The sequence below is a fragment of the Protomyctophum bolini genome (genome assembly GCF_963924005.1).
Source record: "Protomyctophum bolini genome assembly, chromosome: 24".
Taxonomy (NCBI): Eukaryota; Metazoa; Chordata; class Actinopteri; order Myctophiformes; family Myctophidae; genus Protomyctophum; species Protomyctophum bolini.
The window spans coordinates 18,538,129-18,682,307 of record NC_137885.1 but is presented as its reverse complement, the minus strand read 5'-3'; the positions used below and the strand labels follow the sequence as shown (position 1 = coordinate 18,682,307).

Sequence of the window (144,179 nt, the reverse complement as noted above, 5' to 3'; positions counted from 1 at the left end):
CAGCCTCCGCACCACGGGGGCGTCAGCGCCGCCGTGGCCCTCGGCCAGCTGGAGGCGCTGCAGTGCAAGCTGCAGGATATGGAGGAGGAGAACCTCGCCCTGAGATCAGAGGTGTGCAGCACACGGCATGAGCTGGGTTGGTGATCCGGAAAATGAGAGAATCGGAAACTCTTTGAGAGTCTACAAAATGGAACCTTATACCAAATGGACCCTTTCGGATCCATTTGGTTCCATTTGTACACTCTCAGAGTTACAGACCTGTAAGGGTCCATTTGGAACCCCATATAGAGAGTATGCGCGTGACATCATCATCAAATCCGGAAGTTATGCAGGAATGCCTACTGAGTGTCACAAAACTACTTTATGGCCTTGACAGCCCATACAACCAAAAAGAAAGTCCTATCTGATTGCATTAACAACATTAAACAATGTTAAACTCACTTTGCATGTTGCTTTGCCACTCGATGTGCCATTCACTTTAAGCATGCGCTTATAGGAATCGTTAAAAGGAACCGGAATTGTTCAAATCCAACGGAATCCCCAACCCATGAGCCGCACGGTCAACTGGGCACACATAGAAATGCACGCATTCAGACACCAAGGTGCTGAAAGCAGTCCGGTATAAGTGGCCGTGCCCTATGCACACAACTATGCTGCAAACAACGCAGATTCATAAAGTCATCATTGGCCAATGCCCTTCACACAAGCATGTAGGAACCTACTGCAGAGAGCAAGAGAGATACCCAGGTTCTTGTTTTTCTCACATTTATTTTACACAAAGAGCTCCAGGCAGAAGCAGGTATCCACACACTGCTCCTGAAAACTTTTCTCCCTAGTGAAAAACACGTGTGTGAATGTGTGTGTGTTGTCCTCCTCTCCAGGCTTGTCATTTGAAGACCGAAACCATCACTTACGAAGAGAAGGAGCAACAGCTGGTCATCGATTGCGTTAAGGAGCTCCGTGAGTCACGGCGACACGCTTGCACACGCAAAACAATTATGCAGACGTGCACTCGCTGTTCTGCCTGGCATTTTAACCACTGACTGGGAAGCACTTTGTGACTTTATTCTGAAAAGTGTTTTTCATATAGGCAGTTTTTATCATTTTATGCGCGCGTATCTTTTCCAGGTGAGTCCAACAGCCAGATGGTGGTTATGACAGACGAGCTTTCAAAGAAGAACCATGACCTGATGAAGCACCAGGAGGAGATCGCACAGCTCCTCTCTCAGATAGTAGATCTGCAACACAGAGTCAAGGAGGTGATGAAGGGATGGAGGCAGGGGGGAGGAGGAGATGGTGGGGAGGGGGGGGGGGGGGGAGGAGAGGTGAAGAGATGGGGAGTAAGGCACGATTCATACTCCTATTTTTACAGCCGAATATCATCGAGTCATTCGAGGTTCGGGGAACTGTCCTAAAGTCGGCACTTCGGTGCCACTGAAAATGTCTGACGAGGCAGCGGTATTCATTCATTCAGCCCAGCTCAAAGTTGCACCACTCAGTTCACACGGTTGTGATTTTTAAATACTTTTGTGCATCGTGGGATTCGTGGCTATGAGTGTGCAGCCTTTGTATTCATCTTCTATACAGGGCAGATATGACAAATAACTTAGATATACAAGGAAATCACAAGACTGGTTTAATCCTTTTTGACTGTGTGTGTATTGTCTTTGCAGTTGGCCCTCGAGAAGGAAGAGCTTCGAATTCACCTGCAGGCATCCAAAGAATCTCAAAGGCAACTAACAGCAGAGGTGTGTGTGTGTGTGTGTGTGTGTGTGTGTGTGTGTGGCGTTCGCGCGGCTGTACTATATTTCGGGACAATCCTTTTTTAATTGCTTGCAACCATCTGTGTGTGTGTGTGCGCTTTTCAGCTGAACGAGCTTGCAGAGAGGAATGCAGAGTGTGTGGGGATGCTCCATGAGTCCCAGGAGGAGATGAAGGAGTTGCGTAATAAGAACACGCCCTCTGCTGGCATGCGACGGCACCTGTCCTACGGACTATACCCAATGGTAAGGATAACTTTATATACCACACATTTTGTGTGCCGCTAAGCTGGTCTAATTTCTTTGTGTGTGCCTTGGGATCCCAATTTGACACACTGTAGAAGACCATAATATTCTGACCCATTGGTTTAACACTATACTCCTACTATATATATAGTCAGTGGCATAGCAAGGTGAGTTTAACGTTGTTTAACATTGTTTAATGCAATCAGATAGGACTTATCTGTTTGGATGTATGGACTGTTAAGGCCAGAAAGTATTTTTTTGCCACTCGTTCCCACATAACTTCCAGATATGATGCTGATGTCATGCGCATACCCTCTATTGAAGTTGTCCTTTGTGTTATGATAAATACAAGTGTGTGTGTGTGTGTGTGTGTGTGTGTGTGTGTGTGCGCTACAGGACTCCCTGGCAGCAGAGATTGAGGGCACAATGAGGAGAGAGCTCAGTGTGGAAGAAGAAACGTCGGTTCAGGAACAAAGGTTTCCCTTCCACCCTCCCCCACTCCACTCTATGAACTGTCCTACTCTCCCCCACTCCACGAACTGTCCTACTCTCCCCCACTCCACTCTATGAACTGTCCTACTCTCCCCCACTCCACTCTATGAACTGTCCTACTCTCCCCCACTCCACGAACTGTCCTACTCTCCCCCACTCCACTCTATGAACTGTCCTTCTACTCTCCCCCACTCCTCATGAACTGTCCTTCTATACCCCCCACTCCACTTTACGAACGGTCCCAGCCATCTCTGTGCACTAGAAACTCGGGTGTTATTTTGTATAGTGGTCGGACTGCTTCTAACTGACAAATGGAACTGGGTGTACAGTACACGGTTTCTTTGTCATTACCGGTTGATTATTCCGATCAATAATTACATTTTCTGTGACTGATAACTTGGTCAATACCCACAGTGTGATAAATAGTATTTCATAACCTTGCCATACACCCACTCGGTAAATCTACTTTCTAAGTCAGTGGTTCTCAAACTGGGCTGGGATCAGGGGGGTTCCTTGAGGAGGTTCGGCATGGACCTTTACCGTATACACGTCTTTTACGTCTGTTCTAGGGATGCCCTTGAACCTCTGCGGATATCCCAGAAGAAGGTCTTCCAGACGGTGCGCTCTGTCAAGACCTCGGCAGCAGCGCGGGCGTCCTCTGCCGTGCCCCCGATCCCCGGCTCGGGGCGGAGCTCTCTGGTGATGACCGCACAGCCCTTCACGTCCAATCAGGGGTACGTTATAACTACACTAGTCTAATGTAAAAGCATTCGCAACGGAATATTGTGCCACTTGTGGTTCATTTTAAATGTCCGATGTAAACTGAGCCTAATAATTAGCCCTTCGCGTAGATGCCACTTTTTGGCATGCTGTTAGGTAGGGGCATAAGGTTTTCAAAATCCATCAAACTAATTTGGCTCGCCCCCTAGTGGTTGGTTTGCAATGAAACCACTATTAGATTTGTTAGTATTATGTTCTAGTAGGGGACGACCTTTTACGCAGAGCCTCGGTTTCGATGGGCGCTGATGGGACGCTTGTTTTACAGCGCCGGCTACTGCTAGTAGGGCGGTGTTATATGGGTGCATGCTTTCCGACATACCATTGGTCCGAACGACAACCTACCTCAAACCCTAACCATAACCGCAAGCACGGAGCAGCGCATCCCTCACCAACATTAATCCGGTCGTTTTAACGGACCCCTCACCAACCTTAATCCGGTCGTTTTAACGGACCCCTCACCAACCTTAATCCGGTCGTTTTAACGGACCCCTCACCAACCTTAATCCGGTCGTTTTAACGGACCCCTCGCCAACCTTAATCCGGTCGCCTGTAAAACAAGCGCCCCCTCAGTGACCATCGACTACCAGGCTCTGCGTAAAAGGTCATCCCGTTCTACTAGACCCCAGGAAATGTCATCTGGCCACAAAAGATCACGGGATCTACTGAATGTGAAGGGGGAGGTGACAAACTGACATATTGAGCCTATGACACACAGTATGGAAGCCTCATTCAGATTCATTAGATCCCGTGATCTTTTGTGGCCAGATGTAATTTCCTGGGGTCTAGTATAATCATAGTAAATAATAATAAAGAAATTGCCGTAAAATGTTATAGACATATTTAGACACTTGTTTGAATGCCCCGCCCCTGTCAAAAATAGCTAAAATCGTTAAAACGAAAGAAAGCAAATGAAAGCAGCAATCTTCTTTTTTTAACACTCATCTTTTACTTTCTCTAATAACAACCTAAAACATGAACTTTGGTTAAAAAAACAAAAAAACAATTGTCCTTTAAATTGTAAATTGTGTTGCCTCAGGGAGGAGACCAAGCTGGGCCAACCAGGCTCCCCGGGCCGCAACGACCTGACCGAGGCCCTGCACCGCCTGTCGCTGCGCAGACACAACTTCCTGTGCGAGCAGCAGTTCTTCCTCACGGAGCGCGAGCGCAAGCTGCAGGCCATGGCCGGGGAGGCGGAGCCGGACGCCAGCGGCTGCGGCAGCACGCCAATGGGAAGCAGACTCTCCTCCTACTCCAACCTATCGGAGCTCTCACTCAGCTCGGTCATCTTCAAGACCTTCCTGCCCGAGAAGCTGCAGATTGTCAAGCCCATGGAAGGTAGGGCATAGGCATTAGTTTATCTGAAGATAAGATGGTGGATGCCATTTCAGTTGAATCTGTTCATGGCTTTAGCCAAAGCCCCTATTCATGCAGAACAACAAATCACAGTCAAGGCCCGAATGTCAAATGAACACACCGAGCGCCGTGGACGGAGATCTCCGTCTTTTAAAATCCATCGGTTCAATGCCACGGACAGAGATCTGTCTTTTAACGTTTTATATTGATTTAGTTTTAGATCGCGCTATACTACTAGTCTATCAGCGTCTTCGTGTCTAGGAGATAAGGATGTAGTTTCCTGATTGAGCTTCTTCATCTGTAAGCTTCCCAAACGGATGTGTAAAAGACACTCAGCCAAGTGGACACTATAATACCAATACTGACGCACATGGACCTGTCTGGACAGTTTACGGGCAACTTTAATCAGGTCACCAGTCTCTGGCCTTTTGTCATGCAGCTAGTGTTGGAAGACCACAATTAGAAAACAGAATGTGTTAGGCTTGGCTAATCTCGACTCTCCGTATAAGCCAAATGTCCGGGGTCACTGCATATTAATTAACATAATAATACATATCTATGGATTAACACAAATTTGGGTATAGTATACACTGTTCATATATTATTGTTACTGGATTCGGAATAAATTAATTAATGAAATGAAATGACTGTCCGAAAGGGATAAGGGTAAAAGTCAACTTTGGTAGCTAATGATCAACTGTGCCACTTTCCACTGGTAGCCAACAACATCAACAAATAGTATCTTCTTTCAGAAACAGTATTGTCATAACTGGCTATAATCTATTAAATTCGGCCTTGTTTCTGTCTAAAATGTTCCTCTAAGTCCTATTTTTTTAGCCCTTAATCACTTACAGTCTCATATAACTATTTATGTTCATACTGGACAGTCAGTGGCCGTTGTTTCGGTCGGAAATTCAATTATACTGCAGTTAGGCTCTGGTAGCTAATCATGTTAGTTAGCCTTTGTTGGTGTTGGCATGCAATATTGAACCCAAATGGACTTTTCCTGGATAATACAGGCATTGTGAACCTTAATGAGGTTACATGCAATTACCCAGAAAGCATCAAGCCAACCCAGTAGACAGGAGGAGCCGGGATTCGAACCGCCGACCCATGGATCATTGGACGACCTGCTCTACCTCCTGAGCCACAGTCTACCCCACATGGAATAGCCTTTGGTTAAACCATATGTAAATTCTGCCGTTAAGACCTTTTGTTAAGACCAGATTGTACAAATGTATGTTTCTATAATCGGTGGTTCTCAAACTATTTCATGTCAAGGACCCCTATAATTATATGTAATTGGCCGCCGACATCTGAAAATGTGTTGTTCCAGTGACAGTGACCCCCCCCCCCCCCCCCAGGGGTTCTTGAAATAAAAAAAAAATAAAAAAAATCTATCGGATCACTATAGGATTTAAGAAGACATTCGTAGAATGTTTTTTTTTAATTCTTCTGCATTTTCCTTCTCAGGTTCCCTCACGCTGCACCACTGGCAGCAGCTGGCCACGCCCCACCTGGGCACCATCCTGGACCCGCACCCCGGCGTCGTGACCAAGGGCTTCCGCCCGCTGGCGCAGGACGCCGAGTACCGGCTCACGGACCTGGAGGAGGACGAGGAGGACAACGACGACAAGGGCAGAGGAAGACGGGACGAGAAGAGCCGAGGAGGACGGGACGGGCTGCAGGAGAAGGGCTCCGCAGAGGTACAGGCCCGTCGCAATGTTTCCATAATCGCTAGGGTTGTCCCGATCCGTGATCTCGTGATCGGAAATCTGGAGCCGATCGCGTCATTCTCAAATGAATTTGATCAGGAGCAAAAGCAAATGTGATCGGGACCATCCCTAGTATCAATATTATATCCATATCGTGATATTAGACTGGTTGCGATATTGCACAAGTCTTCTATAAAACTATAAATATCGGATTGGGAGAGAAAATCGGTATCGGCAGATACTCAAAATAAAATCACATAATCGCAATAATTTCAGATAATCGCAATTATTTTGTGCATAATCGTCAATAGTTTCCATGTTGAAAAACGTTTTCAAGCGTTTTTCTAAAATAGCAGAAATGGCAGCTTGTAGATCAACTATTTCCACTATTTTGCAAAAAAAAAATTGGAAAGAGGAAATTATAAAAAATATATTAAATGTGTCTGTGATTTCTTTAATTTAAGTCATTTGTCATATCCGCCCCGTGCAATTTGTGATTACGAAGCCCAAAAGGCAAACGGAAATACAATGTAATTGCGAACGCAGTGATTGCGAATGCAGTGAGCACTTACTATGAGACCTAGCAGATCATGTCTGTCTGTGTGTCTGTCTGTCTGTCCCGCTTTTGTGCCCATATATGGAGCTGAGTGATTACGTCACCATGACTCAGCCATAACCATATAAGGAGTCCCCAAAGCAGCTATACGTCCAAAACCCAAATATGTACGAGCTGCGTTCGCTTCCCGCGTTTGCGCGTCTTACTGGTGTTCCAATGTGTAATCGTGACAGGCCTACGAGGAGGACATAGAGGAGGAGGAGGAGGAGGAAGGAGGCATCACGTTCAAGGCTCGCTGTTCGTCGACACCGTTCGAGGAGAAGGAGAGAAAGCATCCGGTCCCTCCCCTCTGCTTCCCAGCACTGCCGGGCTCTCCAATCATCACCACCTCCTCCTCCTACCCCAGGGCTGACCTCTCCCTGGGTGTTGGAGGCAGTGAAGTCATCGGAAAAACCTCTTACCCGCCAGCACGTTCCATTTCTACATCGCCGACGGCTCCCGTCCAATCACAGAGCTGCTTCACCCCGGCCATGACGACGACGACAACAACAACAACAACAACAACAACGGCAGCAACAGGTTGTTCCTCTGGTGAGCTTTAAAATCATTGTTTGAAATACAAACCAGAAAGATTCCTAACCACCTCAATTTGCGTGTGAAGAAAACTGAAGAGATGGTGTTTGACCCTAGCGGTAGGCGACCACAGCCCAATGACTATACGCGACTCTCCTATTAATCACAATGACTATACGCGACTCTCCTATTAATCAGGTATGCTACCATACGTCCCTTGGGGGTCCATATTTATCACTTGTTTCCCTGGTGGCCCATGCACGTGCTCCACACTGAAAAGCTTTCTCAAAACAGTACAGTGTGCAGTATATCTCAGAATGTGATTTGAGACAGACCTTTAATTAAGTAGTACCAGCCCCATACATTTTTTATTTCAGGCCCTGAAACGGTAAGGACAGTATGAGTCATTGTCCCCAAAGGGACTTCATTAGGATGGACAGGTTGTGCAATATGTTGTTTTCAATGCCACACCAATGATTTGCCATGCAACTCCTTGCAGGTTACGAGTAGTTGCATGTAGTTGCCAGCAACCTGCCCACCGTATACGCAAAATACCCCCCCGCCCCCAAACATGTCCTCAAAGTCATGTATCCAACAAACTTTGAACTGAGCAGATTGGACTTTCCGTTCCAGAGATAATGGACAAAACATCTTGAAATCAGTCAGCTTATGTTTTGTCATGAAGGCCTTCTTCGAGCTGTTTTGGTCTTGGCCTTTGACCTTTTTGACCAAAAGTTAACATGCCTATTAATTTCTCTCACATTTTCTGCTCGATATAATATAAAGTGTAATGTTGTGTACGATTGCAATTGTAAGTGTGCGTGTGCGTGTGACGTGTCTAGTCCAAAACCCAGGGAAGTGCCAAAGCTCCACCTTCTCCACATACACCTTCACCACCTGCCGTATCCTGCACCCCAGTGACATCACCCAGGTGACCTCTAGGTATGACCCCTGTCTCCATGAATCCCATATAGAATTCAGCATGTCTTTTATGGAAGCGTGTCATGTCAATCATGCACCGAAAATCTACGAGATTACGACACGTCGCATCTCTGTAATCTCTGTAGTTGGCCTATTTTCGGTTATTCGTAGTAGATTCTTAAGATTAAGAGTATTTCAACGGCTAAACCAGCAATAGAATGCATGTTCAATCGTCCAGAAAATCGTGGCGATCGCAGCTATTTCATAAAAGAAAAGGTTAATCCTCTGGCGTTATGTTTTAAAATACAAAATTACTAACCTTTTATATCAGGACTGGTATGACTTTTGTATAATATAATTCTACATTATTTTATTTTACGTTTATCCATGCATATAAGCTACTTATACGTCAATTTAGACATGCACTCTGTTATCAGAGCTAATATATTAACACTGTTGAACAAACAGTCACTCTGTGCCTCTCTGTGTGTCAGTTCCTACCCCCAGTCGTCATCATCGGTGCAGCTGGCCAACACACCCAGCTCCATGCGGACCGGCCCCAGCACCCCCGTCACCCCCTGCAGGCTGAGTCTGGGCGACTGCTTCCCCCCCTCTCTCCGCCGCCACCCCACCACGGCGCCTCCTCCCGGTGGACTGGCCAAACTGGTCCTGGAGAAGGGCATCTCTGCGGCCCAGGTCTCTCGGGGGGCGGTCCCGGTCCCGACGGACAACTTCCTGGCGTCGCGTCCGGCCGAGCTCTTCCTCCAGGACGTCTACGGGCTGAATCTGGGCCGGGCGCCGACCCACCCCGACCTCCCCAGCCCCTCCGCGGACCGGGACGCTGCCTCGTCCCGGAGGCCCGAGACGCCCAGGTCTCGGGCTCGTGCGGACTCCTCCGGCCCCCCCGTGGGCCTGATGGAGAGGCTGTGCAGGCTGGGGTTCTCCAAAGTGCTTCACGGGGCGGAGTCGGAGCCCCCGCCCCCCCAGCACCGGCGCCACGATTCGTCCACGTTCGTGGTGGCTGCGGGCGGCGGCAGCCTGTTGGACGGCCTGAGGCGTAACCAGAGCCTCCCGGCGATGATCGGCGGGGCCGCGAGGGGAGGGAGCTGTAGCCCCGCCTCCCTTCCTCCCCCTCCTCACCCCACCTCTCTGGCTCTCCCTCCGCCTCCTTGGGGAGACCTGAAAGATCAGCGGAGGCGACCCGCTTCCGTCTCCCACCTGCCCGGCTCAGGCAAAAACTGACGAGCGTCCCAATTAATTAATTAATCCCCCCTGAATGACTCCCCCAGTAGGACCAGAGGGGAGGACGAGAGCCTTTTGTTGAGGGAATGGAAAAAGCCCTCCCTCCTTTTTTGTATTGATTAGAATTTGAAGCACAACGCTGTTTTAAACGGACTGTTTTACTGTCGTGTGTGTGTGTGTGTGTGTGTGTGTGTGTGTGTGTGTGTGTGTGTGTACTGTATGTATGCCATGATAAATGATTTTAAAGGCCTTGACTGCACGTTGGCGTAATTCCAGTCAGTACATCGTCAGTACATCGTCAAGGAGGTAGGTGTATTTGACACTATTTCCTCTGTGAGAGGCTCTGGATGCTCATGCATAGATAGATGGAAGGAGGGAGGGAGCGTGTGAAGGGAATGCAAGTGAATAGACAAGGACTTGTGGATGTTGAAAATGAGGGGATTTGTCGGGAAGAGTAAATGAAGAGAGTTTGTCGGGAATAGTAAAAGACGGGATTTTTTTCGGGACGAAAAATATTTTAACTGGAAAACGAGGTAGAACGTGGACGAGACGGGAAGAGAGAGATGATAATGGACTCTTGAACATCCAGGGCCTTGATGTGTGACATTTGTGAATACATAGGGCTGTCACGATTTAAAATGTAAGTTGACGGTTAATTGTCACACAAATAATTATGTAAGAATTCTTACAGGCCTATGAACACATTGTCCAGGGGCCCATAATAAACCTTTAATCTGAGGCTAATAGCTCTGTCCCTTGCCTATCCAGTATTATGATCCTGAGTTAACCTTTGTCTGACCACTCCCAGTGGGCTATACTGTACTTCCGGTGTTTGGTCAGCATGGTATTTCCAAAAGGACTTTTCCTTCAAGTCCCAGCATGCACTCAGCAGGTTTGTGGGCCTCTAGGCTGAAGGCTCGAAGGTCCGAACCTGTGACCAGAGAGTGTCTGGACCTAAAAGGTCTGCCATTGTCTTCAGGTTTTAGTTGAGGCCTTAAAGGAGAAGCCAGCACTGTTCTTGTACTGTATGTGTCCATGTTAAGCCATGTTTGTATATTATTAGATGCATTTGTTGTTTTTTTATACGTGCAGTTTGCATTAGTGATGAGGGGGTTTAAGCTCGTAGGGCTTAACTGCACGAGGTGAATACCAGTATTTGGTCCATTAACCAAAATATGTTTTATTTCATTTTATTATTTAAAGCTCAGGCCCATGCTTTGTTCAGGTCCAAGTGGTACAGTATGCTGGCCCCTATCACTGACCTCATTTTGGTTGTAAATTCAGGTTTATTACTTAGTTATTTCAAGGACATGTGCTTCACATAATTTGCAGCAGATGGCAGTGTTACTACATGTTCAATTTCCCATGAGCATTTCTGGGAAATGTTAAAGGTGCACTGTATGAATGAATGCTTTTACTGTACACTAACAAGTGTTTTTTTTGTGCAGCATAATTAGAATCTAACAAGTTATTCCCAACTGCTAAATACAGCATTAATTTCTATACTTTAATGTGTTTTCTCTGAAACTTGTACACCCAATAAGTAGTTTGCAGTGCGGGTGAAGACTTTGGCATTGTGCTTCAACTTGACATCTGCAACTTTGATGCCCGATTTATATTTTGTCATATGACACTGAAAAAATAGATCGGCATACATTAAGCATAAGATGTTGCAGACTAAAGTTTACCATCCGTCCATTTGATTTTAATACTCATTTATTGCACTTTGTTTTTAAGCTATTATGATGTACTATGCTATGATTTACTGACACTGTTTGAAGTATAGGAAGTCTACTTATTACTGATACAACCATCATGCATGCCTGTTATTGAAGGCTATAACTAAGCTAATATTTCAGCACAAATTAAGATATTAATATATTTTGTTTGGTTTCCCAGACGTAGAGACCCACAAAAAAGGGAATCCGAACTTTTTTTTAACTGTTCTTTGGCGCAAACCAAAACTGTCATTGTTTTTAAATACTGTACTAAATTAAATGCTTTGCTTTCACACGTGTTTGAATGTGAGGCATTTCCTTTATGATCGCTTGAAGGCAAGTCTGCAATTGGTTTGATGTCTGTTGTAAAGTCAGAAAGAGGAGGCACATTGGGGAATGATACCACACTATAGCGGTGTCATTGAACAATAAGGTTGTCATTGGGGAACGGGGGAGCATCAGTTTTTCAAAGACATTATGTTCTTTTCTGATGTCACATGGTGGTTTTGGGGTCAATTCGGAGGATGTTGGATAGATTCTGATGTCACATGGTTTGTTGGTCACCAGTCAGAGGATGTTCGATTTTGTGATTTGCACAGGCTCCTCCTACCTCCCCTTTCAACCTACAATGCTTTGTAAAATATTAATGTTATCATGCATTTGCCTCTTTTTGTAAATAAACCAGTGAAAACAATACAACCGACTGTATCTTCAATTTATTCAGTTTTACTGAATACATTCTTTTAAATGGGATGTTTTTGCTTGAGTTTTCTTTACACAATACATTTACTTTTTTTTCTATCTCACGCCAGACAAATACCTCATATCACAATAATACTAAAAATACTAAATAGTCTTATAACCATACAAAATTGTTTTAAAAATCATTCAACTGAACGATATAGGTCTAGTGCTCAGTGTGACTGGCCCTTTGAACTAATAAATACTAAACTGAAATTGAAAACTGAAAAAAGTATAACCTTGCCTCCTGAAGTACAGCCGTGCATTCCCACAATGCATCACAATAGACTAACAAATACCTCATATTACAAAGTAACTAAACTGATAAAATCTAAACTTAAAAACTATACCTTTACAAAGAAAAAAGGAATAATAGACTAGCAAAAACTATTTAAAACAATCTAAATTCAATACATTTAAATAAAGTTAGATAAAAAATACAATTCTGAGAGATATTGTATTATATCGAAGAGGCAACTTGGTCCAGGACATTAATCACGTTCATCCTTCATTACTGTTGAAATTGTCCAAAAGCAGCTTGTAGATCTGCCATTTTGAATTAGGGTTTATTATTAAGGCCAACGATCAGCCAGCCGGTCGGTCATCACATTGGACAGATCTTGATGCTGTCCGTACTCGAGCTGAACTGGCCGAGGGCAAAGTCCAGGCCCACTCCCACCCCGCTGCCCACGCCGAAAGCGGCGTACACTGGCTGGGTGAAGTTGGCGCGGAAGGTGTGCAGGAGGCTCATGCTCTCTGCCACGCCGTAGAAGGACAGCGTGCCCGCCATCAGGTCCAGGAAGACACCCACGCGCGGAGAGTACGTGACCGGTATGTCCCGCTTCTCGTTGTCGTGCATGGCCGAGCAGCAGGTGTCCGACACCTCCAGGCTCCAGGACTGCGCGTTGTAGCCGAGGCCCGCGTGCGTGTCCGAGCCCTTCCTCGCCATGGCCCCGTAGGCCACGCCCAGCGAAGAGCCCCGGCCCCGCCACTCCATCTCCCAGTAGGAGCGCTGGCCGTAGGCGGGGCCCTGGCACAGTACCTGGGTCCAGCCGTCGAATCGCTGCGGCGTGTCGGGGTACGGCTGTGCCGAGCCCTGCAGCGTGGCCTTGGTGTTGCCGTCGGAGAGGGCCAGCCGGCGGTGGGCCGTGTTCGCGTCGAGGGTCAGAGACACGGCATCTACGACGAGGGGGGGATGAGATACAGTTCAAATAATCTGATAAACTGTTTATTCTACACAAGCTATAAAAACTATAAACAACTATTAAAGATTATGAAATTAAATCAACAATTTCTTATTTTCTTTGAAATGTTTGTCATATAAAATGATGAGTGTAATGTTGTGGTCCAATGTCAAGTCTATTTCATCATGTGACAGGAGTGATTGGCATGACTGTCATAATAGCCTGCAGTGGGGCCAGTTGGAACCAAGTTTACATAACTGCTTACCTTTGTATATTTTTAGAGAGCATTTCTAATGATTTAAACCCATATGACACTGCCAATATAAGCTGTGTCCACATGGGTTACTGAGCCACCAAAAGCAACCCACTTTACAGCATAAATGAGTATAGCATTTTAGCATGGGTCGGTCCAACTGAATTGTGTAGGTTCTGTAGTATTTGCAGTCAGATTTTGTCAAAACTCACATTGTAGGAACTCTTCTCGGGTTCTTGGTTCTGGGGCCTGGATGCTGTCCATATTGATCTCCCTCACTGTGAATGACAGAGGTGTCACATAAGAGTCATTGCTTCGTCCTACAAGGATAAATAATACATTGACGGTCTACGAGTTCACAATTGCATTGCATCGCAACGTGTTGTGAGCTTGTAGATATGCTATTTTTTGCAATGTTCCGTGCTTAATAAATGTACAGCATTGAAAACATGAAATCTTCACTTTAACTCACACGCAGGGAAGGCCATGTGATCCGACATGGAGGAGGCTGACATGGACAAGTCCAAGAAAAGGCTGGGATTAACTGTCAGGTCCAACGAAAACACAGCATTAGACAGAGATCAGCACAGAATCATTTAAACAATCATTGAAATCATTGAAGCTTTAGAGTTAGACTGAGCAGAGTTGAAGGACATTACATTAGCACTAGGAGGAACGATAAACAAGCTGTGATTTACACTGTACCTTCTATTGGTGTTTCAGCATTGACGATGGGCGTGGCCTGCGGAGTCGCGCGCCGATGGGAGCGGAACAGACTGCTGATCGAAGCCATCCGACTGAATCCTGAAGGGACAAGAGACACCAAACTAGAATGAGACCAGACTAAAAGGAAAGATGGTACTACAAAAGGTACAGATCTGTGCACGCACTAGAGCCAGTCATTGTCAACGTGGGGTCCAGGGACCCCTAGGGATCCTCGGGAGGGTCCCAGGGAGCCCCTGGGTGAAAGCTTTGTGAGCTTGTAGATTCAATATTTCCAAAATATTTTAATATTGACATATTGACACCACAAATCTTATATGGGTCCCCAACACAAAATAGGTTCGCAACTAAATACTTTTTTTTGTGCCATACCTCCAGTTGATGCTGGTGTGGTGGATATTGTGGGGTTTGGGGCAGGGACCACAGCTGGGACAGGAACTGGTGTTGGGGGAGGGCTAATGGGGGTGTGGTTCCTATTAGATCTGTTCCACAGAGACGGGGTCTCTCTCCGACTAGGAGTCGGACTGGGTTGAACTGGTGTTGGTTCCGGTGTTGGGGGAGGGCTAATGGGGGTGTGGTTCCTATTAGATCTGTTCCACAGAGACGGGGTCTCTCTCCGACTAGGAGTCGGACTGGGTTGAACTGGTGTTGGCTCCGGTGTTGGGGGAGGGCTAATGGGGGTGTGGTTCCTATTAGATCTGTTCCACAGAGAAGGGGTCTCTCTCCGACTAGGAGTCGGACTGGGTCGTGGGCTGGGGCTGGATCTGGAACTGGTCGACCTAACTGTGAGAGAGAGACATGTGAAGGGAGAGATGCTTTCAAAACAGGCAAGAAGGCCAGAATCAAGCTAAAATGATATCAAGTTCCAAGTATAGTTCAACAAAGGAGCATGTTTAGTCATGTTTGCAGACCAGGAAATAAAAGTGTGTGTAAATAATTCACTATTTTTAATCATCATTTCATATTTTGACTGAAAGGTTGTTATTCTATATTCTTCAGAATATCGCACCACCCACTGTTAGGATCCAAACCCCACTGCTATAGAGAACGTGTTGTGTCACATGAATGCTCGTGAGAAAATGCTGGGGGAGGAAATCTAAATATCTTGAGGAAGTCTTTGATTTTAAGATTAACTAGTGCGACCAGTCGAACAATGTTGTGTTGGCTGTTTTTACCTGACTCCCTTTCCCCAGTACTCTGCCTGTCTCGAGGTCTGGGGGAATTCCCACTTCCTCTGTCTGCAATGAGGAAGAAATGTACACATATATACATACATTTTTAAAGCACAGAAACACACCAAGATGAGGGATTGTTCTACCAGGCTTTCATAAATTATGGTTTATACTTTCACTTACAACCATGATCACACACACACACACACACACACACACACACACACACACACACACACACACACACACACACACACACACACACACACACACACACCTTGTGGCACGTCTCTGCCCCTGACATCTTGTGGCATATCTCGGCTCCTGACATCTTGTGTCCTCAGACCCACACCTAAACAGCATCCAGTAACATATGAATAATATGAATCATGCTGTGGTTTGGAAATCATCATCAGGTCATTTATTTTTCTCCCCCAAAAACATTGACCCAATAGCCCCTACACACTGCACGATAGATGCTCCGATTATGCTGTTGGGGAGCATTTATGGCGAATGGAGAGAGACTGTATCATGGATCCTGCACCTACGTGAGACGTCAAAATGAATTGAATTAAAAAAATAAATGTAGCCTTTGACAGCAGCGGTTATAGTACCTAATCCTCGCCTTTCTGGACCCCTGGAGTTGACTGAGACACTAAGTGTCGGTGCTGTAAGACAACAAAGGAAGGTCACGTCAAGTTATTGACTGATTGGTTGATCGATTGATTGATTGATTGATTGATTGACTGATCAACCAACTGATCAATAGACAAGAGTGCTATACATACCCTGAGAGCGGTTGTTTGTTGTGTTGCGAGAAGAACCCAGACCAAACACTGTGGGAAATTAACACATTCATAAAATGTGCCATTCATGCATTATCCAACATGACATTTGTTGTTTTTGTGGCTTTCGCCTGTATTTTATATATATTTTTATGGAGGGATAGACAGTAGGCTGACAGGAAATGGGGAGAGAGATGGGGGGGTGACATGCAGTAAAGGCCGCCGGGATCGGGTAAGTAAACGCCCAGCACTGTATAGTTAAATATAACAACCGTTTATGTATATACCGGAAGAAAATGAGAAACTCACACTTTGAAAAGCTGCCTTTTGGTGCGTCGCCTCTATTGGCTGTCAAGAGGTGAGAGAGTGACAGATCAGAGGCAGAAGACTTGTTAAAGTAAGCTTACAGTTATAACATAAAAAACAGCACATACTGTACATAATCATCATCATCATCATCATAATGTGTCAAACTCACCACTGCCATCTCCCAAAGTGAACAGGGCTGTGTCATTCACTGAAAACAAAGATTAGACAACATAAAATGACAAGACTGCAGACATGACCCGACATGTCATCACCATAGATATGTACAGCATAGACGCATGCTTCTTCTTCTGTGTTTGACATGGTTTCTATGCTGGTATTTCTATGGGCATGATAACATTACACAACATGTATATCCGTGTCTCATTAACCTTGCTTGACGATCTTGTTCAGCTCTTTGTTGCAAATGTCCTCCACCTTCTCCCTGAGCTCCAGGATGGCGTCGCACACCGGCTCATAAGAAGCCTCCGGATTGGCCTGCACGCTGGGCAGGTCCCCTGTCTCCAGGGGTTCGCTCAGGGACTCGCATGTCTGTGTGTGGACATGGGAAACAAATGAGAAGACGCTAATGAAACAGTTTTTTATCTTCTTCCTAAACATTCATCTGGATATCTTGTAGAAGATAAAGTAAACATTTGAGAGCTCACAGACACATTACAGACAGACACATTACAGACAGGCAGGTAGGTGGGCAGGCAGGCATATGGTTAGATTTATTATATAAACTAGTCCATACCCGTTTGGGTACCCGTTCCTTTTTGAGGGGCCTCCTATGCACAGCTTTGTGTGTAGGTGTGTTTGTAGCACGGAATGTGATAATGTGATTCGCTGAGCACGGAATGTGATGTATGATGATAAGAGCGCCCCTCACTTCAGTGTGTGATTTTGTGTTTTTGCTGAATGTGGTGAATTTGGTTGAGTGCATTGTGAGTACATTTCACCAGGTGAAGCCTAGGCTCTGTGAGTAAAACCTTTTTTTTTGTTTTTATGTTTTTTGTGGCTTTTGCCTTTATTTTGTATTTTTATAGAGGGATAGACAGTAGGCTGACAGGAAATGGGGAGAGAGATGGGGAGTGACATGCAGTAAAGGCCGTCGGGATCGGGAGTCGAACCCGCGGCACACTGCCAGACTGGATTACCAGGCAAGGTGCCTGGACTGCTGAGCCACGGCCCTCAAACGTGAACACTGAATATCTGTAACTTAAATATAACATGTATCCCCTGTGCGCTTTAGATGGATGGATGGATGGATGGATGGATTGATGGATGACGCTGTGTCCCGCCCGCTCACATATACAGTACCTGGAGGTAATGGATGTGGTCTTCGCAGGAGACCAGCTCCTTCATCTCCGTGTCCCTCTTCTTCAACACCTTGATCTCAGCCTCCAGGCCCTCTGTGACCTCCTGCGCCTGGAGCATCTTCTCCTGGCCAGACTGTTCCATCACGTCCTCCACCAGCTCCTGGAGACGCTCGATGGATCTCTGCAGCTCTGACAGCACCAGCTCTGTGTCGCCGTGGACCCTCTCTGCCGATCGCTGCATGGGGGAAATGGAAGAACTAATGTTAAGGGGTGTGATTGTGAAGGAGTCAAGACCGATCGACCTCGGAGGAAAGCCTGGTCTGTGTTGCAAAATTGCTGTGTGAACCGGTCTGGAACGATTGATATCGCTACGTCATGTTGTAGTGTTGTTTTGTCAGGCAGCAAGAATCATCCGGAACTTCCTTTTCCCTCAAACCGGAAAAGAATAACAAAAGCTCTGCTGCTTTTATTGAGAAAAACGGTTTGAGGGGAAAGGAATGATGACTACAAAACAATACTACGACATGACGTAGCGATATCATCCGCTCCCGACCGGATCATAAACCCGAAAAGGAATGCTGCCCAGGCTAGTTGACCAACCTTCATGACCTCCATCATGTGCTTCATCTCTTTCAGCTGGAACTCTCTGTCTTTCAAACGCTGGTTGTTCTGTGCTTGCATCAGCGACAGCCCTTTCTGAAAGGTGATGTAATCGGGAGATATAAGAACACATGTCATGCAGTTAGACAAAGCGCCACAATAGGTGCATGTGGACATTGGAACACAACCATAAGCCTGCAACATCATGGGTTCTAGTCCAACTCATGAACTGTCATGGTTAACGCATCTGCTCACTTCCTACCCCCTTTTTCCATTGACATCAGCAGTGATGTCAGGAGTGGAAGAAGTCCACCCTGGCAAACTCACCCGAGCTCCCTATAAACAAATACCCGCACAAAGATACTATTATAATCGATATGCATTTAATGTCATTAAACAGTAGAAAGTTAGAAACCATTCTAGAGCGTTGCAGATATAGCTGGTTTTGAGTGCTAGACATTTCTAATTACCGGTAAGTAGTTTTACAGTATAGGCCAATATTAAACCAAGTATAGTCAATAAACTACAACTAGCAACTTCTTCCACTAGTGACGTCCTGATTCTTCATAACCAGACATGTGTTTTTTCAGCAATTATATTATGTGCCGTTTTCTTTTATATAGATTTGAAATAAAGATATTTGAAGTAATCTTTCCCCCCATGTATTTTAAGCAACTGATGTTGTCTAGCTATGTACTAGTTCGAGACTACTAGTATCATGCATTCTTAATCTGTTGCCCTACCTTTCAGCTGCACCATTGACTGTACACTCAAAATAAATTAACCAAGGGGTGGTGGTGCGTTATGACTAAACTGGAATGTAGTTAGGAATGTTCTCAGCCAGGCTGCCGACAACATGAAACACAATGAGCACCACGCCATAAAATGGACAGTGTTACCGAATCACAGTCACACCAATGACACCATCCACCTTTGTGGATTTCTCCATCAAATGAATATATATATCATATATATGGAGGGTATGTACATCTGCCTACCATAGAGCGTGGAATAAATGCACAGGGACCCTACGTAAAGCGAGTCCAAACTTCACAGAGGGTTCCCAAAGGGGCTATGGATAGCCAGTCATTATGACAGAACTTTAAATAAACAATACGTTGAAGGGGAATTTTTGGTCTGTCTTAATACTGTTGTACCAGCAGCACCATGCATGTTCAAAATAAATAATCATGTATATTCTTTACTTGTTTCACATTTTAGGAAACTAACAGCCAATTTCACACTGAGGGGCACCAATCACCATTATACAGGTGCACAGACAGACTTCAAAGGACTCTTCCTGCATCCCTCTTTATCATAAAGCTACTCGATCACTCTAACTCACCTGTCTCTCCTCACGCTCGACCTTGGTGGAGACGCACTCGTGGCCCTTGTGCTGGTTGCTGGTGCACAGCCAGCAGACGTACACCCGGCACTGGCGACAGAAGAACTCCTGCAGGTACTTGTGCTGCGTGCAGATCTTCTCGGCCAGCTGGCCCGTGGGGGCGATGAGCTCGTGCTGCTTCAGCGCGGCCTGCGTCTTGTGGGGCTTCAGGCAGGCCTCGCAGTACGAGCTCATGCACTCCAGGCAGCTCTTCACCGCCTGCCGCTTCTGCCCGCGGCACAGGTCGCAGGCGACCGCCGCCGAGGACAGCGTCTTCTTCCCGGAGGACTTGTTGCTCCGTGTGCTCCGGACCGAATCGCGCGCCGCGTCGGGGGGTTTCAGGGCGCCCTTGCGGAGCTGCTCCACCACCTCGGCCATCATGGTGTTGCGTGCCAGGTCCGGCTTGGGGAAGTAGGTCTTGCGGCACTGCGGGCAGCTGTACTCGCCCTTGGCGTTGGGCTTGCTCCAGTAGTCCTTGATGCAGGCCATGCAGTAGTTGTGGCCGCACGGGATGGTGACGGGGTCGTTGGGGAGGTCCAGGCACACCGGGCAGTTGAACTGCTCATCTGTCCAAAGTTTGGAGCTCATGGTCGGACTCGGCCGCACACCACCGGGGTCGACTATAGTTAGTAGCGACAGTCAGAACTGTTGTAGGAGAGCAAAAGAACATGTGTGTTACCCGGCATAAAGACTTGAAGGTCTCCTGTAGAGAATGTGTGTTTGCCTCAGAAGTGAAGAGAATCAACTTTTCTTCTAGCAGTTCCCCAGATGGTAGGCTATAGTGGAGTGGTGAGGTGAGTGTCAGTGATGATACTTGAAGACGTCCGACGTTACAGGCAGAGAGCTGAAATGGGCAGGGCCGCAGGTTCTGCAGGAAAAACTAGTTGCAGCACGAGATGAATGAAAACAAGTGGAGGACAGAAGTAGCCAAATCGTGTGTGTGTGTGTGTGTGTGTGTGTGTGTGTGTGTGTGTGTGTGTGTGTGCGAAAACTGGTCGGAACTTTTACAAGTGTAGGCTAAATGCTTTGTCATTCATGGTGTCGTCCACAATAAAGTAACAGTTTTTGTATTGACTTAGTGCTTTCGTTTGGTTGAAATATTCCCATAGTCTACATACTGAAATAACTGTCAATGATTGTCAACAATGTCAATCAAATCAAAAGGTGGCTCAGTGGTTCAATTCCGTTCAAAGTGGGGTTCAGACTCCACCCTTACAGGGTGTGACTCAGGCTTATGGGGGTCCTGATGGGCAGGGACATGGTCACAGGGATAATAATAATAATATAAATAGGCTATTCTTTATATCAGTGGTTTTTTAACAGTGGTCCTTGAGGTGGTTCCCAGCTAATTGAAGGAGAGTTGGTAACGAAATGGACCCATATAGATCTTTAACTCTGGAGATTGTAACATTATTGTTAAACATCTGTATTACTTAATTTTTACTTTAAATATATATTTCGAGTGACCTTGAATTGGACCTCTCAGCCAGTAGATGGCAGTAACGCCACGAGCAGCAACCAGAGCCATTGAAATATCACTGGAGAGATCTGCAGGCGGAACTAGAAGAACCCCACGTGCATGTTTGTTTACTTTCTTAGACATTGACACAGACCGGTGTGATCTGTAATGTGATGGTGGTGGTGGTGTCAAACATTCAGTGATGTTTTAAAGCCGAAAAGCAAGGGAAAATATGTCAGAAATAGCAGTTAAACGTCCAGGAGTTGGAGTGGGTGTGCTGGTGACAGATCCAGCAGCGAACCCTCACTGTGTGCTCGTTGGGAAACGAAGAGGTGCGATGGGTCATGGAACATACCAGCTCCCCGGGGGACACTTAGAATTTGGGTGAGCAGGCTGAGGCTACTCTAGTCTAGTCTAGACTCTACAAGATGTTCTGAGCTTAGATTAAAGTGATGCAGAGGAATATTAGATATAGAAAGAGATTGATTGATTGAAATACTTATTAACAGTTTGCACTTTGCAGATTTACAGTACATTTCAAGCACAACTCAATACAAAGACTGTTAACTGTGAGTGGACTTCTAAAATGGATCTAAAATGGGCTATTTTATCCAAAATACTAATATAGGCTATGCCCTTTAATTTAAGTGATTTAACATAATTTATGTATCTACTATCATATTCTGTCTATAAGAGCGATTCTCAAACCTTCTCATTTTAAGTAGCCTGACCCTATACCCATTTCATGTGCATTATGCCATGGAAACACACACACACACACACACAAACAAGAAAGAGCAGATGTATTAGCTGTGAGCTTGTAGATCTGCTATTTTTGAATAGCTAACCTATAAATGGATAAAGTGGTTAAAATGAACGTCATGCTGTGTTAGCACAGATTTATCTGGGAACCCCCTGGTACACTACACCCCCAAGGAAACCTTGAGAACCACCACTTTGAGTACAACTGATCTACACTGTCCTTTTTTGGAGTATTAAGTGCACACATTTGATTTAACCGTGACGTCCGAATTATGCGATGCTGATGGTTCCCCCCCCTTTGACAGAGAGACGTGGGAGGAGTGTGCCCACAGAGAAGTGATGGAAGAGGCAGGGGTGCGTTTGATTAATGTGCGCTTTGCGTCCGTGGTGAACTCCGTCAAGTTGGAGGAGCAGTACCACTATGTGACCATCATCATGCAAGGTGAACTGGACAGGACGCACTCAGCGGAGCCAGTCAACCTGGAGCCGGACAAGAATGAAGGTCGGTCACACACAGCGCGTGGTTGCTAGTCTACTGTATGTGTTTCATCACTGCCTGACCTGGAAGCCCATACATTGTTGTTATACCTTTGAAACCGCGAAAGCATCTGTCATTTTAAACGAGAGGATTTAAGTTACATACAACGTTGAACGGAATAAATAAAATAATAGGCTTCAATAAAAAATATGTTAAAACAATGAAACTTAAAACAATGTTTAGCAAATATAGTAGACTGACGTTTGGATGTTTTATACTTGAATGAAAATGAATATACTGTATAAAAAAACAAATAAAACAAATCGTATAAATTAATTGATATTATTGAATACTATCAGTTAAACTATCAGTTTATTCTCTATTTTGAACATTCCACACCTGACTACTGCATAACAGACACTCAGACAGGCACTCATCAGGGCGGAAAGACCTTCCAAAGATGAAACATGTTGGCAGTTGCCTTTTAAATTTATAAAGGCCGTTCTTCTTTATCTTACTCCTGATGCCTGGTCTGTTGTTTCTTCACATGTTTTGACCCCATTTGATACGTGAGCACCATTTAATCTTTTTACTATAGTTATCTTTTTACCTCCTGTGAGCACCTGGTGCTCTTTTTCTTTCTGACACATGACCATGTGATTATTATTTCCTTGACCAGGGTGGAGCTGGATTCACTGGGACGAGTTTCCACCTGAGGAGCAGCTCTTCCTGCCGTTGGCCTGTCTGAGACGTCAAAGATTCCAGCCTTTCATGGACTGACACACAGCGCTGTGCCACCACGGGACGAATCGGCTCACTGTCACAATATAGCAAGTAGCAACTGTCTTATGATACTGTTTTTTGTTTGTTTGCCTTTTTTTTTTTTTTAATCTCTGTGGAATACTGTTTACATGTTTTTAGTTACAATGATCATGCAGCCCATATAAGCACACAATCTCTAGCGTTCCAGTCTGGGGCCAAACATTTGGCAAAAATGGCAGATCTACAAGCTTGTTGTGACTGTGAGCTTGGATATTTTTGGCCAAGAAATACGTACCACCAGGCGTACCACCAAGTGTAGAACCCTGTGGGACTGAGATTGCAAAGTATATACAGTAGGGTTTAAGTGGTTTACAATAGTATCACTGTTACTTTCTCAAAGTACACCAGAGAGATCTTTGTCTTCAAATATTTATTGACTTAATTTACAATTGTACAGAAGGTTTACAAAATATTCTGAAGACTAAATTGGAATGTAGGCTACACTTGGTGTAATATTTCATGCTGTATGTTGAATCTGTCTCGATCGATTCTAAATCTAAATAATCCTCGCCCGTCCCAGACAGGACTGAAGGGCAGGCTTTATTCCTGTAGTGTTTGTAGAATATAGTAAAATCTGTTAAATTACCTATTACATATCCAGTATCCACTAACCATAGAATAAAATTACACCGACCCCCCCCCTCAATATAAAACTCCCACCCCAACTCAAAACATAAATAAACAATATACCTTAATTTAAAATCATACATCTCGTATTGTCTTCGCAGATTCTGCTCAGACATATTTAATGCTATATCTTACCCTTACCCGTTATCCCTAAACGTATTTGCCATTTTTACCTGTTTTGAAAAACCTTTTAAAATAGTTCAAATAGCCAATCTACAAGCTCACAACGTGCCAATGTAGATCGGCTAGTTGAACTATTTAAATTAAAAATTTCAAGATAGTAAAATATGTTTAGGGATAAAGGGTAAGATAGGGCCATTAAGGACTATTCATAGCCCAGTGAAGAGGTGACCACCGAAACAGTGGTTAGTAAAAACAGAGAGCTGTGTTGTGTGATCGGTGACCACCGGTGCGTGACGTTATGTTGTGGTTTTCGGTGGTCACCTCTTCACCGAAAACGGGACTATGAATAGGCCTCAAATGCCTATTCATAGTCCATTTTTCGGTGAGTAGGCCTTTAATGCTATTGATAGTCCAGGGTTCACCTCTTCACCGAAAACTGGACTATGAATATAGGCCTTTTAATAGTCTATCCAGGCCTACGAACGGACAACACTTGGCAGACTGCGCGATTGTAGTGGGAGTGTTTGTAGAACGATGCCGGGACGCGCGACGCTCTCACAGCGCGGTGGTGCTAGTGACGAACGCCGCCAGCAGTGTGGTCCACAGCGTGGCGGTGGCGGTGAGGACACCGGCACTGGGGAAGGACTTGTCGTGCACATGGTGGACGATGTGCAGCGCTCCGGCGTAGGCCTCCTCGCACGCAGGCTGGATCTGGTCCTCTGGCAGCTTGAAGCCGTGCGTGCCATTGTCCCGGAGCTCGAACGTGAATGAGAAGGGGATCCCCACTTGGCGGGCCCAGTCTCTGGAAGAACCAGAATTCGGGTCTGCAGGGAAAAGATGAGGAACTATAGCTCGTCGTGCAGTGTACGCATGAATGTTTGTGTTAAAATAATGTTTAAAGTGGTTAGAAGCTAAGGTGACACAGATGCGTACCAGGTCTTCATGGATTAAAAGAGAACACTGAACTTGCTAGTGGTCTGCTCCTACTCACACAGTATGTCTGGAGACCTTCCCACAGTGTATTTCATGCCATTAACCTCCTTTATGGCATCTGCTGCAGCCCGACCCACCTCCATCTGAGAAACCAAACAATAGTGGGTATGTGCATGCATAAAGTGAATGGCAAAGTGAGTTTAATGTCGTTTAACATTGTTTAATGCAATCAGATAGGACTTTTATTTTTTGGCTGTCAAGGCCAGAAAGTAGTTTTTTTTGCCACTCAGCACAGCAGGCATTCCCGCATAACTTCGGGATATGAAGATGATGTCACGCACAGTGACGCGCAGTCTTTATTCCTAAACAGTATGTTTATCCTCTATATGTAGAATTTGGTACCAGCTCATTGTAGTTGTCGGCAGTGACATTGGGATGCCCGTAGGGGACCAGAATCAGCTGCCCGTAGGAGTGGATGGTCAGGAAACACAGGATGTTGGCCTTCATTCTCCCTACGTAGTCTGTGACGGCCTGAGCCTCGGGGTCAGACAGGGCCTTGGGGCCACAGTATACCTCTGAACAGCAGTTTTTTGACACCCCAATGGCTGTGGAGTAGGGGTGCAACAGTTAATCAAACTCATCGATCGGATTTAATCGAGAATAAATGTTGGGAATATAAAAAAACACAACCGTGTGAAGTGAGGGGCGCTCTTATCATTGTACATCATCATGTCCATTCATTGTCAATGGGAATTTTGTGTTGGACAAAAAAAGACACTAAGCCGATTTGCTCAAGCACATAATTGACGTAAATTCTCCAGTCATTGTCAATGGGAATTTATGTCTGTGTAGGACGAAAATATCGGATTTGCTCAGAGCCTCGCTCGGACATATGACGTTAAAATTCTCCATTGTCAATGGGAATTAAATGTTTGTGTAAGACGAAAATCTACAATAATAGCTGAATCTAGGAGGGGCTAGCGTCCCTCAAAAATAAAAGATATCTGACCTACAAGTTCATTCAGTGAATTTGCTAGCCATGTCGTACGGTGTACGATTGTCTTGCATCTCAAACCAGCAGTAAAACAGGTTTAGCCAGTTAGTGTGGGGAGTGGGGACTGAACTGAATGGGGCGTCTGGGGCTCTTGTTTTAAGCCAGTGCGGGTCTCTCAAAACAGTGGTTTTCAGTGCCTTGTGGTTTTGCAGATCGGAGTACTAATGTGATCTTTAGCTCCAAGGTAAACCATGGCTTATCATTATTGCACCTCACAGTAGGAAGCCATAGCACAAGCCAAGCACATCATTAATCAAGAATGTACTATAGATAAAGGGGAACAGACGTGTTAAAAGGTGATAAAATGCAAAAGTTAAGACATCTAACACGTGATTAGCAAGAGATACAGAGTACAGTGCAAGGCTAGGATGTTGTCTATCCCTTTGCTGCACAGTCTGGTTTGTGAGCTGGTTATGGTAGGCTTGCATGCGTGTGACTGTGTGGAATAACCTGTTCTATAATTTATAGTCGGTCACTAACAATGCAGTGTAGTGGTTGATACAGTTTTGCTCATACAGTAGTAAATGGAGGTCAGGACAGGACAACTGCCCAAAACAGTGAAAAACTAGAAAAAGTGCCCCTCGTGGCACAGGTCTCCGCCAGGCCAGGTCAGGTTGTGGCCTCCTGGTGGCGCTATAATAGGCCAATGTGAAAAGGGTGCCATTTGTTCTTACACCATTGATTTGAGGCATTTTGTTCCAAAAATGTGTTTTGCAAAAATCCACCTGTTGGTGGCGCTATAACAGGCCAATGTGAAATGGGTGGGATATATTCCTCAGCCTAGTAGGAAAGTCTGTGAAAGATTTCACGTAAATTACACGCTGCATTTATGATTTGAAGCTTTTTGTTTCAAAAGGGCCAATCCTATGACTATAGAGATAGTGTGTAACGATTTTTGGACAGAATCTGGAGGAGTAATATAAAAAAATGTGTTTTTCCAAGGTTGGCCTCCTGGTGGCGCTATAACAGGCTTTTCTGGAAAATGTGTGTGTGCAAAATTTGGCATCGACCGGGTTAACGGTGCCGGAGATTAGCTGTTCGCAGACGGACGGATGGACGATTGAATTGAATTAATCGATATAGAAGAGCACTCACTCCCCCAGTTGGAATCGAAGTTGCGGTTGAGATCAGTGCCACCGAAACAGTCACAGTCCTTAGGTCCGGGCATTCTGGACTTCCTCCACAGTCGAGTCTGCAGACGTCAAAATCGATGAATTGTGGGTTTAATAAACGTTATGCCCTACTAATTAGTAATTAGCACTCATTTAATAATACACAGCCTACTGTTGGCCCCTGATGAGGCCTTTCTTCTCATCTCTAGTGGTCAGTTTAACTGAACAAGACCATGCACTGAGCTTGGCATATCTGAGTAATTCATCAACTACATTTATTGGGAGCATTTTAATATGGACTGGTGTACGGTTTCTTATCATTCCGAGGCTGCTTAGGGCACCATAAAAGTAAAACATAAACCCGAGTTAACTGCCAAAATGATAGAACCATCTGATGGGATTCAGAAAGGTAGAATCAATTTAAAGAAGGTTTTCTTTTAGTTAGGCTTATTTTCATCATCTGTATTTTAGATGCGCCCAGTCCACAAAATGATCACTGAATGATTTATTCTTGGCACTGAGTGTTTCCATTACTGCACCTCCTGTAAACATCAGACACTGGTACTCACTGTGTTATCCGTCCATGAGTAGATGTATCCATCCACGTTCAGCACAGGGGTCACGTAGAAGTCCACGTTCTTCATCATCTCGCTCATTTTTGGGTCTGTTTTGTACGCCTGGAGGATCTGAAGGTGTGGGCGAGTTGAACATGCACTTGTGTGAACACAAATGAGATGCACAAATTCTGCCCAATTTACAGTTTATTTTCATGCACATGCACGCACCTCTCTGACAAAGTACTGACAGAATGCCGGGGCGATCCATTCCCTGGCGTGTATTCCACAGTCCATCCAGATAGCTTTCTTTGTAGTCTCTCCAGCGCTCTCGCCAATCTAAGGAACACATTTGGTTGATAGTTGGATTACCTTGAGAAAGCCCGTCTCTGTTTTCATACAGCATGCTGTTGTTGAGGGAGGCAGAATACCTTGAGAAGGCTAATGGATCTGTTTTCATAAGTCTCGCCATAAACCTCGATGGACACAATTGAAGGGTATTCCTTGGCAATCTGGGTCATCCAAGAGGTGATCTGTGGGGAAGAGTAGAGTAGCAATACAAACGCACACCATTCAACTACGATGTTACAGGAATCCATTATTACAGCCTTGAAATACACACATCAAAACTATAGGGAATGCGCAGGTAGCTGACTGGATAACTATACATCCTCACTCCATTTTGATTGCAGTAGCCTACTATATTCTCTATCTGCCCTTAACTAAATAAACCAATCACTACATTAAAAAGTAATAAAATTTACTTTCTTAAAAAATGTAAAAGTTCTGTTTTGTAATGGGAAAAAAATTGTAAGTAAAGACTAGCTGGAACATATTGTCTGTCTACTCTAAACACAACGTTAGTGATAACGTGTCAATAGGTTATATTGCGCAAGTGTGTGTGTGTGTGTGTGTGTGTGTGTGTGTGTGTGTGTGTGTGTGTGTGTGTGTGTGTGTGTGTGTGTGTGTGTGTGTGCGTGCGCGTGTGCAATCTACACTGATGCACACACGCACGCACACACGTACCCCTTATCCCTAAAATTATTTGCCATGTTTTACTATTTTCAAAAACATTTTAGAATGGTTCAACTCGTTCTACATCAACCCTTTGTGGGCTTGTATATTGGCTATTTCAACTATTTAAAAAGGTTCTTCAAAATAGTAAAACATTGCAAATAAGTTTAAGGCTAAGGGGTACTGGGAGGCACAAGATATAGCCCATGGTGTATTCACTTACCTCTATCATTGGGTGGTATCTGTAGTAGTTATGTTCCATTCTGTTAGACATGCATGCACACACACACACACACACACACACACACACACACAGACCAAACAGTATGTTACAGACACAATGATTACTTACAGTATTTTCTAACTCTCTTGTAGAGGGAGAGAAAAACACAAAGTTATAAATATATGAGTTTTAATAAATATAGTTAGACAGCCTACTTATAACGAACAACGTCGACAATCATGGTTAATTGAACCTTTTCTACAAACGTAATACAATGTTTTCTTCAATACATAGATGTGTTTTATCCACAACAGAATATTTACCATTTGAATTAATTCCGTTGATTCAGGTATATAGCCTACTGTACTCAAATGGTAAATATAAAATATTCATACTTGTAAAACGTCTGCCATGAGTCCATATTTATAACATACAATGTTTCATCTGTAACTGATACGGTGCATTGGGTGCATATCAAACAATTGGCACATCAATTAATTTGTTCATTTAAAAGTTGATACTGCACTGAAGTGCATTGTTTCATGTAACTAATCTTCAATGTAAACTTGGAGTACATCAGACTGACAAATAGCCTATTATAAAGCAATCTGTTATGTAAAAAACATGTTTTCTTTACAGAATTCAGCACTGCTGACCCCCTGGACTATAGCCTATTTAGATGTGTCACTTGACATATCTGAAAGTAAATCACCTAGGCTAATCATTCAAAATATATGATATAAATATATTTAAAAAAAACATCCATGGTGAAGTTTTTCCTTCCCTGACAGGACTGGAAGGAACACATAATATAGTGAACCAGTCGCCTAGAATTTGACAGAAAACAAGTATTCATAGTTGTATACTGCAACACATTGTGCTGCTATGATCGATCATAATAGCGGACCAGTGTTTAAGATCTCTGCCATCTCCACTCCAGACTCACCGCTCCTCCGTTGCCGCCCCAATCTGAGACAGCAGCATCAGAAAAGCAAATCCCACAGAGTGAAGCATTGTCACCTCTCTCCCAGTCCTTCCTTTTTAGAAAATAAATACACTCTTGAGTGACCTCATGGCAAAACGGAGACCTTTTTATAGTTTCTTTGGATCTGATAAAGACAGACCTTTGTCTAACTAGTCAGGTTAGATGAGCCCCCCCTGTGCTGTTGGTTGATCTGCCTGGTTAATGTTTAATGAACACTTACTAGTCATTCATTTGTGCCTGGAAAATAGCAGATCTACTGTCTAAACTCTCAAGAGCTTCGTAGATCTGCTGTATCAGTCTAAATCAGTAGTTCCCAAACGTTTTCGCTCAAGACCCCAAAAAGAAATGAGACATTTGCCCGGGACCCTAGTGAAATAGCCGATCTACAAGCTCACATATTTAAGCCACAAGGCCTATATAGCATGAACTCATAAATGATTTAGAGACATTAATAGAGTTTGATTATGATTTTTAAAAAGATTATAAATCGTATATTTTTTATGATCCCTGATCAATATTCTCAAGAGTAACTGTATAGTAAAGGTTTAAGAAATAGATTATTAATATTATCGACACAAAAAAACTATTAGTCTGCACACTGTTGAGACAGTAGCTCCCCATGTTTATTGCAGATCGTTTCCATCCCCAATGCCCAAGGGTCCAACGGCTCTATTTTCATCCATGCTAAACCCTTTGCCTTTTTTTTACTATTTGGAAAAACATCATTCAAAAAATCGGTTAGTTGAACTATTGTAAAATGTTTTTCAAGATAGTAAAACATTTGAACCTTGAATCAGATCTGAATTTCTTATTGACATAATGCTTGCTGAGATAATGCTATGACCACAGTTCGGCTATTAAAGTAATCCCCCCCCCCCCCCCCTTTTTTTTTAACTACCCAAAATAAAAATGTGATGTTTCAATAAGTAGGTTTTGAGAATGAGAGCTTTGTTTAACTCTTTGTTTAACAGCGTATATCTGCTCTGACATGCTGTCCACCACACTAATAAACAGTAGCACTTTTCTAAACAGGGTTACAAACAGGGTATACAAAACGATAGATAATACAGCAAGATAATAAAGACTTAAGACGTCAATGTAAAAATCAAAACATCAACAACATAATTTAAAAAAAACATGAAAAAGACATACAGGGAGATTATCACTGATAAAAAGAGAATACAATAAAACACTATGAAAATGGTAAATGGTGCATTTATATAGCGCCTTTATCCAAGGCGCTTTACATAGATTGTTACACCCATTCACACACATTCATAAACCTTTACATAGACATGCCCACCAGTTCATTAAGTATGCCTGGTTTGCCTGGTGGGTGGTGATGGGTGTTGAATGATAAAGGGTGAGGGGTTAGGGGAGGGGATGATATTGTGATATCTCGATATATCACTGTTTTTTCATTGGCACGTTTGACTGTCAAGGTTTCAACCTCCAGGAAGAAACCCTAAATACAAAGGGAAGACACCATTGCACATAACCACACCAGGGAGTCTAATGAAGTACTGTCACCTCAGAAACACATGATGAAAGAACTGAAGAACCTTGTTACTGTGACTTCTACAGTCTTTAATTACCGTTGTATAAGACTGCTCTATAAACATATTGGACTCAAAGTCATAAACTAATCTGGATGCTTTCCGATAATGTGTTATCTTCTGTAACGGTTACATGTATAGGGCAGTCAAACTATTAAAATGTTTAATCAGATTGATCACATAATAATAATTAATTAATCACCGTCACCATTCGTAAAGTATGCCCACACTATGCCCCTTTCTTGTGGGCACTGAAAGATAACACTGTGCTCCACATTTTGCGTGTTCATGATATAAGAAGTCCACTGAAAGCTGAACACGGTTGCTAATGCAAAGGCTTACAGAAGGTATACAGTGTGTATACAATGTGAACTTATTGTTATGTTTATACATAACATGGAGTATACAGAATAAATATCTATATCTATATATAACACTTGAAAGAAACAAAATAAGATAAAGTAAATAAAAATATGAAGCAAAATGTGTGTAGGCATTCTGAGGCATTTAATACACATGCCTCTCACTCACTAAACACCGTTTAAAATAGTTTGAATAGCTGATCTAGGAGCTAACGTGTAGATTTAACTATAGTAATGTTTTCAAAATTGTAAAAAATTACAAATACGTTTAGCGATAAGGGGTAAGGTGTGTTGCAAGTTATAGAGCCCTGAGACTCTTGTCATACTGTTGACAGTGCAGTGGTAAGGTTTTTCTGCAGAGTGGATACACAGCAGTCATCTCGTCAGGTTAGATGAATTGTACTGTTGACAGTTGAAAAGGGATTTCTCCAGTGTGGATGCGCTGGTGTGACTTCAGGTTACTTGACGTGTTGAAACTCTTGCCACACAGTTTACAGTGGTATGGTTTTTCTCCAGTATGGAGACGCAGGTGTGACTTAAGACTACCTAAGTGACTGAAACTCTTGTCACACAGTTTACAGTGGTATGGTTTTTCTCCAGTATGGATACGCAGGTGTTTACCTAGGTTACATGACTGACTGAAACGCTTGTCACACTGTTGACATTGGTATGGTTTTTCTCCAGTATGGATACTCAGGTGTGACTCCAGTTGACCTGACTGACTGAAACTCTTGTCACAGTGTTTACAGTGGTATGGTTTTTCTCCAGTATGTATACGCTGGTGAGTCTTCAGGTTGAATGACGTGCTGAAACTCTTGTCACACTGTTGACAGTGGTATGGTTTTTCTCCAGTATGGAGACGCTGGTGTCTCTTAAGACTACCTGCCTCACAGAAACTCTTGTCACACTGCTTACAGTGGAAAGGCCTTTCTCCAGTGTGGATACGCAGGTGTGACTGCAGGTGAGCTAACCTATCGAAACTCTTGTCACACTGTTTGCAGGCGTATATTTTCTTTCCTGTGCAACTCCGCTGTTGCGTCTTTACTTCTCCTGCCTGAGCTACGTTCTTGGTAAACTGTTGACGACTGTCATATTTTGGTCCACCCGTTTCTCCTTGTTTCTGGCTGGCTGATGGCATCTGTTCATTCCTCAGCGTTTGGCGGTAGAGGTCGTTGTGGCTCCTCTTCGCGGTGGAGGCACAGGCATATGGACACTCAGAACAGGAGACCTGAGTCTGGACACATTGGGACTCACTCCTGCATTCCATCATCAAATCTGATGCTATACAGTAAATGGACTGTGATACGGACAAAAGTTTTAGGTCCCTCTCTGGTGGTATATGTTTATATCAATCTCTGCCTATGACTATTTGGGTCTCTCTCAGGAATCTCCTTTAAGGTAAATCTCAAGTCACACTGAGATGAAGTGAAAGACTAGCGACAATTCACACCTTATGTAGGCTGACCAGGAGCTGAGTTCTGACATCACACAAAACAAACCATTCAAGCCTATAGTACAAGCCTAGAAATGATAACTGGCGCAGGGCGTCCATGTTTGAGCAATTTGTGTACACTATGACATCAATATGACAACATCACCATGACTGCAGAGATCCACATAGAAGCCCTGCCGATCGGTGTGAAACCTTACACACACTCTCAGTAGGCCCAGCAGGAAGAAGTTCTGTCCCAATTATTATTATTTCTTGCGCAAGTACTCTTTTTGGCTGCTTATGTTGGTGGGTGACACCCTCGGCCAATCAGGAACTCCCTCGGCCATCAGCTAGTGCCCCTCAAAAATGATGATGCCAAAAGGGAGACCAATAAGGCAGTGCAAATCAGCATTTTGACAGGACTCCTGTCCTTTTACTGAAAAAATACTGATTATAGAACTTTTCAACAATGCACGTTTGTTTTAAGCAAATAATAAAATATAAAGTAACAGCACCGTAAATAGTATACACTACTTAATCCATTGACCAAACCATTGTATTCTCTGTTGTTTTCACATAATTTGCACAGTGTGTTCATGACACTGATACATAGTTTTTATTGTTTTGTTTATACATACATACAGTATAATAATATAACATATAATCATCATTTCAGAGGGTCTCCCCAGGATGCCATAATTATGATCCATGATAAAACCCTGTCATCTACACATGTATCCACTAGAGGTCAGTACAAAGCAGAGTTTAGAGGAAACTGAGCATAAGGACGTTTTTTGAGGTAGGCAGTGGTGGAAAGTAACTTACTGTACTGTACAATTTTGAGTTATTTGTACTGCACTTGAGTATTTCCAATTTCCAGTACTTTTACTTCTACTCCACTACATCTCAGAGGTAAATATGTGAAAAGTTTAGTTTATAGTTATTTTGTAGATCTTTACAAAATGATTGTAATTATTACAAAATATATATTAACCACCGGCCGCCCTACAGTATATACCTTTCGTCCATTTGAAAATAGCCGATCTATAAGCTCACAATGTGTTGCATCACGACGCATTGTGAGCTTGTTTTTCCAAAAGATTTTTAGACTTTTGAAAACTTTGGAAATTGGAGATTCTGCATAATGAGTTCCAGACTTTTACTTGTAACGGAGTAGTTCTGTATTTTGCAGTATTGATACTTTAATTTAAGAAATTTGAGTAGGCTACGTTTTCCACCACTGAGACTATAGCTACCTCTTCTGCATTCTGTCATGTCTCTAATTAATTTGTTGCTGATATGATGTTCAAGGAAGTCTTTAACCACTTAAATGGCCACTTTTTACAACCAGATCTTATTTTAATGATGTTTGGGTGAAAACACTTTCCTGGGATTTTTTATGTGAGTAATATGTGTCTTTAGATATTTTAGTATTTCAAAGTGTCTGGTCTCACTTCCTTCCTGGACTATAATTACCATAATGCTTTGATGCACTCACCCCATCTTGTGGAGAGGGGCAGGGCTGTCTTACGGAGGCAACATGAGTGCCATGGATAGTCATAAATAGCCAAAAAAGCAGATCTACAAGCCCACAACGCGCCTCGGTGCAAATAACGTTTTGTCCTATTCACAGTTGTACACAGTTCATTCAGCAAGTGAGCTGCCTGCTCAACATTCTGGGGCGCCATGATGATGTCAAAAATGGTCCCCAGTAGCCTACGTATGAAGCAAGCAGTAATATCCAATTCTGAGCCTTATATCATTGTTCTCCCTGAAACTTTTCAGGGTCTTTCTAGTCCATTGTAATTTGTCTTTGTGATCACTGAGCCACCAGGCCTTTGTACGTCCTGCATGCAGCCTTGCTGACACATGTATTATGTATATTCAAAAGCTTCATGCTCATGCGTGTGCGTGCTTGTGCGCGCGTGTGTGTGTGTGTGTGTGTGTGTGTGTGTGTGTGTGTGTGTGTAGATTGAGGATCAAAGCTTACAGGATGCTCCTTCAAAATGAGGGATGAAAGTACTAATGGTTTCAGATGAGAGACAGAGCACTTTGCTGCGCTCAGGCACCGTGTGTGTGTGTGTGTGTGTGTGTGTGTGTGTGTGTGTGTGTTGCCTTTAGCCATATGAGACATGATCAAAAATCAGTATATCCCTCATTACACTTTCATCAGTAGACTAGTGTAGAAAATAGTAACCTTACAGCATATTGGCTTGGAGGCCAATATGCCTCCAAGGTAATCATTAATTGATTACCCATCTACAACCTACACATATTCTGTGTGTCTATTGACATTTGGGCTTGAAGTAAAATACGTCTATAATTACTATGTGAAACTTTACGCAGGGTTCCGAGAGGGGCTAGGTCAGACTCTTTCTGAGTTACACACAGAGCTGTTACATTACCGTATAACATAGATAACAGACATAATTTAGTGCTTTAGCACACATAATTTTCTAATATCCGCTTAATTATTTTCCAAAACGGAACCGAATAAGCTCAGTTAAAGACTGATAAATCCTTTCCAGGCAGGTGGCTTTTAAAGCCAATTAGAATGCAGTGTTGTGTCCTGTGCATGCTGCAGAATGAAGTTGTCTCATCATGACTATTAGGCGTTCCTACTTCCTACTATAAGTGATCGATAGCTCTATCCAACTAATCCCTGATCAACTGGGGCTGCAGGTTATATGCACTGCATGCACATTATGCTTATACTGTAGGCCTGTCTCTCTCTCTCTCTCTCTCTCTCTCTGTAATCCTCTCTGTGACTGAGTCTGTGGTGTTGCATGAGTGATCAGGATTCTCTCTTACACACACACACACGCACGCACGCACACACACACACACATGGGGGGAGAGAGAGAGAGAGAGAGAGAGAGAGAGAGAGAGAGAGAGAGAGAGAGAGAGAGAGAGAGAGAGAGAGAGAGAGATGCCAAGTCCTGTCTCTTCTCACTTCAGTTATCTCGTCAGCCTCAGCAGCCCTCATCGCTTCCAGCTGGGTATAGGGGGCGGGGGGAGCCGGGCAAACACACGCTCCCTCTCTTTCATTCTCCCTGCATTCCTCCAGAGAAGGAATTTAACTGCAGAGCTATTGAGAAATGTAGGACTTTCAAATGGCAATCATTTATATCATTTTTTTCTCCCCTTCTTTAAAAAATTGCTTTGCAGTAAGATGAGTAGACTAACAAGTTGTTTATTGAATTTGTTGGTGCAAGTTGTATGATTTGGGAGCATCATGGCCCTACAAACAAACAATTCCAGCGTGGTGGGCGCATTCCTGGACTATGTTCTGGACAAAGCGACCATCCTGGAAGAAGAAGTCAATTCCACCACCTGTAGCAACGGATCTGTCAACCCGAGATCTTCATCTGCACGCCAGAAAGGTACTTTCGCGGTTTCGCCTAAACTACAGCAATATTCTCTTCTAACCTATTCCGATTCTTAATCGCTTTACACAGCCGCTGCCACAGCTGTCTTAATTAGCCTATAATTAACAGAATGGTTTGGCCATGCCCTTGGCTTAATTGTGCTTGAACTAAACATGAAGTCTATACGCTAGTTCAATTATAATGCTGTATTGGCAGTTGACTCTAGCTCAGCTGAGCTGTATAGCCTGATAGCCTACATGGTTAGAGAAATAATGCAATGTTAAGGTAGAAGAAGTTACAACTAAAATTGCCCCCTTTTTTAGATAAATTAAGTGTTTGCTAAAAAAAAATAGGCTATATATTCAGTTACAATTGCCAATACCCCAGGCCAATACCCTATCATTTCATTAGAAACGAATCATCTTCTCAATTGATATAAACAAAAGTAAACCGTACAGTTGACTGCAGTGCTTAATAATGTACTTGCCTTTACTTTTAGACTATACATGGCAAAACTGTAGGAAAATACAGTGTAAATTCCTACAAGAACTTGTCAAGAAGTGGATTTTCCAGTGGAACGAGTCAAGGTTATTGTTTGCAGTGCACATAAAGGGAATTGATTATTCAAACTCAAGTCGTTTCTGCATCTGTCTTGTTAATGAATGCAACAATGTTCTTCTGTAGTCCATGCAAACTGTGGGAGGGAGCTTGTATTGGGATGGAAATATCTCAGAATCAGTATCAATCAGAAACAGAATCACTTCACATCACATTACAAGTAACATGGGTGATATTATTGGTTGTGCAGGCTCATCATTGCACTGCAGTTAAAAGAGAGAGGAAAAACATAAAGTGCATAGTACATGACTAATCTACATGTATGCATATAAATAATTTAGTATAGTGATGTAGCCTATGTGTATATATGGAGTCTACTAAAACAAGAGACAGATTCTGTGCAGTGTCACCAGACCTATAGTTCTTGTTCAGCAGTCTAATTGTTGACAATTAGAAACTGTTCAAGAGTCTGGTGATGCTGCTCTTTGATGCTCATGTAATGTTTTCCCGGCCGTGGGCGCAGCCTACTTAATATCTTTGATTGCTATTTTATGGCCTTTTTGAGTATTGAAATGGGCAAATCACCCACTTCTTCCTTGTGTTTTAATTATGCAGAATGGAGCTGACAGGTCCATGCATACAGATTCTTCTGTGATCTATGATCCCTATAGGCTATTGATTTGCACGAATATATGTTTGTGAAATTTTGCCCTGTAAAAAAAGTCATGATCTACTGTACACCTGATGTTCTCTCACACACACACACACACACACACACACACACACACACTTGCATGTGGTCAAACACTTGAATAGAGACATTCATTTTACATTCAACTTGTCCAAATCAGTGCAATGAAACGGTAAAAAAGTTATAATAGCTATAAATAAAATGACACAAATGGAGCAATTTCTAAATTATCAATCTCTATCTAAAGTATATTTTTTGGCATTATGTTCTCTTTAAAAAAATTGCCTAATGGCATTCACCTCAGGTCTGTTGCATTAAATCTAGACTAGAGGGTTTAAGTGGTTAAAATCCTGCAGCTGTTATACGTTTTTTTTCTTATTCCAGTTGTTGGACTTTGATGTCAAAACAGGCCCCAGAAATGTACTCCATTTCATTGTGTGTCAAAACAATGGCATGGAAAGGAAAGGAATGGCATATAAATGCAGTCAGTGCTATGGCAACTGGCGGCTTAGACTCCGACTGTTGCCTTCCATCAGAGGATAAGGAAATGAGGTCTACATGTGTGGCGACGGTCCAGCTATTATTCAGCTCACCGCTGCTGCAGTATAGAGGAATTCTCAAATCTTCCCCCACTAAATAATTTACAGGCATTCACACCCCTTCACTCGTGCATTTCCTTTATTGACCGTAATGTGGTGGTAGGTCTTTCATTGCATAACATCGGCAGTGGACTCCATGCTTCTATAGCAGTATACCTTGAGGGCAATGAAATCAACCAGAGACCACAAACTATTACTCATTAAACCTCTTTATTGGCCCTTTTCAGATGTGTGTAGTACGCCTGTAAACTCCAGATAGTTTACAGATGTAACCAAATGGATCAATTTGTTGTTGAGTGGTGCAACCACTCCTATAGACCGCTATGTGTGTCCCTGGGTCTGTCCCTGGGTCCCTGCCTCCCCGGTCTCTGTCCAAGCATGAAAATAACGTTGAAGCATTTGTTCACCACCAAGTGTCACTGTTGCACAGCCTAACACACAGACAGGCCAGGGAGGAGGGCTTGTACAGTACAGTACAGTACAGTACAGTACAGTACAGTACAGTACAGTACAGTACAGTACAGTACATGCAGCACAAGTATAGTACAGCACCACTCACTTCAGACGGGTCTGATTTTTTTGTTACATTTGTAACATTTGTTACAAATGGACTAAATTAACACTGAGGATTGTACTGCATTGTGCATAGTGTGACTGTGTGACGGTGACCACACATACACACACACAGTGCTTGGCAGCAGAGCAGAATAATTCAATTAGTAGTTCTCTTTCTCACCCGATTCCCCAGTGGGCCCATACCCTATATTTATTTATTTGCAGATGTAGCCATGTTCCTCCAGGCCAGATACTAATGTAAGTAATTAAGCACTGTTTTGTTGCCATGATATGTCACTGTTGCCAGGCCAAACGAGAAATTACGGTAGCACAGACAGTACCAAGGTCCTTCAGTTGGTAGGGGGCCTAGGGGCCTCACTGTTAAAATGTTTTCACACACCTGAATAAGAACATCTCTGTGATAGCACTGCAGACTTCACTCCCGACTTTCTGCCGTAGTCTGACTCGCGCCTCCCCCGGCCCCTATTACTGTAACCCTTCCTGCCACCTTCTGACTCAATTGATGCTAGTAGCTAACTAAGATTACCATGATTCAGGTTGTCTCGTAATTAAAGAGATCTTGTCTTTCAGCACGTGTATTTGGTTGTGGGTTTCATGCATTCACTACTACTCATGCCCAAGTCAACTGTACAGATTTAAAGTGCTGTACAGATTTAAAAACAGATTTAAAAACAGATGCACTATAAACAGACAGGGGTGTAAGAACCTGGCGACAGTCCCCAGTGCAGGTATTTTGTTTAATTTGTTTGATAAAAAAAATCACTCTTGTGTGAAGTGAGGGGCGCTCTTCCGTGCTCAGCCATTTCTGTGGTACAGACACACAGTCACACAAAGCTGGGCATACATATAAAGATTAAAATATAAAGATTAAAAAAATATCCATGCATCGATCGACTGGGCAGCTCTGATATGTATGGGCAAAGTGTTTTCAGAGCCTCGGGGCGGCCACCGCAAAGGGGCATCCCTGGGTTTTCGCCAGGTCCTTGGGACCTCCAGCGGCAGCTGGCTGGTCGACCTCAAGGCCCTGGTTGGAAAAGAGATCTGCAAGGGAGATGGGGGAGCTCAGCCAACCCATTTCGGAATTTGAAAACAAACATTAAAATCTTAAAATCAATTTGAAAGCGGACAGGGAGCCAGTGGAGCGTGGCCAAGACTGGATTGATGTGCTCTAGCTTCTTTTTTTTCCAGTGAGGAGACGGGCAGCGGCATTCTGGATCAGCTGCAAGCGCCTAAGCAGCGATTGATCGATGCCGACATACAGCGAGTTACAGTAATCTGATCTCAATGGAATTAATGCGAGGATAACCCTCTCGAGGTCATTCTGAGAGTGATAAGGCTTGATCTTGGCTAAAAGTCTAAGCAGGTGAAAGAAGATGGTTTTGACAACAGACTTGAAGGCTGCATGAAAGTTGACACCGATGTTTGTTTGGGTTTTTATTTTATTTATTGGAGCTAAAGGGACCTCCAGTAGGATGACAGGGGGAGCAGGGAGGGATGGGAGAGTCATGGCCAAAAATGATGATTTCTGCCGTTATGTTTTTTGAGTGGTGCAACCACTCCAAGGAACAGCAATGTCCGTGTCCGCCTATGTGACGTTAACCCACCCATGTACCTACCTATGTGGCCATGAGCACCAGTGGTATGACTATGAGTACCAGTAGGGGCACTGTTGTGCCAGAAACAGAGAGAGAGATAGTGCTGAAAGAGAGAGAGAGAGAGGAGGAGTTGCACCACTCAGTTCACACGGGTGTGATTTTATTACATTTTTCAGTCCACTTTTTTGGGGGGAGATAACTCTGCACCACAGGGGGCCTTTCATGCCACCGGCGTGGTAGGCCCAAACCGCACCAATGATTTGCCATGCAACTCCTTTCAACCAAATCCCTAGCGAGTAGTTGCATGCAACCATTATCCCCAATGGCAGTTGCAAAGAGTTTCATTGGTGTGACATGTCCTTAAAACGGGTTTGTTGCAAGGAGTTGCGACTAGTTGTTATAGTTTAGCTATATAAAAATAGCAGCGCTATGAGCTTGTAGATCTGCTATTTTTTTTAATTGTGAAAATGTGGCCAGATACAGATAATTCTGGGGGTCCTTGACATGAAATAGTTAGAGAACCACTGATATAGAAACAGGTTTTTCAGAAAACTGTTTGTAGCATCGTCCTCAGGTCTAAATGGGTTAAAAAAGAAACATGGAGCTGGAGTGTCCTCTTCTCAGGGTACCTCAGTGCAACTGCTGCCATGGTTTATAGATTTTATAATCATAATAATTATTGGAGCAATATGTTGCCTAGAATTTTTCATTAGTCCCTGTAGGTCTCTACAGTCCACGGATGGGAGATGAATTCTTCAGTCCTTGATTACTATGTAGCACAACTCATCAGACTCAAAAATAGCTTTTTGTTGATCCGCTGAATTGAAGAGAATTGTTTACTTTCGGGAGGAAAGGGATAGAAAAGAGAAGATTACATGTATACCATAGTCTGAGACTCTTAATTTGAACAGCTGTGACTCTAGTTTAATCATAATTACGTGGTCAATTATGTGAGTTTATTTTCCTTGCTGCCTACAGTGCTTCTCCATTTGTAATTTTGTATGTTCTCTCTCACCGTGGAACTATTTTCTGTATTTTTATTTTAATGGAGATGTAAGCATGTTTTCATTATACATTAGTCCATGCACAATTCCATTGCACAATTTAATGTTCCATGCGCCACCATTCCATGTTACATGCATCACTAACTAATAATCATATTCGATGGAGCATGTTCCTCGCTATTATTTTACTTTCGAGACGGAAATACCTCTTAAGTTTATTGTCTGACTGCTATGCGTGTGATTCTCTAGATCTTACCGTTCATACTTTACTGTCACTCTTCACTCCAAGTTGCTCTGTGTGAGAGCGTCATCACAGTGACTGAAATATGAAAAACATAGTCATCACTAACACTGTATCTAATGCATAAAGTAATCTTATGTAACCTGTGTCAGTCAGCAGAACCATCACCATCTTTCATATAGTGTACATCACATTACTACTGTATAATCACATTTGTCCTTGGAGTAGGAGTCAGCGTTTTGGACTGCTGTGTTATGAGAGGAAGCATCTACTCTACTGTATTGTTGGTCCACCATGCGAGCCCAAGCTGTTACCATTCAGGCTGATGCGTCGTGGCACTTCGCTGAGCTCACACTGTCGGGATAATCCGGAGCTTTCATTTGACTTGGATTTCTTTCTTTTTTTTACTGAGTGCGCGCCTGAGATGAGTTGTCCCGAAGCAGATCTCATATCCATTCAATGAAGCAGCTCAGTTCACTCCTCAGAGACAGGCCACTGGCCTATAGGGCTCTGATGGAGACTGAGAGAGACAGAGAGAGAGAGAGATACTTTCTTCTGCAGTAAAGCGTCATTATGGTGTATGCAGCACACCATAATGATACATGGCTTTTATCGAACCAATTTCTACCGTGAGGCTGTGTTGTAGATGAAATTAGCGCCTTGATTTCCCACGTGCGTGCTTTTAATGACGCTGCTGTCATTGCTTGATCAGAGTAATCAATCAGAGTTGTAATTATTACGAGAATCATAGGAGAAACGCGTAACTATGCAGTGCATGCCCATACCGTATATGCATATATTTGAGCAGACACATGCCCCACACACACACACACATACACACACACACACACACACACACAGTACTAATACACAAACACTATTAAATCACACGTTGCACACCACTGCATTTGACCTCCCAGCTCATGGTGTGACCCTGGGGACAGAGTTTGACACCGCTAAACGAAACCATATTGAGCAGTTTGCAATGCTCATTCAGCCATGCAGGGGCTCTTATTGATCTGAAATGTCCCTCGTAAGAAGAGTCTGGGGAGAGGTGGCGCGTAGTGCAGGCTAGTCAGTGTATCCACAATTCCACACAGCTGTGGAGGTGAAACTTCTAATGTCGATGAAGAGGAAAAAGTCTTAAAACTGCTATAGCCGCTCCAATTAAGGAACAGCTGTGTGTGTGTATGTCTGTCCGTCCGTCCGTTTGGAGCATGACGTGTTTGTATCATGACCTATTGACCCCTTCAGCTGTTGCTGATTCATGGGCTCAGGTCCCACACACACACACACACACACACACAGGGCTGCTTTTTGGGTGGTGCGGATGGTGGCTACTTTATCATTCTGAGGGCTGTATTTTGCGTGTCTTAAGTATCAGGTCTTATTACCTAACTTGAGTAAACTAAAGACCTGGAGGCGTGATCAATGCTCTTTGGCCACTCAGAATAGCCAAATGGCATTGATCACGCCTCCAGGTCTTTAGTTTACTCAAGTTAGGTAATAAGACCTGGTACTTAAGACACGCAAAATACAGCCTGAAGCTCTCTTAATTTAATTCAGGGAAAATGTTTGTCTTCAACAAACTGCAATGCTTTTTAGTTTAGTGTGTGCGTGCGTGGGTGGGTGCATGTGTGTGTAGGGTCACTGCAGCACTAGTGGATTGGGGGGGGGGGGTGCATTGTATCAGGTTTCAAGCAGTGTTTTCTGTGCCACTTGTGGAGGAGGAGGACTTATGTCACTGGAGAAGGAAAAAAATGTGTACACGAGGAGACAAAAAACCCCATCGAGCCTGCACCTGATGTACACTCGCATCTATGCGCTCTCGGAGAGCGCACTAGTCTCCTCCACTCGGCTCCACTCACCTCCTCGATGGAGCACATTAACAATTGGAACGTTAACCATTTCCGGGTCAAGCTGGAATGACCCAGAGTGACCGAGTGGGAGGGAGCGAGTGGCTGAGATTTTGGGTATTGGAATGTGGCTTCTCTCTCTCATGCCACACGCCTGTCATAATGTTTAGCGCAGTGGTCAGCTACACGCACTGCTGTCGTTCGCAGCGCATCCAATAACAACCAATGCCCGCCTGAATGTGTGAATCACTTACCTTGCTGCTGCTCGTTTCGGCTACATTTCGGGGTGTTAATTTCAATTAGTTAATACTTGCAAATTGAAGGCTAAAATCAACATGAATTAATGTTCCCACAGGGCCTCTCATTTTCCCCAGACACCTCTACGCACGCACGCATGCGAACGTGAACAGGCCAGGAATGAGCTAGGGTCATTACAACCCTCCTGCTTAAGTCAACAACTGTGCTTGACTCCTGACACACACACACACACAGGCCAGGGAGGAGGGCCTTCTCTCACCCATACAGTGCGAGGACTCGAGGAGTAGGCTACCAGTAATACAGTACAGTCCGTATAGTTGCACTCTGTTCACATGGGTGAGATTGTTTTTTCCTTTCTCTCAACATTTAAGTTAGAATGTTGTTTCAGTGGCTAAGATATTATTCATTTAACGCTGATGAAGGTACACATTTAACAAAAAAAACTGAAAAGTGCTGAGTTGACCCCTGTCTGTTAATTAACTTACAGAGATAAAGGATTATGAGTCATATTGTGGAATAAAGGAAGAGGCGCTAGCCTGCACTGCAAATATACTTTTAATACAGATCCAACGTCTTGACCAAATAGGTCTTCTTAAGGGCAAGACGCATGAATCTCGGTTCTCTCGTACGCACGCACCACACACAAGCTTCCAATACAAATCTATCAGTCCCTAACTGTTTAAACGGTACAGAAAAATAGATGGTAATGAAACGTTGAACTTGCTGTCAGGCGTGTCAGCTGTCAGGGGTGTCCGCTGTAATCAATAATTAACTCGGACTGACAGAGGCCACGTGTGCTCTCTGTGTATCCCGATGTGATTTGGCCAGTATGGCAACCGTTGTGGCCAGTGTTTGGGCTCCAGGGCCGGATCCAGGGGCAGGCTCAGTGTAGCGTCAATCCCAACAGCTGTGCGTCTCTGCTGGCAGCATGGACATTAATATGAGCATAGTCTTGCATGGCCATGCAGACTCATGCATCCCACAATTTTAAAATGCTTCCTGGTCATACAGCCTGACTCTGGAGCATGGCAGCTCTGTTGATGATCAAGTATAGTCTCGTGTAGCCAGATAACTATTCCTCTCCGAATGCTAGAGTCTGGAACTACACCTCCCAAAATCCGAGTAAGGAAGCTGGCATTTACGTTCATGAAAATATTTTTTTAAATATCTTTTAATTTATTATTATTATTTCCATTTAGTATCAAGCCATATAGATGATTTATTTATTTTTAATTAGGATTAATTTGCGCAAAACAAAAAGACGAAACGGAAGTGGGGAGGTTCCACTTCATCACATACTCACGATCAGAGCTTCCGTTGCTCCAGACTGTATGACGGCAGCATTTGAAAATTGCACCAGGCAACAGTTTGCCAACGCAAGACTAATGATCAAGTGATAAAGCGAATGTGAAGCCTCCTCCCCACTTCCGTTCCGTTTTCTACAGTCGCACCTGAAATGTCAAACATGTTATCTGGTTCTTATTCGTTTCGAGGCACAAAACATCACACAGGTTTCTTATCTTCCACTGAACTGTGACACCTTTTATGGCATGTAGTTATTACGTTCCTGTCAGAATACCAGGCTTTCAGAAGCACCACAGCACATGAGCAGTCCACAATAATTACAGTCTAGCCTTTAACTCCGCTTGCACGCGTGGGCACATGTAATGTAATTGTAGACTACAGGTTGCACAGGTTTTTCTTTTTCATTTTTTTTGTAAATAATTGAGTCTACTTTCTCTTTGTTTTGTTTTCAGACTCGATAGAGCAGTGGTTCTCAATGTGGGAATACATTTTTTATTGAGCTCCTAAAACATTGATGTTCTGTATGATCAATTGATCATTGAGCTTCAATTCAGAGAAAAACTGCGCTAAAGATCGTCGCTAAGATTAGTTGGACGGAGGGAAAATATTCGTCACAACGTGGAAGCAAAGCAAAGTTGCCAGGCGACGGAGACGCCAAGAGCCGGTAAAAATAATACTAGCGATGCTGGATGTATGCATTATAAAATATATAACTCCTTCAATGTCGTTCTAGGTGATCTGGGACCTTTGCTAAAAGTCCGATCACCGATCTTGTTTATCTCACGATCGGCCGATACCGATCTTGTGCGTAAGGGGAAAATTTTAATATTTTCTTTCCTTCCTATTGTATCTCAAAAGTTAAAACCCATATCAAAACTGTTTGTGGGTGTTTAGGCCTGTCACAAATATGACTTAAATGGTATAAAAGATTGGTTTCTCCAGATTGGGTGAATTGCCGATCACCGATCGAGTCTTTTGAAGTGAAAATCGTCCAAGCACTGATCGGTGGCCGATCGATTGGAGCACCTCTAATTTGTACACTGACAAAAGATGTCTTTTTGTCATGACAGTTTAACATGAATTCACTCTGTGGCTCTGCAGGCTCTCACTGCTGTAATTCTGATCATTCTTGTAATTATGAATCATAATCGCTTCCATGAAGTTGTTTTGAATGAATACAACACCAATGACCTAATATAAAAGTTTTCTTATAATATTGTGGCATATTAAGGATTGATGGAGCAATGTTTTTTCTTTTTTTACTGCTTCGAAGTAACAGTTTAAAGGACAACTTCACCAGAATCACCACTTTTCAACCCATCTTCATATAATAGGTCCTCATAATAATCATGATAAAATACCACCATCCTTTTTCGCATTGCAACTTTTCTGGATTAGAAAGCCTGTTTGTATTCCCCATTGTTGATGTCACTGGAGGACGGTTTCAGAACTGCCCACAGCCCTCCTATGAGACACAGACTGAGTAGAAAAAAATTGTGCCATTTTATCACGATTATTTGTGAGGACCCATTATATGAAGATAGGTTGAAAAGTGGTGAAGTGGTCCTATTAACTTGCGTGCTTTGACAATGTCTCAAGGTTAATTGAATATGTACTGGGCTTGTTTGTATGCTGAAAACGGGCTCTTTCCAACTTCTATATTTAAAAAGGAAAGTGGAATCAATATTGGCATCTTGGGATTCCATTGCGGGAAGGACGAATTTAGTTGAATTGTGCTGACTGTACTTCTACTTCTCATTAAACTGATCAAATACGATATGGCAGTCTGTGTGTGCTGTGCACAACTGCACACTGGATAATATGCTAAATAACTATGAATAGAATTAATTTTCCATACTGGTACTAGAGACTACAAGCTCACAATGCACCACGATGAAAGGTGTTGAGTTTATAGATAAACTATTTTTGCCGCTCGACAGTATGGTACTGTAGTACAACTACTTTAGGAGATTCAGTGATTTAAAATCGATACAGTAACTATTTAGCAAAGAAATTAAATCTGTGTGATATTGAAGGTTTTTTTAAGGGAAATTGTACGAATATGGATATAAATAAGTAAACCGCAAATACATGGACATCAAATTTGAACACATATGGACAAACCCGTACCTTGACATAAACACAGATAGTACACACTACACACATTTATCGATAGACCAAGGGTAGCAATATTGAATGGAAAATAAATTAAACCTCTTAAACCTTTTGTCCTACTAATGCAATCGATTATTTGCATTGCAAAATAATTTTGATACTTTTGTACTTTTACTCAAGTACATTTTAAATTGCAGACTTTTTCTTGCAACAGAGTATACTTCTACAGTACATTACAGACTTGATACTTTGACTTTTTGAGTAGTACTGAGTACTTTTTCCACCACTGCGTAAATCATTCATTGCATTGTGTATTCCTCAGTCGTCCTTGACTAAAATGCGTTCAAATGAACAAGGCTTTTCAGAGTACTATTGATTGGGTCTGGCCAGAGGGGACGTTGCCGCCTACAAGACTTGTCATCACAGCCTTAACCTAAACTATGTGGACGGATCTCTGGAATTAGGGGATTCAGCCACGGTTTGATTAGCTCTGACAATACGGAGAAAGTCTGGTGAAATCCTCTCGTCTTGTTCCATGATCAGATAAGGAGGGAATGGCAGTATGTGTCTGTGACTGGCAGAAATAAAACCTTATCTCATTGCAGAAAGTCAAGACGTGAAGCAGAAGCCCATGGGGACATAGCAAGCAACCCTGTATTGTTTTTGTTTAATTGGTGTGCACAGCCTGGTTTGCGTAAACATATCCCTAATGAACAAATAAACATAGATCATCATTTAGATAGTAGAGGCGTGAAAATAAAGTTGTCAGCTTAATTATCGCTTTAATTTGGCACTTTCAACCTGCGTCTTCCCGTTTTTGGGAAACCTTTGTAGACGTGTGCCAACAACGTGTGCCAACACAATTCGTTGTTGTGAGACTGTAGATGGCCATCTAGATTCAGTTTGGAGGAGTTAAGTGTCTAAATCACCCCCTCTTCTAGATTTCTTAACTTGTTCAATAACTGTGATGGAGTGACCGGCTTCCATGAAATGTCTTGCGACAGGATATTTGATGTCCTTGCATCTAATGGCACTCATGTGTTCTATGATGCGTGTGCGTACTGCCCTGGATCAAAACCATAAACTGTTTTAATTTGTTCTGTATGCAACTTTGGGTGAAAAGCGCTATATATAAATTGTATTGTATGTATTAATGTATCATAGGCTATATATATTATATATACAATCATCCATAGACTTGGCTGGCAATCAATGGACCTACTATTTCCAAGGCAAAAGATAATTTCTATCATTTGAAATGTATAAATGTTAGTTTATTTCAAAAATCAAATCAATCTTAATTCATAAAGCACATTTGCAAGAATCGCAATTGACCAAAGTGCTGTGCAAAGCGAAACTAAAACATCAACAACAAATGTACTTTGTACAACAACAAAGTCACACATCACATCAATCAGACTCATAGACTGTTTGTTAGCTTTGCTTTGGGGCTGAACTAGATGAATGATGTATGATGTGACTGATGTCTTGTATGATGACCTCCAGTCTGTATTGCCACTGTGCTCATCGCCCGTTTCCTGCAGTGTCCCCACATGACATCGTTGAGTCAAAAATAATTGTGACCGCAGGGCTCTTCCACAGGGGACCCCTAGGGGGTCCTCATCGTTACTACAGGGGGAAATTCATTGTGTGATGGGATTTTTGAGCCCCTCCTATGCGTGAGTAACACCATGATAAGTCACACCGTTTTATCACAAAAGGTCCAGCCGCCTTCACATTTCAGCTGACCCAAAAGGCAAAGTTTGTTGTCAGCCCCATGTAATTTGTGGAAAGTGGGTGTCAGCTGCAGGTTGCAAACAATACCACAAGATCCCTGTTAAAGACCACGATGGAAATGAGCTCTCTTGCTTTATTGGGTTGTATCCTTTTGACAGATATACAAATATATGTTAAGCAATCAGTCAATAAATCTGTGGTAATGCCACAGCAAAATCTTGAGTTTATATGTATACAGTTTAGATCTAATATAGTCTATCCTGTATACCTGTCTGACCTCTTGGTTGATTATACTCCAGCCAGACCTTTGAGGTCTGCCGGGCAGCTGCTTTTGACTGTTCCACCATCTATTCTAAGAGCTAGAGCCACAAGACAATTGTCTAGACTTAGAAAACTGAACCCGAGTTTGCTCTTTACTTGGACCGCTATTTTACGTACCAAATCTGAGATTGTAGATTGGCTATTTTTTGCTAATGTTCCGACCCAGAATATGGATGCTGGTAGTGATGCGTGGGCCGGCCCGTTGCCCGCAGGTCCCGCGGGACGGGCGGACGGGTCAAGGTTTTCAACGCATTTATCGGCGGTGGGCGGGGCACCCAGAAAAAATACATTCCGGTACCTGCTCTCCTGTGTCTACTGTCTACTCCTCCTGCTGAAACCATCAGCTTGTTGTTCTGTTGTTCATCAATGTGTTGCTTATGAAAGGGCGCTTTAGCCCCTGCCTTTTTGACCATTGGAGAAAAGTGCCCTCTCCGTTCTGAGGCTCTGAACGTGTTATGAAAAAAAAGCACTAGATGCTGGGGTTCACGTGGTTAAGAAACCTGGTTGCCTGTCATGACACAAGTTTTCAGAACCAAGGACAGCAAAAGTTGCACTACATGTATCCATTGGCAAATGGTTCAGCACCACCACTGGTGGACAGTGACACACCAAGCACATTTTGACAATTCCTTTTTTTACATGGGGATAAAATAACCCAAGAGAGCAATGCTGAGCTGTCCGTCTCCACAGAGTCGTGTTTTTAATTTAAGCCATTGTCAACACCACAGATTCAGCAATAGATGCCAAGCGATATAAAGCATGCACTGTACAGTGCAGCGATGGAATGACACGTCACAGTTGACAAATTAGTTGTGGTTTAATAGAACATTCTTTTGTTTCAGCACAGTCGAACACAAATGACTAATTTCTCACCAAATACAAAGTTGTCTTGAATGGTTAGACATTAATTGATAAAGTAGACATGGTGGTCTCTAAAGCACAGGGGAAACTGCCACACCTTTCTTTTCCGTGGTCTTGAAAACATAAAAGGAAAACTGGCAGAAAAAGGCTCGCTCGCTGCATGAAAAATTAAGGAAGACTCCTTAAGCCCAAACCACACCAAAGGGTCACCATGCAACTCCTTGGGTCCATGTTGACCCTTTGGTGTGGTTTGGGCCATTGAAATCAACCTGTTGAATCACTTGGGACGACGTGCATCAACTTGCAACAGGACATATCACACCACTGGGACAACACTAAAACCGTCTCAACCCTTTGGAGCGTGACTGGCAAGAATTTCCGGTAGCCGTGTTGACACTTGGCAGTTTGTTTATCATCAGACTGTCAAGACGTGTTTGTTTGTTGATTCATACTATGGATTCTCGTACAGAACTTTGTAACTAATTTAATAATGGAACAACCCGTTGGAGAGCATATTATGTGTTTGGGGATGTTGAAATTAATGTTATTTCATCAGCTTGACACCCACGCCAGCCCAGCTGCCATACAGTGTTATACAAACATTTAAACAAAAGCAGCACTTATGGGCCCCAATTGAGCCATGGGGCCTGGAGCGCTTGCAACATTTGCCCTTGTGGTAGCCAATACTGACTGAGTACCACATACTGTATGTACTTCTATCATAGTGCATGTTCTACTGTATCTATCTAACAGTGTACATCTAACATACAGTAAAAGTCCTTCATCTCTCATCACAATTTACTGCAAATGATGTCCTCTTGAGGCTTACTGCTTTAGTAGGCTACATCTAACACACTGGCATTATGCAAAGTGAGCTCATTACTTGAACTGCACGCTCATATTTAAATTGGTGGACTTCTACGTACCACACACTTCTCACCATGGCCTCATTATTGCTCTTTGCCAATTCCTCTATCCCATAATTACCAATTTTACATCCAAGTCACAATTAAATGAAAGCCAATGAATAAATAAAAAAAACACATCAGGGATGCATCTATCTTTGCACAGAAGTTTCGTCAAACAAAGGTTCTAATCTACATGCTCTGGTAAACTGTTGTGCCACACCCGGCAGTGTGGAGAAAGGTTCACTTACTGCAATGTAGAACTACTCCATTACGAAGTAAAAGTCCAGAGATCAAAAGTACAAAAGTATTCATTCATCAAAATGTACTTAAAGTACCAAAACTAAAAGTACTCATTAAGTAGAATATCTCCCTGAAGTGGTTAATGTATGTTTTGCAGCAATAATCAAAATCTACAAAGTAACTACAGACTCCAAATAATTGTAGTGGAGTAAAGTACAATATTTAGATCCAAGATGTAGTGGAGTAGAAGTAAATGTATTGGAAATTGGTAATACTCAAGTAAAGTACAAATACCACAAAGTACAGTACAGCACTTAAGTAAATGTACATCGTTACTTACTTACTTTTCACCACTGCCTTTTTCTGTATGTCTCGTATACTATACGAGACATAAAGATGTAACATATTATCTAACAATTAGAAAGCAATGCTATAGAAAGCTGTAGTTTTTGGTCTTGTCGAGTGCCGATGTGAGCTAGAATTATGATTCAGGGCATGCTCCTTTGATCTGTTCAGATTCATTCTTCTCTTCACACACACACACACACACACACATACACACACACACACACACACACACACACACACACACACACACACACACACACACACAGGTGGACAACCGTACGTGCATGTACATTATTTTTACCTAATTGTCTTTTGTTCATATCGACACACACACACACACACACACACACACTCTCTCAGTCTCTTTCTCTTTCAGAGATGGACTCATTGTAGATCTTAAAGATCTACAATGAGCTCATAAAAGATGCATGGAAACATGAATGCACATTATACAGCAGGTCGTTTCAAGGAAGCAATCTGATTCCAGTCGGGCTTTTAAGTTTAAACTACCTTATCGGAATGCCTAATCAAAACATAGAATTCACTTGATCTGTTCTCCCAGGGCGCAGAGGAATGGGTTGTTAGGCTAGCAAGTTTCTTGGGACATTTGTGGTCATCGTGGCTACATCTGTCATTCAAAAAACATGATTTGTTTTTAACTGTCTTATATATTTGCAATAGTACACTCGAGGGTGTTCTTTACCATCATTAATGCACTTCGCAGGCGTGCATTATTGACGGTAAAGGAGACCCTCGCGTGTAATATTGCTTAACGTTTAAAAAAAAATACTGTACAGTATTTGTGAAAATGCCATTTTTATGTGGACATGCCAACCAGTTCATTAAGTACCGTTACCTCATAAACGCATGAAAAACTGGAAAAAATAAAAAAATCACAGCACTCCATCTTTAATTATTATCCTCCCTCTGTCTTTCCAGATATGGGCTCGACAATCCGCATCCTGCTCTACTCTCTCATCTTCCTGCTCAGCGTGTTGGGCAACGTGCTCATCATCGTGGTGCTGGCGCTGAACAAGCGCATGCGCACCGTCACCAACTCCTTCCTGCTGTCGCTGGCCGTCAGCGACCTCATGATGGCCGTCTTCTGCATGCCCTTCACCCTCATCCCCAGCATCCTGCAGGACTTCATCTTCGGAGCTGCCATGTGCAAGATCTTCACCTACTTCATGGGTAAGGAAAGGGGGGGCTTCTCGAGTCTGGAGGGAGCTCGTTAGTTTTTGTTGATAACGAGCACCTTATCGATCAGGCTTATCGAGCCGGGTTCTTATCGATCCCACTATCGAGCATTTTATATTATTTTGTGGAAAGACGGGAGACGACAAATTCTGAACAGAACCAGTATCTTTTACTAGGGCCTTCAAATTGGAAGGCAATTGAACTTTTTACTTTTGGAAAATAATATTGAAGAAACTGGTTGGCAGGTATCGATACACTTTTAGCCTGACATGTTTATGCTATCGTGGGTGATTCGATTTATTTCTTGATCGCCTCTTGTCTTGATTGTTTAAACATGACGTCATGGGCCGCTAGCTAAAAAACAGGCTTGATAAGCGTGTTGATTTTTTTCCGGGTATCGGGTTTCATCCCTATTCTCGAGTGCATGGTTATAGTGGGGAATACGACATGAGCGCAGGTCAGGATGCCCCGAACCGTCAGAAAAACTTAACAACTTTTAAACCTGTCCTCAATATTTTGGGCATGTCACTAGGCCTATAGGTGAAACCTTTCAAATATTTTCAAAATATTTCTAAAATCTTGTACTGTAGCTTATTTAAAAAAAAAGCTTGCAGGTTGGCTATTTTTGTGACACTGTCATGCGAGTAAAAGTATATAGTATTTTATATATTAAAAGAAAGATGAATGATCTGGAGATAGATTCTGCCAGACAGCAAAAATACAACGCGCCGCTGGCAAAGCCAAAAATGCTGGTCATTTTTGGCTTTGCCAAGTGTTTATTTCACACTCTGGGGGAATATGTTTATAGAAGGGAAGACAGCATATGGGGGGATAGGGAGATTTGATAACAAGCAGGCACGGTTACAGGAGCTTCTGCGGACCATTATGCCATTGACGGGCACAAATTAAATGTGCATTGCCAATTTGCCATGAAATAAACCTTGGCTCAACAGCCCCACAACATAAACCTTGGCCCAACAGCCCCATTTCTATGCTGCTGGCCAGGTTCTAATTATTGGTCTCTGCTGCAAAGTAACCTCAAGCCGCTGTGTTTGGGACACATTCTGCCAGACCATGACAGTCGATGAAAAAGCGGTGAACAAGAAGTGAAATTTAACAGACTGTGAAATGGAAACATTAGTCCAGGATGCAGCAAACGATGAACAATAGTATTTGGCAGCATAGCAGTGTCCTATCAAACAAAAAGATAGAATATGGGGAGTGGGAGTAATTGGCTCGTGTCATGAATGTAATTACATTATAATGCTGGTCCAGTGCAATTGGAGTGGTACGACTTCAACAGTGAGACCAAAAAAAGCAGAACAGTGCCCATAAGGCAAGAGTCACAGACACTGGAGGAGGACAGGGGATTATCTCACAAATCTGCACTGGACCAACACAGCCTGTCAGTGCGTGGCATTGTCAACGTCCAGGGAGATGGCCATTCCATTCATCCATACTAATTTGCCACCCAACAGTGGAACGCATTATCTGTTAAAAATAAAATAAATCAAAAGAAAATACTTTTTTTAAATAAAAAAAATCACACTTGTGTGAAGTGAGGGACCCTCTTATCATCATACATCAGCCAATCAAATCATCACACAGCTGTAGAAAGGAGGGGTAGCGGCCCTCAAAAATCTCTGAAATAAAACTATTGGGAGAGACCACACAATTGGAATGATCAATGTGTTATTTAACCTATATTATCTGTATATCTTTGGCATTTTTATAGTGTAAGACTAGTGGCAGTGGAAGCTAATGGGGATCCAAAAAATGTATAAAGAATTTCCACCAGCATGGAAAGGTGCATTCAACCCAAGACTCAAGAGATATTTTTATTTTATGTAATGGGCAATAAAGTAGGAAATTCTTATCTGATCTAGAACACAATACGGCAATTTAAAAATGATTAACCTTTATATTGCTATGACATTAAATTGGACTCGGAACACACACTATTATAACTGTTGCCTTCTAATGAGAGCGCAAAATCTGTCTTGCAAGAGCCACCCATCGACTAATCTAATATACGTCAACCTTCCCCGTGTTTCTTTACTAGTCCGATCCAGAAGAACACAGTTTGCCGGCCACTGCTACAGAGCTGACAATGAGGTTATATCTTCCCTTCTCTGGAATCCTGCCTCAAAGCAGACCAGAGGTAGAAAACTGTTGTTCCCTGATGTCATCGCTAAGGACACATGCATCAGTAAGCAGGAAGTGCTTGGATTATGGTGATACCATTTATGGGTTTGCCTGCTCCTCATCCTTGACCAAATTGGATCCCCTATACCATGCTGCATTAAGATTCATAACAAATACACCTTTCAGAACACATCACTGCACGTTGTATGCTGCAGTCGGTTGGTTCTCATTGGCAGCTCGCAGGCTTCAGCATTGGCATATTTTCATTTATAAAGCCATTCTGGGTGACCTGCCGTCTTATATTTCATCCAAATCCAATTTGATGATGTGGTATTGAAGTGTAATTTTTATTTCTGCCTCTTGGCCAGTTCCCACTTCAGTCAGACAACTCAAGGAGGATGTAATATATATATTTATTGAATAAAAGATAATCAATGCAATATATTTATTATGGTTTGGCGATGTATTGGATCTGCTTTTTAGGTACTCAGGATCAAGCGCATCAGTCCCGACCATAGGGACTCTGAATCCCCCCGTACCTAAAACAGTAGATCCAAAATGACAGGTGGTAGCTGGGGTGGAGGTGGGTGCGCACTTGTATACCGCAGCGTAGAGTATACAAGAAAACAGCAAGCAGAATTGAGCGCAGCCAGCAAGACGGCAAAGGATGTACAGCAGCACGCTGATACACCGGCAGTGGGCAAGCAAGAAGGCAGAGGAATGCAAACCTCTGGTTCAAGTAGCCGGTATGAGAGATGGGGTGAGCTGTGATTGGCTAAGTGCATCATGCGGATGATGCTGCGGTGGCCCAATTAACGGCCGGCGCGCTGACTGAGGTTCCCTGACTGAACTTGCTCTGCGCATGTCTACGACAGGCACAAATGCTCATTTGTAAAAGAGACGCAGTCTCAATGTGATTTTACTGGTTAAATAAAGGTTAAATAAAAATAAAAAAAGGGATGGCAATGAAGGACTGGAAAATCTGGCGTGGCATTTTGAAATCCATGATCTCGACGCGGTCGAAAAATGATGATAACTGTTACTGCATCATCTCTCCCTCTCTGTTGCCAAAACACACTGTAAAGGTGTATACAGTATGTTTTTTTTTGCTCCTGTATTTGTTGAACCATTCAACGAATAGTCCAAATATCATCATCAACATGACCACCATCATTACCAGATGATCGACAGGAACTTTGTGTGGTATGATGCCGCTTGACCTTTTTCCTTGTATTGTCTAATGATTCTAATCCTTATTGCGTTGACTGTGATATTCCACAGGGTAGCATTTTAGGCCCCTTAGTCCCTGTAAAATCATTAGTGAAATCATACCTTAGTTGTTCCTTCGAGAGTAATGTGGACATTAGTTACTCATTGGGGTGTCGGAATATATTTTGAGATTCCTAGATAATAAACAATGTTAGTTCCAATTCTTGAGTCACTTTGACTTTGCCTGCACTCTTACTCGTCAACGTCAAGAAGCCAATTCCAAGAACTCAAGTGGCTTCCAGTCACTTTGTCCAGACTGCCTATGATTCAGAAAATTATTCACCGGTGCTCCTCAATGGAATATCTTGGGCACAGAAATTAGATGTTTAAATGTCTAACAAGCAGTTTGTTTCATTTTATTATCTTAATTATTTTATACGTTTTTTAAATTGGTTTAATTTATTTTCAATATGACTGCCACACTCGACGTTGATCATTTTCGTTTATCGGTGAAAGGATTGAAAATGTGTCTCACCCCAAATAAATGGGTTATATTTGCAATTCAATCAGTCACATTTGGTACACGGCCCCTGAAGTCTAATATCTTCCTTGACCAATAACCAATAACCCTGTGGCTGAGTGGTTTGACATTTTCAGCCACATGGTAACCTTGAGTGGTAGTTGCTATATAGGTTTCTTTTCTGGGTTTGAATTCAGGTGCTTACAGCTGGTCGGCGTGCTACGCAGTAATCATATATTTGTCCCTGTGCTGTGGTACTAAAAATAACTGACTTAAAACAATTGGAGATTGGCCTTGAATGCCGCCATAGTAAACCAACATTTTCCTGCTTGTACCTGTATGGTTGAGTAATGGATACCTATACCCCTCTTGATTCTCGTATATCCCACAATTGAATGATTGTCTCAAGGACGGGGCATGGAAAGACATCAAAGCAATGCTGGGAAAGGCTTCTCCGAACAGCATTGTCAAGTGTGTTCTGCTGTTCAGAGAGCTGGCGAGTGGTCAACACAGACGTGAACAGAATGGAAGTGTTTTCACAATGGATGCCTCTGATGAATACGCCAGATCTTTTGGCCTAACAAGATCTCCAACAATGAACTGTACAAGAAAACAGGGTGCCAGAGCATCACCAAGGAGATTACACACAGACGCCTGAGATGGATTCATGGACATGAGCTGAAGATGTACCTTAAGACCTTAAGATGTACGGTACCCCATCAAGGAGAAGAAAACCACCTGCCGCAGGACATGAGAGCTGGAACAGATGAACCTGTCATGGGATGAGGCGCAAGATGCCGCCAGGTACGCATGCAATGAGAGCACTCATTGAACCCTTATGGCATAACCTTATGCCATAGGGCAGTGGTTCCCAACCTGGGGGTCAGGACCCTGAGGGGGGTCCCCACATGATTTTAATTTAATTGGGGTGACATTTTAAGGAAGAAAATAAATGAAAAAAGGACATTAATCCATCAAAAGTAATGAACAAATTGTATAAATACTGGTCAAACATTGGCCAAATTTTCAGATGTCTTTATGATGACCTGAAGTTAACAATAGAGTTAATTGACTTATGGCTTTCAGGTGAACGGAAAAGCTAAAATACAGAAATTAATACAGCTCATAATAAAAATAATTATACAACTTGTATTTGTATAGCACCTTTCATGACATGAAATGCAGCTAAAAGTGCTTTAAAGAGCAATAGAGGAAAAAAGAAAAGGCATAAAACAACATTAAATAGCAGTGAATAAGGCTATACAGTGAGGACATGAATAACAAGGATTTGAAATCAATAAAACTAATTTTAAAAGCTGAACATAAAAGAAACTGAAGGAGATGAGCCAACATACTCAATAAACTATCCTTTCTGCATATTGGAAGAAAGCCCGCAGTTGCAAACAATTGCAAACAAGTGGCTGTCAGCCTGACATGCAAGCTTTTTCCATTCTTTTGTAAGCTTAATTGTGTGAGTAATGCTCCAATATTAAATTTCCCATTTGCTAAAATATGACCCTGTCTGTCAGTTGATCTTTTTTCCCCCTGCTGTCGGAACGGAAGCATCACGTTGACGTTGGAACTCCTGGAACAACCATGAGCTGTCACCAATCAAGACCGGGAGTCAAGGTGCCCATTGATCCCTGACGCCTATTGTCTGCTCCGATGTATGACGAAGTGTAATTGGGCTTTGGTCAGACGGAGAGACGTCTCGGAGAAAGAGAAAGAGGGGAAAAAGACAAGACAAAGTCTTCGTCTGCACTGTTCATTCACCTTCGACTCTGAACTTGCTGTACATTGAATAGCCTGGATCCACCGTCTCATTAGGTCTCTGAAATGAAAGGTATTATAGGCCGTATGGAGAAGCTTGTATTTTGGCTGGCGCTCTCCATTTCAATTCTCTCCTTCAATTACCAAGCTTTCTAAGCTGCAAGTGAGACAGGTGGTAACACCGTCTACAATGAGCTCTTCATGACGGATATATATATATATATTTTTATCAAACCTACTCTCACTATTTTCAGCTGTGTGGAGTGTTTTGTTCCGCCCGCCTGATGTGAAGCGATACCTGCTTGCTGCTTTTGTGTTGTTTTTTTCCCTCTTCTTTTTTCCCCTCTTTCCCTCGCCGGCTACAGGTCTGCGATATCAATACGGCTCAGACAGGACATGGCTACGAGCAACACCCTTCATCAAACAAAACCAGTCGATAAAGCAGAATCATTTAGGCTTTTCTTTCCCATTGATTTTGTGCCTGCCCGCAGTGAACTCATCTGTTAACGCACGCACACAAACACGCAATGCAGGCACGCGCGCGCAGGCACACGCACGCACTGTGCCATTCATACCTTAAATCCTTCCTTCCATCTAACCACCCATCCACCACTTTCCATCCTTCTTCATCTATCCATCTGCCCATAAATCTGATTCATCCCTTCCTCCCGCTCTCTATCCATGCATTAATTCATCCATCCTTATTCTCTCCATCCATCCATCCATCCATTCATTCATCCAATTTTACATACTTTCATTCTTCTTCTACAAAACCTGGCCAGGAGGGCATCTGGCACTTATTCTTTCATAACGCTGTAATTGCATTTGTAAGGGTTGTATGCCTTCAGGCTGCTTCCAGCCTCTGGCGGCACGCACATCTCCGGAAGGGAATTATGTGCAAGAGAATGTGGAACGCAGTAAATCCAATCTGACTCCCAGAAGGGGGTCATACCTATGTTCCCTCAGCCCTTTGTTCCCTTAGCCCTATGTTCCCTCAGAAGGAGCATTGGTCCGAGGTGCGCTGGGGGTCGGGAGAGGGTGGGTGGTTAGGTTTAGGTGTCTGCCCCGGGGGAGGTTAGGGTTAGGGTGAGGGTTTGAGGTAGGTTGTCGATCGGACCGTCGGCATATTGACGCGGACCCAAGGGAACATAGGGCTGAGGGAACATAGGTACGGTCCCCCCAGAAGCCACTGACTGTATAGATGGAGGTTCACTTTTGAGAATTGTCCTTCCTGAAATGTCTGTTATTAAACTAACTTATTGTAGGCGTTCATGTGAAAATTGATTCCAAAGATGGAATGGCAGAACACATAAGATGAGGACGTGCGCATAGTTGCCAGGTAATTGCCATTGACAGCTCCTTGTCCAGACTCAAAACCTCTTTTACTATGAATCAAACCCTTGGATTTACCACAGTAATGTTTAAAGTCATATTTTGGGGCGAACAGTTGCTCAACTTTTCTGAAGTCAGTTTATAATATATAGACGTATAGTATACATAATTTATGCTTTCAAATTCAACATTCCTCAGGGCACCCGAGCACTGCACATGTGCGAAGCCCTCACTTTAATGCAGAAAACTGCTCTGTGGGCTTAGTAAGTAGCCAATAAGTCTTGGGTCTTAAGTGAAGAAGTTCTGGTAAAGCAAGATTAACAACACCTTTGTATTGTGGAGACAGTCTCATCCAGATCAAATTACAAAGTGGAAGTAAACACCATTATCTGGCAACTCCATAGAAATTAATTCAACTCCACTCCAGTCCGAAAGTAGGCTACTAAACAAATTAAATACATTTCAGGAAGAAAGTGTATAAAGCAAAGAATGGCGTGTGTGTGTGCTCGAGTGCGTGCTCAGCGTGTGTTAATAGAATAGACGTTTTTGGACTCTCTGGCCATGATACAGTTTAGCCGCCCTTGAGATAAATCATTACGGACAAGATATGTGCACTTCAACCTTGTCTTGATAATGGACCCTTATAATGGAGGTATCTATAGTGAAGTATAATGCTACATACTGTTGCACACAAAAAAACGAAATCCATTAGCAGCAACACAGAGTTTCCCGTAAAGTAGCTTAAGGTTGTTTGTGCTGAAGTAATGATTTAGTTGGAGCCTGGTCAAATGTCCAAATAAATCTCATGTGTTACTTTATCATAGATTATATTTGTATGTCATGCTGTACTTGCTGGCCCCTTTTAATGAAGGTGTGTGTTGTGTTGGAACGAGAATGTTGCATCAGCTGAGTTACATCACCTTGTGATATGAATATACAGTATGCGGCAAACGGCCTTCATAGGGTGATATTGCAAAGGGACTCGGGTGGTTATTAGTCTGAGTGACTCCACTGACCTGGTCTGTCCCTCTCAAACAGCAGACTGTTCTTATCTCAACACTATCTGTGGCACAAAAGGGACATTTCTGAAGAACAACAAGGTTTTTGATGAAACGGAGCCGAAAGTCCCTGAGAGCTGTGCTGTGGATAAATACAAAAAATGCATATAAATGCAGGATTGGAGAAATACATTTGTCTTATCTTTTAACTAGCGGGGAGATTGGGGGGACACAAGCCCGACCGGCACAGCGGCAATGATGATGAAGCCATACCTTTCACCTTGGTATCACACATAGTAAATTTGATACCGGAAGAGTGTGACCATGTGCTAAATCATAACGATTTTTCTCTGGTCACGTACAGTATAGCCTGGCTCTAACTGATTGGATATGAAAAGAATAGAGATTTCATGACTTAAATCCTCCAGAGCATGCACCGTGCGCCACTGATTAGTTACGCTAGGCTAGAACATACACGGTGGAAATCTCAAATTGGACCATACGGCTGTCCCCCCCTCCCCCACAGATGTTTATTTAATAGAGCTTCTAGAAATTGAGTTGCAGCATGATGTTCATCGTCGTACCCACGCATAAAACTGATTGCCTCAGTGGACACCTCCATGGTTTGGCTAGAAGATGCTTCTGCATCTCTGAGGAGCTGTTTTGTTTCTGTGAAGCAATGTGCGGTAGTGAAATCGTGAGATGGATACATGTGTGCTCTGTGAAGAGAATCCCAGAGCGCGTCTGTGTTTATCTGCCCGTAGTCGGTGCACACGTATTTTATTGATGCTATTCGTCTCACCCTGGCTAACCTCCCTTGCATGTCGTGCTGCTGTAATGTGCTTTCTTTTATTATTCATGCATGCAAATACAGAAATGTCCACCAAGGAATTTGAGTCAAAGTGAGCCCTGATGAAAGAATGTGACCTTGGAATTAAGAGATGGTGGAGGACATTTTTGACAGCAGCATGTTAAAATGCTAATCGGTGGAGACAGTTTGTCAATGTGAAGAGACACTTAAATATAGATCTTCATGTATAGGCCTGCTCTCCATTATTCTCTTTTGTTGGGTTTCAAATAAGGCCCAAACCGCACCAATGATTCGCAAAGCAACTCTTGCGAGTAGTTAACCCCAACGGCACTTGCAAGGAGTTGCATTAGTGTGGTTTGGGTAAAATTGGAAATAGTTTGGAAGTGATCAAATGTGGATGTTCCAAAGTTTTCAGATACAGGCAGAATTACACTGTATATTTGAAGATGTGTTTTTCTTCTTTTTTTCCCCCTTTTTTTTGTGAGGGAGCTGAAGAACACCCCCCTCACAAATATGTATATTTACTGTTGTGAAAACATGCTATTTCTTTTTTACAATTTTATATATATATACAATTAGTTGTGGGCATCCATGGGAGGGTTTTGTTTAGTTTGGGTTCTTATTTAGTACTTCAGTCAGACAACTCAAGGAGGATGTAATATATATATTTATTGAATAGATAATCAATGCAATATATTTATTATGGTTTGGTGATATATTGGATCTGCTTTTTAGGTACTCAGGTCAAGCGCATCAGTCCCGACCATAGGGACTCTGAATCCCCCGTACCTAAACAGTAGATCCAAAACGACAGGTGGTAGCTGGGGTGGAGGTGGGTGAGCACTTGTATACAGCAGCACGGGTATACAGTATAGCAGCAGCAGCAGCAGCAGCAGAATTGAGCGCAGGTTGTATGACAGCAGCACGCTGATACAGCAGTAGTAAGCAAGCAAGAAGGCAGAGGAATGCAAACCTCTGGTTCAAGTAGCCGGTATGAGATGGGGTGAGCGTGTGATTGGCTGAGTGAATCATGTGGATGAGAGCCTGATGCTGCGGTGGCCCAATTAACGGCCGGCGCGCTGACTGAGGTTCCCTGACTGAACTTGCTCTGCGCATGTCTACGACAGGCGCAAATGCTAATTTCTTTAGTTGATTAGACATTTTTTTTGACTGATATTAGTGAAATTGGTATGGAGTGTCTGTCTGTAGATGTTGTGGTTGAAAGGTGTACACGTCTGTTAGTTAGTGGGGGGGATGTCACAATGCTCTGCAATGTGGATGTGATGGTAGAGTCGGGGGGATTATATGTATGTACCAACTGGGGACAGCTCTTTTTTTTATCTACCAACCTGCAGGTCATGTTATCCTCGGTTGAGTTTGTAAGGTGTTGGTTTATGGGACAATTTAAACCATCTCTGCCTGGCTTGTCATTCTGCACCGAGCTGTTTGTATTCAGGTCCTCCACCACCGCAAAACCTCACAGGGTTTAACAACCAATCAACACCTAGGACAATGGGCTCGGTACATAATACTCTTACCTTTTGCAGAACAAACATTTGATTGAAACGCGTCTGGGTTGTGTGCTTCCAGTTAAATCAAGAATAAACTATTGATGAAATGTTTACGCCGCTTTGCCCTTTCTGAAAAATGGGACCTACAGTTAAGTGCTTTAACTGCATATGTCTATTGCACACAATGCTAACGCATGTCTTTCCCCCTGCCAATGTTATTCTGTGTATGCTTGGTGCTTATAGACTGCCTATAAGGGCTATCAACCCCATTCTGTCAAATTAAATTCCAAACATTTACTTAAGGGAAGGAGTGAAACTAAGGTGTCGAGGTACTCTACACACAACACAGGAGTGTGTGTGTGGTGTGTGGTGTGTGTGGCCAGATAGAATAACAAACCCTGTACGTGTGATTATGTGATATTTGCACAGACTGGGTTGAGTCCACAGGTGCACACACTAAGCTCTGTAATAATATTTGATCTCCACCCCGCCCCTCTCTCTCGGCTCCGCAGGGATCTCCGTCAGCATATCCACCTTCAGCCTGGTGGCCATCGCCATCGAGCGCTACAGCGCCATCTGCAACCCGCTCAAGTCACGCTCCTGGCAGACACGCTCGCACGCCTACCGCGTGATCGCCGCCACCTGGGCACTGTCGCTGATCATCATGGTGCCCTACCCGGTGTTCTACATGATCAAGACCTCGGTCCGCAAGTCGGACAACGTCACGATACACATGTGCCGCCCGGAGTGGCCCAGCGTGTGGGCTGAGCAGACCTGGTAGGCTACGCCGATGTTCAGTGTGTGGTGCTGTTGTTGCTGTTCTCAGACCTGGTAGGCCACGCCGATGTTCAGTGTGTGGTGCTGTTGTTGCTGTTCTCAGACCTGGTAGGCCACGCCGATGTTCAGTGTGTGGTGCTGTTGTTGCTGTTCTCAGACCTGGTAGGCCACGCCGATGTTGAGTGTGTGGTGCTGTTGTTGCTGTTCTCAGACCTGGTAGGCCACGCCGATGTTCAGTGTGTGGTGCTGTTGTTGCTGTTCTCAGACCTGGTAGGCCACGCCGATGTTCAGTGTGTGGTGCTGTTGTTGCTGTTCTCAGACCTGGTAGGCCACGCCGATGTTCAGTGTGTGGGCTGTTGTTGCTGTTCTCAAGCATGAACCTCTCATCACAGAATGCACAGGCCCTTTTCACAACGGCAGACACTGTGATGAATGATGGGTTGGGAACACAGTTGAAGGTTTCGTGGGTGTGTTTTGTCACACAGAAACACCTTAAGGAAACATACCCTCAATGAATTGAGAGAGAGAGAGAGAGAGAGAGAGGGAGAGAACAATCTTTGCAATACTGGCTATCAGCTACTGTATGTGACTTGTTTATAAAAGAAATCAAACAAAAAACAATGTATCAAGTTCTAAAAACATGAAACCGTTGCATTATATATGGGGTTTACAGCCAAGACTAGCCGACCCTCGGCACTGTCATTTTTTTGTCACTTACATTTTAATATATTTTTGAACAAAATCCAAAGAAAACAATAGCAAAAAAAGAAACACGTACAGTACAAACAAACATGGAAAATAAAAAATTAAATGAAATAAAATAAAATAAAATCAACAATGCGTATCAAAACTTACATGTTATATTACGGTACATCACATATTCCTAGGCTTTTGACCTTTCTATACAAATATGGACCTATAGTAAAAAGCTATCAATTTACTAAAAGGACATGCATGAAGCTCTAATCTAAACAAGTACTAAAGTATGTTCATGTACAGCTTAGCTTGTTGTTCATTGACATCTGCAGGACTTAAGTAGATAAGTCGGTGGATTTGCAAGCACATGCTCCTCTGTTGTACTACAGACTGAATCCCACCAGGAGCGCTTTTTGAGTGATTGATTGAATACTTTATTAACGGTTTGCATGGACAAGAACAGAGAAGTGACAGTTAAGTGGTTTTCAACCCTTTTCATATCAAGACCCATTATTTATTTGCCATTTGAGCCACTGACGGACCACCATTTGATGAGATTTTAGCTTAAAACTTCCATGCTTTATTGATTAAATTAAAGGATTTTTATTTTTTTTCAACCAAGGTTCATGTTAAGTAAAAGGTGAGTGTTAATTTTGAACAAGTGGCATATTTAGCCACTTGGCATTTAAAGTGGCTAAATATGTATATATATTTTTTGAAAACTTCAGGGCGATTTATTTATTGTTATTTACTATAGACCTACTAGACCCCAGGAAATTTCATCTGGCCACAGTAGTAGTTTTGTGTCTGAACGAACAACTGGAACCTGGGGGGATGCCATACTATGGGCGCGTTCGGAAATGCCACACCGGAGCGCATTCGCCTATAATCTTTCCAACTTTCCATTTAGCTGGGGACCACCTGGAACCCCCTCAGGGACCACTGGTTGAAAATCACTGTACAAAAATGATTTATCCAAGAAAGCCTACTGGCGTGTTTCCATTGGGGTTCTTTTGTAATTTGTACTCAATTAATCAAAACATTTAATGATAGACAAATATACAATACTGCAAATACATAAAAACACAAAAAGTTCCAAATTGAAGCCACCTGTAAGTACTTTTTTAGAGCGGTTTTGAAAAAGAGTAGGGATTCACACTTCTTTCTCCTTCCCTAATGAGGTAACGCCGGTAATGATGGCTGTTGACTGTTTTCTTTTGTAATATTTCCTAGTAAAACTGAGACGGATATAGTTAGTTGCTGCGAGAGTGAGGTCTAGCCAACACCAACTCGGGATTCCTGGGTCGCTGCCCTCCACAATTTCCTAAGAAAGCCACACAGAAGAGATTTCTTTCCTGTCATTTTTACGGAATCCTTTTCCATATCAGCCAGAGTACGGGCAGTTCTTACAATCAGGGGTCTTAACGACCCCTCGCGGGGGTGGGGGGGATGATGTTTGAATAATGAATGAAGTCGATGACACGCAGAATATTTTCTTCTTTTTGAAGAGAGGCTTTATTATACAGGAGAAAGAAGAGGAAGAGAAACCAAGGTCACTGCATAGGAGGATGGGGGCATTACTCTTTACTCTCAAAAGTTTGAAAGTTTACACAATTTTCATTAGTAATAACCTGGTTCTGGTCATTGTCATTATTAATTAATTTATTGCTAGGATATAATTCTTATTTACAAAAATAAAAAGGGCATAGAAAAGCATTAATTGCTGGTACTACAGTATAGCAGTTTGTGTTAAACTGTCGGTATACATACAAATTTGAGCTGTTTTGGCATCAAATAAAATAAACAAATCATGCAAACCAAGAAGTCTGTAGCTCCACATAAGATGCTCTATACGGCCAAGCTACACCAGGCTTTTCTCGTGCGTTTACTCTAAACGCGCGGACCGTGCGTGCGTAAGCCAAATGCCCTGGCTACATCGATCTGTCACGACTGTCAGACGCGCGGCAGATTTGTGCGGGACCTTCCGGGAGGATATATAGATACACGCGCATGGGGGCATACGCACGTCAAAAAATTAGAACCGATCCTATTTTTAGAGCACGTGTAGGATGGCCCGCAGTATCCGTGCGTCTGGTGTAGCTGGTATCATTGACATATATTGGTCCTATCCAAATGCACTGTACGCACGCAGTAAACGCGTGCAGTAAATGCATACGCACGCGCGCAAAATTGCCTGGTGTAGCTTGGCCGATATACAGTGCCACGCTTGGGTGCTTCCGAAGATTAACATGCACTGATGCTCTAGTAATTTAAATCTGCCCATATTTTTTTTGAGGAGTGGTGAGGCAATTAAAAAGAAGGTGGTGATCCAGAAGAAGCGTGTTCGTTAGTCTTTCCCTGTGACAGCGCTTTGTGGCTGCCGCTGAACACCCCTCTGAAGAATTCTCCCATTGTCCATCAAGTGTGTGTGCGCGCAGGGGGGAGGCCAGGAGGTGAAAGACTGCTTAATTAGTGCAGCCTTCACACGAGGAGATAAAGTTGGAGCTCAGATGTGCAAAAAGTCGAGGCGTGTCACCGGGCGCAGGTTCCCCAAGGTTTAATCCAGTAGCTTTATTTTCAACCAGCGTGATCCATACTTCACTGTGGGAGGTTGGAGGAGTATATTACTGTATCTTGGATCTCTGCCAGATAAGAAGAAAAAAACCCTTCTCATCTGCCTCTCGCTGCATTCATATGAATAATGCCACTGGATAGAGTAATCCTTCTGAAACGGTTCCCACATTTAGAAGTATAGTAGAAGCGGCAAAACCTGGGTGGTAATTCTAGCGCCTCTACAGTAGATGCAGAAATCCATATTAAGCATGCATGCACTGAGCTATAAGCTAGCACTATAGTAACGCCTTAAATTTTAAAACAATACGTCACTTTGGGTTGTTTGTTGCATACTGTTGAATAATGTGAGATGCAAAGCACAAATAACAAGTAGACACCAATCTGTAATTAAATACGCCTCTCTGATTGACAAGAGGGGAGGAGAAAAGGTAAGCCGTTTTTGAACGTGATTGGAGACAGGTGAGCAATAGTCTCGAGTAGCCAGACACTGGAACTACACCTCCCGGATTCAGAGTAATCTGTTTGTCATTTCTGTTTACAAATACATATTTTAAAATATTCTTTAGAGCTTATTTTTTTATTTCCATTTCTGCTAAAGCAGCAAGCTATATATGCTTAGGATAAGGATAGACATATGATTGAGTGATATATCTTTTGTTTTCCAGATTTTATTTAAGATGTTGAATGTGTTTCTTGCTTTCCCAATTCTGGCACTGACCTCCTCCTCCGTTCCTCCGTCCACAGCCATAGAACCTGTGTAATTTCACGATCTTTGGTGAGAATGGTATAACTGTGCTTACACATGAAGCATATTGGCATGGTCATAGTCACGTCTCTGTGAATAACTGTTTTGATGTCAGCCAAAACTAAAATATATATAAACCAGGTGGAGATGTCGGAAGGGCCATTTCCGGTTGCATTTGCATTTCACTCTGTAGAGCGGAAGTGCAGAGCAGTGAGCATGTTTGTCTGAAGTGTTTTTCTAGGATATAGGGGGATTGATGGCTCAGTATTACTTCACCCACATGTCTGTATTCATGCAGACAGGCGCCGCATTCAGACAAGAGCATTAATATGAATTGTAGCCAATCCGTTGTCGGTCTCATGTATCCCACTATGGACGCTGCTTCCCTGTTGGTCTATGAAAGGGAACCAACGACCCTGAACGAAGCGCCGGCACATCTCCCTTTTGAAGATCAGACAGACTATCCAGAGACCGTCCCGACCGTACCGACTGAAGTAACCGTTGGTTACTTCAGAGAAAAAAATGAATCCTCTGAAGTAACCGTTGGTTACTTCAGAGGAGTGCCTGGCCGTGGAGGCATTAGAATATCACAGAATTGGTCAAAGCCGGCCCTCCTTCCGCTGGGGCACTTAACGTGCACTGACTGATGTTCAGCAGATGTTTAGTGGTTAAGAGTGTTCTGTGATGAAGCCAAATGAAAAAGCTATTTCTAGCTGTGGGCATACAGGATGTTTAATACGATCAAAGTCACACCTGGCCAGTTCCTTTGCCACTCTGCCATTCAGGCCGTCTTTATCTCTGGAATTGTAATCTCCCTCCATTGTTCTCTCTCTCTCTGTCGTTTTCATACAGTTTTCAATGGGGTACACTTTTCAATTGTGCCATCATGTCAACAGTACGTATAATTATGACACCACATCAAATCATCACATTTATGTTTGAAAACTAGACCCTTAATCTCCCGACTCCCCCAGCAGAGTTCAGAGTTTGAATGAAGGTAGAATTTGTAGGATTTGGGACTTAATTTAATTGGCTACATTTATATATATATATTTCAAACCAAAACTCCTCTCTCTCTCTCACACTAGTGTCCCAGTGAAAACTCTCCCCGGTGTCAATGTTGGTACCTGTGCCTAAGGTTGCCTACCCCTGCTGTACAGAACACATTTTTAGCAGAGGCGTCGTTTTAGGGAAAATTAGATGGTGGTAAACAAAAGTGACCACTTAAACCTTATTTAAAAATAGTGAATGACAAATTGTGAGCTTGTAGCCATTTTCACAATTTGGGGGAGGGAGGGGATTATGCCTATAATGACATACCCAAAATAGGGACACCAGATGGGAAATTACGTTTAATGAATCTACTGTAAGGTTGCAGACAAGAAAACACATGTCACATGCAGATGGATGGGCATGGATATCGATGTACTCAGTAGGTGCCAATCTAAATCAGTTTAATAAAACTAATAAAAATACCCTGAGAAAATATGCATGCAATCGCAGCATTTGACGTTAAATGTGCAGCGTGGAAATTGCCATCCCCTGGGGACCCTAACCCCAAATGACAGCCCTGACAAATGGCCCCATTTAGACTGCAGTCACATCCATTCAAATCTGATTTATTTGTAAGAATCTGATCTTTTGGCACGACCGGGGCGTTCACTTCACACTGCATTTGCAAGTGACCATATCCGGTCTGTCACAGATCTGCATGTTCAGACTGGCAGCTGAATCCAGCCTGAATCAGATCTGTGCCACATCCAGATTGCAATCTGATTTGTTTAAATAAGTCCCAAACACAAACGAGTCACATGGAATCCGATTTAGATCAGGTTACTGTGTTCAGACTGAGACGGATCTCCTGAAGTCAGATTTGAATCCTATTTGAAACCACCTCTGAATGTGGATCAAGTCTCATTCGTAAAAATCAGATTCCATGTGACTTGTTTACGCTTAGACTTATTTAAACAAATCAGATTCCAATCTGGAAGTGGCACAGATCTGATTCAGTGACATTTTAATATGGTTGCAGAATACCCATACTGTATGTGCAAAATATGAATGCAAATTGGATAACTGCATTTTCATTTGAACTCGAATGACGCATACAATATGTGGAAAATTATAATGCTATTACGGAATAATATTTTCAATTATCATTTTAATATAGTCCCCTATCTTTAGCTTTTAGCCCCCTACAAAGCCTGTTCGATTGAGAACTGTTGATTCACTCAGTCATCTGCTGCTAAATTGTTTATTCTCTCTCCATTCCTGGCTGCTGTAATGGTCCAATCTCCTTCTTGGGGAGGTTTCTGTTTGATCAGCTTAATGAAAGTATCGCTGGTCCCATCGCTCAGCCACCCGCTTTAATACGTCCAAGAAATGGGCTGCTGACACTCCAGCTGCCGAATCGCTATACTGCAGTCACACATTAAAACCGATTCCCCAGTCCTCCCCACACTGAATGATGAAGTGAAACGACACCCGGCCTGAGTGACAGCCTAGCTGCCACTCAATATATGTGGAAAGAGACTGCAGTGTCATGAGAGCTTCATTCAGAGGTTTTGTGCGGAATTGTATTTTGCTTTTGGAACGATTCATTGGGCGCTGGCTGATGCTGTGTATGATATTGTCATGAAGGCTTGTATGCAGTAAGCTTGTACACAGTAAGCCACATCTTCAGTAGCTGAAGAGAGTGCAGTCGCGCCCTGAAAATAGCTGATCTACAAGCTCTCAACCCGTCGGAGTGCGACACATTGTGAGCTTGTAGATCAGCTATTTTTGCATTAGTGCCCTTTTAGGGAATTTCAGCCCCTCACACTCTAACAACTTCCGCACATCCCTGGATTTCACACACTTGTCTCCCTCCTGTTTTCCTCTCAGGTACGTGTTGCTGTTGTTCACGCTGTTCTTCGTGCCTGGCGTGGTGATGATGATCGCGTACGGCCTGATCTCCAGGGAGCTCTACAGAGGCATTCAGTTTGAGCAGAGTCTCAACACGGAGACCGCTGGTAAGATCCATCAGAAATACTTGGGGCACCATTTTAATCCTAGAACACTAAACACAAATGTTGTCACCCCATCACTAAACCCGGATGTATTTCCGTCCAAATATATTACAGTACAACATTATATGGGGGCTAACGTGACTCAACAAGCTGGTGGCAGCAGTGAGTTCGTCCTCCTGCTCCCATCTGGACTCTCTCGGGCAGAGACGATGTACTCAGAAAAAAATCTGATCAGAACGATATGCGGCCACTAGAGGCGGGATCAAGACTGGTGACGTATAGCTGTGCCACAGCGCAAATGTTAAATACTGTACAAGCTAACGAGACTATACAACTCGAAATGATTATGGAGATATCAGATTTTCTTTCCTGCTGCTTCCGGTTCTGCTTGAGAGAAACCAGATCAAGGTAGGAGGAGGGAACTTGTGAACTCAGTACTGCCGCAATCTGGCGGAGTCAGGTTAGGGGTGGGCGGGCAAAATCTGTGAAAATGTTGGGTATTACTTTAACACATTCCTTGCGGATCACGTTATTCCCGACTTTTTTCACATTGTCTTTCCCTGTGGAACATGCTATTCCCGACTTTTGTTTTATTCGCCGTTTTTTCATAACTTTTAAGACATACGGGGTTTCCGTCGGACATCCGTGACACGCTCGATTTCAAGGCTTCTGGGAAATTGAGGCTCAATGCATTGCCTACAGTACGTTGCATAATGCCTCCATCTCGCTCTGTTCTGAGTTGTTGTTTCGGATCGCCGCGGTGGTGGATTTTTCAACTCAAACACAAACGATGAGACTATTTTCAGGCGGATTTTCACGAAATGGAGGTACAATTCGGCGTGATTCTTCAAAGGTTAGTGAAAACACCGGCAGGGAATGGGAGTTAGATTCAACGTGTTAACAATATTCATAAAAACATTATACTAATCCATTCCTGCATGGGACATGAGCATGTATTAGGAAGAAGTCCCTGACTGGATCCATGGACCCAGATATTCAAATGTCAACCTCTACCAAAGCATTATTGGGCTTTAACAGATGGTTTTCACCTGTCCTCCTAATGCTTTTGCATTTTGTTTGTGTGTGTTTTCATGCAACCAAACCCCTCCTCGCTTATCCTAACCACCACCACATGCGCACGCACGCCTCAAAAGGAGTGAAGAACGGCGGCAGCAAGAGTGTCTCTGCCGGAGGCCACGACGACAGTGACGGCTGCTACGTCCAGGTGTCCAAGGCCACGGAGCTCCGCACCCTCTCGGCCTCCGCCTCGGCCTCCGCCGCCCCGCCGGCCGGGGGGACGGAGCGTGCGCGCAGCAACACGTCGGAGGCCAAGCTGCGCGCCAAGAAGCGCGTCGTGCGCATGCTGATGGTGATTGTGGCGCTGTTCTTCACCTGCTGGACGCCGCTGTACGCGGCCAACACCTGGAAGGCCTTCGACCTGCTGTCGGCGCACCGCGCCCTCGGCGGCGCGCCCATCTCCTTCATCCAGCTGCTGGCCTACACCTCGGCATGCGTCAACCCCGTCATCTACTGCTTCATGAACACGCGCTTCCGCGCCGCACTGCTGACCATGTTCAACGCCTGCTGCTGTGGGGGGGTGCGCCTCTGCCGCCGCGGTGGCGGGTTGTGGCCAGGCCATGCCCGGAGGCGGGGGGATGGGGAGGGGGGAGGCGACGAATGCCTCACGGCGGCGTCCTCCATGGCCACGTCCATGTCCAAGTTCAGCTACACCACCGTCAGCACCGCCGGACCCTGCTGAATAAGGCTCATACTATGTACATCAGTGTTTTTCAACCCTTTTCATATCACGGACCACCATTATATTGATTAGATCCAGCCTCTCAGACCCAAAACATTTAATATTTTGTTGTCGTACCATCGGAGAGGATAACGGGCAAACGTTGATCTAAAATAACAATTCTTCCTCATTCTCTAATTGTGTAGACTTTTTGCAAATTAAGTAATGAAGATGTTTAACAATAATTGAACTCTGAGAGCACTGAGGGCGTAAAATGAAACCAAATGGACCCGTAATGATAAGCTATCACCTTTATTCGGTTATAACCTATTGCCTAAACGAGGCAACATTTGGTGTCCAAAATGCGGAAGTGCTCAATGTTAAACCCCAGCTGCACGGGGTTTCCTCATGCTAAATGCACGGGCCCGCCTTGTCTCGCGTAAGCAGATCTAGCGATACTAATATCACTGCGTGGATATTAGAGTCTTGTCCCTCTCAGTATTATATATTTTTTCTGCAATATGACCTCTCTCTCTCTGTAACACGCTCTCTATGCTATGGGTGCTCTCAGTATTACATATTTTTCCTGCAATGTCCCGCCCCATATTTGCATACTGGGCCCTGGTTGGTTATATAGCCTGATTGCACACGAATCATGGTTGGCTCGCCACCACTTCGGCCGTGAAGTCCTCCCACAACTGAGAGGGGCCATACTTAATCTACCTGGGGCAGGGGGCACGGTGTCACAGTTGGTAGTGCTGTCGCCTCACAGCTAGAAGTTCCTGGGTTCGATTCCCGCTCGGGACGCTGTGGGCGCTGGCGGCGTGTTTCCTCCTCCACGTCATCAGTGCCCATACCCGAAGGCGGGGTTGGTGAAAGGGCCTTTCTGTGTGGAGTTTGCATGTTCTCCCCGTGTAGGTACCCTCACAAAAAACATGCAGTAATCCTGGTCACTAAACTGCCTCCCCCTGGCCAGCCGGGGCGCCTGATGGAGGGGAAAGGAACTGGTTGGAATAACGTGTTCCTTCCACGTGCTACGTCCAACCAGGGAAACTCCCCCCTGTCAGGTGTAAAGGAGCAACTTGGACACTCAGGCATGAAGGAAGCATGAGTTCAAGTCCTTTGCTCTCCCCTTGTCCCCCATATATGGGGACTAGGTTGGTGGAGGGTACGCGTGTAGAGCCCAGGATCACATTAGATGGGTTACAAAATTGTGGGATAAAAAAAAATAATAATCTACCTGGGGCAATATGCATCGCAAAGGCAGATGAACAGGCCTCGACTCCGCTCTCTGGCCAGTGGCCACCCACTCTGACAGGCGTTATATGCTTTCTTGTTTTGTATTTTTTCCCCATTCTTCATGTGCAGAGGAAGGTCTTTAACGAAAGCCCTTTGTTCCAATTTAGCATGCATAGTTTGAAGTCCGCAGGGGGTGGTGGGATGTTGAAATCTACTCCCGTTTGATTAGAGCCGCCTTTGTTTTGTCACACTGAATAAGGACATCAAGTGCCTGTTCATCGTGCTACTTTGTTCTGTCGTGGCTCTTCAAGCATTTTCAAGGTGGATTTGTGTAAACGGACAGTTGTGTTGAACATAAATCTTCTCTTCCCGGGGTCCCCTGGCACAAAGCTTTGTCAGACGGGAGGTCCTATTGGGGGTCATTTTGGCACGGAAAGAGTTTGAGAACCACTGATTTAGAAGGAATTATATGTAGACCTCGGCCTCAGGTTTTAATGAGTTAATCCAGTGCTTATTTTCACTCGTGTGTGTGTGTGTGTGTGTGTGTGTGTGTGTGTGTGTGTGTGTGTGTGTGTGTGTGTGTGTGTGTGTGTGTGTGTGTGTGTGTGTGTGTGTGTGTGTGTGTGTGTGTGTGTGTGTGTGTGTGTGTGTGTGTGTGTGTGTCACCAGGTGTGGTGTCTGTCTCTGTCACCTGCTGCACTGTATCCAATTACAGTGAGCGTTAGACAAGTGAAAAACACTTTACGCGCTTGCCTTACCCCGTGTACACAAAACCGATGTCAGACATTGAACCTCCTTTGAGATACATTATATGTTCCAGTAGTCTGCTGTACATGGAGCCTAAATCATCTGCCCCATACCATTTCCTGACAGCAGGTTTTTTTCTTATTATATTTTTACATAGCTGTCCTGTCTGGTTTTGAACATCACCCACCCTATACACTCTCTCTCTCTCTCTCTCTCTCTCTCTCTTCAATTCAATGGGCTTTATTGGCATGAGCAAATATATGTTGACATTGCAAAAGTAATACAATCAAAACAAAATAATGTATGTACAATTGTACAATTGAAAGGTAATAGAAGTGATGTGTATTGAGGTTATGCACGTGACATCATCACCACCCCTGAAGTAATGCGGGATCGCCTACTGAGTAATAAACTATACTTTCTGTCCTCGACAGCCCATACATCCAAACAGCAACATCCTATCTCATTGCGTTAACCCATTTTGGGCGGGAACCCCTTTTGGTTTTAGCATTATGTTATGCTTTAGCTATTGAAAAATAGCAGATCTACAAGCTCATAGCGCAAGCTTGTAGGTCTGCTATTTTAGCATAGAAACATAGCTTTTTCAGAAAACTGTCAGGATGAAGAAGACATTTTTTGAACTAAAAACTAAACTCACTTTGCCACTCACTTTATGCATGTGCATACCCTCTATAGAGGGACAGTGAAAACTGCTACTGACTCGCCGCCCTGTCTCCTAGGTTGTCAAAATGTCAACCTCGTCTCCTACACTGTGTATGTCGCCAACCTAGCTGTAGGTCGAAGTCATTACGGAAGTCTTAAGCGCATGGATAGGCAACTAAGACCACTCGCCATTTAAATCAGCCAGAACTCTCTACATTTTAATGTGATTCTTATCAATCGAAGTTCCCCTTGATTGGTCACAAGTCTTATTTCCATTAGGTGCATCAATCTTGATTGTATCGTCCCAAGCGAAAAGCAAACATCGGCTGGCTAGGGCTCACAGAGTGCAAGGATGGAAGCCAAGAGTACTCTGTATTTAAATAAGCCAGAGCTCAATGAATTCTGAAGTGATTCTTATAGTTCATGTGTCTACAGTATGTTCATTAGGTGGATCAATCTTGATTGTATTGTCTCCACACACACACACACACACTGTGCTAGTAGTGCCGACACAGCAGAATCTGCCGAGTCTGAACTAGAGATACTTGGGCGGTTAATACACTCAGTCTTCTCCGCTGCTGTCGGATGCTGTTGGTGAGCTGCTCCCTAGCGAGTTTGCAGGATTGGTCTCTGCTGAAGTCAACTATATATATACTGTATATATATATATATATATATATATATATATATATATATATATATATATATATAAACCCACCTGTTCAATACTGTCCTCAGCTCAGTGGAGCAGGGCTTGGACCTAGGATGGACATCATCTCCCTTTTCTTTCATCTGCTGCAGGACTTCCTTCAGCTCAGCATTCTCCAGCATTAGAAGCATCTGCCGTGCCTCGTGGTGTCATCCGGCAGGGTTTTGTCTCTCTCTCCAGTGTTTCTAGTGGTTGCTGACTGTGTCTGTGTACTGTGTGGCAGCTGCTAAATGCATGGCATTCAGAGATGGCACTGTGTTCAGACTGGCTACCTCTGCTGAGCTAGCCTCAGTCTGTGTGAAGGAGAGACCCAACACAGCCATCTCCCGATTGATGTATGTGCTGCACTGAGGAACAGTCTCCTATAGGCATTACAATGTTGTAGGAGCTTCTGGACCGGGACAGCGAGGAGTACATTGTTGTTTGGAGGGTGACACTTGTGATATGCTGTCAATCTCTCTTTACTTAACCCATTTTGACCTGGGAACGATTCTATATGCTGACTTACGCCAACTCCGTTCACTTCATGGGGCCAGTCCTTCACAGTGACACACGCGTTACATGAACCACACGACCGGGATGATTTCCAACCCCTCAATGTCCAATCTCGCTGCCTCTGCTCCACAGAAAAAGTCCTGCACAGAAAATAATAATAATAATAAATAAATAAAAATGGTCACAATGCAAAAACTTTTTTATTTAAGACCACAGGGAGACCAGATTGGCATCACTGGCAAAAGCCACTTTGAAATTGATCCCAATGAAGTCCGTGACCAGAGAGTTGGGCGTTCTCCTTGGGTGCTTTCCACTGGCAGCAGGGATCATTGGCATAGGCATTGGTTATGCCCTCATTGCCCTGCACCTGGCCAACGCTTGTGAAGAATTCGCAACGTTTGACCGTGGCCATGTACTCGTTCCAAACCCGAACGGAAGCCCGTCTCTGCTTGCAGCACTGGCCACTCCATAAAGACTTGGATGGTGGCATTAGCTAGGTCAAGCTGCACCTCCACTGGTATACTGCAAACTTGTCAAAGACTGGCAGGAAGCCCTGATTGCCAGTGCCCGACACATCGACATTGACAGTCACCGTCACTGACATCTTTGCTGCAGATTTGATTCTGTTCCTTCCCTGACCGTCACTGCAGCAATGCAGATTAATGTGGACGCCACATCCCGGTTTACTTTACCAGGCTACGCGGCCATCACTCTGTACTAGGAATGGATAGGTTGACGGTGGACCCCGACCGGACTCTAACCACAAGACCACTGAGCTGGTTTTGTCGCTATGACTCAGCCATAATAATATAATGACTTCCCCAACGTAGCAAAGTCCAAATTTGAAGTGTCTTCGATGTTGTAAATGCCACTTTCAATGTTAAATGGTCCACACCGTGCCCTATAGGTATTATGTTTCATATATAGTATGTTGTCTGTATATGACGACAATGGCTAAATATTTGTGACAGGAATAGATGTTTGTGTCAGATGTCAACATCCTCTGCCCAGGAATTCGGAACCTCAGTTTAAAATGAATTCACATTGTCCAATTCCAAGCTATGGGCATCCCTCTGGATGTGCGAAATTAAATTCAGAGTGTGACCCATATGGAACTTCAGAGTCGGAGAAACGGTACCATTTATGCCGCCTGTCTCTTATCTCAGTGACCTTGAGCGTGATTCCCACTTGTGACCAAAACAAACCAACTCATATTGCATTTTAGTTCCGCTTTGCATGGATTAAGTTTGAATTCATATGGGGTTGGGGACACAAAATTAAGTCACAGCATACAAAATAAAATGATCTTTTGCGCTATTTAAGCCATGAAGACCTCAGGCCGATTCTACAAATGCCATCTAAATCAGTAGATTTTTTCTGAAATGTTCAGAAACGGCAGATGATGCTCCCTCCCTCTCCACCTTCAAAACCGCACTGATTTAGAATGACATTTCCAAGCTGATGTGTTTCTAACTTATGTACAGTTTTATTGGTTTTCATTCTTATTTTATTTGTGTTTTCTAATAACGTTGTCCTTTTCTCCCCCCCTGGCCTCCACACATGTAAAGTGTCTTTGAGTGCCATGAAAAGCGCTAAGTCCCAGATATTATTATTAGATGTACAAGCTCGCAGTGTGGCACGAAGTGACACGCTGTGGGCTTGTACATCTGCTATTTTTGAATAGCCAACGCAAAAAACTAAAATGACACAGCTTTCCCGGTTTTAACTCCACAACTATAGCGCTGAAAGTGGTGAATGCTATAATGTTTGGTTTGGACAGCTCTTTTGGCTTTAACCTGGATTAAATCAAAGTATTAATCCAGTTGCACAAAACGTTGCTAAATCTCTTTGTTCAATGTTGGTAAAACGTAGCCATAGTGTCTATTTCCACTTTTAGTAACATACATGTCAGTGTAACCACGCACATTCGTATCAATTGGTCTTGGAAACCAAAATCTATATCACTGAGTTAAAGGGGAATCCCTATGCTTGGCCAAGTGAGAGCTTATGCTTCTGGTCTTCAGGCAGAGCTACTCTGGTAAATGAGTCTGAACAGACCAGTAAATGATTAACTGAATGTTTGATGACAAAATGTATACTAATTCAGAATGGATGGTCAAGCATTTATTATATTTGCTATTTATTATAAAAAAATGTTTTTGCCTCAGGCAGGTGCCGCAGTGTATCTATTTGTACATGTACATGTACAGACAAAAATATTATTATGAAAACTCCATATGTCCATATGTCAACTGTCATATTTTATGACATATTACCAATTTGCCTCTTTAGGAGAGAAATTGTTACCTCCATGCTGTCAAAACCTCTTTGTACCCAGCAATTAACCACAAGGAATCTAACGTCTCTATTTTGTGGGAGAACATTCCGCGAAAATGGCAGATCTACAAGCTCTGATCCAACTCTATCCTATTTTTGCCATTTCGATTTGTTGTATAGGGGAAAAGGATGGAATCAAATCTAAAGGCCTGGACTGGTTGACCCCTTGGTCTCTGAAGTACAATAACAATTGAACCACTGTGTTTGTGTTTACACGTATGCAGGTCAAGTTGAAGTCTGGCCCCAATGTCCACCCTAAAACATGATCATCAGGTATTATTATTATAAAATATATACATTTTTCAAAAAGAAAATACAAAAATCACAGCACCTTTCTGCCTTATTTGGGCAAAAGGCAAAAATAAATAAAACCATTTGTGAGAGTTTACAGGGTCATGTGGAGTAATGGTTTTCAAACTGTGTCCCATGCTTCCAAATTGACTTTTTTTTTTAAGTCATGGACCATTTCAAATGATCAAAATCTCATGACTGTACAAGTCAACATAAGATTAGAAATGGATTCATATTGGTGAAATATACTTAATAATAATTTAAAGTGAATTGATCTATAGTTACATTAAACTACTCTCATATCATATGGCTGGTGGGGAACCCCCTCTTGGACCCCTTGGGAACCGCACTTTGAAAACCACTAATCTAGAGGTGAGACGCTGATGTGCTGAAATTGTACGTTCAGTAGTCATTAGCTTTGAAAATCCTTCGGAGATGGTGCGTTTGTCATGTGTGTATGTTTATTGTGTTTATCGAGACAGTGTGTCTAAGGCTGCTGAATTAATACTGAGCGTGCTGCGTCCAGGGGCCTGCTTGTGCTATATTGTAATGTACAGTAACTACTGTCTGTTAGCTCATGCATACTCTCGCAAGCCAGACTGTTGCCTCACACCATCTTCAAATGCTTCATACAGTCTGGAGACTGAAACTCTGACAATGATCAAGCAATATAAAGTGAACATGAAGCCTCGATCCTCCCCACTTCCGTTTAGTCTTTACAGTCACGCAAATGTATCCTAATATAAATTAAGATCATCAAAGCATATACAGTATAGCTTGCTGCTTAGCAGAAATGGAAATTTAAAAAATGATAAGATATGACCGGGAATGGCGAACAGATGACTGCTTCCTGCCTGGGATGTCGGACAGTGTATCAGGGCCCCCAGAACAGCTGGCCAATGTTGAAGCCGCCAATACCAATACTGGCCAAAGCTGGAACTGCAGGAGGTGCCGGGACGTTCATGGAGGTGTGCTCAGGCTCAGGCACCCTTGGTGCTCACTCAGGCACCCTTGTGACGGCCATACTGGTTAAACCGGTTTGGCTGGGTACTCGGGATCGTTTGGTGGCGGGAGGGGGGGTGTTGAGCACCCTTGTCAGTGATGAGAAGTCAGTGCCCCTGGTCCCGTTTCTAGATTATATAACTCTTATGAGGTGTATAGTTGCGCTGACACTTTGGCATGGGGGGTCAGATCAACATATGGAATGAATTCTGTACTGGCCATACTGAGCGTTGGAGTGTACAGGATCTGATGAGGTCAGATCAACTTATGGAATGTCAGAACAGGAAGGACGGGTGGGGAGGATCAACATATATGGAATGTCAGAACAGGTCAGCTCCATATATGGAGATCTAAGGGTTTGAGGTGTAGAGTTGCTGGTCGGCTCTATATGCAGATCTAGGTGATGATCCAGTCTTCTCCATGTATGGTTAATTGGTTATCCAGGGTTAGATGAGGTCAGTGTCATGATCTTCATATATGGAGATGGCCATATATGGTGGCGTGACATGTCACGAGGCATGCCGTCACATGATGTCATGAGGCGTAACCATATATGGAGACGTGATGTCACGAGGTGTGACCATATAATATATGCCTCCATATTATGGAGGCGTGGGTGACTAACTAACTGACGGACGGATGGACGGGAGATGCAGGTTTTCATAGTAAATGCGACCGACCTACGGTCCCAATGACATTGGGAGATTGTGGAATAGTTGTCTGGTTACGCGAGACTATGCAGCATCATGTCCCTGTCGGACGGAAACCTTGTACGTATGTCCAACACCCAAATGGAAAGTGGATCAATAGCTATTAGTCACAAGCTCTTTCTTTATATATTGGATATTTATAAAAACCCACAGACAGACTTACCGTAACCACTTTCAATCTGGCATACCGATTTTGGTCATTATAGGCAACATTAAAAAAAAAAAGAATCAGAAATTGTGAAACTATAGTACAAGCACAACTACTTTACGTGACATTGCCATGCAACAAACCATTAAATAATAGAAATGTGATGATGCAAGGTTTCTGCCGGACAGCTACATTATCTTAATGTCAGTGAGTGTTTTTAAATGTGAAACGCGTAATGCTCTGCTTTATCCACTACATTGCATTTATTATGTTGTCTTGTGAGTAAAGAAATAAAATGTGTGTCAAATAATTATTTGGCAATGTTTTTTTTCTAGATAAGGGCCCCAGGCAGTGTTCAGGCCTTATACATTATTTAAAAACAAATCCTACATTGACAATAAAGGGCACCTTATCATCAGGGGCAAAATGGCAGGTGGCCAAATTGAATTTACAGTGGCATCTCTTTTCTGCCTCTCGACTTTGTAGCATTCTGTTGTGTATACGGCGTATACAGTATAGAGTGCTATACGCATATGTTTCATTATATAGATATTCCACTGTTAGACGGATGTTAGGTTCTTAGCTCGTATGGTGGTGGTGGGGGGGGGGGGAATGTGCCTGCACTGCTTTGGCAGGCACATTCTATGTGGCTGTCATGGCTTACCTTCCCCAGAAGACATCATAAAACTTCATCACTATGTGAAATGTGATCTCAATATGGCCTGGGGCGTAGGCATGCATCAAAGATACACACATTTATTTATCATAGATATATACACCCACAAACAGCCTCTTCATCACAATAGCGTTGCGCTCGCTTTCACTCGGCTAATAACGCAGCAAGGTGTCAAGTTTCTCTTTCATTCGGCATGTCGACACACATTGTAGACGGAAAGTCTACAATGTGTGTCGACATGCCGAGAGAGTTTTGGATCTGCCCCCTCTCAAATATACGTAGTGTAGGAGCGAAGGGGAATATATCACTTTCAGCATCCACGAAACTTGGGAGATGAAAGGCGCCATTGGTCTACTTCAAACATTGAGTTTGAGAAGTTAAGCATGGAAGAGGCTAGAGTGAACACTTGGAGCTTTGCAAGCGCAACAAGGGACCTGTATAATGGGTAAATCCATTTGATGAGCCATTATTATATTGACTGGGGAGATAGGCTTTTGGTCATCAGGCAGAGGCTCCGAGCCACTACTACATGTCCATTATGATCCACTGAATCCAAACAAAGTTTCACATTGAACACAGCAGCCTGCATAATAGAACAAACACCATTCAAAACACATACAGTTTGAGGAGTCAAGCGGCTGAGTGAACACAAGGGATTCATTATTACCATAGCAACAGGCCCTAGCTGCCACAAAGTTTAATCTGTCATTTTGGAGCAGAGGACTGGGAAATGCATTTTTTATTTACAACAAAAACAACCCCCTCCCTTTACCATTGCAGTGCTCCCAAGTGTAACCGGAAAGCGGCTGTTAAAATTGCTGTGGACAGTTTTCTTGCATATTAATGATCGAGGTAGCTGGCTGCTGTATTGCAGGACGTGTTTAATATAAATACACGCTCAGGGCAGATATGCTTTCTCAACGACACATTTTTGGTTTGAAGCCACAGGTAAGCTTTATCCCAGAAATGTCTCCGGTGCTCATTCTTAAAGATCCTATGCATAACACGGCTCGTAGACATTTTGGGAAACCATGCAATATATTATATTATATATAATATATATATTACCATTGAACCGGAAACACATGTGACACCTTCACATGTGTTTACTGTTCAAACAATATATTACCATTGAACCGGAAACACATGTGACACCTTCACATACTGTGAAAATTTAATGTAAACCTGATTAATTTTACTCATAATCACCCCAGGGCTCTAGACTGTAGGCCTTATACTACTAGGCCCCCTCCTGTTTTTGCTCAACGCTAAATATCTTCCTCAAAGATATTTACAAGCTCACAACTGACAACATGGCGTGTTGTTGTAAATGGGCCACATTTTGACACATTTTCTACAGTATAGGGATCCTATAGGGTTCGAGTGGTTAAAGCTTAATCCGTGGTGCAACAACATGATGAACTTGCAACACTCTTTGAGTTCATTAACACTGAGAAGAATTGTACAGCTTTCTCCTGAATAATTTAAAAGTCTCTACGTAGGATGCTCGGCTCTATTATTCAGCGATATAAACACACCAAATGTAATGACACACACACTATAATGCGGGTTCAGGTAACGTGGTCTTAACTATTGAACAGCCAGGGGCAGAGGAGCCCTGCCTGCTTGTGATGCTGGCACTGCACTGTACACCGTGCATATGCCATTAGCCTCGTTGAGTCGTTTGTCATGGCTGTACACAGCGGTGGACAGAAGTACTTAAAGAAAAAAGCAGTTGTAAAAGCAGCAATAGTAATTTAAGTTTACTGCATGTTGCACATTATGAACTTGTAGATCAGCTATTTTCGAATAGCCATACCGTAGTACCACTTCACCCATTTTCAACCTATCTTCATGTAATTCACCATTTGTCAAGTCCCGTCCGTGGTTGTGCCCCTCCTTGCACCCATTGGTTACCGTTTCGTGGTTGGCCTAAAATCCTTTCTCTCATCCACTACCGTTGAAATAATGTGTTTTTCAGTTGCTTCGTTCAGTTATTCTATGTGTTCAATTCTTTTTTGTCTACTCTGTCGGTGTCTCAGTCAGAGAAGGGCTGTGGACGGTTCAGCAACCCACCTACCAGTGACATCCACGACTGTGCTCAATTTTTCCGCATGTACGCTTGGGTTACGCAGAACTTCGCCTCGCCTTCATAAAACAGATTATAACAAGCATTAGGAGGACCAATTATATGAAGATAGGTTGCAAATGTCATTTAAGTGGTAATAGTATGTGTATTAATAATCTAATTGTAGTGGAGTAAAAAGTACAATATTTGCCTCTAATATTTCCTCACTGCAAGATAAATATCTTTCTAGTCACTCGCTTCACTTTGGTCGCCCTGGTCAGTGCAACATTGCACCAAGTCACTTCTTTGCATTGACTTTGTATAGAATCGTGCTACTCGAACAAAATATTGTATCTTGCGATGTGAACGCGCCATAACAGTAGATGTACCATAGTGGAGCAGAGGTATAAATGATAGAAACATGGAAGTGTTCAAGTAAAGTAAAAGTACCTAAAAATTGTACTTAAGCACGGTAACATGAGTAAATGTATACTTTGCACCAGTGGTGGTTCAGTTCTCTTCTGTTTAGCTCATTTACTTCACATGCATGGCTGCAGGCCTCGGCGACGGGGGGGAAACGGCAGTAAATGGACACAACGAGTGTACGGACAGGCCATTTGTCTTCCCTCTGCATCTTAACAGGTGTTCCTAATGACCTTTCCCTGCAGCCCCTCCTCCACTTCCACTTGTGCAATCCTCTCTCTCTCTCTCTCTCTCTCTCTCTCTCTCTCTCTCCATGCCTTGTTGGTTCGAACCGAGCATATTAAATAGTGGGCTATATCCTGGTATAGTAGTCCAACAATTTGTTGGACACTGCATTTTAAATGTATGAAAATCTTTTGAAAATAGCAGATCTACAAGCTGACCATGTGTCGCATTGTGAGCATAGATCGACTATGTTGGCTGATGGCTGAAATGTATATAAGGCTGAAGTTGTTACTGTATGTTTTGTAATAATAATGAGAATCTACAAAGTAACTAGTGACTAAAGTTTTCAAATAAATGTAATGGAGTAAAAGTACAAGTCTCTGAGATGTAGTGAGTATAAAGTACAATAACTGGAAATTGGAAATACTCATAGTAAAGTACAAATACCTCAAAATTATACTCAAGTAGGCCTACAGTACTTAAGTAAATATGCTGTTTTACTTTAGGAATTGTAATTAATTTCTAGGAGGCTAACGATGCACATAATCCTCACCAAGTACACTAAACGCTGGACAGTTTCATGCAAAAGAGAAAATGGCTTTCACTCACTCACTGTCCATGCAGAATTGACCCAAAACACATTCAGAAGGATTCAGATTCTATAAACAGATTCGCATTTAGATGCAGAACCCCAACCCTACTACTGTAGTGTTTATCCCATGAGTAGGCCTACAAGAGAAACACTATATGGCACCGCAGTGATTTCACCTATTAGACCCACTGCATATAGTGAACTGCATGTCTCGCATTCACAATGACTCCCACTCTTTGAATAAGACATGGCGGTGATAAATAGATATGTGTCACACTTTTAATTAATGTCACCAATTTGCAGAGGCGCGGTACGACGACAGCCACATTATGGCTATTGTCAGCGTGACACATTGTTGAGGGGAACTTAGCATTGACTATAGCAGTCTCACAGCAATAAATACCCCCAAGCCATGCACACATACCTGTCAAGTGTGAGGTGTGGGGCTTAGACCAATGCACATTCCTTCCAGCGTGACATTTGGGGCTTTGACCCATGCACATACCTTTCTGTGTGTGATGGGAGATAGCTTGGACCAATGCCTGCCATATACTATACATTACCTTTCAGTTCGAGATATGGGGCTATGAACAAGCTAATGTCTTAAGGCCATCATATACCGTTCAGTGCGAGGTATCTACAGTATAGGACTTTGACTACAGCACTGTTTGGTGTAATATGTATGGGTGCCACTGTACGTGTTTTTGGTATGATATGTATGGGTATTACTGCCTGTAAGGTGAAGGTGCTTTCCCAAAGGTCATCTGTTGCCAGAAGGCTATTAATCTGCAATAGATCCCATTGGAGGGAGGGGGGGGGGGGGGGAGAGAGAGAGAGAGAGAGAGAGAGAGAGAGAGAGAGAGAGAGAGAGAGAGAGAGAGAGAGAGAGAGAGAGAGAGAGAGAGAGAGAGAGAGAGAGAGAGAGAGAGAGAGAGAGAGAGAGAGAGAGAGAGAGAGAGAGAGAGAGAGAGAGAGAGAGAGAGAGAGAGAGAGAGAGAGAGAGAGAGAGAGAGAGAGAGAGAGAATTAATCTGTTAATCTGGGCACAAATGAACCAAAACACAGAAGGTTAAACGTGACCGTAGACTGCAGTAGCTGCGTAATGGTGAAGTCGACAGCCAGCAGCACCTGCCATGTTTTCATTCAACTCCCTTGCCACACGGTTGCTATTTACCATACTCTATTTACTCAATTCAATAGTACAAGAACACACTTTGACTGTCGGTTTAAATTATTTATTGGGTATGAGAACATGCGTCATCATCGTTGCTACTTTATGTACCGTACAAAGATGGATATGAATCCACTTGTACGAGTGCGAATCGGTCCTTTGCATTACTATCATTGACATTTATTTTGAAACTAGTTTACTTATTGGTGCGTTGCATTTGCAAAAGGGTTATGTGCCTTTTGTCTCTGCCAGGCCGAAGGGGTGGGGAGGCGGGGCGTGCATGCGCAGTTTCCGTCCGTCCATGAGCAGCTAATCTCTGGCACTGTTGTATCGGTCTGTTATAGCGCCACCAGATTTCGTCCAAATATTACAGTTATCACATTACATCCGGATTGGCTGGGATTGGCCTACAATTAAAGTTTGATAGAGTGGCCCATTTTGAACAAAATGCCTCAAATCATGAACGCAGCGTCTGATTGCCGTGAAACTTTGTTGGCCCTGGCGGAGACCTGTAGCCTGATTATCTGACTGAAGCGTGAGGCAGGCCAGGTCAATTTATGGGGAGCCAGGCTAGGAGACCTGTGCTCAAGTTTATGAACAGATTCTTCTTAGCCTAGACAGCTAAAAAACTTTCATTTTTAGAGGTTTTTTAACACATTATTAGACTACAAAATGCTCAGTGGGGACAGTATTTCCGGCTTGGGTTTGGTGTTGGTGTCTATAGCAGGAAATCTCTGAGCCAGAATTGACAGCTTGCAGACCTTGGCAGCACTGCACGTTGGTTTCCTGTACGTGTATGAGGTTGGAAGTGATAAGAGGTGTCAGCATTCTGCGTCAACAAACTCTGCTATGGCACATCACACCCCAACCTATCAGTGGTGCATGGGAAAAAGTACTGTTTACTTAAGTAAAAGAATAAATACTGCAATATAAAAAATACTATTACAAGTAAAAGTCCAGAATTCAAAATGTATTGGCATCAAAATGTATACTTAAAGTACACATTATGCAGAATGTCCCATTTCAACATTTTCAAATGTATAAAAATCTTTTGAAAATAGCCTATATCTGCAAGCTCATTGTGAGCTTGTAGATCACCTATTTTCAAAAGGCCAAAAATGTACACTATATATAGGGCTGAATTGGTTAATGTGTGTTTTGTAATAATAATCGAAATCTACAATGTAACTAGTAACTAAAGTGATCAAATAATTGTAGTTATTTAAGTTTAAGTGCAATATTTGCCTCTGAGTTGTAGTGAGGTAAAAGTACGGAAAACTTGAAATACTCCAATAAAGAAAAATACCTCAAAAGTACAGTGTACTGCACTGATAGAGTCCGACCGATAGGGATTTTTGTGGCCAATACCGATTTTAGAGAGGGGACAATCACAGATAACCGATATGCAACCGATATAGTGGATTTTTGAGTATCGATTGTGCAAAGATTTTGCACCGATATGATTATTAGGGAGATCCAGATCACGTCTTTTTGCTCCCGATTCGATTCCGATCATTTGATTTTTCCAGATTCGATATTTAGTGTTATTTTTAACACTTTTGCCATATCTCAACAGTACAATATCCAAACTCACAGACAATATCCAGTCTAATATGATGATATAGATATAATAGTGATACTAGGGATGTCCCGATCACGTTTTTATGCTCCCAATCCGATTCCGATCATTTGAAAATGACGTGATCGGCCCTGATTTCCGATCACATGATCGGATCGGGACAACGCAATGACTTTATTCAAGACTTATATATATTTTTTTACTTCTCAATCCATGAGTAGCCTAAATAAATACTGTAGTAGCAGATACACACTACAGTAGCCTACTTGCAGTAAATGTAACAGATTCCCATTTAATAAGATCCATTTAATACCATGTACACCCAGTTTGACATGCATTAGGCCACAGACCCCCATTTGATACAGTACCATTTTGCTCTTTGGGGCCAAGCTGCAGATGTACTGTAGGCATTTTTTGTATTATTACATTTTCTTTCACTTTGACGTACAATGATGCTGCACAGCGAAACGTTTATGAAGTTTGTCATCATTTTCAAGCTGTCTTACCTCGTTGCAAAGTGTAAGAGCTCCCATAAAGCCTCTGACTAATTATAGAGAAGAAAATAATAATGCAGCAAAACCTGGCAGCTACGGCTATGAAAGCCAGAGAGAGAGACAGAGTTTTAACAAGGAAAGATAAAGGGAAAGAATAATAATGAAGGGAACGGAGTATGAGGGAAAGAAACTATAGTCTTTAATTTATTTCTTAATTATAGTTTTGCCAGTACGGGTAATTCTTTCGATTACAGTAAATTAAGGGTCACACTCAAAGCAAGATAGCTTGTATGTGAGTCTTTCATAATGCATGAAAACAGTACCAACCACAAAAGATGTTGTTTGCGGAAAACGTCTAATGCCAAGGTTTTGGTTTGGTGATATCCCTTTCTAGGTCATCCTTAATTGGACAAACATATCCAGTCATCTCGATCCTCCATACAACTCGTCAGTACATGTGTTAACGGTGTAGGTACATGTGTTAACGGGTCCATGTTGTGTCACGCTGTTTTACAAATTGTATGAATGTAGTTGTACTGATTATATTTTTCTCTTTTACCACTCTCAAGCATGGCATTCGGGTGCATGCGTTTGGTCCGACATCCAGACAGTCCGACCCCTACCCCAAACCCTAACCTAACCTCACAGGGACGCCACGGGTGAGTCTTAACCCCATGTACAAATATAATTATAATACATATATATATATATATATATATATATATTGTGGGAGGTCGGGTGGGAAATACAACTCAGAGTGCAGTTTCAGGGGTTAGACACACGAGGGCGCCCCTTGCTTTATTTCTCCAACAGGTTCAAACAACGTCAGTTTTCACAAACAGAACTCAGACAGTAATATTCTTTTCATGAGGTCCCGGTTCCGAGGCGGGAGTTGTCACTGCAGAGGATGAGAGGGGATGTTAGCATACGGTCAGAGCACAAGGTAAGTACAAAGTTGGGGCCTGAGACACCCGGTCTAGGCAGTCTACCAACTGGACCTTTGTATAACTCTTTCTCTTCTTCTTTTCCAGGTTCCAGAGGAGGCCAGGAGGCTTCCCCGGAGGTAGGTAAGGGGGGTGCGTATCTTTCTCTATCCACAAGGCACAGAAGAGTACTTTAGAGTAGAAGTACTCGGATACGGGGTGGTGAGTAATTAGAGTAAAAGTACTTGGTATGGTACCGGGCGAGTATGGTACGGAGGGCCCCTTAGGCTCGGCCAACAGGAAGATACACAAGCATTTATATTCTTATTTCTCTCTATCTACTGGGTGGCCGTGTCGGTACGACAACGGCAGTCAGGGGGTTAACACAAAGTAAGCGCTCTAGTTTCTAACGGTCTTCTTTCACCGGGCCTGGCGGCGCAAGCCAACTTAAAGTCTCTTCAAAGGGTGAAATAAACATAACACGGGCCTGTCTTCTTTCACAGGGTGGACGTGACACTTTATCTAGAGCCTGCTAGCTTCCATTAGTCTCTACGGGGTTATCTTCATTCAACAATCTTCAGTGTACAATACCACGGTGACACTCTTCATTCACAGTCTTCATTTAGCATCGACAGGGTGACTTCCTTCATTCACAATCTTCGTTATTATCCTTAGCTGCTCATTTGCCACTATGAGTGCCTCTTCTTAATAACACGGGTGATAGATAGTGAACGGTTTGTCTTACTGCGACCTTATGGAGCTGTTGAGCTGCCGTTTCCATACGGGGGTCCCGTCTTCCGCACTCGTCCCCGATACGAGCCAGGTGGGTCTCCAGTATGCATGCGGCTCTCCGTGTATACTTGTCTATGGGGGGCACACGCTCCTGCGTGTGCTTCCAGCCCCACTCCTACAAGCCTGGTGATGTGAGAATAAGAGAGCAATTGAGTGGTGATACAAACGATCAAACAATAAACATAGTCCATACGTGAGAGTCCATAAGTGAGAGGAGTGTGGACTTACCATCCAACGCCGAGTGGACGGCATATGCTGCGCGAGCGTCTGTGTGTAGCAGGGATCTGATACTGCTAGGTGCGCAGGTTGTTTATAAAGGGCGCGGCCGGAATGAGGCGCAGCTGATTTAGAATTGCTCTGGGATAGTAGACTGAGTCTATGACACGGCCGTGGGCGTGCCTGGTTGTCATGGTAACTCGCCCCTCCCCCTGAGGTGAGACCTGACAGACTCCACACACTCCCCCCCTAAGTTTCTTGCTACCGCAAGGAGCTTGACTACTTCCCTCGTCTTCGTACAGTCTTGAGAGCGCGTCCGCGTGTTTCATCTTGGTCCCGGGCCGGTGCTCTATCTCGAACTTGTAGCTCTGGAGCTCGACGAACCAGCGGGTGACACGGTCGTTGCGGTCTTTGTTTGCCGCCATCCACTTGAGTGGCGCGTGGTCGGTCACGAGGGTGAACTGTCTGCCCCATAAGTAGTACCGGAGGTGATGGATGGCCCATTTCACGGCCAGGCACTCCTTCTCGACCGTGGAGTAGTTACGCTCGTGCTTCAGCAGCTTCCTGCTGATGTACAGTACGGGATGCTCATCTCCGTCTAGCGGCTGGGACAGGACAGCGCCGACCCCGGTGTTGGACGCATCCGTGGAGAGGATGAAGGGCCTTGTGAAGTCCGGCGCCACGAGCACCGGCTCGCTGCACAGGGCGGTCTTCAACGTGCGGAAGGCTTCGTCCGCCTCGTCCGTCCACTGGACGTGGTGGGGAAGGTTCTTCTTGGTCAAGTCGTGGAGGGGGGCCGCGATCGTGGCGAAGTTCTGGACGAACTTCTGGTAATAGGCGATCAGGCCGAGGAAGGACTTGACCTGCTTCTTGGTCACCGGGCGTGGCCAGGTCTGGATCTTCTCCACCTTCCTCGTCTGTGGTCGGATGCACCCTCGGCCGATGGTGTAGCCGAGGTAGTCCGTCTCGGTCCAACCAATGCGGCACTTCTTTGCGTTGGCGGTCAGGCCGGCCGCCCGTAGGGTGGCTAGGACTGTGTCGACCCGCTCCAGGTGCTGTCCCCAGGTGGCGCTGTGGATGATTACATCGTCCAGGTAGGCCGCCGCGAAGGCCTGGTGGGGTCGCAGTATCCGGTCCATCAGCCGTTGGAACGTGGCGGGGGCCCCGTGTACTCCGAAGGGCATCACTCGGTACTGGAAGAGTCCATCGGGAGTGATGAAGGCCGTCTTCTGCTTGGCTCTCTCCGTGAGGGGAACCTGCCAGTACCCTTTCGTCAGGTCGAGGGTACTGATGAACCGGGCGGGCCCCAGCCGGTCAATCAGCTCATCGACGCGGGCCATGGGATACGCGTCGAACACGGAGATCTCATTTAACTTCCGGAAATCATTGCAGAAGCGGAGTGTGCCGTCGGGTTTGGGGACAATCACGATCGGGCTCGACCAGGCACTGTGGGACTCCTCGATGACCCCCAGCTCGAGCATCTTCTGGACCTCTTCTTGGATTGCCTTCCTTCGTGCCTCCGGGATCCGGTACGGCCGTAGTCTCACTACCTGGCCGTTAGGGGTGTCGATGTCATGCTTTAGCACGGAGGTGTGGCCCGGTAACTCTGAGAACACGTCGCGGTTCCGATCGAGTAGTTCCCGCAAGTCCTGTGTCTGCTGGGGCGTCAGACCCTCACCAAGGGCCACGGCCGGGGCCTGCGGGGAGACAAAGGTTACTAAAGCGGGTAGGGGCACTTCCTCCGGCGTATGCCACCGTTTCAGTATGTTCACGTGGTAGATCTGGTGTCCGCGTCTTCTGCCTGGCTGACTCACCCGGTAGTTCACGTCTCCTTTCCTCTCTACGACTTCATATGGGCCCTTCCATCGGGCCAGGAACTTACATTCGCTGGTGGGGACCAACACCAGCACTTTATCGCCGGGGGCGAACTCTCGGATCTTGGCACCCTTATTGTAGGTGCGCGCCTGGGCCGTCTGGGCTGCGGCCATGTGCTCTCTTACGATGGGCCAGATGCGTTTGGCGCGCTCCTGGAGCGCGTCGACGTGTTCGATGACGCTGCGGAGGGGGGACGGCTGGCTCTCCCAGGCTTCTTTAGCCAGGTCGAGGAGGCCACGCGGTTTCCTCCCGTACAGGAGCTCAAAGGGCGAAAACCCGGTTGACGCTTGGGGTACTTCGCGAATTGCGAAGAGTACAAACGGGATGAGGCGGTCCCAGTCTTTGGCGTCCTCTTCCGTGACGCGTTTTAACATTTTCTTCAGCGTTTGGTTGAACCGTTCGACCAAACCATCCGTCTCAGGGTGGTAGGCGGAGGTCCGTATACGCTTGACCTTTAGCCATTTATACAGGGATGCTAGGACTCTGGACATGAAGCACGTGCCCTGGTCCGTCAGGATTTCGTCCGCTATGCCGACGTGGCTGAATAACATCAGCAACTCGTGGGCGATGGCCCGGGCGTTGGCGGTGCGGAGGGGGATGGCCTCCGGATAGCGCGTCGCATAATCCATGATGACTAGGATGTACCGGTGGCCCCGGGCGGACTTAGGGAGGGGTCCGACAATATCCATGGCGATACGGGAGAACGGTACATCGATAATTGGCATTGGAATTAGGGGGCTATGGGGCACGCCGCGGGGGGCGGTTAGCTGACACTCGGCACAGGAGCGGCAAAACTCCTCAATGGCCTTCTTAACGCCTGGCCAATAGAAACGGGCGGCGACCCGGTCGTAAGTCTTTTGTACGGCCAGGTGGGCCCCTAACTGGTGGGAGTGGGCGAGATACATTACTCGGGACACATATGGTTTGGGGACGAGTAATTGTTCGACGACCTCCCCAGCGGGGTCTTTGCAAGCGCGGTACAGTAAGTCGTGTCGGACGAAGAAGTGTGGGAAAGGTTTCTCACTCACCCCCGGGTTCAGCTTCCCGTCGACAGCCACGACGTTCCGCCTGGCGCCAGCCAGGTTGGGGTCGGCCCACTGAGCGGTGGCGAACGATCCTTGCCGCCGGGGGGGTGGCGCGTCTATTCTGGGGAACTCTAGGAAGGGGTCTTCACCGAGGGCCGGCGTGTCGTCGGCGTCGGAGGCCTCCGCTTCTTCCGGCCAGGGTTCTGGCTGGGGACTTCCTCTGCCGCTGCTGGTGGACGAGGTCCCGTCTTCGCGGAGGGCGGGGCAGGCGACGAGGGGTACGCTACTTCGGCGGCGTCGGCGGCGCCGCGTCCTGGGGGGCCCTCGTCGTCCCGGGTTCCAGTATTTCTCGAACAGCGGACAGTCCGTTCCGATCAAGAGGGGGACTGGGAGTTCGGGGACCACTCCGGCGGCGACCAACGCGGAGCCACGGGGGGTCTGTACGGTCACGTGGGCGACGGGGTACCGTCGGACATCTCCGTGGACACACGTGACCGGGATGGTGGGTCCATTGGTGGCGGAGGCGAGGTCACCCCGGACCAGCGTCACCACGCTGCCTGAGTCCAGCAAGGCATGGGTGTCGGTCCCATCAACCCGGGCGGGGAGGGTGGTCTGTCGTCGGCTCTCACTTCCGGTGTGGAGGCAGGGGCGGGGCCCTCTCATGCTGTCCGCGGAGGGCATGGAGACATCGGGGCCGGGGGGCCGCTCTGGGCAGGCCCAGGACAGGTGGTCCTCCCGATTACAGACGTAGCACCTGCGGATCCGCGGGCTGCGGTCGGGGGGGCCGGAGGCACGGGGCCGGACCGGGGCCGGCGGGGTCGGCGGGGCTGGTCGGCGTCGGTCTCGGCGGTCGTCTGTCTTGGGGACGGCGTCGCTCTTGGTCTGGCGGAGCATCTCCGAGCAGACGTGGTGGTTCTCCAGGAGGGCGATCAGGGCGTCCACGGATGTGGGGCTGACTCGGGCAACATATTTCTTGGCGTCGGATGGCAGGGCACGGACACACCGGTCTATGACTAATCTCTCAATCCACGGGGTCTCTCCGCCCGTGGTCAGCCAGCTCTGCGTCAGGCGGTAGAGGTCGGCGACCTGAGCGCGAGGGGGCTGGGCCTGCTGATAGGCCCACATGTGGTACCGCTGGGCCCGGGCGGGCAGGCTGTAGCCGAGGGTGGACAAGATGGCGGCCTTCAGCGTCTCGTAGTCTCGAGCGTCTCTGGCGGGAAGGTCCCGACATGCGCGTTGAGCCTCTCCCGAGAGGTAGGGCGCCAGTATGCCGGCCCAGTCGGCGGCGGGCCACTGCTCGCGGTCGGCGGTGCGTTCGAAGAGTTCGAGGTACGCCTCGATGTCATCCTCGGGGGTCTGCTTGGAGAGGACGGCGTTGGGGGTCCTAGGGACATCGCCGTGTCGGTCTAGCCTGCGGACCACCTCACGCACAGCGTTCTGTAGTTCAGTCTGACTTCGGAGAAGGGCGGCCAATTCGAGGCTGGCCATGTTTAGGCGGTGGTTGAGATCAGATGAATGCCCGCATTCTCCACCATATGTGGGAGGTCGGGTGGGAAATACAACTCAGAGTGCAGTTTCAGGGGTTAGACACACGAGGGCGCCCCTTGCTTTATTTCTCCAACAGGTTCAAACAACGTCAGTTTTCACAAACAGAACTCAGACAGTAATATTCTTTTCATGAGGTCCCGGTTCCGAGGCGGGAGTCGTCACTGCAGAGGATGAGAGGGGATGTTAGCATACGGTCAGAGCACAAGGTAAGTACAAAGTTGGGGCCTGAGACACCCGGTCTAGGCAGTCTACCAACTGGACCTTTGTATAACTCTTTCTCTTCTTCTTTTCCAGGTTCCAGAGGAGGCCAGGAGGCTTCCCCGGAGGTAGGTAAGGGGGGTGCGTATCTTTCTCTATCCACAAGGCACAGAAGAGTACTTTAGAGTAGAAGTACTCGGATACGGGGTGGTGAGTAATTAGAGTAAAAGTACTTGGTATGGTACCGGGCGAGTATGGTACGGAGGGCCCCTTAGGCTCGGCCAACAGGAAGATACACAAGCATTTATATTCTTATTTCTCTCTATCTACTGGGTGGCCGTGTCGGTACGACAACGGCAGTCAGGGGGTTAACACAAAGTAAGCGCTCTAGTTTCTAACGGTCTTCTTTCACCGGGCCTGGCGGCGCAAGCCAACTTAAAGTCTCTTCAAAGGGTGAAATAAACATAACACGGGCCTGTCTTCTTTCACAGGGTGGACGTGACACTTTATCTAGAGCCTGCTAGCTTCCATTAGTCTCTACGGGGTTATCTTCATTCAACAATCTTCAGTGTACAATACCACGGTGACACTCTTCATTCACAGTCTTCATTTAGCATCGACAGGGTGACTTCCTTCATTCACAATCTTCGTTATTATCCTTAGCTGCTCATTTGCCACTATGAGTGCCTCTTCTTAATAACACGGGTGATAGATAGTGAACGGTTTGTCTTACTGCGACCTTATGGAGCTGTTGAGCTGCCGTTTCCATACGGGGGTCCCGTCTTCCGCACTCGTCCCCGATACGAGCCAGGTGGGTCTCCAGTATGCATGCGGCTCTCCGTGTATACTTGTCTATGGGGGGCACACGCTCCTGCGTGTGCTTCCAGCCCCACTCCTACAAGCCTGGTGATGTGAGAATAAGAGAGCAATTGAGTGGTGATACAAACGATCAAACAATAAACATAGTCCATACGTGAGAGTCCATAAGTGAGAGGAGTGTGGACTTACCATCCAACGCCGAGTGGACGGCATATGCTGCGCGAGCGTCTGTGTGTAGCAGGGATCTGATACTGCTAGGTGCGCAGGTTGTTTATAAAGGGCGCGGCCGGAATGAGGCGCAGCTGATTTAGAATTGCTCTGGGATAGTAGACTGAGTCTATGACACGGCCGTGGGCGTGCCTGGTTGTCATGGTAACTCGCCCCTCCCCCTGAGGTGAGACCTGACAGACTCCACAATATATATACATATAATTATATGTTTCATATTATGCACTTTTTGTCAATCAATCAATAGGACACCATTGTGGTTGAGCTCCTGGTGTCTATAGGAGTGACCATATGATGGGGGTTGGAATTGGCAATATGGTTAATTCTTAGTTAAAGTTAAACTGTGGCACTCCTAGTAAAGCAGGATGTGCATTGTGCAGTTCAAAGTGCCTAAAGAACAGGACTATATATTACCAAAGGTCATACTGACTTTACGATCTCTTAATTTCTCTTGGTCCATGCTTGCCAAGTCTTTGTTGGCAGCATACTGGCTCTTTCCGTAGGGCACGAACAATCTGCTGTTGTAGGTGAAAGGAGAGATCTTGTCTAATCTTGGGGGGGTGTGTGTGTGTGTGTGTGTGAGAGATATCCCGGTATCCCGGTTGGTTGAGCCTGGCGAGATCGTCCCTCGATTAGTTAGGTTTCTGTAGTCGCAGTGCACACTGCATCACTGGTAATCACACAGTGACATTTACAGTCAAAGGCAACAGCTGTGTGTGTCTTGTATCTGAACAGCATTTCATTTTTTTCCCACTTTCAGGGGAATGCCGCTGGCAGTCTTCACATTGTTTGGGTGCATAGCGTTCACGTACACCCACGGGTATTGAAAATGTGAAAATCTCCAACGAGAAATGAAGAGAGTGCAGCTTCAACTACAGGCAAAAGCCAAAAGTAATTCAGACCAGCTCCACAATACTGCAGCGACAACACAAACTACTCTTGGCATGTTACAAAGAAATCAACATAGAGGGCCAAACCATCACTCCACACTATGGAGAAGCACCGTATCTTGTAAGGGGAAAGTGGCGGAAGTGGGGTTATCATACGCAACTGTTATCACTACCCACACTTTTCACTTTCCATTGCTATGTTTGCGCCCATTACATCTCTAATTATCACACGTCAGTAGCCTGCACTAGCTCCATAACACACTTCAGCATTGCGCCGCGCTATTGAGTGCTATCGACATTGCTCCCTACCATTTCTGCCATATTTGTCTTTGCCCAATTTTGTGTGTGCAGCCAAAAACAACCGACACCCAGTAACCATAGAGTAAGCAACGCCATTAGCCGATCACGTGACACAGTGCAATGCATGTTGGGTTACAGGTGCATGATGGGAAGCCGATTTATTTTTCCTACAAAACAATCAAACAGTATCAGGATCATCATCACAGCATTCGAATACAAAAATGATAAAAACATAGCTTATAAATTTCATAATAAAATATGGGCCATTTGAGCCATCACCTAACTTACTAGTTCTGGTTTATCTGATAGAATGCCTATACTCTGCATGGTTCTCTGGGTTTCTGTGAAAATGGATATATTATACATTGGAAGGCCTATCTTTCCAGCAGACAATAAGGAAAATAAAGACTATGCCTGTGTTTGGGGTCCTGCACTGCATTTCAATTGGCACAAGCTTGACTCTGGAATGAATACATCACAACTAAATTAGCCAGCCGACAACCACTTTATTCTGAACAGTAAAAGGTCATGTGAAAACAACAAAAAAAACAAATATAATAATAATAATAATAATAATAATAATAAAAAATAGTTATGTGGAAATGAAACAAAAAATAGTAAAATTCCAGTGCAGGAATAAAATAATAATAATAATAAAAAAAACATCTGCAGCGGCAAACAGGATTTATATTCTGTGTGCGACCGCCGGCCATGCCTGCGTTTTGGGGAGTGCAACGAGCACACTGCATTTCAATTAGCACAACCTTGACTCACACTGGAAGAAATATATCACTGCCAAATTTGTAAGGAAGCAGGAAAACACTTTGTTCTAAATGGACATAACACTAAAAGTTAAGTTACATTGGATAAGTAGAACAAACACAGTTAATTCTGAAGTTTGTTCCAGACGTGTAATGTAATGTAAGCAATTAGAAAAATATATAGTATACAGTTCTAAAATACAGAACCAAAAATAAATAAACAGCAAAAATAAATTGACAGATAAATAAAAATGGAATTAACTGATGTTTTTTTGTTGAACATAATACTGGCAATTCAGCTTTCACTCATTAAATCAACACATTATTTTGTCAATCGCTGTGTGGAGCTCAATGCTGTCTGACTCACCTTTTTGAGCGGGCCTTGAGCTAACTTTGGCCCAGTATACATCGACCAGTACAATATTTCCAGGAGAGTTGTATTCAGCAGGGACAGGTTGAGCCGAGTGCAGGAGAAGATGAAAGCAGAGGGAGACAAGAGTAGAATGATGGGAAATGGACAGCCTAAGGCAAGAGATAAGAAGGCATTAGTCCAACTCACTCACTGATTCTGTCTGCCTTTGTGGGTGTGTGTCTACCTGCCTCCTACCTGCCTCCCTCGACACCTAACTTGCTCTGTTGTTAGGTTCTTAGCTCACGTATGGTTCTTGATGACTATTTTTTTAATGTATTCGATGTATTAGTATTACCATGTGTTGTTCTTGCTTACTGTAAATCGCTCTGGATTAAGAGCGTCTTCTAAATGCCTGAATTGTAAATTGCATAGTAAAAGCAGGATGTAAGCTTCTTAAAGACAACAGCTGCTATCTACGTACAAAGGACCTCCTGACCTTATGCTATCTTAATTTATCTTGGTCCATGCTTGCCAACTCCCCATGCTCTGGATTCTCAAGCGAGAAGAGGGAAGACATTTGTCATCATAGTTACAGCAGTGACCTTCCATATTATGTCCAAGTAGTAGCCCTCCAGCACTCCAGTTCCTTTTGAATGCACAAGGTCCAAATAATTTTTTCGCATTAAACACCCTGGCTACTATTTGGAGATATATAATGACACTCGCAGCGTCTTTGTGTGTGTGTGTGTGTGTGTGTGTGTGTGTGTGTGTGTGTGTGTGTGTGTGTGTGTGTGTGTGTGTGTGTGTGTGTGTGTGTGTGTGTGTGTGTGTGTGTGTGTGTGTGTGTGTGTGTGTGTGTGTGTGTGTGTGTGTGTGTGTGTGTGTGTGTGTGTGTGCACGCTGCTATCAAACCTTCGGTCAGGTGAGGCAGGTGAACCTACAGGGTTCAGCAGCCTCAGACAGCGCCCCCTAGAGGTGAGGTCGTTGTGGGGACGAGGTATACTGTATTCCAAAGCTTTGACGTGATGACATCAGCGCTCCGACTAACCTGATCAGTGGTGCTGATCAGGCTTTAACCCATTTTGGACTGGTCGATTAAAAAAGGCTTCTAGATCTTAACAGTTTTCTGAAAAACCTGTTTCTATGTCAGTGCCGGTGCTCAACCTTTTTCATGTCAATACCTCCAGAATTATCTGTATTTGGCCACGGACCCCCATCTCAAAATATGTTGTTCCAGGGACCTCTCAGAGGCAAAACATCCATGCCAAGCTCTCCTCAGCCCCGACCAGTCAATCCCTAAATCACTTATTTAGATCGCTTGACAATTATTTTATTTGTCGTCCATGTCCGAAATAAGTCCCAAGCGGTCTTCCGGCTAAGGCTAAAACAAACATTAGACCCCTCCTCCCTGCTCAGAGCTACAACACGCTACTAAGGCCTTTTTGTTCCTTTTCTTTTTTTTGCCTCTACCAGCAGTAAATATATTATCGTCATAAATCGGTAAGAAAACGGCTACCCCAGAATTCTCCTTTAACTACCGGTATGCTAAAGTTCTCAGTGGTGGAGGACCTGCTTGGGGCAGTGAGCGACACACTCCACACTCTGCACATGTTGCTGCTGTTGTTATTATTAGATTCAAACCTCTTTTTCATAGTAGCCCCCGGCCAGTCCCATTGAAGTGTAGGGGGAGTTCACATCCACATGGGAACAAAAATGCATGAGAGTTCTATCTGATGTACTGTGTGTGTGTGTGTGTGTGTGTGTGTGTGTGTGTGTGTGTGTGTGCGCGTGCATGCATGCATGCATGCATGCATGCGTGCGTTTGTGTGTGTATTAAAAAAAAAAAAAGTAAAACCTGTGAAGTAAGGCGCGCTCTTATCATCGTACATCATCCATTCACTGTAAATGGGAATTTAGTCTTTGTGTAGGACAAAAATACTGATTTGCTCAGACACATATTTTGTAAATTCTCCATTCATTGTCAATGGCATTTAATGTTTGTGTTAGGACAAGAATCTATACACTATAGAGGCTAGCGCCCCTCAAAAATTATTCGCACAATAAAAAATCACACATGTGAAGTGAGGGGCGCTCTATCATCATACATCATCATCACATTCCGGGCCGATCACTTTTGGCGTCCTCACTTTTCTGTCCTCACATTTTAAGCCCTCAGCCAATCAAATCGCTATGGGGTAGTTCCCCCTCCAAAACAGTAGCCTATACAAAAACGTGACATTATTAAAAGAGACAAATAAGTGCAGGTGAGAAAAGAACCCCATAAACGGGCTTTTACATCACCTAAAAGAATAAACAAATAGTAAGTTAGACAATGCAATCAAACATTGTGTGTGAGACAACAGATTAATGTAACAGATTCAACAGCTATTATCTGAACCACACTACTAGCACTTGCTACAGGCTAGCACTAGCGCATGGCAAATCTGGACCTCAAAACAACTATTTCTGTTAGGCAATCATGAAAAGCTGTTCTGCCAATTCAGTGATTTATTGTCTCACTATTTGCTGTGTCTTCTTCTGCTGCAGGGTCCTCTTCTATGGTGTCCTTCGGCATCGGATGTAGTTAACTTTGTCCTGTATGATATATTGTCCACCTTTTATGTTAATGTGGTGAAAGCAGCTTTCAGTTTTTATGCAACACACCTATCAGGAACTATATACAACTCACATTTCTTTGAAACCGAAGCCAATACTGTCGCAGCGGGCAGTGGGCACAACTGTGTGACAAATACCTTTCTGTTTGCTGCTGCCTTTTACGAAGGTTACTTAATAATTTATTTTGCACCGTAATTGTCTCCGCCAGGCCAAAGGCGTGGCCAAGACTAGGCACCCGCTTCAAATGTTTGGGTCATGATGCAACACTTTGTGAGCTTGTAGGTCCATGGCCTCAGATTGGGTCATGAATGTGACACACTGTGAGCTTGTTGCGACCACGGGTCGCATTTACAATGAAAACGTGCATTTACCGTCAGCCAGTCCGTCACCCCACGCCTCCATATATGGTCATGCCTTGTGACATCACTTGACATCATCAGGGATGGGGAGATCCCTGATGATGGCATCAATATTAAGCCCATATATGCAATGCCCATATGGAGATCTCTGATGTCATCAATATTATTGGCCAGCAACTCTACATCTGACCTCCGACCTAAACCCTTCGATCTCCATATATGGAGCTGACCTGTTCTGACATTCCATATGTCGATCCTTCCCATCCCTCCTTCCTCTTCGATGTCTCCCTTTTGACTGATACCTGTCCATTCAAGCTCTAGACGGGCCTGCCCCAAAGTTATTATAGTGCAGCCGCGCCCGGCAGCCGGTGAAAACTTACAGATGTGCACCAACTGTGGGCACTGTCGTCAATATTTCTCCCCCTCTATACCCCTCTATACCCCTCTCTCTCTCTCTCTCTCTCTCTCTCTCTCTCTCTCTCTGTCAACGTAATGAGTTTGCATCTTCTTCAATCGTCATGTTAATAGATCTGGTGTGTCTCTGCCCCCACATCGATGCACCTCCACGGGCACAATGAGTAATTTCTCACTTGTTAACTTGTTAACTGGAGGGGGTGATACGACAGCTTGGGTCTTCCTCTTGTTCTCGTGACCCTAGAGCTGCTTCCTCCCCCGGATATTAACAATAGGCCACTCATGATCAACAGATCAGGGGCTCCTCACTGCCGGAAGAAACTGCAGTCACTTAATGTTAGTATTTGTGGTATAGAATATAGATAACCGTAGCACAATTTGAAATTTGTACCCTATATGGCCAGACAAATAATGTAGTCTGGTCTGCGTGTTTGACTGGATTGCTGAATTCCTACAATGACCATCATGCTTTGGTGCACTGCTCCTCCTTGTGGAGAGGGGAGGGGGGGGAGGCAGCTGTGTTATTTAAAATAAGATCTGGTTGCAAAAGGGGAGAAGTTGCCTTTTAAGGTTCCACGCCCCCGACTTAAGAGCCTTTTTGGTCGCCACTCCAAATCTGTGGAACAACCTATCTGTAATTATTAGGTTTTTTGTTCTCATGCTGTGCAGTACTTTGGTCGGCCGTTGGCTGTTTTTAAATGTACTTTATATGAAACAGACTTGACTTGAGGCCCACTAAATTATTCAAGTGTCTTTCACATGCCAATCAACGATGCACTGAATATGCATTGTTAAGTGTTCTCTCTACAATCTTGTGTTTTCCCATTTCTCTCGAGGGTAAAAATACTGTATCATCACAACTTTACTGAAGCAGAGCAACTTGGACCCGTTTGTGACCAGCGTGAGCTGACATCTGTAATAACATGCATCTTTTTAACAATGCTTTCTCACACTCAAGCTGTCAAATGGATGACAGGATGGAACCGGATGAGAGCCTATATGTATTATTTGAAGGCAGGCTTAAGACAATTCTCTCAGGTCTCGCTCTCTCTCCCTGTGTGTGTGTGTGTGTGTGTGTGTGTGTGTGTGTGTGTGTGTGTGTGTGTGTGTGTGTGTGTGTGTGTGTGTGTGTGTGTGTGTGTGTGTGTGTGTGTGTGTGTGTGTGTGTGTGTGTGTGTGTGTGTGTGTGTGTGTGTGTGTGTGTGTGTGTGTGTGTGTGTGTGTGTGTGTGTGTGTGTGCGCGACTGCGCGTGCGTGGTAGAGCTGATTCTTATAGTATATTAATAAAATGTACCTGATTTAACTTGACTTAACCATGACAACTCCTCGTTTGGTATTAGGTATTAGTTTATTGATAAACAAATCTAATCAAACTATCTAATCAACATGTGCAAATATTAGCACTTGCCCATCTGTTCAGTCACAAGTTTGCGCTCATTTTCCTGTGCAAATGTTTGTGGATTCAGCTGAAGGGCTGTTGTTTATGCAGAAGGTGAAATATCATGCCTGACAGCAGACATTTAAAGAAAAAATATAATTCAGTTTCTTCTTCAACTTTTGCTCCACTCAGGTTGTGTCTTCGAAGCAGACCTTTTAGGAACACAGTTATTTATCACTTCTGTGTCATCTCCATCAAGCTTTTCCCAAAACAAATATTCCCAAAACAATGTAACATGTCTTGCCCTTCTCTCTCAAATGTCACACTGTTCAAGTGATACAAACACTTCTTTATACCGAGAATGTTTTACCATGGCTTCACTTTAATAGAAAAAAAAGCTTTTTCCCCTAGTCCTTCCCACAGCTGGGTTCGAATATGATTCGAGAATCTTTATTGCATGCCATCACCCCTCTCTCTCACACCTTTCCTGTCTCCCTCACTGTCACTATCAGAGCAGAAATGCGGAAAGAAATAATGATTTGGGCCAGATTCACTAAGCTGTTTACCTCCCAGGAGGAACTTCAGTCAGTGCCATGGATGTTCACAGTCCGAGTTGGTATTTCATTGGTACTAGTCCTCCACCCATTGTCACCTGTTTGCCCCAGCCAGTCCTTGTGTCTAGTTAGGTCCCTCTCTTTCTCTGTGAGGGTTTTTGTTTACATATTTATTATTTTACTTGTTTATTCTTTCTGTATTGTAAAGCGTCCTTGGGTTTCCTGAAAGGCGCTATATAAATTCAAGTTATTATTTATTACTTTCTAATTGAACATCTACCGTAGTTGGATGCGTTGCCATGTATTCATTTTCATTTAATTTATTTAACAGAATTGAAGCATTTGTGCCAGCTGAAATTGGGCTCCCTTTTCGGGTGTCACTACACAAATTGTATAATAATAATTATAATATATTATAATTATAATATAATATATAATCAGTCATTGAGTTTAGTAAGGGCCAAAATGTGTGAGGGCCAAAATGAAACGGTCTATTTTCGCTATCAATGCATTGCAGCGTTAAATGGTTAGTTTGTACTTCTGTTTCTTTTTGGCAAGCAACATTCTTCTGATTATAAATTGGAGCCAGTGGAGTCTTGCAGGGATTCTCAGATACATTGACTGGGCCTTGTACCTGGCTTTGTTGAAGTTAATATATTGTATTGTTAAATGAAGGTGTGTGCAGCATCACAACAAGTAGATTCTCATGAATGAATTTTCATCCTCAGCTCCAGAGAATGTCTGTTCAAACACGAGAGACTCATGGTCTGAGAGACGCCTGGAAATGAATTAAACATTTCCAGGAGAAAAATGTTGAATTCAGACTTTCTAAAGCCTCCTGAATATAATATCAGCTTTCAATCCCTCTCTCCGTCTCCCTGTGCGTTTTCCTTCCTGCCTGCCTGCCTGCCTGCCTGCCTGTCTGTCTGTCTGTCTGTCTGTCTGTCTGTCTGTCTGTCTGTCTGTCTGTCTGTCTGTCTGTCTGTCTGTCTGTCTGTCTGTCTGTCTGTCTGTCTGTCTCTCTACATCTGTAAATGGTTTGCTCCAGCTGTGTGTGCTACAAGCACACTATTCAGAATCAATTTAAGTTATCTTTTCTCTCGCACTATCTTAATTCTCTAGTGGAGAGGAGAAACAGAAATGATTACGGCGGTGTCTCTCTCTCTACGTCGTCCTCAGACGAGCCCTCCATCGTCGTTTCCAGTCATCTCGGTTCTCCATACATCTGGCCAGCTTCTTTGTGCTTTCCGCACCAGTATCTTTCATTAGTACGTCCACGTAGGTAGGTGTGGGACGTCCTCTCGATCGATGCCTGTGTGTTGGTTCCCACAGTACAAGCTTTTTGGGCGGGAGTTCTTGATGTCGGTGGCAGTGGCCAGCTAGTCTCATCCTCCTTACTGCTATCTTCTCTGTTACACTTGGTAATGCCCCGTACAGACGCTTGTTGGTGATGTGCTCATCCTGATTGATGTTAAGTACCACACGTAACATTCTGGTGTAGCACCCGTCCAGGGATTTCTGTAGGGCTTGTGTAAGTGTCCAGCATTCACAGCCGTAGAGGAGGACGGACTCCACGGTAGCAGAGAAGAAACTGATCTTGATGTGTCGGGGGAGGTTGGATTTCCACTTTAACGCGACCTTGTGACGTACTGTCACAAGGTCAAAATGACCTTGCAGATCTAATAATCGCCGCATAAATCTGACTCCATGATACAGACGGACATGATGAAATACATGCTCTCGCTGGCTGAGCAATTTCGATGTTTGGTTTGAGTTATTACGATAGTCATGAACACGAAAGTAATGAACATTATTATATCACTCTTCAAAAATGAGCTTTGAGCGATGTACAGATATAATAAAACCAGTCCTGGGTGATGATGATGATGATGAATACTTTATTGTCAGACTAGTCTGGCAATTGTCTTAAGTTATCACCATTTTGTAACACCACATAAAATAATGAACATTATTCATCCCTCTCCCCAAAATGAGTTGCAAAGTGATGTAAAAATGATGATAAATCCAGTCCAGACAGATTATGATGATAATCATGAAAAAACAAAAAAAGATTAGAACAATATTTGTCATGGATTACAATTAGAGTCAGCTGGTGAACCCCTGTCCCTGCCACTGTCTCCTCCCCTGTCCCTGCCAGAGAAACAAGCAATAAAATATATGCCTTTTTTCTCTTTTGTTTCCCTTTTCCCCCCATTCTACAGGCCACAGGTTTCTGCGTTACACCTTTTTTTCTTCTTGCCGCTATAGAGTGAGACCAGCCGCGTGCTGGTCGAGCTTCTAGTTACAGTAATATGTTACTAGAGTCCTGTTTTTCTTTTGTTTTACTACATTTTTATCCCACGATTTTGCAACCCATTTTTTTCACCCAGTGTCAATTATCTAATGTAATCCTGGGCTTAATATAATACCCCTACCTGGGGAGAGCAACGGACTCATGCTTCCTAGCTTCTATGCATGAGCAGTCTAAACTCCAAGCTTAATTTCACCTGAGAGAGGGGAGTTTTCCCAGCTGGATGTAGTGCGTGGAAGAAACATGTTATTCCAACCAGTTCCTTTCCCCTCCATCAGGCTGGCCTTAATGGTGAGAGCCTGCTGGGAAGATTTGTTGGGACTCTAGATTTTCAACGGACTCTAATAGCAGCCCCTAGAGTATGTACACGGTATGTTTCACCAAGTCCCATTAAAAATCTAAAGGCACCAAGGCTGACTATTGACTCATGAGATTACTACTATCCTCTGATGTCTGTACAGGCAGAGCTCATTAACCGCTTTATTCCTCAGACACAGGTGCCAGTGATTAGTAAATATGGTTAATGTTGTCATATACTCTTGTTTAGATATAGGAGTCCTCTGACAATGCTGAACACTAATATGGACTATAAGATTATTTAGTATTTCGGTTTTCCAGGCTCCTTTAAGACAGAAGCCACATGCACTACACATATATCAACTCTAAATATTGACTAGTGGTGTTGAACTAATCTTCACACTTACAAACATTTAGATTAGTTTGTGGGAGTGTGTAGTTTATTCTTTAGCTGTTTTCTGGAGGGTATTTGGATTTTGGAACATGAAGGTGTGAGTCTACAGTATATAGAAACAGATGTGTGTGTGTGTGTGTGTGTGTGTGTGTGTGTGTGTGTGTGTGTGTGTGTGTGTGTGTGTGTGTGTGTGTGTGTGTGTGTGTGTGTGTGTGCCGCACACACTCACAGGCTTCTGTATACTACCCACTCAACACCAACACTAGGTGATAAGATATGCACGTTCTCTCTCTCACGCACGTCGCACGCATGTGCACACACACAATCCATCTGGTGACCACCACAGAAGCAGCCGAGAGGATATGATTCACCAGAGCTGCATCAGTCGCCTTGGAACAGACACATTCTGTGCTTTTACATGCAGCCCCAGCCCCCAGGCCTCCTCCTCTCCCCCACTTTCACCCAATGCACTGCATGCTTAAACGCTGACTATTCTTCTTCCCTTCAGCCCGTCCATGATTCAATCAATAATGTTGCTGTCTTTGTTTCGGATGGTTGCTTTTGTTTTTTTCCCTTGTCACTCTCCTATAGCTTTCCCCCTTATCCTCCCACTGCGAGGTAATCACTCAGTCATCTGCAGTCTTGGCAGACAATGTAGCATTGATTTTAAAAGACCAGTGGGTGTGTCCGAGTCTTTTAAGACCAACTTAAGCAAATTAGGTCAATCCTCCAAACCCTGTATTTCCTGTGTGTCCCCAATGTCATTAACAACTTATTATTGTACATCCGGCCTACAGGGTAATAACCCCCTTCCTTTCATGATACTGCAGGGGAGTAAACAAACCATTTTATCCTAACTTCTAAATGGCTCTCAATTAGAGCAGAGCCAGGGCAATAGCATAAACACAAAGCCAGACCAAATCAGACCATGATCTGATGGTTCTGAGGTTGACACTAATGGGTTTAGGTAATGTGGTAAGGTGTAGGTAAACATACTTAATCCCCTCAAAGGTAATCACACTTCAAGCATTGACCTCCAGTAAACTAGATTAAGCCAGAATCTAGAAACTTTTAGTGTTTCTAGTGAGACTAAATCATAATTGCCCAGACTCTTCTTCAACAAAGATGGCGAAAGCAAACATTCTTTGTTCTGTACTTATACATACAATATAGTATGGTACAAAACACTGAAGTCCTTAAACCAGAAACCTAACCTCACACGGAAGCCACGGGTGAGTCTTAACAGGCCACGCATGTCGGAGCCACGGGCGAGTCTTAACCGGCCACATATGTCAGACTATTGGTACGTTGGACTAACGTATGCCTCCCGTTCAGCGTAGAGATTAACTTTGTTCTTGTGTTCCCTCCATGACCATGAGACATCCCACGGTGTGGCATCCATCCTACATCCATTTCCCGGGGAGTGTTTTGCCTCCATACAGGGAAGGATTCAAACGTGGAGATGAAGCGGTTCCATTCGATTTCCCCAGAGCCCACCCAGACTTCCACGAAATGTTTGCTCATGTCGTGAAGCACCTTCCAGGCGATTATTGCCCCGGCTTCTGGTCATGACGTCCTTCAGGGATGATGAGATCTTCTCCACACAGCTGTGTTGTCTGCGTTGAAAGCCCCAGGCCTTACTGCTCAGCGATGTCTGACATGAGTGGATGTGTCGGTGTAGTGGAGGTCAGGTCAGTAGCAGTGACAGCTGTGACGACCCCTCCTGTGTGTTGGTTGGTTTTACAGTAGCAGGGGTGGAAAAGGTACTCAACATTTTTACTAAAAAAGTATCAATACTGCAATATAGTAAAAGTCAAAGTACTCATTGTGCAGAAATGTATCATTTAAAGTTTTCAAATGTAGGCTATATAAATCTTTTGAAAATAGCAGAGAAGCTCAGTCACAATGAGCTTGTACCTCTGCCATTTTTAAATGGCCGAAATGTACATAGGGCTGAAAGTGGTTAATGTACGTTTTGTAGTAATCTAAATCTACAAAGTAACTAATGTTTTCAAACATATATAGTGGAGTAAAAGTACAAATACCTCAAAATGGTATACTTAAGTACAGTTTAGTAGGTCTACTTAAGTAATTGTACTTGGTTACTTTCCACCACTGCGTGGTCGGGTACAATAATGAAAAGCGAGTGTGGGTGTCACCCTGCAGTACGGTATATATGCTGCCAGTGATATTGAAGGTGTCAGTCTCACCGCTAGGCTAAGTTGACCTTGGCTCGAGTGTGCTCCTGCAATATACTGATAGCAGCTCTAGCTTTTCAGGAATACAGTACCACATTCCATCACCCAAACTACGTATGAGAGGTTCCAGCTATTGCTGGATCATTAGTTGCAATTTTCCTATGCCGGCCCGTGTTCAGCCCACAGCAATGCACAAATCATGCCGTTATGCATCTTATAAAAGTAAGAGTGAAATTGCCCGTAAGTACTTGCTGAAATCTCATTTTCAATGTCAACTGTTACTCTGGCACACTCAATGTACTCGAGGGCCACTCGTCAATGCCTACCAAGAACCATTATAGCAACTGTATTTTCTACTGAAATACAACACAACTTCAAGGCGTAATTTTGTAATATATATTCAAATCAATCATGAGTTGGTTTCATTCATCATACAAAGTATGAAACAATTAGATACATTACATCAAATCAAGTCAAATCAACATTGTTAACCTTATATCTGATGTTAGCGGTCGTCTGTGCTCGTCCATGGCTGTTCACGCTGTGAACTTTGTTGGTATAGCTGCCAGTTCGGGAGCCATTTATATGCGTGATTCTGTAGAAGGCAAGCTGTCTATAAATGTTGATTGTTGTGTGAAGCAGCGTCAATAGGTGTCAAGAACATTATTTTACTCTACTACATTATCGGACACCTGAGTCATTACTGAAATAAAATAAGAATATAATTGCAAGTCACAAAGTTTGATCCACACTGTTCATATTCACTACAGGCACTCTCATTGATTGATTGATTGATTGACAGTAATGGATACATTTCAATAATTCAATACAAAAACTGTTACTGTGGACGACACCATGATAAAGCATTACACTTTATTCAATTCATCAGAACATTTAGAGACAAATGGCAGTTATTACAATGTTTCTTTGCTTGTTTCTTTGGGTTTTTAGGTTGCCCAGCTGAGCTTGGAGATCATCAAGACAGGTCATTGTATGCTGATGTATAAAATAGGTTTAAAGTGTTTAAACTGATTTTGATTTGATAAGAAATGTTGCTGCGGGGATCCCCTGGAACCCCCTCAAGGACCCCTGAGGGTTCCCGAACCCCATTTGAGAACCGGTACACCCAGAAACGCCACTGCTGAGAACCATTAAAAACAAAGGTCTTCCATGCCAATGAATGACCTGATTTTAACATACCACGATGCGAGCTGGGTTTCCCTTTAATGTCAATGCCAACAATTGACATTAAAGGTCCCTGCACACTGCTGCGTTTTTTTGATTTTTAGCTGCGTTTTTCCGTCGGTTTCCCGAAAAACACGTCCAGTGTGCAACCACCTTAACACTCTAATAAAGACACTGCCTGGCAGGTATCCAAACCTTGTTAAAACAGTACCAAACAGTGGCTTGCACAAGTAATAAAGTGAAATAAAGTACAAAGGGTTGAGGAAACCGCAACATGCCTATTTCAAAACCACTTTAAAACCACAAACGTTACTATAAAAAAATGTGAAGGTCAAACCACTCTCCCTATTTAAAAACAGAGCTTTAAAAAGAGTGTTTTTTTCTTCATCGTGTACTGGACTAGTATGCATTTAGTATTTATGGTAATATTATTGACCACTCATTTTGTATGTCTGTGGCAAACATTTTGTTTGTGTAAAATGTCCATCGCCAGCAAGTTGATGACCACGTGACGTGAAGTCCTGGATCCACGCGGAAGTTACACCGTCTTGTACACCGTCTAGAACTGGGGGTAAGCTTAAGCCTTAAAGGGACACGTCATCCTTTTTGCAAAAAGGATATATGTTAATGACGTTTAGAAGATTTAGAACACTTTCCTGGGGGTCTTTATGTGTGTAATATGTGGTTTTAGATTTTAGCAGTGAGCCCAGTGACTCTGGGCTGCACTTCCTTCCTGGACTACAATACCCATTTATTTTTAATAATTATTTTGGAGAGGCCGGAGGAGACTAAAACATCAAAAATAATTATTACAAATATTAATTAAATAACAATACACGCCCCCTACCGTATTAGAAGGACAATTTTGGTTAACAGAAAAAAGGACGGGTGTTTTAGATGAATCTATGATGGTTAAAATGGAGGTTTAAGTTAGTTGTACAGGAAGGGGGCGGGCAGCTAAAATGAATATCAAATATCCATTTACTGAATCAAGTAATGTAAAAACTGTCTGGGGTACAGTAATTCAATAAGAGCATGAATAACCCTTTCCAGGTCATTTTGGGAGAGGTAGTGTTTGACCTTCCGAAGGTGGAAAAAGCTAAAAAAGAAACGAGCTAACCTGTTGTGAGAGAACATGACACCGTGTGTCACCATTGTGTACACACGTGTGCACTCGCGAATCCTGTATAGCCGTTGTGGAGTAGAACGGGTTGGACAAGCATGGCCAGGGACACTCGCACTCTCCCCCGGGGCAGGAGGAAATGTTGTGACTTACAGGGTCTGGACATTGTGCCTCACGATAATGTGATCATAGTCCTGTTCGTTTGTTCTCATTGACTGTTATGTGCCGTTGTTGTGTGTTGTTATTTAATCAAACGGAATTCGATGATTTTGGTTTTAGGACGCGATACGGTGTCGGTGAGACACTGTAATCTTGTGCTTGTTTTTAGGCCCTGTAGTGGCCTGCCCTCTTGTATATTGAGTTGGCTGATTGTGTACATTTTCTTTTACTATTTTCTATATTTAGCCTACTATTTCACATGGCATTTATCCTGTATCAACCGTACCATATGAATGTAAACATAGCTTTCAAGGTGATGACAGTTGGCACCTGTATTCAATTGCGCTTGATTGTATCATATCAGCATATACCGTAATGCACAGAATATAAGACGCCTCTGATTATAAGACGACCCCCATTTTCCAAGACTCATTTGTGGAAAAGGAACATTGAATGTCAAATAGTCTAGTCCCCGATTATAATACGACCCTGTTTTATAGGATATTTCCATTGAAAATAAAACAAACTTACTCTTATATTCAGGACAATAGGGTACATCACTTCCTGTTAGCTTGTCACAACGCTGAGGAAGGCCCAACAGGGAGAAACGTGTCAGTTATCCATCAGCGGTAAATAAACCATGTGAAAAGGACATTTCTTGTGTGCTGGCTATTCCTTTATTCCTATTTGCATAGCGGAGGACAGTTTTGGTGGTGCTTGTTTTATTTTTCTTGCCTCTTATTCTTCTAATTACCTCTTATCTATCTAATTTCAAAAGGGGTGTGTGTGTGTGTGTGTGTGCGTGCGTGCGTAGCCTATGTGTCATGCATGCAGGTACAAAAATATATGTTCTAATCTAAATGCTGCAGGGTATCAGCTACTGCCTCTGGGTCCCTTCTAGCAGAATAGATTTGAAAATAAATACAGTAGGCCCTATATTCCTTAATAAACCGTTTAAACACTGGAGGATCTTTGTTTTTATTGAAGGGATTTGTGGCTTTTGTGCGGACCTTTGCTTCTGTTGATTCATTCTGTTTATCTAGGGGATTTTAGGAGTCTTGCTGTATGTTTATTTATGTGTATTGTTTGCTGTATGTGGAATGTGTTTGTCTTTTATGGCTGCAGCATGGGTGAAAGCCCAAGCCAACTGTTCTGACTTTTGAATATTTGTATAGACATTATCATACCTTTTTTGTGTTTTAGAATGAAACATAATAAAAGCAGGCAAATGGTACAGTTTGTAATGCATATTGTGGACAGTGTGAAGGCATCCTTTATGTGCTACAATGCAATCCTTCTTTTTTACTAACTTTGGTACTGTACGGTCTCCCCTGGCCCGTAATGACAGCTCTTCGTTTCCCATTTGAACATGCATCTGTTTTCAAACTGCACAAGACCCCCGGCCCAAACGCAGAAATTCATGAAAGCATAAAAGTTTCATGTGGTGCGGTGGCGGTGCCATGTCGCCATTATTTCAGCCCGGATGAAAAATAGGATGGCTGGCTATGAACACAGGAGACTAAAACAAACACGCACATAAGATTGATGGAAGACGCCTGTGTCCACAGGGGAAAATTGGAGAAAGAATGCACAGTCATTGGATATTCGAATAGTGTGTGTTTGTGAGCTAAACTTGCTAATTGCTATACGTACGTGTGTGTGTGTGTGTGTGTGTGTGTCTCTCTGTACACAGAGATACAATGTATACTGTATAGACACCTCATTCTATGGCATACATGGGCAACTGGCGGCCCGAGGACCACATGCTGCCCCTACCTTCAATGAATGTGGCCCGCAGGTTAATATCCGAATACTGCATTATTATTTCAGCTGTTACAATTCCAAACATGCAGACATGACCCGCTTTAATTACTTCAGTCTATATTAGTAGCTGAATGACTTTTGCTGAATGTTAATGTCTTTTTTATGGCCAATGTAATTTGCATTTAAGTTCATAAAGTTAACATAAGTAGGCCTAACCTATAACTAAATGTATTTGAAATGTGAGGATTGTCAGGATTCCAATTAAACAATAGCAACAAAAAATGAAATCAGGATTTCAATTCCAGATATAGCAAAAATAGCAGTACAGTACAGTACAGTACAGTACAGTACAGGTCTGATTTTTTTTATGTGGATTCTGTTGTACTGTACCATTTTCATTTTGTGCTCTTCTAGGTACGTAGCGGATGCTCTCCCTGACTCCGGAGCTGATCATGTTGGAAGTGTAACCGAGGAAGATGGTACAATCTGTCTGGCAGGGAGGACTGCATGGACTTCTGATTGTGTCATTTCACTTCTTTCCACTAACTCCATCGGCTCCAGAACCGCCACAAAAGGCTCTGGTCAGGCTCTGCCAGTGGACCTAATGAGCCTAAGAAACCACACCTTTGCAATTTCCAGGCTCTGCCAGAGCCAATTGATTGCCATGGTAACCCCAGCCCTATTTCCCACACCTGCTATTTGATTCCCTAGTCAGTCCACTTTTCACAGTCAGTTTGCACTCTTCAGACATTCTCCACACATTCTCCACAGACGTTTACCACTGCACAAGGACTTACAGACAGACAGATGGTTAAAACTGGTACTATGGATATAACGGGTATTGCATATGGATGATTTTCATCGTTCCCAAGTCGGCAGGGTCTAGTATTATATAATGATACTCCAATGTATACTGTAAGGCAGTAGTTCACAAGCTTTTCAGGTTGAGACCCAAAAGAGAGATTAGGCGTTTGCCCGAGACCCAAACTAGTGAAAATAGCAGATCTACAAGCGTGCAAGCTTGTCGATTTTCACTACTTCTTAATTATTATAAATTGTATTTCAAATTTATAAGATTTCTTTGTTTGTTTTAAAAATAATTTTATATAAAATAATTTTCTTATGAAATATATATATATATATATATATATATATATTTTAATGTAGGAAAAGTTGTGACCCACAAATGGGTCTCGGGACCCACTTTTTAGGAAACAGTGCTGTAAAATACTACTTTCTTCAACCACATAGAAGGTGATAATGGCTGAGAAGGAGTCATTTATTAACAAATAGGCCTACCCACTAGTAAAATGTAATTCCAAACAATAATGGTGTGTCAATCCCTTGATGCTATACAGTACGTCGAGGAATGTCTTTATAGCCTGATAAAGTTCTGCTTGTAAGCTTGATGATCCTCTAGTCTACTCCCAAATGTTTTATTTGACAATAAAACAGACCACAGGTCCACTGTGGGCATTCTTGAAAGTCGGCAGCATTTTTATTGGAAGATTGTAATAAGAAAGATTAGAAACAGCATCAGTAAAATAAGTAATGCCACTTGCTCCATGCCATGCCATGAACACATTTTTATCCAACATGGATTTTCATCAGGTCAAAATTAAATATTGGAACCACACCCTGATTTATTCATCGTGCACACCAATAGACTGACAAGCTCTGTGATGATGGGTGTGCTTAACCAATCCAAACAAGGTGTTTGTGGATCTGCAGTTTTATTTACTGTACTTACTTTTGCAGAATGTTCATTGTTCACCTACAGTATATATTGGCATGTCCTGACATGACACATGGGTGTCATGGGTTTAAATGATTTCGGCATCAACCAAGTGTGTAGGTGTGTTATGCCAGCATTCTCACCATTTTGTTGATCTCCTCGATGGCCAAACCCACATTAGTAGCCTGGAAGCCTGTGGTCAGGAAGGAGCGGAGCAGAGCCCGGTGGTCCACTCCCTGGTTGAAGTCGTATCCACGTACCTCCTCGTACCCGTCAAGCTTTGGCCGACTGAAAGGCCTGTAACAAGGCTCATGCCTAAAAGCCGACTTCGATATGCCGTTTTCTGCCATTTTCATTGGAATATCAAAATACTTCTGCAGACAGGACAACATAATAATACTAAACAGTGTGTTCATTGTGTATAAAACCATTTGTCAAAATTATAACGTGGAAAGATCAAGAATGTATATCAGCACTTCTATTCAAGAGGTGGCACTTCTATGGGAAGTTTGTAACACCAGTCACTTATTTTCAGAATATTAACTTATTATATATTTGATATGTCAATGCATAAGATACATTCACATTCACAACAAGCAAATAGCGGCTAGTGGCTATCAGTTACAGTAGTTGTTATCTGCATTGGTCATTCTGCCATTCCCTTCAGTGTGTGTTAATACAATTCACTTAAAAAAGACAAACTTACTTGTAGAAGTTGTCCTTGACTTTCACACGGCGAGCCGCCACAACTTTGCCTACTGTAGTACCATCTCCACTGCTAAATATTTATATACGGTAATTACACTTTGCTGTACAGAATTTTGTAGGAATGTGGTCATCTAGCCCAGAGCTACACGGGAGAAAACACCCTTCTACCTGTTACACTTGTTTATGTTGTGGGGCACCAATCAGGTTCCAGTTGCAAATATGGCTCAGGTTTATCACCAGAGGCATTCTTTTAATTTGCCCGTTGGAAATGTAGGAAAGGTTCCAGGCCAATATCTATGTAGTGATACTGATAACAGTTTATTGAGAGACCTTAACTTAAATCTGATAGATTCATAGACTTAAAATCTGACAAATTGAGCTCTGATATTTCGTCAGGGCCAGGGGTGCTGCTACCGCTATGATGGCTGTAGGTGTCCTGTGCAGACAAGCGACAGCCCTCCTGCAAGTAGTTCTGGAGTTTCCCGGCGGCAGCCAGTAAGAGACCGAAGTAGGGAGGCGATGGTTTGATGGGACGAGAGGTGAACTCAGGATGGTACTGAACCCCCACAAAATATGGATGATCATCCAACTCTATCACCTCCATTCTTTCCCCCTCAATATCTTGACCTACAAAACGAAGGCCCTTCTCTTCAAAGTGACCCTTCAGCCCTGAGTTGACCTCAAAGCGATGTCTGTGTCTTTCATCGACATATTCTGCATCACCGTAAAGCTTACGTAATACACTGTTTTTCGTCTTAAAGAGGGTCCGTCTCTTTCCAAGCCTCATGGTCCCACCCATCTGTCCGGAGGTGTGCTCTGGCATATCAATCACCACTGGATGTTTTGATTTTGGGTCAAACTCGGTGGAATTGGCATCTTCCCATCCCAACACGTTGCGGGCAAATTCACAGACGGCTAATTGCATTCCGAGGCACACCCCTAGGAAGGGTTTCTTCTGTTCCCTGGCCCAATTGATGGCTTGGATCTTCCCTTCAGTCCCTCGGACACCGAATCCTCCGGGAACCAGGATACCGTCAGCACTGCACAGTTTCTGCCAGGCCTCGTGGTACTTCACTGGCTCCTCCTGCCGCATGGCTGGCTCCAGATCAGCCGAGTCTACACACCTTACCTCCAACTTGTGGCTGATGGCTAGCGCCGAGTGCGCCAATGCCTTGATCACAGAAGCATAGGAGTCCGAGAACTTTGTATACTTTCCAACCAGTGCTATAGAGCAGTGTTCCAGGAGTCCTTCTGACCTGTCGGACATCTCCTTCCATTGGGTCAGCATCTTCCTCGGGTGTGTCTCGATGGGCATGCTCAGCCGCCGGCTCAAATATCCCACAACGCCCTGGTCCTCCAGGAGGAGAGGAACTCTGTAAATGGAGGAGACGTCGGGCACACAGATGACTTGTTCAGGTTCTACGTGGCAGAACATTGAGATCTTCTCTTTGACATAATTCTCCAGTGCAGTGGTGCAGCGACACACAATCAGATCGGGAGACAACCCAAGTCCTCTCAGTTCCCTGACACTGTTCTGTGTGGGTTTGGTCTTCTGTTCTCCTGTTGCACTGGGCTGCGGTACGAGGCTGACGTGGATGTTACAGAAGTTCTCCCTCTTCACCTTGAACTGGAACTGCCGGAATGCCTCGATGAAAGGCATGCTCTCGATGTCTCCGACGGTGCCCCCTAGCTCTATGACACACACCTGTGGTTCGACGTTGTCGTCGTCGACGGGTACTCTGGCCTGCTTCATCACCCACTCCTGAATGGCATCTGTAATATGTGGCACCACCTGTACGGTCTTGCCCAGATAGTCTCCCCTCCTCTCCTTGTTGATGACGGACTGGTAGATCTTTCCGGTGGTCATATTGTTGTCTCTGGTCAGTCGGATGTCCAGGAAGCGCTCGTAGTTTCCCAGGTCCAGGTCGACCTCGCCCCCGTCGTCTAACACAAACACCTCGCCGTGCTCGTAGGGGGAGAACGTTCCCGCGTCTATGTTGATGTAAGGGTCGACCTTGACTGCGGTCACGTGCAAACCACATGACTTGAGAATGGTCCCCACGCTGCTCGCTATGATGCCTTTACCGATGCCAGATATGACCCCTCCAGTGACCAGGATGTACTTCATGATCATACAGTACAACCCTAAGCCTTAATCTATGTGAAACCTTTCCTAAAGTCGCACTGGTTATACTGTATGAACAGATGTGATGTCATATGGCATCAGCTATATGACGTCAACAAAGGACCAGAGGTAAGTATGGTGGGATCGAGGAATCTGTACAGCCGTCCCCAGATTGGGGGTAAATTTGTAATTATTCCCGGGCCATTTGGCCTCTGGGCTGTGAAACGTCATGTGGTTCAACCAATAGGAAAACAGTGGAGGGGGCTGTGACGACATGTGTGTCAATACATCATCATCATCATCGAGTAGAGGGCTGCTCGAGCCCACACTGTTTCTAGTTATTAATTACTAGGCCAGTGCCCAAGAATGATGCAATTTGGAGATCCAGGCCCCACCCGGCTATGCAATACCCGTTGTACCCGTGTCAATATATGGAGATTTCTGATCTCCTGTGTCCATTTATTCCTATATATGAAGTTCTGTGTCCCGTTGTACCCGTGTCAGAGTACCCGTTCCAGAGTGAGATATGTAACGCACATCCTCCTTTGGTGCTGAGCCAAAACTGTATAGACAGTCAACATAAAAAGAAGAAGGGGCTCGCAACTCACTTTAAGATGCTCCAAACTTTTATTCAGTGTGTGGGGCGGTGCGACAAACGGTTCTCGAGTTACGTGCATTACAGACGTGCATTTATAGATCCTACTACTGTATACTGTACATCCCGGTCCGTCCACCCTGGACGACATCATAGCAACATCATGCCTACATCATAGCAGAAGTGTATAAAGGTACAGACAGCAGAAGTCTTAAATGATTTTGAAGAAATCAATAAGTAGTTTAATCATAAGTTTGTCTTAGAGATTTTTAGTGAAGGTATTTCTCAAGGGAAGCTGTGCAGACAAGATTAAGATGAGGCTATTGTACTTGTTGCTTCTGCTGGTGGCCAGCACTGTGTTTGCTGCCAGCAATGACAAGGATAATTTTGGGACGGTGGTTGGAATTGATTTGGGGACCACCTACTCATGTGTCGGAGTTTTCAAAAACGGCCGTGTTGAGATCATCGCCAATGACCAGGGAAATCGCATCACCTCATCCTACGTGGCCTTCACGGCTGAGGGCGAGCGCTTGATTGGTGACGCTGCCAAGAACCAGATGACCTCCAACCCTGAGAACACGATCTTTGACGCAAAGAGGTTCATCGGCCTCTCCTGGAGTGATCCCTCTGTGCAGAAGGACACCAAGTACCTGCCCTTTGAGGTTCTTGAGAAGAAGACCAAGCCCCATTTTCAGGTGGAAATCAGCAGTGGCCAAAAGAAGACCTTTACTCCAGAGGAAATCTCTGCGATGGTGCTGACTAAGATGAAGGAGACCGCAGAGGCTTACCTGGGAAAGAAGGTCACACATGCCGTGGTCACCGTACCTGCCTATTTCAATGACGCACAGCGCCAGGCCACAAAGGACGCCGGCGTCATTGCCGGACTGAATGTCATAAGGATCATTAACGAGCCGACCGCCGCCGCCATCGCCTACGGTCTCGACAAGAAGGACGGAGAGAAGAACATCATAGTGTTCGACCTCGGTGGCGGCACCTTTGACGTTTCCCTCCTCACCATCGATAACGGTGTGTTCGAAGTAGTCGCCACCAGCGGTGACACTCACCTGGGAGGTGAAGACTTTGACCAGGCCGTCATGGAGCACTTCATCAAGCTCTACAAGAAGAAGACCGGCAAGGACGTGAGCAAGGACAACCGTGCCGTCCAAAAGCTGCGTCGCGAGGTCGAGAGGGCCAAGAGGACCCTGTCCTCCCAGCACCAAGCCCGTGTGGAGATTGAGTCCTTCTTTGATGGCGGGGACTTCTCCGAGACCCTAACCCGTGCCAAGTTTGAGGAGCTCAACATGGACCTGTTCCGTTCCACAATGAAGCCTGTTCAAAAAGTGTTGAAAGACGCTAAGATGGAGAAGTCTGACATCGATGAGATTGTCTTGGTTGGAGGCTCCACCAGAATCCCTAAAATCCAGCAGCTGGTGAAGGAGTTCTTCAACGGAAAAGAGCCTTCCAGAGGCATCAACCCCGACGAGGCTGTGGCTTACGGAGCTGCCGTGCAAGCTGGAGTGCTGTCTGGAGAGGAGGACACCGGCGACGTGGTTCTTCTTGATGTTTGCCCCCTGACTCTCGGCATCGAGACCGTCGGAGGAGTAATGACCAAGCTGATCCCCAGGAACACTGTGGTGCCCACAAAGAAATCACAGACCTTCTCTACCGCCTCTCACAATCAGGCCGTTGTCACGGTCAACGTCTACGAGGGCGAACGTTCCCTGACCAAGGACAACCATTTGCTGGGCAGCTTTGGTCTGACCAACATCCCTCCTGCACCGCGCGGCGTCCCCCAGATCGAGGTCACCTTCGAGATAGACGTCAATGGCATCCTGCGTGTCTCGGCGGAGGACAAGGCTACGGGCAACAAGAACAAGATCACCATCACCAATGAGCAGAACCGCCTGACGCCCGAGGACATCAAGCGCATGGTGGACGAGGCAGAGCAGTTTGCCGACGAGGACCTGAAGCTGAAGGAGCGCATCGACGCCCGCAACGACCTGGAGGGTTATGCCTACACCCTGAGCGCCCAGATCGGCGACAAGGAGAAGCTCGGTGGCAAGTTGTCAGATGAGGAGAAGGAAGTCATCGAGAAAGCCGTGGCGGATAAAATCAAGTGGATGGAATCTCACCCGGACGCCGGCCTGGATGACTTCCAGGCCAAGAAGAAGGAACTGGAAGAAGTGGTGCAGCCCATTGTTCAAAAGCTTTATGACGGAGCAGCTGGCGCCCAACCTGACAGTGGAGAGGGCGAGGAGGAAAATAAGTCACTATAATTATAAAATGGATGAGTTTTAAGCATTAGTGGCACTGTAAATAATGAGGGTTTGATTTGTTGGCGGCCTTCTCTTAACCACTTAAGTAATCCCTATTGATATAAAAATAGTGAGAATAGCTGATATTCAAGCTCACTCTATTGTGTCACCCATTTTTAACCTTGTTAAATTGATGTGGAGCAAGCAATTATGAAACAGCGAGTGAGTGACATTTGACTTTGAAAAACATAAAAAGTTGAAATATGGAGATAAATATGTTTCCTTTAAAATATCGTTTGCAATTGACACATTTAGCTCGGGACCCCCTGGAATCCCCCCAGGACCCCACTTTGATGCACTGCATTAGACCATGGACCCCCATTTGATCCTTTTTCCACCATGTTTTTCCCGTTTTAAGCTCTGTGACTGTATTGTACGATGTAAACTCCTCAGTGTCCACTAACTCTGATGCTGCGTTCACACTGGCAACTACAAATGATACAAGGCTACAAAGAATTAAGCACCATGAGCATCGCTGACATTGAAGTGCTTATGAACGCGCGCGTCAGCAACACGCGTGTCCGACGAGTGAGATATATATACATATACATGGGGTTAAAAAAGAGCACGGAAATGGAACTTAGTTTTTCCCTTAAACAAGCAGGAGTTGTGTGAAGAGAGTGACATGATTCAAAGCTACAGGCTACCATTCATTTTAAATGGTAGCCAGCAATATGACATCATTGTTAGTGCAGTTTTTCTGCTGCTTTGTTTGTGTGTATGAGCACGGAATGCACAGAATGTGATATATAATGATAAGAATGTCGCTCACTCTATTTTTTTTTAAACATCATTTTTGAGGCTATGTCCAGCTTTGTGTGTAGCCCATAGCGATGATTTGATTGGCTGAGCACGGAATGTGCACAGAAAGCTATAGCCAGCTTTCTGCAGGATAAAAAGTGAGGACGCCAGTTGTGATTCGCCGGAATGTGACGATGTATGATGATAAGAACGCCCCTCACTTCACACGAGTGTGATTATTTTTTATTAAGCCAATCAATCAGCTGAGCACATTCCCTGCTCAGCCAATCAATCAGCTGAGCACATTCCGTGGTCATACAGACACACATACACACAAAGCTGTGCATATAGCGCCTCTCAATTAAACCTATATACCTGTTTTATTGCCAACTATCCCAAAACAACTGATGAAGTTCCCCAATTCCACATTATTTTATTTACTTCTTTTTTGAGGGGCGCTAGCCCCTAGCTCCTATACAGTTTTAATGTTTGTCTTTAGTTCAATGTTTGTTTTGTAAACGCCATTGACAATGTGGAATCTGGAATTCCATAATTCTATACAATATCTCATGTTCTTGAACAAATGTACTCAACTGTTTATTCAGTAGGTCTGACTACTAGCTGGCTGGCTTAATTATGCAAGACAGTTCGTCTCCGAGGCCTATCTTTGTTCTTACTGTTATTCAAAGTCCACCTGGAGTGGTAACTTGACAACAATGAAGGGAAAATGTACGTCATCGGCCCTCATTATGTCATATGGTTGGCACCGTTTGTTTTACATCACCATTACATCACCTAATCAACATGAGTTAGACCTTAATATATTAGCGCCACTCACTTCACGGGTGTGATTTTTGTCTTTCAACCTATAGCTAGTTGAAAGGTATATGATTTAAGCCAGCAGGCCAGCAGCATTTGCTCTTCCTTAATTGGACTTGGCTCTTTCCTTGATCCTACCTGTGGAATGTACAATGTACCATGGACAAGGGAATTGACCTTTTTCATTTCTCATTTATGCAGATTATACCAATGTTGGTCTAATTTATGTAGATTATGCTGTAGACACACGCATTTACATTTTGCACATTAATCCCAATTGACTTTTGTCTTTTGTGTGTTCATTTTTTCTTTTAATCCTTTCAATCCTAATTACTTTAGTCTTTTGTGTGTTCATTTTTTCATTCTAGCACTGTCCTAATGCACATATCACCTGCTGCTATATGCTCACGCACCTTTATTTCCTATCTCAGGTTTATGTGTAAAATAAATGACCGGTATGTAGTTTCTGACTTTGTTTATTTTTCTCTCCTTTCCCCACTGCCCTGACCCTCTCCCCCTCCCTTCTCCCTTTCTATGGACAAAACAATATGATGGGAACTACTGTATGCACAAACAATGAGTTTAACCCACTCTTTTACCTTGTAAATCTAATAAGATTCTGATTCTGGCCCCGTCTTCATTTTTCACAAGTTTGGTGGTTGTTGCAATTACCTGCACTACAATACATAATAATGGGGAAAATGTATTTCCACAATATAAAAAAAATAAATGCAACAGAGACGGAGAAAGTACGTCCTCTCGCCTCTGATGTCAGAGATGCTCACCCTTTTGTCAAGTGAAGCAGACAGCAGCATGTCTGTGAGGACTGAGGAGTGCGGCATCTTAGCCTGTAATGAGTTCCATTTCTGGTCCACCTGTGTCCAGGTCCAACAGGCTTGTCTTGTTGATTAGCATTCCAACAACAGTCCTGACTATTTCGAGAAAGCACAGGTTTTGAGTTGTTATGACAAGATCGAGGCCGAGGCAATTCTACAGATGTCTTCTAAATCTTAAGAGTTTTCTGAAAAATGTGTTACTGCAGTGGTTCTCAAACCTTTTCATGTCCACTGACCCCCCCCCCCCCCCCCCCTACACATTGAATGAATGCAGGTGTGCCATACGATTTTAACACTGGTCTATTGTATTGATGTTAAGATTAAGTTAAGGTTAACTTCATGGTGACTACATGGGTTAGGGTGACTATTAAGGTAGCCCGTGGTTCCACGTGCCGCACAAGGTGCCCTTTTTTCGCTTTTTGTACCAGAGTATTTCCACCTTGTGGTATTGATACTTTTAATTAAGTAAGAAATGTCAGAACTTGAATTCTTATGCCTCTTAATTAAGTGTGACAGCCTATAGTGGCTCAGGCAGAGATCAGCGCTGCCTCAGATATTTCAGTGGGCATGGGCCCTGGACTGGTCTATTATTATGATCACGGTCAATTATGAGTAAAACACATGGCCAATCTGGGTTACATCAAGGTGAATTTCCTCATTTGGTACAGCTATAATTAGGTCATGAAGGAATGTCACAGCATGTTGATGTAAGCATGCAGTGTCAGATTTGATTTGATCCTATTGACATACCCAGCATATGGACGCTAGGGTTCATGTGGTTTAATGGGCAGGTTATAATCTGGGAACCCATCTGCAAAACAAAGGGAAAACAGTGCCCTCTTTTGCGGTTGACATGAGACAGCAGTCTGTCTCAAGAGACAATATACACACGTTAATTCTCTGCTGTTCTGGTGTTTGACAGTTGTGAAAGGGGCTGTTAAATTACAGTCCAAACACACCTTCTTTTGTGATGCCCCATACTGGCCAGAGACAAAATACATTCAACAATGGGTATTTTATTTTATTTCTTTTTTCTCTCTTCCTAAAATTAAATAATATTCAAAGGGGCTTTATAGAATAAATATATTAGACTGTAGGAGAACATTAACAATATAAGTATGCAATACATATAGGCAGTCAAAGACACACTTGAACAATTTTGTGGGACTAGTTAATAAGTGAGAAATTACTCTTTGTTCCCATGGATGTGGGACAGACCAAATCAATCAACATGATTGAGGATTGAGGAAGATAGAGAGAGAGACTCTAATGAAGATACTTTACGTTTATACGTTAGTTGACTGAATGAAACCCAATATTGAACAGAGTCCCCCAGGCTAAAGGCTCTAGCTTGTCCTTTTCCCTCTACACCAAACCTTTTCATTGAGAATAGCCAATCTGCAACCTCACAATGTATTGCAACATGTTGTAAGAACTAAGAACAGGCATAGGCATGCCCAGAATACCCTATACCAGGGTTTATTTGGTTAATGGACAAGGTATAAACATTTTGACATCGGTGAAAGTGGTTGTTAAATTACAGTCTAAACACACTTCCACTTGTTTGATGTCATTGTCTAAACTCTTATGGTGTTTTAATCTAGCCTCATCTGCTATGCAGAGACAAAGTACATTTAATACGGGTATTTGTTGTAACTTCAAAGGGAAAGACCTTTTAGTTTACTCAACACCTTTTAGAATTTAGAGACTCAACAGCATTACATGCAAATACTTACATAATATGCACTATAAGGAGTGCCACTGTGTATAGAGGGTATGCGCATGCTTAAAGTAAATGGCACACGCATACCCTCTATTCTCTGGTTAGGTGCCAAATAGCATTCTAATTACAGTATATCTTTGCATGTTTTTTTGGTTGATTCTTCAGATAGTTTCATTTTTGTTTTCTTATCATTTTGTTTAGTTGAGTGAGGTTTTCGTCTGTAGATGATCTGCTTGTGTTTGTAAAACAGACGTTAGTCCCATAGAACCAGTTACAGTAGCTGACGTACGCGGCAGTCATTTCTCTAGACGAGTCTTTATTTGGTGACAGCTTTGTTATGGAACATGGCAGGCCAGCCTGGCAGGGTTACTTCCTTTTATTGGGAAACAAACAACGTTTCAGTACGTATGTTACGTTTCTGGTCTGTGTACCGAAACATTTCCCAATAATAATGTTTAATTTGAAGTGAAGAAGACAAGTGTGTGAGTCCTTCTAGTTAGCCCATGGTCTTCTCCGATTGGGCAAAAGTTACATTAAGTCTAAAAGTTTTATATCAAGAATCGTCCTGGTCCAAACCAGCTGGGGCAGCTTGACTGCTGATCTCAATGACCTTGAGGGAACATATAATTTAAGCAGCTCAGAAATAATTATAAGAAGGTGCAATTAGATGGTGAGAGTCCTGCTCAAGGACAATTTGACACCGGGAGTCGAACTGGGAACCTCACAGTTCCCATCCGGCTGCACTACCAGCCTGCACTCTATTACGGCCACCCCTGAGCCACTGCCACCCCTGATGTGTATTTTTCCTGTTGCACTGTGATTTCTAGAAAAGATGTACACTATTGTACACTTTCTTCTTTTTTTTAAAGATTTTTTTGCGGCTTTTTGTTTTGGAGTATACTCAAAGGGTGCAACCACTCCTATAGACAGGCCAGGGATGAGGGCTTGTACAGTACAGTACAACACACTCTGGTACAGTAATGATAATGAATAAGTGCTGGCGACATGTAGGTGGCGATATGCAGCTGAGAGCAACCCGTCATGATGAAAGGAGAATCCACTTCCTGGCTGCCCAGCAACCACATGACAACAACAACAGCACAATTTGAGGTTGTTGTCAATTAAAGTTTAAGCAACACATTAGAACAGAAGACTATTACATTCCAGTTGGAACAAGATGGAGACTTTTTCATGGTCAGATCAGAGATAGGTACGGTATGTGTAGAAAATGATGAACATTGAACTCGATCGACTCTGCGTCTCACAGTGTAAAGAGTCACTCTTGTAGATGCTAAGTTGCTAATGTTAGCAGTGCCAGTGGCACAGGCTGTCCAGCTAATAACAACATAAAATGTTCTACATCTGCGACAGCAGGAAGTAAACAAGTATTTCACCAGAACAACTAGTTGTTGCTAAAAAAGTTATCATGGAGGTCGGAGATTTTTGTCGTTTTTGTAACACCTACCTGCGCATAAAAGGTACTATATACTAATTCAGAAACGTCTACCGCTACAGTAGAAAGACGCTGTCTTGGGGAACATGGTTACTCAATACCGCCCCCATCTGTCAGGTTAGAACAATAGCTGATCCACAACAACAAGCTCACAACAAGTGGGCGTGTAGATATTTTGTATCCCCCATTCATTTTCATTCATTCATTGTATCCCCATTCATTTCAATCTCAGAACTTTTTTTTCCTTTTTTTTTTTTTTTTTAACCAGAAAGCCGTTCAAACATTTCTAGCCTTCTGATTTCTCACCCCTGATTATTTGTTTGTTTAATATAAGTTTCTGAAGCATCGTGAAGCATTCAATATTTGTCTCCACAGCTGAGCGCTTTATAAACTCAAATAATTAATCAAATAATGTATTTTTGTAGTAGGCTAATTAATATTATTATTTACATGAAAATATGAAAAGGAAATTGATCATTCAGATGGGAGGGGCTGTGTTATGTTATTTCAGATTTTTTTTACTGTGATGCGTTGTGAGCTTGTAGATCTACTATTTTAGCTATGAAGATATTTGGAAGTGATAGTCTTTCTATGAGTTTTATGAACAATAAATCAGAGGTTGGCAATTTCTTTACTAGAATACCTAGTAGTATAGAACCCTGCGGGACCCCAGTCAACTAAGTACAGTATATATGTTTTAAGTGTCTAAAGTATGTATGTTAAAACATTTCCATTTCTACCTTAGCTTTGATGCTCATGAGCCTGCAGTGAACCATGAGAATCCATCCCGAACAGAAGTGCTGGAGATCGATGAACAGAAACTTCCAGATGCTTTCAGATGGAAGATGAACGGTATAAACACTCTGCTTCTACAAGTTTTACAAAAAGTCAACAACCAATTCATATTGCATAGTCTCAACTTTTTAAAATTACAATTACGTGCCAAATCTGATTTAGGAATGTCTAAAGCCTGATTTATAGCCTACTAAGTTGCACGTCAGTTTCGTGTACCCAAAACATATCTCCAAAGCCTTGACTAGAGCTTTAATCGGGCCTAAATATTTGAGCCCAACCCACCCCGGGCGACAATACGTCAGCCCCTAACCTAGTGATGGGCAAATGAAGCTTTTATGAACCACTGAACCACTTGAACTAATTGGTTCAAAAATGGTTAAAGCTTCAGTGATAGTGACATCTGCTGGTGAAATGCTAGACTGCATTTAATTTAGGCAGAAGAGACAGTGAAACACTAATACAGGATCAGCAAAACTATAGTAATTAGGCCTATAAATTATGATCAGATTTGATTTTTGTTGTGAAATCTTAGAAGGATTGTACTGTACAATTACAGACTTGAAGTTGATTGATTCATTTTTGTATTCAACTATTTGGGCAAAATGTGAAGTTTATCTGAAAAAATAAATAAAAAAATAAACACAAGAGTGTGTTTGTGTATGGAGCAGTGTGAGATTATGTTTGTAGGATAGGGAACACTCAAATATTTGACACATTTAATTTTGTATTTATTTATTCAGCACAGTATAAAAACAATACAGTGAACATATAAATATAAGAAGGTAAAAGTGCTAGGCTGAGGTAAAAAAGCCCAAGGGGCTTATACGAGGCCTTTACCTATGTAAAATACAATGAAACATTGAGATATAGTGTATCCAGATTGCAGTATATAAAACAAGACCAAAACAAAAAACAACATGATTAGAATACTTATCTACAGTACATGATTAGAGAAAAGAAGACATGATGCAAAGAAATATAATTAAGTGATCTGGTCAATTAAGTGGGTCCTTATGTTTGAAATTATTTAATGAAGTAGAATTTGATGAGATTGCTGTATAGGTGTTCCATAGCTGGGCCCCTACCTGTATCTGATGGAGAACTGACACAGACCAGTACGGAACTTTGGGAGATGTAAATGATTTGACTGTCTCGTATTGAAGTGGTGCACATCACTGTTGAACTGGAAAAAAGTCTTTACATGGCAAAGGAAATTAAACTGGCTTGAACAATACTTTGAAAATAAAGTTGCACGTTTGGTATGTATTTAAATTAAAGATTGGTAAAATATTAAGTTGTTTGAAAAGAGAATGAGCAGACCAATCAGCAATCACTGTATGTGGCAATCCTGCAGAATCTTGTAGTTTGTGAAGATGAGTATTATAAGTAGCTCCCCAAATGATATTGCAATATATAAGATATGGATAAATTAAGCTATAATAAAGAGTTGGGAGACAATTTTGATTAACCAGACTACGGAATTTGCCAATAATGCCAATAGATTTTGATATTTTCTTACAGACATGGCTAATGTGGTTTGTCCAGCTTAGTCTTTCATGGATAATTACACCAAGGAAGGTTGTTGATGTAACCTGAGTGATTGGAGCATCTCCTATAGACAGACAGGTGTTAGAATTACAATACTTTTTATTTTTTGATGTAAATATAATAAAATTTGAATTTTATTTTATCAAAAATTGTATTGCTTATGGCCAATTAATACATTAATGTCAGATTTAATTTAATGAAGCATGCAGGCAGACCGACGAGTCATACAATCATACATTCATGTAAAACCACATTATGTACCCACGACCCTCCGTTTACCAGTCCAGCACGCAACGGAGAAGCCACGGAAGTAATTTCCTGAAAAGGTTTCTCTGTAGGTTATATCATCGTTGCGACAACCGATCCGTGGCAACTCAAAGTATCAAACCAGTTCGAGGAAATTAACCAGTTACTGCTTCGGACGTCATTGGTCACTTTTTCCTTACTGAAGCAAGCTTCGAAGCAGTGGTTCATATGTAAATGAAGGCGGGGTTTGAAACTTGTGTCGGAGCTTCAGTATCAGACGCCCATCACTACCCGAACCCTGACCCAAAGCCTGATTACATAATTGACAAAGTGGTCCCCACCCAGCCCAAAACCAGAAAAGAGAATCCTTGGCCTGAGTGACGGCAGACTGCTGGGCGAGCACTTGTGCTTTGGCATGGGGGGCCAGATCAACATATGGAATGAGTTCTGTACTGACCATATTATATGGAGCATGTCTTGAGTGTACTGTGTTCAGGGATTGATGAGGTCAGATCAACATATGGAATGTCAGAACAGGTCAGCTCCATGTATGGAGATCTAAGGGTGGCAGCGGGCAGTGTGTTTTGAGTGTACAGGGTTTGATGAGGTCTGGCCATATATGAAGCATGTCTTGGGTGTACAGGGTTTGATGAGGTCAGATCAACAAATGGAATGTCAGAACAGGTCAGCTCCATGTATGGAGATCTAAGGGTGGCAGCAGAGGCAGTGTCTTCTGGCGTACACAGAAGACACTTCCTCTGTTGCAGTCTGTAATATTCTGGAAAAGTTTAAGGAATCATTTGATTCCTTAAATGTAAATCCATTATTTCTGTCTTCCATGATCCATGTACAACATGAGGTATCATTGCTTACATTATCATTTTTCTGGTCTTAGACACGCTGCCTGAACAGGAGAGGATCCCCAGTCTGGTCAAGGATGAACCAGCTCCTCTACACATTAAAGAGGAACAGCAAGAGAGGAGCACCAGTCTGGTCAAGGAGGAACCAGAGCCTCCACACATTAAAAACCAACAGGAGGGGTTACGTCAAAGACCAGAGGCACCCGGTGGATCAATGGTGACATTACTAGCAGTGAAACATGAAGAGGATGAAGAAGATATCTCTTCACACTGTTCTGCAGCTGAAATTGAAGTTGACGTTAAATCCGACACTGACGTCACTGAAGACAGTGATGAGTGGGAGGAGAACAGTGGAGGTCAGTCAGCTAAACTCAGCAGTTAAACTAAACACTGAAATCAACACAAGACGGTAAATGTCACTTGAAATGAAATGATCAAAACAAACTAAATATACAGGGTGTGTGGCTAAACTAAACCAATTTTCTGTAAATGGGTAGAAGGAAGGCACTGGAGCATCTCAGAAAGTTTGAGCCTTTTTTATTTAACAGGGTGCAAGCAGTAATATGACAACGTTTCGATGTATCTGTCACATCTTCGTCAGGTAATTTTTGTTGTAAAGTTTGCATCAAAAACTCTAATGAAAACAACCTGAATCAGTTGGTTAACAAAAAACAAATCTGAAGAAACACTTGATGAGTCATAAAGTAAAGAAATCCCTTAGTTAAGCATTTTGTAGCAAAACATCATGGGGATTCATACAGGGAAGACATCTTTTAGTTCAAGAAGTGAGTGATTGATTATGCTTATTTTAGGATATTTATAGCTGCACCAGAATTAAGCAAAGCTTCAAAGAATTACAGAAAAAGTCAAATATGAACTACTGTGGCGTTTACAAAAACATGTCAATGGAAGAAAATCAAAGTTTGATCTCGCTCTTCACCACCATATGAATAGCTCTTGCTAGGCGCAGGGCTCCAGTCTAACTTTTAGCCCAGGTAAAGCCGGGCCTTAATTTTCGGGCCTGTTGAGAACTCTGGTCGGCTGCTGGGAGTGGCTGCACCAATAACTTTGGGGCCCATCTAGAGTTTAGATGGACAGGTATCAGTCAAAAGGGAGACATCGAAAAGGATGGATGGGTAGGATCAACATAATGGAATGTCAGGACAGATCAGCTCCATACATGGAGATCTAATGGTTTGAGGTCAGATGTAGAGTTCAAGGTTTAAGGTTGTCTTTATTTGTCTCCCTTGGGAGAAATTTGTCTTGGAGATGGAGTCACAGCTGCATACAAATAACATACACGTTCACATAAGAAAAGGAAAACACCATGAAACACCCAACATACAGAGTTAAGTAAGTAGCCTTGCAGAGCCTATCTCCTGTTTCTGTAGCGTGAGGCAGCTTGTAGTACACCCCCTGGACATGACGCTAGTATGTCGCAGGGACCAATCCAACCGTGCTTCAAGAACACCACACACACATGCCTGTATGACATACCAACAATATTTTATTTTTCTTAAAATGTGTACTTGGACAGGCTGTTTGATTTGCCGGCCCTTGTTTGGGAGCAGTTACAGAGAAAGCCTGATCACCTTTGGTTACTACTTAGAATAATACAACAAATACCTGCTAATAAAGAGCAGATCTTACTAGCTTGTAGATCTGTAATTTAAAGAAAATATAGGGGGAAAGATATGAATAGAGGACAATTCCTTTACTGTATGTGCATACCTGACAATAGAAATAATTCATAATAAATCTTTCTTTGTTTAAGGCACATTGTCTGCAGAAGAGGATGAAGCCCAGTTGATGGAAGTATTTGAAGATATCAGAAATAAGCTGAGAGACAACCCGACGAGCTTCTGCGCTCCTGTCAGGTCGTTTGTGGAAAACTATAAAAAGGGAAAATGTGCCGTGATTTCACCAAGAAGCTATAAAACGCAGAGGGGAAGTCCTTGTAGGTGTACCTGCCACCAGAATGGGGTCCAAGAAGCTGGGGGGCGAGGGAAGGCCGCTCTCGGGGGGATAATCGACAAAGCGGCTGGACGACCTTCGAAGGCCTCGAGAAGAGACCATCCTTACAAGACGGTTCAGAGAACTACTCAAACAGGAGATCAACAACAATGAGGAAAAGAAAAACATTTGGGTTGGGATCCGGAACCGGATCCAACATTGAGGAACCGGGGCATCGGTTCCATCACATACCGGTGGTTCTCAAATGTACCAACCATAACTCTTGACAGTGTACCTTCGGGTTCCATTTGTGTACTCAGAGTTACAGAACTGTAAAGGTGGTTGCACACTGGACGCGTTTTTCGGAAAACCAATGTAGAAACGGCACAAAAATCAGAGGGCAGGGACCTTAAGGGTCCATAAGTAACCCAGAGGCTGCATGGACCTCACTTTGAGAACCACTACAATTATATGTATGCTAAAACATATATGAGTTGTTCAAGGGAACCAAATTCTTAAGGAACCGGAATCATTAAAAGCCTAAGTTTCCTAACAGATTCCAAACCTATATAAAGCTTGTTTTAAAGGAATATACCACAGTTCCCGTTTCTGGACCGGGCCCCTGCCCAGCATCCATATGGCCTGTTCTGATCTCAAAACACTCCATATTTGGGCATACCTGACACAGAACTCCATATATAGGGACACAGAGAGACGCAAATCTGACATCATTCTGACGTTGGGCATAAAAAGGGGAATTCATTTCCAACTTGCATCATTCCAAGTATGCCGGTGCCCAACGGGCACCGCCGTAGCTAGGCCCCACGGGCACCTCTCTAGTTATTATTAAAATAGCCGATCTACAAGCTTGTTCCTATGCGACGCATACAGCACTACATTATTATCCTTATTACATTATGCAGCTGATAAACCAAGGACCATGTGAATAATACTAATAAACTGAAGGAATGTGATTGCTTTTATCAGCCTTGTTTCGTTCTAAACTGACAATACAATGCAATGGTTTGATACAAAAATAACAATGTATCCTATAGGCTATGATACATTGATACAAGTGCACTCTGTGTGTGTGTGTGTGTGTGTGTGTGTGTGTGTGTGTGTACAGTATATATATATTAACAAAATAATGACTGTGTTAGATAGGCCTCTATATTCCCTAGAAGCTGAGTAGCACACACTCCATGAATGCAGGTTATTGGTGCATATACTCCCTAGACCAGTGGTTCCCAAACTTTTACCTGTGACCCAAAAGAGATATTTGACGTCTCCCAGGGTCCTACACTAGTGAAAATAGCAGATACAAGCTCACAACGCGCCGTTTCACGCCATGTTGTTGTGACTGTGAGCTGGTAGATCGGCTATGTTCACTACTACTAATTTAAGTTATGGAATTTCCTTACTTTCCATTATTACAAAATATATATATATATTTAATTTGTTATAAGTAATTTGACTTATAACTTACTTCTTTTTTTGGGGAACGCTTTTTGAAAATGTTTCGAAATAATAATTAAAAACTAAATGTAGTAAACAAAAAAATTAAGGGACCCATACAAATTTGCCCGTAACCCACAAATGGGTCCTGACCCAATGTTTGGGTCCTGGGAACCAGTGCCCTGGCCTAGAGTAGACCAGAGCCATAGAGTAAAGCCAGGGCTCCACTGGGCGCGTCTGCGTCGCGTCAGCGTCACCGTCACAGAATGTTCCCGTTTGAATCAATGAAGTTGAGCGTTGCGCGTGCGTGCCGCGTGCGTGCGTCAGACGCAACGCGCCCAGTGGAGCCCTGGCGTAAGAGAGTTACGACATTGAGGGGGGCAGAAAACAGCCCGGTCAAGTGGTTCATGTACTATAACTCCTTTGTCACTGTAAAACATATACTGTGTAGACTCCAATGCATTCCGTAAACATCCAATTCAGGTCTTAATTGTCACTATTCGCCAATATAAGTCTATGCAGAAGAGCCCGTAAAGTGAACAGAGTTTTTGTAACTCTGTCTTACTGTATGGCTCTGGAGTTGATCAGCTAGCAGCTGCTTCAGGCGGGCTCTTTTAAATCCTCTTTTTTTTCCGCCCCCTCGCCACAGCTGCACTAAGTGCACTTGACAGCAGGTGTTTGAAACAAACACATGCCATGATATTTATCAGAAATAGTGAAATAAAACAACTTAGGCTATAGCTAATGCAACATTACTAAGTACTGCAGAGTTGTACAGTTTGAGTTATGTCTTATTTGCAAACTACGCTACTAAACTACAACTGTGATTTGAAAGAGAAGTTATCTTCACAACAAATTGAAAGGTCGGCATCTTCATCTTCAAATGGATTTCCAGATCCCAAATTCCAGGTGAGTTTAGCTAAAACATTTAGCATTAACATTTAAAGTTAAAGACAAGTTAACGGGAGTTGAATTCCGGTATATGTATATGTTGTAATTAATGCTCAGTTTCGTGCCGTGCGTGTGTGTGTGTGTGTGTGTGTGTGTGTGTGGGGGGGGGGGGTTAGAGTGTCCTAGTGAAAATTATTGACGGAAAAGCACCTAGTGACAACCCAAAGACATTGTTAACATAATAGCCCACACACACACAACTAGAGCAGAGGTTGCTATTGCCAAACATTTTCACGTCAAGCACCCCCAAACCGGATAGGATATGTATTTGCCCACAGACCACCGTGACAGACCATAACACTTTCAAATGGGCTACTTTTTTTCAACAACAAAAATCTCAATGAGCTCAACAATCAAGCTCACAGTATGTTGCTGGTTACTTTAGAATATCTGAAATGAAGAGCCTACAAAATAGGGTTAAAGTGGTTGAGGTTCCCCACAAAGTGGACTCCCCTGAACTCACGTTGAGAAGCACTGACTGAAGTAGCCTAGTAAGTATAGGATCTTAACCACTGACTGTTACATTGTTCTGCTGTGAAAACCTGTCATAAAAAAGACTCTCCTGCCATCTAGTGGAAACTGTCCAGTAGCTCAACAGACCAAGCTATCATTAATAAACCCAAACAGTTGACCAGGGTCCCCCAGAGCAAGTCTTACAACCTAATCAACAACAGCTGGGGTCTGTCTGTCTGTCTTATATTCAGGGTTTATATTCATAATTTCTTTCTTTATTTCTTATATATATTCAAGGCTTATGCTGTCCCTCCCAACCTACTCTGGGAGCCATACACACGGGTACAAGAGCCATAGTGGTGACACTGGTGAGTGACCCCCAGACGGCATCAGTGAGGAGTTTGACATCGCTGGCCATCACCTACACAACTGATAGAGCCAAGAAAGACATCTCAGGGTAGGAACATTGCTCTCTCTCTCGCTCTCGCTCTCACGCTCTCTCCTTTTCTATTGCTGCTGATAATTGTGTTATATGATGTGTATGTGTGATTCAAGCCGTTCTACAACCATGTTCTATATGCTTGTGATTTTAGAACCCAATGACTGGGTGGCAATGAAACATAGTCAGTGACTGGCTCTGGAATCGAAGGCTGATGTGAATGAACTGTGTCTGTAGTGAACGTCTGTTGTCGAAGGTAGTGAGTTGTGACAGTATACTGTAAACTGTACCCTTTTGTACACAATTTAAAAGCTAGTATATTGTACTGGGTTATAGATTGTGACAGGGTGGATGTATTAGTTCATATGATTGGATTGGTGGCAACACTGAGACCTCTCTATGTAGGCCTATTCCCCATGGCCATATTTTTGGTCTGTTTCTACTACTTTCCATCCATTTGTAGCTATATTTTGTAGTGTGACGTTTGTTTGGCTCTCATTGAACGACTGTGGTTTGTCTGTGGTCTGACTGACAGGGATGTTAGTGGGCTGACTGAGTGAGAATGGTATGTGTGCCTGTCAGTGGTTCAGATATAATAATAGTATGTGTGTGATATGATGACATGAGATCAGACATTAAGGTCAACGTTTACTCGTTAGCACCCCAAGGGACATTTCTATTTGCCTAGTTGTCTAATGTCTATTAATGATGGGAACTGTTATTTGCTGGCAGGTATTGCCAGCTGTTGTTGTCCTGTTTGTGAGTTGGTCTTGGTTTCGATCTTATTTGGTCATACAAATTACATTATAAATAAGAACTGCAATCTTTGGACCCTCTCAAAGGAAGTCTATAGTCGTACACATACGATATCTTTTTTTACATTGGGTGACAATTTATTTTGGTTCGGTGCAGCTAAAACAGGCCTGGCTGGGTGGGCTTTCTTGGGTCGGTACACCACTGTAGCACAGCTCACCAGAAGAGCTGGAGTTTTCTGCATTGCGATCCCAAGAGTGTGGTTCGTTCGTAGTTAATACACTAACCAACATCAGCTCGGTACTCCTGAATCCGCAACCTCCTGTATAGCATCAGCAGTGGTCATCGCCATGCTGGCTTGTGGTGGACATTCTTTTGCCACGGACACAAAATGAGAAGACAATAATATTACCAGAAACAGAAACACATAAAGAGTTTGTAAGTCTGTAACTCTAAGAATGTACAAATGTACATTTGTACACTATCAGAGTTATGGGGGTCCTTGCAAATGAAAGATTTGAGAACCACTTGTACTATAATAATAGTTGGACTCCTAATATGCCATAGCTAGTGGGGGTCGTATCTGATACTTCCGTGACCGCGGAGAGCAAAGGTCCATTTCTCAGTGGATTTATCTCTATATAACTGAGATTTAAAAACAAATTGAGCCATTCCAAGCATTAGTTTTGCACAAAAAACACTCCTTGTGCTAAAACATGCAGGTTTTTAGCCCAAGGAGTTGTCTGGAGTCTTGGCATTCAGTAATTGGGCCTCATGACCAAAATAAAAGCATTATAATGGTGTGTAAATCAGAAAATCTAGAATGTGCCAAGGATAAGATGGACACATTTTGTCCGTGTGTGGACATGTTGATGACCCCTGCTATGCAGTGTTGTTAGCTCCACTGTTGGCTCAAATGTGAATCTCGATTTTCCTCCACAAGAATTGGGAGAATTCTCACATGATTCTATTTATTTATTTCCCCCTTGAAAATATGTCCGTTTGTCTTTAGTCTGTAGTTGCTGAACATTACTACATTCAACACCCGGAGCCAACTACTCTGGCTTTAAACAGACAAACATCAAAGTGCTCAAAGTCTTGCTTAAGTTGTCTTGTACCAAAAAAAACTAGTAACTCAAATTAATTGTAAGTACTTAGGTGGTGCGCCTCTTTCCTTTCCTAGCTGTGCCCTGGGTTGACTCCCTGGTCCACAGTGTCAGTTTCCTTGCTACTAGTTCTGTGTGCCTGGAATAGTGACCATCAGAGCATCCTTCTCTTTCTGACCTTGTCTGTGACCTACATTTCAGACCTTCTGATGTTGTGTGCCTAGAGTAATTTGTAGCGTGTATTTTGTCTACAGGGCCCTTTCCTGTGAGGGCCCGTACAGAATTCTTTGAGACGCACATACGGGTATTTCGGGGCTAGGCCGAATCCGCCATTCCTTAATGGGGTGAAAACAACAAATTGCATTAGGGTACCTATACACGTTGTTACGTATTATGGGTTTATTTCGTCAAAGCGCAACATGGTGAAGTGTTAGTGCAGGTAATTGCAACAACCACCAATAATCATTCATCCGAGTTTTTGCTTATATTCGCTCATACGGAGTAGAGCGAATATGAAGTCACTACTCAGAAGAGTATAGTGACTTCACTTTAGCTACGAACAGCCACCTCCCATTTCCTGGATCACTGTACCTTATGGCAAAGGTGACCGAGATTCTACTGAAAATAATTATCGACAACTTGATTGACAACTAGAGGAATTTGCACTGCATGTATGAAATTATGTCAGCATGGAGAGAGAGGGAGTGGTTAATTGATATGATGTAGCCCAGTAGTCCTCAGCCAAATGGGAGAATTGGTAACCAAATGGACCTTTATTCGATCTTTAACTCTTGAGAGTTATAGTTTCATTTTACGCTGTCAAGAGTTAAATTATTGTTGAACATCATGCTTAACATAATTTACAAGAAGTGTACACAATTAAAGAATTTAGAATAGTTGTTGTTATGATCAACGCTTGCCTATTATCTCTCCTATGGCACTGCATCAATACAGCATGGAATTGTGGACAAAATCTTATCCAACGACAACAAAATATTCCTTGGGTCTGAGAGGCTAAATCTCATCAAATGGTGGTCCGTGGATCATAATGCCCAATAAATAATGGACCTTGATAAGAAAAGGTTTGAACACCACTCATAGGCTACATGATACATCATGTAGCCTATGAGTGCTTTAAGGTGTGAGTAGAAACTAGAAAAAGTGCCCCTCGGGGCACAGGTCTGGTGGTGCTATAATAGGGCAATGTGAAATGGGTGCCATTTGTTCTTGGCAATTGGATGCTTTGAGGCATTTTGTTCCGAAAATATCCACCTGTTGGTGGTGCTATAACAGGCCAATGTGAAAAGGGGGGATATATTCCTCAGCCTAGTAGGAAAGTCTGTGATTTCACGTAAATTGCACACTGTGTTCATGATTTGAGGCTTTTTGTTTCAAAAGGGCCAATCCTGCAAACTTTGTTAGCCAATTAGGATGGAATATGAAATATCGGACAGATCCATGAACACATGACTATGGAGATAGTGTGTAACGATTTGTGGGATTTTTGGACAGAATAATATATGTATATATACAGAGTAATATTAAAAAAATGTTTTTCAAAAGTCGGCCTCCTGGTGGTGCTATAACAGGCCGTTCTGGAAATTTTGGAGCAGAGTTTAATGTATCCAGGGAGTGTGTGTGCAAAATTTGGCATCGACCAGGTTAACGGTGACGGAGATTAGCTGTTCACAGACGGACACACGGACACACAAAGAAGGGAAACAAGCATGGGATAAATGCAAAAATGTTTATTAAATAGAATAATTAATTTTAAAGTAGATAAAGCACATGTTTCCAACAAATACTTGGCAGAGAAACTAAACTGCCACCACAAACTGAGAACTGAATCAAACAAACAATATGCCCTGTGTGACCATGCTCGGGTGTGGCCCAGGTGGAAGAGAAAGAAGCACTGGAAATGTGGCTTTTTTGAGTAGTGCACTCCAAGGAACAGCAATGTCCGAATTAACCTATATGGTTCAATCACCTATGTGTTCGTTAACCTATGTGACTATTAGTACCAGACTACCAGTATGGGCAAAAGTGGCGCTGTTGTGCCAGAAACAGAGAGCTAGTGCTGCACTGTTGCCTGCTAATGACACAGAGAGAGAGGGGGGGTTGCACCACTCAGTTCACACAGGTGTGATTTTTATAGTGATTGGAGGCACTGGCTAGCTGCCTCCAATCCTTGGTTGCCACCACTCTCCAACCAGGTCCCATCACACTGAAAGACAGATTACTATCAGTAAAGCACACACATAAACCCTGACATAGGCTCTGGGGCCGTCACAACACACGGACGGACGGACGAAGTGTAAAACATACTCTCTCCCCATGCCTTCGGCCTGGTGGAGACAATGAGGTAGGAGTGCTTTAAGGAAGGAGTAGAGGCGCGATTATATACTACAGTACTTTTAAGTCCTGGTTCTGCAACATTCTCTGTATTTTAGCTCTCCCTGCTGTCCAACCACTGCAATAACATTGTGTCGCTTTCTTAATAGCATGACTTACTACTACTAATAAGATTTTTTTTAAAGGGGGAGGTCAGCGTGTGTACATTGTATATGTGGGGGATATTACTGTATATACATCAGCATTTATCAATAGCTGCCACAGTACCATTATATACAGCAGTTTAGGTAGGAAGTAGGAACAGTCTATTTTTGTGCACGCTTATTATGTGAACATAGTATGCAGTCTCTGGTGTAACATTACTGTAATGTCTAGACTCTAGACTGAACATTATTATGAACATGCACAAAGCATATGGAGCTGAAAGGGAAATATTCCCAACATATGGCTATTTTCTCTGTTATTGTTGGGGGAATAGAAAGATGACAAATATAAAACCAAGCGTATGCCTACAAATAAACTCACCTGCTGGAGGACTCGCACGCGCACATGGACATCAATGAAGTATAGGCTACTGGCAACAAATGAACCATAAGCTATTAATGCCTCACTATGTAACTTATTTTATGAATAATATATTAGATTGTGTCAAAATTCATGTGATGTCTCACCTAGACACAGGATCTGACACGAATTTTTACCTGATGGTCAAAATGCAATTTATCCCCTGAGCAAGCACTAGACTCTTATTTGCTCAAAGGTAACAATTTCAGCACTTGCACAGGAAACCAGTTTCAAATCTAGGGTAGAAGAGGAAAGTTCCATTCTTGCTAGGGATATGCACCGAATTATTCTTGGTCGATACCGACGTTTGACCCGTTTACACCTGAGGCCGATTAAAATAACAAAACCTATGTTTCTATGTCGGTAGTTCTCAACCTTGTAGATCTGCTATTTTTCAACAGCTAAAGTATAACATAATGCTTAAGTTAATACACAAAGGGGTTCCGATATCGGCTGATACCGATATGTGGCCGATATATCTTGCAGTAACTTCTAGAGTGAAAAATAAAACCTCAAACTACAATGATAATCTTGTGAAAATTATGCGTTTTGGTTTAAATTCCTCTTCATGTGTCTAATGACACACACACACACACACACACACACACACACACACACACACACACACACACACACACACACACTTTAAAAGGATTGACTCCAAGCAACAAAACAAAAAAAAAGAAGACAAACACGAATCATGTTTAACATAATTTATATTTATTTTCTTTTGAACAAAATGTTAATAAATGTGTATTTGTTTTTACGTCCAAAAAAGATCATGACTTGTGGGACGCGTTTTTATAAATAATTTCATCCAAGTCTTTTTGTAGAAAAAAGAAAGTAAATTAGCAAACTAAAGCATCTCTAGTATGACAATATGACAACAGTATCATAATTTTTTTCGCTATATTTGAACCCTTTTCTCATCTCAAGCGTCAGTTTTTTCTTTCGTTTTTTCTTCTTCTCTTCAACATCGTCTCACGCGACCTCTTCCGTCTCGTCTTCGTAACACCCAGCTTAAAAGTCCTACCCATGAACTCACACCACTGCTTTTTAGACAACAGAAAAATGCAGCAAAAATCTCCAAAGAACCAGACAAAAAAAACAAACAAAGAAAACAAGGAGGCAAACATAAAACACAGTGAGATTTCAACAGGGAAAAAGCGTGGGGGTTGTTGGTTTGAGTAAAAGTGTTGGGGCACAAGTGTGTGTGTGTGTGTGTGTGTGTGTGTGTGGGGGGGGGGGGGCACTTCTTCCGCAGGACATATTTACAACAGAAAGGACAAGGTGACTTGGTGGGGGTTCATCTGCATAGATCCACAGGAATCCGATCGTGAACAGCTGGACACTGGCAGGGGGAGGGGAGGGGGGTTTACACGAGCATTCCTATTATGGTGCACGGCAATACATCCTCACAGCTGTCTTCGAATGGAATGTACGGTATAACGCAGTTCTGTTATCCTCAACGGACAGCGTTATTTGAAGAGGAAAAGGGATATATCGCACGATAAGCTTTGAGCAAACCGAAAGGGGTGAGGGCCGGGGGGGAGGGGGGACAGGCCTACAAGCTGTTATCTTGAGAAAACTCTGATGGTTGTCTAACAGTGGTTTTCATGTCAAGGACCCCCAAATTATGTATTTGTCCCCAGACCCCACTTTGAGAACCGCTGTTAGTATGAAGAACAACCGGTTGTAAAGGCATATGGAGAAAGATAAACCTGTCAGTATGTTGTTGTTCAGCTGTAATCATCATTCAATCCCTATTTTGGACATGTCATGACTCATTCAATTATCTAACCTTCACACTCGCATCACTTTATCTCCCTTGGTTCCCATTCTCTGTACTAATTGATTGGTAAAGACAATTGGACCCATACTGTACATGCATTTGACCAATCCATATACAGTGTTTTAGACTTCATTAGTTAGTTATTTTTCTCCAGAAATCTATCATACTGTACTTCTTTTACTGTGTTGTTACATGTGGCTCTTAATTGGATTTCAGTGATGAAGAAGGGGTACGATATGCTGATAATGTTTCCTGTTCTAGCTTGGTAATCGGGCCAATATGTGACATCAGCGTATATCGTACTGTATGTCCCCCTCAAAGGCCAGTGGGAATTATTTCCTTGACCACCGTGTGCCGTGTGATCTATCCAGATGTCATTGCCCATTAGTAGCAGCAGCAGCAGTCACACAAACAAAATGAAGAACATATGACGAATCAGCCCTTGAAAAAACGCTGACACTAACACAGCCCTTTGCTAGTCTGTGAAAGCTTGAGGTTAGATCACTACTTGTGGGTTACATAGGAATCTGGAAAAAATAATCATAATAAAAAAAAAAAACGATCTAAAAAAAACCCCCAAGCCAACAGAAGTATGATGGTTGATTGATTGACTGATTGATTGATCGGCATGCTGCTTGCATCGCAGACGCTCCAATCCCCTTCCATTGAAACCAAGGCAGTATATATATCGACAGCGCGGCGCGGGTGATTTTAGGTTTGACCGCTCAGCGGGTGTTCCTCTGCCAAGATCACACCACCTGGTCTTTTCTCCTCGCCGGTCGGTGCTCAGGGGCTGATTGTAGAGCTGACATCACTTGTCTGTGCCGGCTTTTTACGCGCAGTAAAGAACAGGAGCGGAACATGGAGGAAGGAAGGAGAGAAGAAGACTATGTCTGGCCGAGCAGTGCCTAATTTATGCTGCTATGTTGCTTGACAAAAAATACCTTTAAATAAAATAATAATAATCAAGGATCACTGGATTTTCAATTTGGGATGCTATATATATATATATATATATATATATATATATATATATATATATATATATATATATATAAAGCATCCCATATATGTGTCTACAAACATCACTTCTCGGCTCTTTGCTAATGTAAATAAGTAAACAAAAATCCAGCGCTGCTTGCATTTCTTTTAAATGGATCTTGCGTTGTGTCAGTACAAACATCCTATTGTATTCCACTGATGGCTGAATTCTGTATTCTAAAATATGTGATTTTTGTAGGAGCAACATATCGCACATGTCGGAGCATCATTAATTAGGCGCCACTCCCACGAAGCAGTTCTGACCTCTCGCTTATGCCACAGACGCGAGCCACCACGAATACAGTCAGTGGGCCTCTGTGAGACGGACTATGCGTCCAATTCGCATGCACATACGCCATTTTGGAAATAACTCTTCCTACTTCCTTCACAGGTGTTACCGATGATACTAATTAAGGCTCTGTTTCATTTAGTGTACAGTGGTTCTCAAACTTTTTGGTCATTTGGTTCCATTTATACAGAGTTACACACAATAGCAACACTGTGAGTCTGTTTCGCCAGAATGGAGAATTAGTATCATCGGTAACGCATCTTCCCTACTGAAGGAAGTAGGGAAGTTATTTCCCAAATTGCTGCTGTGCATATAGCTTATTGTACGAGTTAAATATGCCTCTCAGGACTCTGTAGCAGACCCACAACATGTGCACTTGGTCACACTCAACACGTGCACTCAGAGGGTGTGTCTGGTTGTACGGCCTGTCCCTCTTGCCTAGTTTAGACCAAAGATTTACGAGGAGTTTCTTTCTCCGTCACCACTAGCTTGAAGCACTTTACGTCCAAACACGACCTAACCTATATATATGGACTGAAATTAAAAAAGAATGTCTAGATCATGGGTAAATTCTGGCTAATCGAGATAGGCCTTCAAGCAAGAACAATTATCACTTTTCAAGACGCTTCTGTATTCCAGGGTGCTGGATGAGAACAGACTGGAGTAGTATCACTGATATGTCAAAATGTTCCTGTGACTGGAACGTGATGCAGCGGGGGGGGGAAAATAACTATGAGTGAGAAGGCATCCACGTCATCTATGCAACACCCCCAACCCCTCCCTGTCAACATGTACCAGTGATTCTCAATGCAACACCCCCAACCCCTCCCTGTCAACATGTACCAGTGATTCTCAATGCAACACCCCCAACCCCTCCCTGTCAACATGTACCAGTGATTCTCAATGCAACACCCCCAACCCCTCCCTGTCAACATGTACCAGTGATTCTCAACCCCTCCCTGTCAACATGTACCAGTGATTCTCAATGCAACACCCCCAACCCCTCCCTGTCAACATGTACCAGTGATTCTCAAGCCTTTTCATTTCAAGAACCACCCAGTTTGATATGCATTCGGTCAGGGACACCCCCCATTTCCTACCTTTCTTATCTCCGGAACCACAATCTTCAACTGCAATGATACTTTAACTACAAATGGAACCGTAAGGGTCCATTTGGTTCCATTGGTGCACTCTCAGAGTTACAAACCCTTAAGGATACATTTGGCTCACTAACTTGTTTAATTGCCGACCCCCTGAAACCCTTGTGGAGGACCCCAGTCCCCCGTCCCCGTCCCCATTTTGAGAATCAGCGCCTTACACTCGATGCATACTTATTCCCCAACAGGAGAGA

At 43.5% G+C, this 144,179-nt stretch overlaps 7 protein-coding genes across 10 annotated transcripts in view; 4 read left to right on the top strand and 3 right to left on the bottom strand.

Annotated features, from left to right (window-relative positions):
* trak2 (trafficking protein, kinesin binding 2) overlaps positions 1–11,655 on the top strand; it is a 27,925-nt gene extending 16,270 nt beyond the window's left edge. For all 4 annotated transcript variants that reach the window (XM_080758783.1, XM_080758782.1, XM_080758785.1 and 1 more), the window contains 12 exons: positions 1–111; positions 882–960; positions 1,129–1,259; positions 1,674–1,748; positions 1,869–2,006; positions 2,403–2,482; positions 3,068–3,232; positions 4,315–4,613; positions 6,105–6,337; positions 7,136–7,493; positions 8,318–8,417; positions 8,891–11,655. The exon at positions 1–111 is cut by the window's left edge and continues 108 nt beyond it. In XM_080758783.1, coding sequence (XP_080614909.1) covers positions 1–111; positions 882–960; positions 1,129–1,259; positions 1,674–1,748; positions 1,869–2,006; positions 2,403–2,482; positions 3,068–3,232; positions 4,315–4,613; positions 6,105–6,337; positions 7,136–7,493; positions 8,318–8,417; positions 8,891–9,638 — 2,517 coding nt within the window. In that variant the 3' untranslated portion in view covers positions 9,639–11,655. The remainder of the gene's footprint in view (positions 112–881; positions 961–1,128; positions 1,260–1,673; positions 1,749–1,868; positions 2,007–2,402; positions 2,483–3,067; positions 3,233–4,314; positions 4,614–6,104; positions 6,338–7,135; positions 7,494–8,317; positions 8,418–8,890) is intronic.
* A 428-nt stretch (positions 11,656–12,083) lies between these two features.
* trim25l (tripartite motif containing 25, like) lies at positions 12,084–20,594 on the bottom strand. The gene is made up of 15 exons (XM_080758803.1): positions 19,788–20,594; positions 18,443–18,538; positions 17,844–18,077; positions 16,913–17,072; positions 16,693–16,731; positions 16,524–16,562; positions 16,218–16,265; positions 16,044–16,097; positions 15,707–15,781; positions 15,433–15,495; positions 14,630–15,040; positions 14,240–14,338; positions 14,007–14,078; positions 13,747–13,812; positions 12,084–13,276 (listed from the first exon to the last, which is right to left on the bottom strand). Exons 1-15 carry the CDS (start codon positions 20,412–20,414, stop codon positions 12,702–12,704), a joined length of 2,658 nt encoding a protein of 885 aa, XP_080614929.1. The 5' UTR covers positions 20,415–20,594; the 3' UTR covers positions 12,084–12,701.
* Positions 20,595–21,462: 868 nt separating this feature from the next.
* Positions 21,463–24,049, top strand: nudt15 (nudix (nucleoside diphosphate linked moiety X)-type motif 15). The gene is made up of 3 exons (XM_080758338.1): positions 21,463–21,669; positions 22,353–22,549; positions 23,205–24,049. Exons 1-3 carry the CDS (start codon positions 21,518–21,520, stop codon positions 23,303–23,305), a joined length of 450 nt encoding a protein of 149 aa, XP_080614464.1. The 5' UTR covers positions 21,463–21,517; the 3' UTR covers positions 23,306–24,049.
* Positions 24,050–24,652: 603 nt separating this feature from the next.
* Positions 24,653–33,157, bottom strand: LOC308311804 (carboxypeptidase O-like; the record flags this gene model as incomplete). The annotated part of the gene is made up of 9 exons (XM_080758581.1): positions 24,653–24,921; positions 25,089–25,173; positions 25,433–25,635; positions 27,180–27,276; positions 27,766–27,882; positions 27,982–28,089; positions 28,182–28,283; positions 29,934–29,956; positions 32,773–33,157. 9 exons carry the CDS (start codon positions 33,155–33,157, stop codon positions 24,653–24,655), a joined length of 1,389 nt encoding a protein of 462 aa, XP_080614707.1.
* A 3,400-nt stretch (positions 33,158–36,557) lies between these two features.
* On the top strand, positions 36,558–72,955 carry cckbra (cholecystokinin B receptor a; the record flags this gene model as incomplete). The annotated part of the gene is made up of 5 exons (XM_080758580.1): positions 36,558–36,705; positions 52,843–53,094; positions 63,909–64,173; positions 71,072–71,199; positions 72,351–72,955. 5 exons carry the CDS (start codon positions 36,558–36,560, stop codon positions 72,953–72,955), a joined length of 1,398 nt encoding a protein of 465 aa, XP_080614706.1.
* Positions 72,956–73,587: 632 nt separating this feature from the next.
* LOC308311802 (CTP synthase 1-like) lies at positions 73,588–117,758 on the bottom strand (the record flags this gene model as incomplete). Its single annotated transcript, XM_080758579.1, has 6 exons — positions 73,588–73,653; positions 91,519–92,010; positions 92,332–92,603; positions 92,754–93,189; positions 115,060–115,204; positions 115,996–117,758. The coding sequence occupies 6 exons, from the start codon at positions 117,756–117,758 to the stop codon at positions 73,588–73,590; spliced, it is 3,174 nt and encodes a 1,057-aa protein (XP_080614705.1).
* A 900-nt stretch (positions 117,759–118,658) lies between these two features.
* LOC308311801 (endoplasmic reticulum chaperone BiP-like) lies at positions 118,659–120,620 on the top strand (the record flags this gene model as incomplete). The annotated part of the gene is made up of 1 exon (XM_080758578.1): positions 118,659–120,620. One exon carries the CDS (start codon positions 118,659–118,661, stop codon positions 120,618–120,620), a length of 1,962 nt encoding a protein of 653 aa, XP_080614704.1.
* Between the last annotated feature and the right edge of the window lie 23,559 nt (positions 120,621–144,179).

Bases quoted from the DNA above. Each gene is read 5' to 3' on its own strand.
- trim25l (XM_080758803.1), bottom strand. From the start codon at position 20,414: ATGAGCTCCAAACTTTGGACAGATGAGCAGTTCAACTGCCCGGTGTGC. The intron at 18,539-19,787 runs GTGAGTTAGAGT...ATCACCTTTCAG, and splicing joins TCGAGCGTGAGGAGAGACAG to AAAGGGCTGTCGCTGATGCA. The intron at 17,073-17,843 runs GTACTGTATATG...GTCCACACACAG, and splicing joins ACCACATCCATTACCTCCAG to ACATGCGAGTCCCTGAGCGA.
- nudt15 (XM_080758338.1), top strand. From the start codon at position 21,518: ATGTCAGAAATAGCAGTTAAACGTCCAGGAGTTGGAGTGGGTGTGCTG. The intron at 21,670-22,352 runs GTGAGCAGGCTG...CCCCTTTGACAG, and splicing joins GGGGGACACTTAGAATTTGG to AGAGACGTGGGAGGAGTGTG. The intron at 22,550-23,204 runs GTCGGTCACACA...TTCCTTGACCAG, and splicing joins GGAGCCGGACAAGAATGAAG to GGTGGAGCTGGATTCACTGG.